At 40.4% G+C, this 144,179-nt stretch overlaps 7 protein-coding genes and 2 long non-coding RNA genes across 10 annotated transcripts; 6 read left to right on the forward strand and 3 right to left on the reverse strand.

The window, feature by feature from the left end:
• Positions 1–1,520: 1,520 nt before the first annotated feature.
• LOC145442466 (UDP-glucose 4-epimerase-like) lies at positions 1,521–9,299 on the reverse strand. The gene is made up of 6 exons (XM_080320384.1): positions 8,861–9,299; positions 8,675–8,796; positions 7,942–8,079; positions 5,336–5,655; positions 3,150–3,284; positions 1,521–1,904 (listed from the first exon to the last, which is right to left on the reverse strand). The coding sequence occupies exons 1-6, from the start codon at positions 8,950–8,952 to the stop codon at positions 1,602–1,604; spliced, it is 1,110 nt and encodes a 369-aa protein (XP_080176510.1). The 5' UTR covers positions 8,953–9,299; the 3' UTR covers positions 1,521–1,601.
• A 1,552-nt stretch (positions 9,300–10,851) lies between these two features.
• LOC145442464 (cytochrome P450 2F1-like) lies at positions 10,852–25,591 on the reverse strand. The gene is made up of 9 exons (XM_080320382.1): positions 22,295–25,591; positions 19,419–19,564; positions 19,257–19,359; positions 18,425–18,534; positions 18,227–18,351; positions 17,509–17,630; positions 16,437–16,581; positions 12,380–12,540; positions 10,852–11,433 (listed from the first exon to the last, which is right to left on the reverse strand). The coding sequence occupies exons 1-9, from the start codon at positions 22,667–22,669 to the stop codon at positions 11,119–11,121; spliced, it is 1,602 nt and encodes a 533-aa protein (XP_080176508.1). The 5' UTR covers positions 22,670–25,591; the 3' UTR covers positions 10,852–11,118.
• A 2,422-nt stretch (positions 25,592–28,013) lies between these two features.
• On the reverse strand, positions 28,014–33,905 carry LOC145442465 (cytochrome P450 2C16-like). Its single transcript, XM_080320383.1, has 8 exons — positions 33,622–33,905; positions 33,044–33,177; positions 32,368–32,470; positions 31,641–31,750; positions 31,448–31,572; positions 29,457–29,578; positions 28,739–28,883; positions 28,014–28,624 (listed from the first exon to the last, which is right to left on the reverse strand). Exons 1-8 carry the CDS (start codon positions 33,901–33,903, stop codon positions 28,383–28,385), a joined length of 1,263 nt encoding a protein of 420 aa, XP_080176509.1. The 5' UTR covers positions 33,904–33,905; the 3' UTR covers positions 28,014–28,382.
• Positions 33,906–43,390: 9,485 nt separating this feature from the next.
• Positions 43,391–70,263, forward strand: LOC145442625 (uncharacterized). The gene is made up of 3 exons (XR_013916100.1): positions 43,391–43,677; positions 68,900–69,013; positions 69,826–70,263. It is a non-coding gene; the product is annotated as an uncharacterized LOC145442625 (long non-coding RNA).
• Positions 55,930–59,931, forward strand: LOC145443186 (uncharacterized). The gene is made up of 2 exons (XM_080321177.1): positions 55,930–58,395; positions 58,494–59,931. Exon 1 carries the CDS (start codon positions 55,943–55,945, stop codon positions 58,037–58,039), a length of 2,097 nt encoding a protein of 698 aa, XP_080177303.1. The 5' UTR covers positions 55,930–55,942; the 3' UTR covers positions 58,040–58,395; positions 58,494–59,931.
• A 17,845-nt stretch (positions 70,264–88,108) lies between the features above and the next one.
• Positions 88,109–94,542, forward strand: LOC145442478 (uncharacterized). Of its 2 annotated transcripts, XR_013916076.1 has the most exons (3): positions 88,110–88,441; positions 90,980–91,081; positions 93,755–94,542. It is a non-coding gene; the product is annotated as an uncharacterized LOC145442478 (long non-coding RNA). The 2 variants fall into 2 exon arrangements; XR_013916077.1 differs by lacking the exon at positions 93,755–94,542 and having other exon boundaries at positions 88,109–88,441; positions 90,980–91,680.
• Positions 94,543–113,016: 18,474 nt separating this feature from the next.
• LOC145443517 (uncharacterized) lies at positions 113,017–119,609 on the forward strand. Its single transcript, XM_080321475.1, has 5 exons — positions 113,017–113,128; positions 114,779–114,847; positions 114,958–115,116; positions 118,698–118,811; positions 119,184–119,609. Exons 1-5 carry the CDS (start codon positions 113,017–113,019, stop codon positions 119,438–119,440), a joined length of 711 nt encoding a protein of 236 aa, XP_080177601.1. The 3' UTR covers positions 119,441–119,609.
• A 1,959-nt stretch (positions 119,610–121,568) lies between these two features.
• LOC145443319 (creatine kinase B-type-like) lies at positions 121,569–130,674 on the forward strand. Its single transcript, XM_080321300.1, has 7 exons — positions 121,569–121,828; positions 122,476–122,627; positions 123,714–123,846; positions 125,806–125,977; positions 127,311–127,434; positions 129,598–129,787; positions 130,425–130,674. Exons 1-7 carry the CDS (start codon positions 121,651–121,653, stop codon positions 130,595–130,597), a joined length of 1,122 nt encoding a protein of 373 aa, XP_080177426.1. The 5' UTR covers positions 121,569–121,650; the 3' UTR covers positions 130,598–130,674.
• Positions 130,675–133,346: 2,672 nt separating this feature from the next.
• On the forward strand, positions 133,347–134,900 carry LOC145443520 (uncharacterized). The gene has a single exon (XM_080321476.1). The coding sequence runs from the start codon at positions 133,347–133,349 to the stop codon at positions 134,898–134,900; it is 1,554 nt and encodes a 517-aa protein (XP_080177602.1).
• The last annotated feature ends 9,279 nt before the right edge of the window (positions 134,901–144,179 follow it).

Here is a 144,179-nt window from a genome sequence, read left to right on the forward strand (position 1 = left end):
ATGCCATCAGCTTTGACTCCACAGCACAATGTTGCGTTCTCGTTTTGCTACACTATCAACGGCCCATTCAGCCAGGTCGGTTTCGCACCTTCGCATGTGACCGGATGCCTAACCCATTATGCACGAGAAGTACAGCACCTTGGTAGAAGAGGCCTAATATGTGTAGGGAGATGATGCAATAAATGTGTTTCTTGTACAGTATGGGCTCATGCAGAAGGCACGAAAGGTGCTACTTTATTCAGATGCCAAACATGCGATGGGGCGTAGCCTGGAAGCGTTCAAACTTCTCTTTTAAGTTTAATGCAACAATCCAATTTGTGCTCCCGTTTTTGTTGTTCATTTCGTTTGTTTTTAGTTCTAAATAACACTGTTATAATTGCCCAGCATGGGCGTTACAATTGCCCCTGGGTACGGGGCGATTGTAACATTTGAGCGACGATTTTCGCGGCCCAATATTTCCAGGATTGATTGTTGGTTGAGTTCCATTTTAGTTTTTATATCAACTATCGAGTTGTTAGCTTGTTTATAGAAACTTTGGAAACGAAATATCTACGAGAAAAACACGTAATGTTCGAAAATACAAAAAAGTGTTACACTTGTCCCTATGGTCTCCCCAACAGAATTTAATCTAACTGTATTTGTGTGTGCTGCCTGCGGTTGTGGAAATATTAGTCACCAGCTTTTCGGAGCAAAAAATACAATTAGGCCAGTGATTCCTAGCCGCGGCTCCTAGGTAGCCTTCTTGCGGCTCTGATTGACCTCGGACCTTTAAATAGTCGGCACTGAATAGTCATGTCTTGGCAATCTGAGAAAATGCCGCACCCCGTGATGAAATAACAACTTGCAATCGTGTGTGTCTCAAGAAAGACATGCATTTGTGCTATTCCAATATCTTTTAACCATATCGAAGCCGGGAGGTCACGAAATTAGAATGTGCAACAGATTAATAATTAACAACCCTAAACTTTCGAAGACACCACCTTCCTTAGCTCTACCGGTAAAACTGATCACGTGGGCAATTATCTGATATGCAACTACGAATATTATTGACTAATTTCAGGCATGAATTAGGAAATTTCTTCGCGCCAATATTTAGGATGTGCCTACGGTGTGCCTACATGACAATGAAGTCGGACTTTTGAGTAGCCGTGACATGAGAGGTCTAGGGGACGAACCCCCAAGGAGTTCGGTTGGCGTCCTATGGGTTGCCAAAGACCAGTGCAAGTAACAATATAATTGAATAAAATCAACCATTAACTTTGAAAATTCCATTCGCTTAGCGCGGAAGTATAGTCACATTGATCTTTCATGACATTATGTCTGTGGGTGAAAGATCGCCAAATAAATTGTGGTAATCACCCAATAAGGGGCCACGACCATTGATCTTTACTATTATTTCATATAGGCCTATTTAAAAGGAGGCGTCTCTTACCTCATCAAATTTGTGGCCTCTCCTCAATTTTTTTACTGGTTACGCCCTTGATCTGAATATGTCATCTTGAACTATCAAGAACTATGAGTACGTTAAAGCAGAGAATGGTGATTGATTTAAACGAGATAAAATGATATTAAGCATGTGATCCTATAATACGATAGGCTAATCAATATTCAACAGGCAAGACAGCCTCTATCAGCGCCGACGAATCCTGATATCCGTTCGGATTTAGGCTGTAAAATTTCCACAAATCTTCACACATGTTTTCAACACTTTTCTCAGCCCTCCACCCCAGTTCTTTATTCGCCTTGGACGGGTCGCAATGAATTTCCGGGACATCTCCAGGCCGTCTTGGAACGATCGTAAGCGTGATTTTCTTATCGCAGGCTTTCTCAAATGAGCGTACCATATCCCATGTTGAAGTCCCCTTGCCGGAACCAATGTTGTACGTACGTATTCCTCGGATAGTCTGAATTGTGAGGAAGCTCATTTTGATGGTAATTTATAGTGAGTCTCAACCTATGATTTCGAAGGTGGCTCACCTAGCAATATCCGTTATGTCGACAAAGTCTACTTTTTGAAAGTATCTCCTTAACTACTTTTCATATCTTTATCTTCTACTGCTACTCGAAGAATATATGTTAAATGTCAGTGAAAATATTACCTCTTCTTGCAATTAAGTTGAAATTTACGGCGTTACTTCAACTTATACTTGAAAATATCAACATGCTGGACTAACTTTAACCACATCTGCCCATCGCACATGCTCATCCACCGTTCTTGTCAAATTTGAACAGCCTACTTATAAATATGTTTTCGCCTTGGGATTGTTTTAGTCTGTTTTATGGCTAGAGTGACACAAAGTTACCAATTCGAATCATTATGCGCTACTAACAAAAGCATGTATGACCCGAACCATAGGTGATCCCTACCCGACTTCTAACTTTGAGTCGGTATGTGTGCAACTTTGACTTTATTCATAGGTTAAATACCGTAACAAATGATCAAACGGAAATACAAAAGAACAGTTGCATCGACTAACCTAATCCCTATTTCTCCAACAACTCACAAGACGTGGCCACGTGGGTGCCAATAGATACATGCACGCGCGTCGCACAATCACAACAACCATGATATGGGATCGCTAATGCGTTGAAGGAAACTTGGAGAGAGAGAGAGAGGTGGTAGTAAGGGATAATCACATAGTGTGGAATAAATTCACCACGACATGATATAAGCGCAATGATTCGAGTACTTAACTCTGAATCCTGTAATAATTCTCATGGTTCGATTTGAGCAATGTGGGATGTTTTTATATGCACTGAAATTGTGCGCGCTTTGCTACTAAGAGTTAATTTATCAACGGAAATTATAGTGTCGATGCTATGTTTCACCCAGAATGGCTGCAAGTTTAGATTGGTCATATCACAGCATACTGAACATGTAGTGCAAAGCCACTCATTGTCACGAAGTGCAATGAAGTAGACATGGTCGGGGCCAAATTATCATTACGTGACGGAGGACTGGCACTGTGTTCTTTCTGGTCGAATAAAAGGTACACTTTCGACATCATTTGTCATTCTGATCTTACATCATAATGAGTTATACTTTAATACTCGACTTGACTCGAAGTATAGTATACTCGATTTAGAATGGAATCACTCATGTATAGGCTATTCGATTTTGCCAGCCCTCGATAACCTTCAAAACTCACCTCCAATTTCTTGATTGCGTTGCAGTGCGCCTTCGCTACATCCATCACATGAACGTAGTCTCGAATAGGCGAGCCATCAGCAGTCGGGTAGTCGTCCCCGAAAAAGTGAAGAAGTGGATGTTTTCCGATGGCTACCTATAAAGTGATAATAAATAAGCAATCAGTAACAAGAATATTGGGTCGCATGCTTTATCCATGTTATGCTTCCGACAATATCATTACCACGTGGAGGATACTCAGGTTACCACGGTTGATGGTTAATTAACTAATTATATTAAAGCTTTCGGTTGTGCGTCCAACATATCGCTACTCAAAGGATTCAGTGTCCTAACCATAAAAGATATGAGCAATATAGAAATATCCAGGTTTTAGTTCCATTGCGTTGACTGCCCTGAAAAATTCAATGATTTCTTCACGTGTGAATCAAAAGCGAGTAAGTACAACACACGCGTCCAACTTTGCCATATACTCGAAAAGAAATACGAGAAAACACATCGCTCTATCATTCATATCACTTCCCACATTGTTGTTTTTGCCACTATGACAATATTGTAAAATCATATTAGTTGCACCTCCTAGACCAGACCTAGGCAAAGTGCGGCCCGCAGGCCAAATGCGGCCTGCGAAGCTATTCTGTGCGGCCCGCGAAAGGTTGCTTGGAATTTAAAACATAACACTTGCTTTATGAATAAATATAACCATATAGGCTGTATCAACTGAGCTGGAAATTCATTTACTTTGAAGCTTGTTCATTAATATTCCACGATTACGCTGCCTACGTATCTCGCATGCGTAATCCAGATTAAAAATAAAGGTAATGTGGCGAAGTATGAGTAGCAATTAAAGTTTAGTTCAAACCTTCTTCGTTGTCATTGTCACATTACGCATTACACGGTATGTGTTTCAAACTGCTATGTGATACGTTTCCAAATCCCCAATTCGTAAAACAAGTCAATCAGTGCTCGCCATTACTATATGAATCACCATGACTATCACCCATGAAGGATAAACGGTCATGCCAAAAAAAGAAATCCGAAAACTGAACTTCAAACAAGGTTTAAACTTTAGACCACTAAATATTTGTACCTATATGAGAGTCAGGAGTAAACCCGTCCTATTAGTTTTAGCCGAGTATGTCGCCGAGATAAAGGATTTTATTTAATCATGACAAAATCATGAAACACTCGGTCAAGGGAGGGCGAAGTTCAGAAAAACTGCAAGCTTCGGCCAACATTAAGGGTATTTGAGCTGCGTACTGCTCGGAAGGCAGCGACCAAGAAAATTTTCAGATAATTGGTTCTCGAACTGGGGGCGTGAAAGCATCAGATGGGGGCGTGAAGCCGAAGTTTAATGGAAAATATTTTCGCGCTTTGCGCGATTTCCCCCCAACTCATAGTAGTTGCTCTGTGTATTGTCCGATCAAGATATTTCGGAATTCTCTCACCAACAGCCATAACCTTCCATGCTATCAAACTATATCTGCTGGGATTGCAAGCATTCTAGTAGCACATTTTAATAGTTTGCGATATGATGATAAGGGGGTGCGACATTTTCCACTATCATAAAGGGAGACGCGCCTAAAAAAGTTCGAGAACCACTGTTTTAGCGTCTTAATGGACGAACATGGATAGGGATTTAAAGACAGTTGAAAATGTATCATGTTTTACATTGTTTCGAATCATGACTGCAAATAGATATTTTTTTAATTAATCGTCATTTTCTCATTACCTAATATCAACACAGTCACTGAGCAGAATTTATTACCAGTGTAATTTATTAATAAAATTGGAATACGCTGGAGAATATAACTAACATTTTTCACTCGGCCCGGCAACGTATTTTCTACTTCTCATTTGGCCCGCGGAGGAAAATAATTGCCCACCCCTGTCCTAGGCTATGTCAACCAACTTCTCTAAGTTTATTAGTTCAGATTAGTTTATTTGATTTCATTTTGCTCCTAGCCACTAAGGGTATCTAGAACCTAGCACCTCTGTCCTGTCCCGTCGTCACTCACGGCTATGGGACACAAAAGCCAAAGGGTTTTCTATGTGGGAAGGTTATTGCCAATGACTCTTTCGGATCAGGCCATAAAGGTGGTCCGTGCAAACCCAAAACAGAACTTAGGGATCCACGCTAAAACGTTTAAGAACCCTTGTGATAGATCGACCTATTTCTAAATACTTTACCTGAGCTAATTTCGGCATCAAGTTTCTCGGCTCTCCTCTTGGGTCCTCGCCTAGTAACCCAGATTCGTGTGCTCCCACAGGATTGAAGTATCTCATGATCACTATCCGCCAGTAGTCTGGCTCTCCCGCGCTCATGTCCTCTAGAAGGCTCTCGCAAAAGAACTTGCTCTTCGCGTAGGGGCAATAACACGCCCCGACCGAGTCCGTTTCCTTCACTGGAAGGTTCTCCGAATTCGGTGCGCCATAGACTGTACAGGAGCTGCTGAAAATGAAGTTGCGCACGCCATACTCTTTCATGCACCTTAGCAAAGTCATTGTACCTGTCAATATGATTGAAGTTCTTATTTGATTATTTACAAATTCTGCAAGTCCCCGGCAGGAAAGAGATTAGTCTTCCTACACTAGTGTTGGTATGATATGAGTAGAGGTAGTGAGTTATGAAGTAGCCTACGTTTACTTCTCCATCAAGTATATGTTGACTACTTGCACTGCTTCCTCAATAAGTTATCTTTTAAACCAGTCATTCCAACCAGTGGGTTGCGAAGCATTTTTAAATGTTACAGTTTTCTTTCCAATATGTCATAGAGGGATGCTGTTGGTTGTTATGGAATGCCAACAATATTTGAATTGATACGATAAGAATTTTTGTAGCTGTAAATGCAAAGTTTTGTAATACTGACGATCATAGATAATTTTGGATATTTTCCGTGTAGGAAAATCAATCCAATCAAGTTGGCATAGACTTCCTCCGATAGCATCTAATATGCAAGATCAACTTCCGCATCTATAGTAAATTGCATGCGTATACATTTTTTATCTCATTGATTTGTTTTTCGTTGTTGTTGCTTGTGGTATTCGTGGTGTTTATCGACTACTATGGTCATTTACACCAGGCCACTTTTCCTTAATTTCATTCCGTAACTGCCGACTTGTAGCACGGCTCACTTCTAGACCTTTATAAGACACCGCTTACACGGATGAGATGGCGAGGAGGAGCCTACATAAACCTCCAACACTTGGCTAGGAATTCTGAAGTCGACCTCGGTCGGTCTCGAGCCTGCAACCTATTGGTGTCGCAGCTGTGGATTATACCACTACGCTATCTCGCCACCCATTTGTGTTTCGTTCGTTCGATCATATTTCTCACGATGGGTCGCACAACTTGTTTGACTGATATATTCGTTTGGAATTTTCATATACATGTTACTGGTCTGGCATTGAATTAGACCACCAGAATCTGAAGTACTGTACTGAAGTTCTGTACCTCCAAGAAGTTCTTCATACAGAAATATATAAGGCTACAGTGGGCTTATTAATAAAAAAAATCCAAACTTTACTGTCAACAACATGGCATTATTAGGTTGTCTATAAAACGATGTATAGCAAATTCCAACTAGTAGAAACGAAGTTGTTGTTATCGCAAAGGTCAACGTTATAATCATTATTCCGGATGGTGTGAACGTGAGGTTCACGTTTGCGTTCTGTGTGTCAACCTCGGAAATTTAGAGGTTCACGTTTACAAACGAACCTTGGTAGGTTCTGCACCGTGAACCCTTTTCATATATTACAATTTTCACGCCATGATAACATCTTTGGTTGAAATTTATTGCATTTCAACTGCCGGCCACCAAGCATAAAAAATGAACACTAAACGAGCATGCCTCTTGACAATCTCAAAAACCTAACCTGCTTTGTGTTATAAAAGTTTGCTCGAAATATCCAGCTTTTTGTTTGTGAATATTTAGCTGTGAGCTTGACCCGCAATCACAGAACATGAAGAGCGAAATACGCTACATGTAGGATTGTGGGTGGTCAGCGAATGATGCTTATTCAACCAATCAATGAAATTGATATCGTTGTCTGAATAAAAAAATCTAGCAAGCGTACAGGGTCCATTTCGATTTCAAATGTTTATTGTATCATAAAAACCAAATCCGTGCGATTGGGGTGATGGCTACTGCTGTATAACTTGTTAATGGGGTGAAACCCATTTTACACTCCGCTCAATATCAACGTAGCAAGCAACACTCAGACGCCGAATACATTGTCCGGTCTGGCATAGACCGTTAAGGCGTAAGCTTATATTCCCTTGCAATTACTGGTCGAAATTGTTGGCAAAGCGACGGAAGATATTGATTTTATGGAATTATTATATCATTTCATTGCTCCAGTTGATACATTTGGGGACGGTTAAAAAGTCAATATCTATACTTCAGCATTGTTGCATTACGTTCGCGTTCACACAGAACCTTTCAGAAAGTTTCGCGTTCCCACTAACCTAAACCTTTCAGGGGTTTACACCTTCCGTACATTATGCTACCTCACTGCGATTGTTCAATACAATGCTGATTTTCAGAGTTTGAGGGTTATTGCGAAGTGGTTCCATAGCCTCGATCGGATTTTAATGTATATTTTCGGAATCGGCGAAGTAGCTTTCGAGTATGATCAACTTTATTTATTTCGGGCCGTCGGGTCGCCGGGTCGCCAGCTATAGGATTAGCGAATATGCTGCCTTTGTCCGGCGTATAAGTAAACCACTCTGGGCATGCAAGCGTGACTAGACGCAAGTTGCGGCTGGTTATACACACAACATAAACTGCTCTCACCATTCAAATTCGTTTGGTAATAATGCATGGGTATTTTAGTACTTTCTCCAACGGCCTTCTTTCCCGAGAAATCACAAATGGTGTCGATGTTGTACGTGTCAAAAACGTCGATCATCCTCTCCTTGTCGCAAACATCACCTGAGTAGAACGACGTTTACGTGAAATGCATGTGCCACGACAACACGCCACGCCGCACAGTCTACCATCGTTGCCTGACGAGTTATTGCTATGAATTATGTTCCAATGTGATCACGTGTTACACTATCGCCAACTTTACTAAATACCAATTGCTGTATCGCCAAAATACCAGATTTATTATCGGTATGAGAGAACTACTTGTTCGTCCTCAAGCGATCAGTCAGGAAATTCCACATTGCCAAAACACATGCATTTGTGGGTATAAAAATCGTGTTTAAGGGCATATAATCATACTTTACCTAGATGTGCTGAGCTTATTGCAATTTTATCCTTTCAAAAACACCACAAGATTGCGATACATTCAAAGAATAAGAAGGTACCGAAACCACTTGGAGCAGTCTTTAAAATCAGACCACGCAATTCAAAACACACTGACCAGAACTGCGGAAAATGGTGTCATTATTGACACCAAGGATCCAATAAACGGCAAAGTATTTGAAATAAGTGAAGTAGCAGACAATGGAACACTACAAATAGAAAGTTTTCAGATAAGTCTGTAATATTGAGATGCGATGCGATGTTTCTACGAGCTTACCTCTGACAAAATGCAAACATTCCTTTCCCGTTATTTGCTTCACTCGCCACAATGACGGGGGTAGGTCATCAATATCATCCTTATTTTGTTGGCAGTTTGACAAATCATCAACAACGACGACCCTGTTTTACGTAGTATGCCATTACATGACTTCTATTCTGCGTAAAGTTCTCAATTCACATGTACCTGTGACCTGCTTTCAGCAACTCAACTGCAGCATGCGATCCCAGATATCCCGCTCCGCCAGCTAATAAGATGGTTTTGCCAGTCGTGTTCATGTTATTGCTCTGCTATTGGTGTTTGACTATAAAGTGGATGTGCAAGTTCCATTTCGTAAAAACGTAGCAGTGCTATCATGCCCTCGGGGGATGCTTACATTCGGTTGATATCGGGAAACGAGATATTGCCCGCACCTAGAGGTCGAGAACGGGCAACTTTTGTCAGCGTGGCTGATATGGGTACGCATAGAATTGGGCTATAGCGCAATGGTTTTTAACCTTTACTAACCCGCGGAACACTTACGCTAATCTGCAAGCATCCGGGAACCCTAAATTTTCGCTGTCTCATACAAACAAGAATATACCAAAATTATCCACATTACTTAATTAGTGCATCAATCGCGTAGGCCTATATATGCTACAAGGGATGGAAACTATCATTCCGATACATGAATTTTACAATTGCTATACTCGCGTAGTACACCGTTACATTCAAATTAGTGGGAAGCTTCTAAAGCTGATCCGGTCAACTTTATCAGCAGTAGCGATATTATTCCAGGCCCCATTCAACAGGGATTTCAATGCTTGTATGATTCGACGCAAACGCATAAGCATAAGATGTAATTCACAGAATTAAGCGCAATGCTCTTATTGGTTCCAATCAAATTATATAGGGTTTTAACCAGGGCTTTGGAGCCTGAGCAAGGAGCCGGACCTAGGTATTTACTGGATCCGGAGCAGTGGTATATCGTGAGCTCTGGAACTGGAGCTAAGAGCGCGGGAGCTGGAGCAACTAACATTTGCGCTTGCTACAAAATCCTGGTTCTAACCCCTGTATTCAACCATGTCGGAAGTCATGATCCACCCCGCATACTTCTATACTGGAATGAAACAACAAATGTTTATTTAGGACGGAATGTATATGTCATCTCGCTATGAGGCGTACCGTTTAATAGTTACTTTATCTGATTGATGTTGGTTGTAGAGTGCTACATTTACGCAAGTCTGCTTAAGCGGTGTTGAGACTAATACGTCACCCTTTGGTTCCTAATATTATAAACGAAGTAAAAGCAATCGTTCGGGAACTGTAAATTCCTCAAACTCGACAAGGAAACATGTACAGGGAAAATCCTGGCACGTGAAATACCCCGTGAAATACCCCGGCAATTTCACGGTAATTTTGACTGGCTTGCCGAGCATCAAATTTGATGAAACGGATATCAATCGAAAGCTGCCGATGAACTGATTACGAAAATGTAAATTTTATTCCGCTCATCGCCCTGTAACACCCACAATCAGCCTCAAACTTTTCATTGTCACGGAGATTGGAATTGTGACCAACAGGGGTATTCAAAAATGGATTTTTTTTCTCAAATCGTACTGCAAGTAGCCATGGCTACTTGATAAAACTGCTAGGTTACCTAATTTAAGCCTATACACAGCAAATTTGGTTCAATTCCAACCTGTAGCCGCATTGCTACAGGAGAAGAAAGTTTCTATTTATTATATAAAAAATAAATAACAAAAAATCTGAAAATTTACTATAATAAATAATTGAAGAGTTGGTCACCGTAAATACTATTTTATTCATAATCCACCGGTTGGAATTGAACCAAATTTGGTGTGTAGGTTTTAATTAGGTATGCTAACAATTTTATCAATAGCCAGTACGGGTAGAAGTGGGTCCACAGAATGCATTAGGGCCCCATACTTCACGCATTTTCCTTCAGCATATAGAGATCTTTCCGTCTGGAATCTAGATAGCTGTACATTGGATATGTCAGATTATTATGATATCGATTGGCTTAGCCCGCTTGTTGTGTAGGGCTCCAGAGACCCGTTGCGCTGTTCCGTCTGAGCAGTTCCGGAGCAAGTGCGCACGAGAGTGAGAGTGTGCTTGTGCCGTGAGATTTGCTTGTGTCCACGCCACATAGGACATTATGATGCAACCGTAAGATATTTCAGTACTAGTATTGGTTTTAATGATAATTTGATCACACCAAAACACGAGATTGCGACAGGAAAGTGTCGAAATGACTTGAAATAGTCGGTGAAATCAGACAAACACTCGGGCCTATAGACTATGTAAACAAGAGGCATGCACACTGAATGAAAAGTAATAGGAGTTAACATGGAAGGACAAGCGATAAAATGAGGTGGCATGTGTGGAAAGGCGGGGTCAATATATCAGATCGTGGTCCCGGTTATATCCCATCCCTGTTCCGTTCATCTTGGTGTAAAGTAGACTTTGAATTTCTTCGGGACATAAACCTGTCCCAACACGCCATCCGCAAAAGACGGCAACGACGCAGCCGGATCACCGTGCACTTCGAAACGCTGGATAAGACTTGATAGAAACAAGAAAACTTCCACTTTCGCGATATATTCACCGATGCAGACCCGCGGACCAGCAGAGAATGGTATTAGTTTCGGGTCCTTGAAAAAATTACCGTTGTCGTCGATGAACCTTTCCGGGATAAATTCCTCTGGACTTTTGAAATTTTCGGGATTATAGTGAACTGCCCACAGGTTCAATAATACCTGTCAAATAATAGATGAGTTGAGTTTGTTGATAATAATTTTATCTCTTCAAAAACACCACAATACAATTAAATGATTGGAAGGTGTCGAAACGACATGGAGTAGTATTCGATATCAGACACCAACCGGGGGCGTGCGACTTCTCCAGTCGGCGGTAGTGAAGTAATGAAGTAATGGGAGTACTGGATTTCCTAATCGATACATTAAGCGCTTATTTATCCACCTAAACAAGTAATAAATCGTATTTAATGTAAACTTTAAGTTTAAAGCATACAGATCAAAACAGTGTTTATTGATTTTAATAACGTAATCTACTGCAATAGCTGTTGAAGTTAATGAGACATTTAGGGTCGATCAAGGTTGTCAACACGTTCTTTGAACTCTGGCTGTGTGTGTCGGGCTTAAAAAACCTTTGGTAAAGACTGCACGTGGACATCAGTTAGATTGGAACGCAACTTTGTCTTCTTCGTGATAATAAACAATTGCTATTATTTGTGTCCGTTCTGCCTTTAATAATAACACTATTATGCCCAAATTTCACTTTGATCTATTTTTCCGGTTTGAGGCCAGGCATGAGACGGAAGGAAAACTGAAAAGGCCGGTTTTGACGGAACATAACATGCTTGTCGCATAACTAAAGCCCGAATACAAAGATTCAAAGAACACAAACAACTAAATAATAACCTACAGTCGCTACAATTTGACGTAGTAAGCAAATACTGAATGATAATGGGGAAAATCACGTCGCGGACCGGCCCCCAGGGAGATATACACTGATTGAAAAGTGATAGATGATAACGTAAATGGACAACCGATAAAAACGAGGTGGCATGTGACGAAAAGCAAGTTGGGTATATCTTATCCTGGTCCGGTGATCTTCAGCCTTAACTGGTATATCTAAATATATGACTTAAAATATTTCATCCCATATTAGAACATTACTGACCGATCCTCCTTTGGGTATGCGGCAACCTTGAATCGATACATCTTCTGTGACGCAGTGGGGTATCGATAAAGGGACCAGGGTTTTATGTCTCATCAGCTCATGTATAAACGCGTTGAAATACGGCATTCTACTCCTGTGCTTTTCCGATGGACGCCCGGCTCCTGGGAGGAAGATTGAAATTGGTGGGATATGTTAATTGTCGAATTTCCAACTGCGCACAAAATATCCGAAGTGGTGACCCTTTTTTTAGTCGTTACGCCAGGGTTGTAATGACTCGAGTCATGACTCGACTCGAGTCAGACTCGAGTCACGATTTTTTTATGACTCGACTTGACTCGAGTCATTTTCTTGAAATGGGAAAATGACTCGACTCGACTCGAGTCAATATTTGGATTGACTCGACTTGTACTCGAGTCATTACGCATGACTCGACCCAAGTCATTGACTCGGCTTATTTTATATGACTTGAAGATGAAGAAATTTGCGAATCGTAATGGCTAGATCAACGCATCCGACGAATTCTGCCGACATCACTATTGGTCACCACTGCTTTCGTTGCACTTGTCTGATATCAGATATGCCACCGTAAAAACAACAGAAAATGATACATAGTAGCAATAATGCATTGTACAAAATCGTCCAGTGATGAAGAGGTAATAGATCCTCCGCAATGAAAGTACTCACGACTTTTCAATTATACAAGCAAACAATTGAAGCAAAGTTCAATTAGAGCCAATGAAATGACTGAGATGGTCAAGAGACTGATAAGCTCATGTGTAGATTTGAAGGCGATGATTCTTTGCATTTTTGGGCGACTAGAAAGAATGAGTATTCAATGCTCTTCAGTGTGGTTCCAAAATGCTTGTCAATTCCTGCATCTAGTGCACTAGTGGAACGTGTATTCAGTAGATGTGGATTCATTCTACGGCCATGCCGCTTTGACATATCTGAGGATCTCCTTTCCACATTAGTATTTTTGAGGTGTAACTCATTGATTTGATCTGCTGTCTGTGAAAACACACAATGCCCCTCGTCCATTTGACGTTTTGTTAGGTATGTGCATTGTGCACGTGAGTATAATACTGAATGGCTAATGTTGTGTGATGTTTGTACAATATGGCTGCTCTAAAATAACTTCTTTTTTATTTTACTGGGTGGTTACTTGATAAAATTGTTATGTTGCATAAAAGGAACACTGAATCTGGCTTAATTTGAAAAAAGTGGAATTAATGATGTGAGAGGAGAATATTTTGGATTTGAAAATAAATGGAGTATTTTAGTTAGAAATTCTTTCTTATAATATAATTACATAGTAGTAAGCCGACTATTTTTTCATATCCAAAACATTCTACTTTAATAACTTCACTTTTTCTAGTTGGAATTGAGTCAAATTTGCTATGAATTTACACAATGTAACAATATCATGAGATAGCCGGTAAAATTCTAAAATCTCTATTTGTAATTAGTCTAAAATTTTCTTTCATAGCATTGCTTTCTACTGGTTGGAATTGAGCCAAATTTGATTTTTTAGGCAATCTAGCAATTTTAAGAAGTAGCCAGAAAATTTGAAAAAATGTTTTTGAACAGCCCCATTGTACAATTATTTATCCAATGCTGTAACTGCGATGTAGTCTGTAATGCAATTGGGAAAACCTTTAGTATAATCAAAAGGTATCTGTTCTGTTGTCACTGCACAATGCACATAGTTGCATGCACGCTTTTACAGCATGCTGGCCTGTCGTAAATACCTCTACATCAGGGGTGGGCAAACTTTTTAGCTCGCGGGCCGCATTCAACATCTAAATCCATTCGCGGGCCGCATTATATAAAATTGAGATTATATGGTGATTATATATGTTCCTATTTAAAACAAAACAAACATTGCTTTGATGGTATCGTACACACGTCAGAAACATAGTAGCGAGATTTCATAGGTTGGTCGACCTCAATAACCTATTTGTCAAAATTATAGAGACGAAAGTCGTTTGTCCCGATTCTTAGAACAGGATCGCAATTTAAATCTATGAGCAGTGATCTGTTCATAGATTGACTAATTCCACTTTTGGCTCAGTTCCAGGTCACAATACTGACAGCATCATAACCATGTTAGCTTCAACCACGCATCTACGATGTGTAGATAAAATATAAATACCCCAATTCTACGCATACAGAGAACGAATCTATCTAAGACACGCGCAAATCGTTTCTATAAGCACATCACTGAAATAATTAAAACTGCAATGAAGTGGTCAATATGAAATCCCACTCGTCATCCGAATTATGTCAATCTCGTTTAGGATTTCTGTGATGTTTAGTAGTTGAAACCTTTCAAACTGCGTGCGCCTTGAGATCGGGCTGTCGCGCCAGAAATTAATCATAAAGTAAGGAAGTATTTACCTCAGAACTGTGGCTATCAATTTTTTTGAGACATGCCCCCCCCTTGTGATGGTGAAAAATTTCGCGACACCCTTATCGCCATATCACAAAACGCGACTAGGGTGCTAGCAACTTAACAGATAGTTTGATGGCACAGAGGGTTACGAATGTGGATCAGGAATATTTAAATATGAAATTAGGACTAAATACAGAGCAATAATCATGACGTGAATGAGAATCGCGCGTAGCGCGAAAAAATTTTTCAGTGGAGGGAGGGCGTACCCCAGTTTTAGAACCAGTCTTCGAATTATCATGGTGAAATATACGAAGAAAAAGTTGAATGAAGTCCCTGCATTAATTCGATTTTTAGTACGGATTTTATCAATATTATTAAAAAGTTTCTTTAGACTCTCGCGGGCCGCACAAAACGGTGTGGCGGGCCGCATGCGGCCCGCGGGCCGTAGTTTGCCCACCCCTGCTCTACATAAACATGCATCTATATTGATTCTCTATCAACTACTATCTTGACGTGAATTTGTTGGTTCTCTATCAGATAGTATGTAGACGTGAAATCGTTGGTTCTCTATCAGCTATTCGTGAGCTATCGTCGATGTGCTCATAACAAAAACTGAATGCTTGTATTGGTGATGTATCAGACTGACAAGAGAGATATTTGATTTTAAGTTCTAAGATTACTAAAGGTATATTTAGCATCGGTAAATGAGGCAAGGACCTGTCCGTTATCTGCCTAAATAAACACGTGCCAAGACTCTGATAGGGACAAAATGAGCAATTGAGCATGTTTCGCAAACAAGGAATTCGATATCACCCAAGCAGGATTGAAAACATGAGTTGAACATGACTTCAATACTGTGACTTGGACTCGACTCGAGTCATAACACCATGACTCGGACTTGACCCTTTAAACGGTGACTTGGACTCGGACTCGAGTCTGTGATGAATTGAAAATGACTCGACTCGACTCGAGTCAAAACCACAAAAGTATGATTGACTCGTGACTCGGAACCATGTGACTTGGTTACAACCCTGCGTTACGCACTGTTGTCCAAGGGACCGCGCAGTGAGTTGATGAGTGCGCGCAGACTCGTGAAAATTAGAGGGAACATTGCTTATCAGTACTTAATGATGATATCTTAGGCAATGTTACTGGAACTTTTGTCCAATTGCGCTACCTATGACAAAATAATACTAGCTAAATCATGAGTAACTAACCTGGGGTTCATGGACCGCTTGGGAGTCCGCGGACTAGTTTTACGGGATCCATGAAAAGCCCGTCTCGAAAATACAACTATAAAACAACATTGTCCTTATTTATAAGCTAGGTCCTTTTTAGCCTTGTCTATTTTACGAATTCACATGACATAGACTACATGGCATGAAGCTGTGATAGGATTGGGAAAAAGTCATCAGCTTCACAAATGTCGCGGTTTGGGGGTCCACGTAACCACCCAAACCAAATTTAGAGGTCTGCATTGTAAAGGTTAAGAGCCCCTGTGCTAGATAGGGATTACCTCGTGAACGCTATCTATGTTGCCTTAACATATGAAAGTTTGATTGACGAAATACACATGGGCCTTTCGCAAAATATATATAACCGAAAAAAATCGACAATCAATATCAGGATCGAGAGACACGCAATAAATATCTGCGGTCAACTAACCAACAACTCTTGATATCTCTTCCTGCAATTTAGTCTGTATATCGTGGCGATGGGCGAGTAGCAGCATAGCCCATTGAATGGTGGTCGAGGTGGTTTCCGTACCGCCTATGAACAAGTCGGATATCGCCGTGTAAAGTTGAGACTCCTAAAACAGTGATGGTATGATACATACTGTGAGAATTATGCTGCCTTGAGTAGGGCAGCTCGAGTGTAATTTGTCAATTCAACTTCAACGAACAGTCACATATAGGCTATAGCAACGTGCAGTAGAGAGTCTATAACAGCAGCACTTATACTTGAAATCATTTATATTTCTGATTCCAGGCCAAAACCATCAATGGCCCTAGGCTCAGGTCATTTGTCTACTCTCTCCGACTGTCGCATTGGGTTATAATAGTCAGCGGCTCCATAATTTTTATATGAACAAGACGTGCAATGCACAATACGATTAGGTCTTAGCAAAATCTAGTATCTGAGTGATTCGATTCTTAATTTAGTATTAGGCTTCGATATAATCGAGGCGGAGAGAGCGCTTAAGCTCAATGTACTAATTTTAGATGGTACACAATCTTTTATCAAAATACGCCAACCAAGCCTGCACCTAAAGGAGTTTGTGTACCATCTAAAAATAGTACATAGAGCTTAAGCGCTCTCTCCGCCTCGATTATTCGAAATTTGATGCCGGGTACGTCATATTTGGAGATACGATTGTTGATATACGATGTTCTTTCCAATTCTCTACCAGTTCCTGACGATTAGGCTACCCCTGACCAGTGTTAGCCGAAAATATTCGGGTTCATTTCAATATCAATATACTATTCAAGTGCATATTGAAGGTATGTACCTCCAAGATAAGCTCTTCAAATCTTAAAGATAATTTGGTATGTTTTCCAAGAAACAAGGGTTGCCGTCACATACAATGGGTATGCTGAAGTATACCTTGTTAACTTCGCTATATTCAATTCATCACCATTACCACCAAATTTTGGAGTTAAATCAAGCTCATCTATATTTGCTGAAAGGGTGAATTGTGCAAAATGGTTGGGAGGATGGGAGCCACTGGTTTACTTACGTGGAACGAACAAGTTGCTTTATCCTTCTTGTCAATTTCAACCAAGTATTCGTCGATAAAATCCCGCGGGTGCTGAGAGTCCAAATTGTCACGGTGTTCTTGCACTACTTTTTCCAACATATCTTAATATAAAATATGATGAAAACATAAGTATTTGATATATCTCGGGAACATTCATTCTCCTGTAGCCTACCACACGAATAGCGCAGACATAAATATTGTTACGAGTTGGCGTAGCATTGGCTATTGTAATGCCTGCATAGATTCTACCATCTTATTGATAGTGCGAAATATCGTATTTCGTATATCTAGCCGCATTATTGTGACATGGAAATATGATTTTGTAACTTCTGTGCATGTGAGAATCGCCCAAATATCAAGACCTATCCAACCTACATGTTAGATAATATATTTCGTCTTATAGTATATATTCGCATTGCAGTCGCCTGTAGTTTTATTGGGTACACTTGGTCTTATGGTTAGAGGCCGAAAGAGCGTAAGTGTCATCAAAGTGTATATTGCGGTATAAGTCACGATTCTTTATACACTAATGTAGATGTATAATTTGAAAGAGAAACTCTCGTCCACTTCGGAGATTGCGTCACATACAACACTAACTAAATATAGCAACTTCATGTGTTGAGTTGAAAGAGTGTGAAGTTAATGCAGCTGCTGATATTTCGAAGTCGACGATCTACACACAAATAACAAAGATCACCTGTAATTAGATTTCTGCCATCCATAATAGCCTTGAATGCATTTGAAAACGGTGGTACGTGTCGCAGCGACGGGGCAACCATCATTAAATTTATGCACAAAGAAGTCACCCTGTCGGACGTGACACTGTAAAACAGCCATGACGCATACCAAATGTTTAGTTTTATACATATACCATGTGATAGAGTAGACCACATACTCTTGTTTTATGACATTCACCATTGCCTGAAATTCTTCATTTTGATAAGAGTATCGAGATCCTAGTATAACGTTGCAAGTGACATTTGCCGTTGCGAGCGCCAAAAGAGTCTAGAAATGGTTAAATACGTGTTTATTATAGTAGGCAAAAAGTCATTCTGATTTCAATATAGAACACGGACTGATCAACCAAACTCCGCTAATAGTCGCTGGAACACTCTTAGCGTATTGATACGTTAGCCTGTAGTCTGAGAAACGCGATGCAAATTGATTACCTTCAATTTACCAAAAAGCGCCGAAGAATTGCCTGAATTAGTAAAATGATGACTAAAGTTACTTTTACACATGGAATACGATTATAGAAGCGGATTGTGAGAGCCGACCTATTATACTTGTTAGCGCACCCACTAGTACTACTGTTATGGCCACCAAGTGACTGGTACTGAATACGCTGAATGCACACTTGGCGGACATGGACTCGGGGAAAAAAGCAATAAACATGTCTATCACTTCTTATCTGAACCGCCTGAAGATGATGTGGAATAAAACTCTTTAATAACAACTGTTGTATCTCTTATCTAGAATATTAGGATATCTTCGACACAGATGGCAGCCAAAATTCATGCATTTTTTGGTGGAAACGACACATTAAAACCCAGTTCGTTTCGTGAATCAATGGCTTTTCAAGATTCGCGCTGCACCTGCGGATCTATTGCGGTGCACTAGTGTGCCATGATACACAGTTTAGGAATCACTGCTCAATATTCCTATGTAGAACCCATTAGGTAAAAACCTATCAAACTCTCTTAAAACTTCAGACTCAGAAATCTCACCCGACAGTCGATAGGTTCCTCACTTGTAGATCTAATTTCGTCGAGTAAATATTCGACTTCGTCCAAAACCTTCGATTCTATGCTTTCTTTTTCAATTCCGAACCTAGTCGAGAAAAATAGATTTAGACGTCGCGCATACCTCAGTTAGCATCCGCAGCGCACCCTCTGAGAGTCTTTAGTACAAACTTTCTCTGGATTTTCAAGTCGTTGTCGTACTGGTGAAATAATATTCCCCGCGCACCACTGAAGGATTCGGTGAATTTGTTGTTGGGCCTCCCCGAGAATACGTCTCCTCTACGCACCAATGCCTGTCGGTTGGAGGTATCAATTTGAGTCGGTGTCACGGTATGCCAAGTAGGGCAGCGGAAAACTGAGTACCTGAGTGATTCTATCCTGAATCGAGTATGAGGTTTCGCTTCGAGTATTCTAGTATCACTCATTATGACGCTACAACAGTATGAAAGACGCGGAAAGTTCAAATATGTACTGTTTATGCGACCGCAAAGAATATAATTATTGCCAGTTCTATACATGACATGGTGATAATTTATTAGGATATCGACCATGCCTATTTCATTGCACTTTTTGACAATGCTGTGGGTCGATCACGACTTAGCAAATATGCCATTTTCAGCGAATAAATCGTGCCAGCAATTTCGCAACGGGCGAAGGCGAAGGCGCGAAGCCGTGACACCATATGCATTTTTTAATGCTGCTGGCCTGCGATGGGGATAGTAAGGATTCTTTTTAAGCTACAGTTCCATTACGGTGACTTTCTGAAGCAAATGATTGCTGCCAAATATTGTTTCCCGATTTTATCTTCAATTTCAGACCATATCACATTTAAAGTGTAGTCCCCCTACGGCTGCCGCAAGTGATTGTGAGTTCTCGGTGTATCTGCTCTCAAAACCTATACATCAGGGATGTCAAACATACGGCCCGCGAAGCAATTCTGAATAGATAGGAAAATACTTGTATAATTCAGCACATTTCTGACAAATGTTCAGGTTTTTAAATGGTAATACTTCCAATAAATAATCCTTCGAGACAACGGATGCTGAGTTTTGTTTAGAGGCCGCATTATAACCATCCGACAGCGGTTACATGATTTCGCTCTAGTCACCAAGTCACTGACATTGACAATTCCGCAAAGCTGTTCTTCTCAGAAGGGAAAACGTAATTGCCAAATGCAATTTACACGAAGAATAAAATAGTCACAGATTTTAAATTTAAAAATCTGCTGCCGCACCTATGTATCAATTTCGACTCAAAAGGTCCCCGGCCTCCACATAAACCCGAATCGCAAATTAATACGGATGTATTACTCGCATCGCATGCCTAACCCGGGTCAGATTATGATAAAAACAACGGGAAAATAGAAGTATGCCAGCTTATATCGTCGTTAGAGCCACTGTTTTAACGGTTTATAACTTATTCCACCGGCCGATCATAGTACTTTTGCTTACTCGATTGTTTGCGAATAAAGGTGTTTCTAGAATAGAACCCCTGTGATCGGTAATATAATGTAATCTACTATCAAACATACGCATTGCACATCACACACACACACACACACACACTGGCTTGATAACAATGCATTCATATGAATACACGGGTACTGATTTTGAGGTAACAATTTGAAATTCGACCACAATTTGACTGGTTCGGCCCGCAAGCGATCTGAAGGGTTGAATCCGGCCCGCGGCACAAGTAGAGTTTGACACCCCCTGCTATACTTGGTATCAAGGCAAATCGTTTCGTGTCTTTTATAGGCCTCACGAAGCAACGAATAAAGCTGCGGGTCGACCTGTTCTGATATTGGGTCATTGCTGACAGTGACTTCGCTTGCCGATTGACATCGATCCATACATGAGTGTAGGATTGGAAGTATAATTAGATATCATTGGAACAGAACTAGAACATATATGTAAACGGGAAGACTTTAGTTTAGGGGCAGCAACTCAAACTGATCTGTTTCTTGCAGGTACAGAACTTAAAAATACAATTCCACAATATACTCATATTGAAATAAACGTGAATATTTTTGGCTGACACTCGTCAGTGGTATTTGTTTGCAGCTAGTAGAGAATTGGAAAGAACGCTGCTGTATATCAACAATAGATTGTATGTTTCTGTGCGGTAGCCGGAATCCTCAGCTGCCGTTTATAGGCGTAGAAGCCTGTCTAATGGGTTATCTGCAGACACTATTCTTTGTAATTCATAGAAGTTTAAATCGTGTCCAAGCCTGATCCAAATGAAGACAGCTGATGCATAGAACAGCAACAGCTACAAACAGCTGAATTAGCGTGAAAACGTAAGGAAGAACGTACGTAAATAAGCAAAAATAAACGTAGGTCAATAATAATATAAAATCGGCAGATTATATTTTCATATGCCCAAGGCAATCACAGAATGCACAATGGGATAGGTAATGAAGGTATGTAAGATTTACAATAAATTTTGCGACAAGGTAAATAACCAGCAATTGGTAGTTCGCCGACGCTATATATAACTGTGGGAAGAGCCTCTCTAATAAGGCTTGATTACAAATGATTGCTAAAACATCGGCAAAATTTAAGATTACGAAATAACATGCATAATCGCAAACGATATGAATATATTATTCTCTTAAATTGATAAGTTATTTTATATAACTTCGCATATGTATTACTATAGCCTCCATATTCGTGACGATTACAGAACATCCAAATCAATTTATTTTAGAACACCCATTGACTGGTTGTTAATTTACTATGAATAAATTGCAGAATGGATACAGGTAATGGGCATATCTGCCGGCATGGTTTTCAAGTCCCCACCTTGGCAGCTAATGTCGATATTTGTACTTAAAAGTCGAGGTTAGTCTGCTTTAGGGTTTGTGCAGCTAGCCTGTATAATGAGGATATGCTGATCAAGAATTACGCAATTACGTATAGAAAACATCTCACTGACTGATAGTGATGAGCCTGCAAAGCTAAGCTTATGCATATGCATTGAATCGTGTTTAGTTGTAGAATCAATATTTCAATTAACCTTACCTCATGAATCACTTCGTAATCATTCAGCACTGTGAACGTTTCCGGTCCGAGTTTTACCGAAATAACAGGGCCGTATTTCTTCGAAAGTTCAAAATATTTTCGCGGGGGATCGCTCCCAAGAAACGGAAGATATCCCAACAGCGGCAAACCCCAAGGTCCCGGCGGACCGCTTTTATCTTTTGACAGATACCGAAGAAACAACAGCCCTGCCGCAATGATTAGGAGCACATCGGTTAAACCGAAATATTCCATGATACCACTCCGACAATAGACTCCTTGATAAAACCTATAATACAATATCGTATCCGTGTTGATGACTCCGATCTCCATATTAAACTTTTGCAATTTTGAATTTTCGATGTAAGCAAAGACCATATTTTTCTAATTGGACCTTTGCTCAAAATAGTCTAGTATCCATGATATATGTATATGTATATTCAAACGGGCATATCAGTGGATTGCGGCCTCGTATGAAGATCTTCACGCAGTTATTGAATCCAAAGCTTATTAATCCGGTGTTGCCTGTATACGGAAACGGAACCAGGATTCCGCAGATCGCTATCGAAATATCAACGGCGTGCATAAAGCGCAATGCTATTTGTGAAATGCTGAATCGGTCAATACCGTCTTTAAATTCCGAATACAATATCGCTGCATTTGAAAAATTGTAACTTTTCCAAACGAGATTAGAATTAGAATTACAGCAAAGAGTTTTTTGTTCAAATTAGATTAGAATTAGAATTCTCGCCATACATTTTTTTGCAAATTAGATTAGAATTAACATTACTGAATTCACGAAAACGTGGAACTTGAACAAAGTTAAGTTCGTATCACAGTTCATACTCATAAGCTAGAGAATGGCAAAGCAAGATTGGCTCGTTTCACACTGTACAGTTCACCTGTAACATTTCCAGGAAAGCCATAAATTAGATTAGAATTAAAATGAGAACCTAAAAACATATGACAAATTAGGGGAGATTTAGAATTAGAGCAAAGAAGCATTTCACAAATTAGATTATAATTAGATTACCTGTACAGTATTTTCATCTAATAAGTCTAATTAGACAACAATCTAGTCGTAAAACTTTGCGCTACACAGCCCTCTATGTTAGGCTTACCATACGTCCTCTTTTAAGAGGATTTGTCCTCTTTTTTGACTTTTTTGAAAGTGTCCTCGGAGGACGCCCTTTTGTCCTCTTTTTTGAGATTTTGTCCTCTTTTTTGAAAATTTAGGTCAGATTTAGAGGAAATAGCGAGTGATATTCCGCAAATTAGCGCAGAAGTGAAGCTACGGCGTGTTTTTCGGAGGAAAAAGCGGTGATTTCAGCTCTCAGCGAGATGAAGACCTTTTTTTTTTTTTTTTTAGTCAATCGATCATGGAGTGGGAGAAATTTACCGGTTTTTGAGAATTCTTCTCCAGTTTTGCATGTCTGAAATTTCTGAAAAAAGTGTCCTCTTTTTTCATTTCCGAAATATGGTAAGCCTACTCTATGTAAACAGTGTGACGCCCTGGCTCTCTCTCATATCTGTATATCACGTGATTTATGTCTTTCTTTTCGTACCACGTGACTGACCATTTATCAGCCCGGGCATTTCAATTATAAGCCAGACTCATATGCGATATCCTACTGTATATTCCATGCATATTCGACCAATATATCTATATGAGGCAATACTGTCGTGGCATTCACGTTGAAGTTGTCAGATCAAGGACTAACGCAGGGATGTGCGTCTACTACTAAAAGAGCTAAGTATATTTACCCGGCCACACATTACGTGGGACTCAGGTTACAACTCTAGCAGGTCATCAGACGACACACCTCTCCGCAACAGTTTTAGCTACACCCTCGTTCTACGTGAGATTGAAATTCATACTGTCATTTTCGACCACGCCGACTACAATACGCCGTAAGGCAATCGTGTCGATCTGTAGCAGCTTCGAGCTGCAACTCTCACTGAATACTATATATATATATATATGCCTCACTTCAGACGCCGCCTGCAAAAATTCGCAATCCGAATGTAGATATCTTTGAAATGAAACCCACCCCAACCCCTCACCGGATTTCAATTAACTACAGAAATATTGGACTTGTCGGCCCGAGCTTTAGTATTGTTGCTGTCTGTGGTGTTTACACGCAAAATGCAGTCACGGAACGCTATTTCTGCGGCTCTAAAACTAGATGTTACTCCGTATAGGCATATGCAATACCAAATATTTCGTTCCGATCTGCCGCGCGTCGAAGACGCACAAACTTCACTCGTAAGTCGTATGCCACATAAAGAGTCTAACATAACTATGATGATTATGATAGTATTCTCTGATCTGATGGCTTTACGTCCGTGTTCATCGCGGCATTGCAGCTCAAGTTCGCTAATGACAATTACTCAGCGCAATGGCCGATGCGGAAAGTTCAAATACATACCTTTTGTGCGACCGCAAACAATATAATGCCAGTTCTACATCACATCAAAGATAATTATGTCGACCATACCTATTTAATTGCACTCTGTCACCATGCTGTGTGTTGATCACGACTTCGCCGATATGTCATTTCCATGTACGCACCTAGCTTTGTATTACATGCTTAGTATGCTACCACGAGCAATCGAGTTTTACGGCATTCCAAAGTGGAAAATAGTATAGAAACTAGAATTCTCGTTGATAATTCTCGTTGATAAAGGAACTCTAAGTAGCAAGGAGCGCTTATTCCAGTACTCCAAAAAATTATGTCGCTCTACTCTTCTCGAATCATTATAATTAATACTCGACTGATATTTGAGTACTTGCATCATTATGCTCAGCCATACTCAGCACATATACCAGCAGGTAGAATTTGTCGATTGAACAATGAACATTCGACTGGTGGGTGAATTAATTGGAAGAGCTGTTGCTGGCTCGTATAGGCTACTTCTTTACTTTGCGTCTGGAAAATTGAAGCATCGACTGGCAATTTTACATGTTTATATTTCTTCGTTACAAATGTGGCCTAATCCAGGATTATATTATTATCCGAGTTGACTTTCGCACATGCAATCCGGCAGTCGATGGGCGTCTGCATTCAAGTCAAAACACAAGCCGATTCTACCGAATGAATACTGTGTATAATCGGCGTACGAGACTACAAGGAAATAATCTTGAATATCTGTGTCGCCTCATTGCTTAAACGGAATCTTATACGCTCTCGCCTGGTAACGTGCTGCCAGTTAGACGTAATTATCTGCAAATTGCATGCATTCGGCACCTACTAAATACACGGCGTACATCAACTGCAAATAGGCCACAACATGTAGCAGCCAGGAAATTATGTTTCACGGATAGTCGCACGATGACGCGCTGATCAATATGCCTATTTAAAATGACGATGAGACTTCTACATAGTAGGCCGAGTAATGGATTGTCTGAACGACAGCAAACGCTGCTATGCTACGATAAATCAGTGATTCGAGATATATACAAGGCTAAAACAGTCACATTATAAAGGTAATGAGATATGACACTTCGTATATTATACTAACCATATTACTATTGCATATCTAATGCGACATAAAAGGAGTGACGGCTTTGTGCGAGTTGAGCGGGAAATCAACTGTTCGCTTCGTGGTCGCACGCAAAGGCACACAGCAGAGAATTCAATAAATTGCTTCGATAAATTGCAGCCGTGCTGTACTGTAGTACTATGCAGTAATTGGCATGGATCGCATTAAACGCGGTTAGGGTCAGGTTAGTTGTATTTAGTAGTATTTTCGATCCCCAACCATTCAACAAATACCGGTTACTGTATTACTGTGTAACATATTGTCTAGGGTTGGAATATAACGTTTTGATATCTCAACCAACGTCACTAACTGCCGAAGACGTATGGTAGCCCTAGATATATGCCATATTTCTGAATTTGTTAGCGTTGTGATCAGTGGCGCACAATAATAGGCGGTAAAGAACTACTCCATACAGCAGGGGTTCTCAACCCGCGGCCCGCAGACGTACATATTGCGGCCCGCGACATCTTTCATCATGAACGCAATTACTACTGGCACAGTATTGTTAAATATTATTTCAGCTACTTGACTCTTTTATCGCACCGTCTCTGTTTCGTTTGATTACTGATTCTTTGATGTGTTCTGGTTTCTTGATATATGCTCGAGTTATTGTTATCGTTTTGAATCGGTATCCGGCTGGACTCTGGTTCAAGAGTATCTCGCTGCGTAGTAAATTTTCAATGAGTGTTTCACTAACCGCGAATGGTTTGAACGGCAAGAAGAACAAGTAACGGGAAATTAAACAGCGAAAACTGGGTTTGTAACTATGCGTGGAACAATGAATTTGCTTTCTCCGATCTAAATGGAGATCCGATATGTCATATTTATCGAAGAACAGTTGTCGTAACGAAGCGTAAAAAATTTAAATGATGCCACGACAGTTTCTTCTTGAGTCATATATATCGCCTGATCTTAAAAAACGTTGCTAGCTAGGTGCCAAGCCCGGTAATCCATATTTCGAGGCCTTGTTAAAATTGCCGACGATGTTACAGGCGCATCGTTCAGAATTGCGTGGAATGTAGCTAAACCCGAGAAATCTGCTAGATAAGGTGTGGTTTCAATAAAACTTTAACATACTGTGCGAATATTCGCTGGTTCTGAAACTTAGCAGCAAGCGCAATATGACCTGACAAATTTCGAAGCTATAGTTGTCTGATTCCACCGTGACCAGAATGGTAACAGCAATTTCAGTCGATCTTTTAATCGCATGTTCTGAAACACGTTGTCGAGTAGACTACTTTAGCCGCCTAGCATTGGACGAATCCACCGACTCTACAAAATTACATAGCTAATTATCTCGGTGCATTTTATGAGAGTGGACATATTTGCAGAGGAAATGCTGGCAGGGAAAATGTGAAGAGGGGACCAGCAAAAAAAAATCAACTTGACAAAGCTGACCCCTGTAACTATTGGTGCAGGGCTCCATCCAGGGAAAGAAAGAAGAACGTCGATTTATTTTGCTCAGAAATCACCCCGAACGCCAGACTTGTTCCCATATCACTGAGAGCTCAACGTGATAATTGCCTCTGTAAAGAAAAAGTTACCATATTCCTATGCTTGCTTGCTATAGCATTGAAACAGAAAAGTCGGTTCTCTGTTGGAAAGAGCTGAAGGTGCATATACCGACCACGAATGCAATGCACGTTCAATGAAGGGTTTTACTTGCGTCGCTGGAAGATACAGTCATATTCTCACAAAAATCAGCAACCGTTAACTTACAAACGCTGTCCATTAATGCTTTATAATGCATAAAAATGTACTAAATGCCCGTATACGACTGGTAAATAGGCTACAGTAGCCTAAATTTAATGGTAGCCTACAAATACGAAGTAATAATGTTTTGCGGCCCGCGGCGTCTTTGGCTGTTCAAATGCGGCCCGTTATACAAGGGAAGTTGAGAACCCCTGCCATACACAGTCAGTAATGTTATTATTAAGAGGATATGTGCGGAAAAGTTTAAATGACTTCAATGTGCCAACATCAATGCTTTTCAGCGAAATATTTCATCCTGCGAAAAAAAGTTTCATCTCAACTTGAAGATTACTTTAAAATCTTTTGGAATCTCGACGGCACCCACGATTCCTTCGTCAAACGGTGGTAGAGGTACCGCGTCATCCTTGTGAAGTTCATAGTTCTGTATAACGCCCGAAAGAAATTGGAATACTTGTAACTTCCCAATGTATTCTCCAGGGCAAGCTCGCGGACCGGCAGAAAAGGCAATTATCTTTGGGTCTTTGAAAAACGCGCCGTTATCGTCGATAAATCTTTCTGGGGTGAACTCCTCGGGATGTTTGAAGTAATCCGGGTTATGGTGAACAGCCCACAAATTTATCAATACCTTAATTAGAAAATGACTGACATCAGATTTGTACAACTAGAAAATTTTCAGTTTTTAGGAATCAGATTAAAAGTAGTATTACTGAGCCTGCAAAAAATTGCCAATTGAATTAAATCCCCAATTAAAAACAAATACAACAAAAATCATGTCCAGTTCATATCAAAATCAGATATCATTCTTTCCTATTTAGTGAATATCAACCCTGAAATACTATGCAATTGTATAACGCATTGAAATTGCTAATGCTTGTACGTACGGTGCACACCAGGTGTGGTAATCACGCTTACTAACCGCTCCGCCTTTCGGAATGTCGTGGCCGTTGATGGACACGTCCTCTAAAACGCAATGCGGCAGCGCCAGAGGTATTAAGGTTCTATGTCTCATCAGCTCTTGAATGAACGCGTTGAAATACGGCATTTGACTTTTGTGTTTCTGCGACGGACGTTCGTCTCCTTAGAGACACAGTGAAAGTTCCACATTAAAAATGATTCAATTAATTATATAGTTATGCTAATCTCTTATTTTAAAAACTGTAGAGCCGAATTCAGACCATATCAAATACCAACCTACTACTTTTCTTATCTCTTCGTATAGTTTGCTTTGGATATCGGGGCGATGGACGAGCAAGAGCAGCGCCCATGCAATGGTGCTGGAGGTAGTTTCCGTACCGGCAATGAACAAGTCAGATATAATTCTGTAGAGCTGCTCTCTCTGCAAGAATAATACTGAAATTGAATGACGAAATCGTCGGATAAATGTTACATTTTGTTATTGCCATGTAGCCAATAATAAAGTATACCTCCTATCGTCCTAATATATTTTCAGCACCCAAATATGATATATTATAGGAATGGTCAGTTTTTAACGAGTTCTTGAAATTTGTTACAGGAAACATCATCGATATTATATACAACCTACTTATCCTACTAAAAAGTCTGTTCAGTTCGAAATTTCACCCAAAAATATCGACAGAACCTCGCATTTAGAAAAGCCCATATATGTTAGAGAGAACAATGTTTAGAAAAAACGATCAAGACGGTTGAACTACTAAGCTAATTTGTTAGAAAATCCTTTTAAATAAATAATTTAGCATATGTCATGGCTTTAGTCATTGCCTGGAAATAAATAAAACGTCTCGTCTTAAAGTGTTGTTGAATGAGGACATTTGAGCATTTTCGTGGATCCTCGGAGGACAATTCTCTTTTCTCGTGTAAGGAGGGCAAATTCTCCTGAAAGAGGACATTAGATAAGCCTAATGAAGCCGATACTAAGTATATATCCTACTGAAAACGAAGAGGCTTTTTCGTCGTTGCTGTCCATGTTGACCAAATATTGATCGATGTAATCGCGTGGAATATGCGGATCGAAATCGGCACGGTGTTCCTCCACTACCTTTTGAATGATATCTGCGGAATAAAGGTATCATTTATCATTTACTGTAAAATCGTTACTACTGCTTTGGTAACAACGATGACTACCTTAGCACCCTCTACTCCTAACAGGTTTATTTAAAGAGATAAAAGACAGTCTCTGGTCTGATGTGTCTCGACTATATGGTTGTATTTAAAACAAATGGTTGTTTAAAAAACTTTGCTTAAAATACTGTTTTAAACAAAGGCCTTTTAAAAAATATTGTGTTTTTCTAAGTTGTATAATTATGCCATAATTGTGTAAATACTTTCCAAAAACCTGTTGTATGAGCCTACGGACGATTACCACCCGATAAAGTCGACGTATACCATGTGGTATAGTTGGAAGTTGGAACCCTCTAAATAATCAGTTTAACAGCTATAGAACGTATATATTTCGTCAAAGGAGCTATATTTACCCTACATTTTCAATTGACAATGTCAGTCCACTATGACGTCACAATCGAATATTCGTGACGTCATGGCTTAAAAAAACTCGATAAAAAACATGTTTTAAACAAGGGCCTTGTTTTAAACATGTTTGCTTTAACTTAATTTTTGTAATAAATGCAACCCTACTCTCGAAGAGAAATATTGACTGCAGCCGATTCGTCTCATTTTTTATATCAGGAATGCCAAGCACGTGGCCCGCGGGACAGATGACTTAATCCGGCCGGCGAAGCCATTCCGAGTAGATGAGAAAGTATTTGTATTCTCCAGCACATTTCTAACAAATGTTTAGGTTTTTAGTTAGACAAACCATGTCGAGCTATGTTTATTGGCAGCATCATAACCATTCCACAGCGGTAATATATGGTTTTACTCCAGTCACTATTAGGAACCAAGTCACTGACATAGACATCCAATTTCTAAAATTAGTTCTTCTCAGACGCGAAATCGCAATCGTTATATGCAAGCTACATGGAGAATAAAACAATCACACAATTTTATTCAAACATATGTTGTCACACCTATGTATAAGTTTTGACTCCAAAGGTCTCCGGCCTCCACATAAAACGGAATCGTGAATTAATACTGATGAACCAAATTTCAACGTGCATGTTTATTGGAGTGATATCTCTTGCAATAATCGCAGCGCATACCCAACTCGGGGAGAACGACAGATTACGTCCAAAGGACCATAATAGAAATATGCGAGCTTATATCGTAGTTAGTGCCGCTATGTTAAAGGTTTATAGCTGTATTCAACCGGCCAATCAACTCGATCGTTTGTTACTAAAATAAAATCCCTAATACCATCCGTAATATAATCTAATCTACTATCACGAACTCAGGCTTGATAACGATGTATTCATATAAAAGCACGTGAACGGATTTTGAGGCAACGATTTGAGATAATTTGACTGGTAACGGCCTACGAGAGATCTAAAGGTTTGAGTCCAGCTCATGGCGCCAGTTGAGTTTGACACCCCCGACTTACATCATCGTTAGAGCCACTGTTTCAGCGGTCCCAATCATTGCTTACAAATACAGGTGTTGCTAGAATAGAACCTCTATGATCCGTAATATAATGTAATGAACTATATTGTGTATACTGTATAGGCTTGATAATATTGTATTCAAAGAAAATACAGGGGCATGGATATTGCGGCAATATTTTGGCATCATTTGGGTGAAGCGGCCGCGAGCGATCTGAAGGGTTGAATCCGGCCAGCGACGTAATTTTAGTTTGACACCCCTGTTCTATATTGAATAAAGTGACTCCATTCAAGTCGAGTCAACAAAAGACTTAGACTCGAATCGGATTTGACTGTCGTCATGCCTCGTGTCAAGTGCGTGTGTTCAAATCCATAGCGAAAACCTTGCCTCAGGGAACCCCCGTTAAGAACCATCGATGTATTTTACCTCTCATTCGCTCTCGCCCATCCAAAATAACTTTGTATGCTTTCGCAAATGGAGGCATGTACCGCAGAGATGGAGCCACCATCAACAAGTTCAAGCATAGCGAAGTCACCTTGTCCGCTGTGACACTATATACAGATCGGTAATAATTTAGTTTGAATTGGAATGAACGTTATACCAACTCTAGGTAGCTTACTCGCAACTGACGTATCGAACCATCTCTTGGAAGTCTTCGTTCTGGTACGAGTAGCGAGATCCTAAAATCACGTTGCTTGTGACGTTTGCTGTTGCTTGACCCATGAGCCTCTAAAAATGAATTAACATCAATACCAATTGCGACTATGTAATAATCAACTTCACCCTTGCCTCTCTCACAATGTGGTAGTTATGTCGCCGTACTTAGGGCTGCATTTAAAACAAAAATCAATACAAAACCACCATGTTTAAAACATGACCATTCTTTAAAATAAGTTTTTTTTTAGCAACGAGGCCACGTATTTTTAAAGGTGAAGTCATCGTGGATCGACATTGTCATACTCATACGGCTCCTTAAGAATTACAAATCAGTATATACTGTCAATACGGAGCCTTTGGCGAAAAAAGTTTTTCACCCGTCATAAACGGACCAAGAAATCTTAGACCACGAATACCTCGTCATGCAGCATTTTTGTGATCGGCCGTCATTATCACCAGCGCATCTGTTCGGTTCCGTACGCGTAGACTATATCTAGTGCAAGTCGACTTAAGGCTCATACTACATGTTTTTAAAATGTATTTACGCAATTACGACACAATTCAACCATTTTCGAAAAAAACACACAAATTTGTTTCGACAAATTGTTCTCAAACACCTCTAGTTTAAATGCATGCCTATTGCCTAGCCATGCTGCAACAGGAAGCAATATACTTGTGCTCTAGCTTACCCGGCAGTTAATAGACTTTCCATTTGAAAGCCTAATTTCATGGAGGACACAATCGACTTCTTCGAGTACCTTTGCTTCGATACTTTCGTTTGCTGCACCGAACCTGGTCGTAAAACGCGGTTTAGAATGTTTCGTAGGTCTACGTTTGTAACCCAGTCACAATCTTTCGAGTCACAAGTCAATCTTATTTTTGTAGTTTTGACTCGACTCCAAGTCGAGTCATCTTCAATTCACCCCCATATCACATCCGAGTCTAATTCGGTGTGGAAGTGTCAAGTCCGAGTCGTAGTATTGAGTTGAACACGACTCGAACTCGAGACTAAACAGTAATATACAGTAGCACTGGGTCTCGGACTCTATTCTCAATACTACGACTCGGCATCGATCCGTTGCTTCCTGACTTGGAGTCGGACTTGACTCGGTGGTGAATTGAAAATGACTCGATGTGACCCGAGTCAAAACTATGAAAGTGAGATTGACTTGTGCTGACTGGGAACCGTGAGATATGGTTACATCCCTGGTTACAATATAACTGCCTAATCTGCAAGTCTTCCGATTCAGTCGAACCTGGAAGATATAGTAGCCATCCTCATCCGATAGTTAAATAGAATCAACGACCGAGCGGGTACTCACATGTAGGTTCTGGCTATATGTTCGGTTAGTAGGCTATACTTACCCCCTTAGCGTTTTGCATATTAGCTTTTGATGTATTCTGTATTCGCGATCGTATTGATGAAATACTATTCCGATTGAAGGGCTGAATCCATTGCTTGGCCGTCCAGCAAACACTTTCGAATTCTTAACCAATGCCTGTCAATATATGAAAGTAGTATCGCTGCCTATTCTCGGGGCACTGGCGTGACATATGTGGCGTGAAAGGGTTTGGACCGCACCCGTCTTCATAAGCCCGACTTTAACCCGGTTGCGGACAACCGAATAATTCTATGGATCGAAACGCTGGTAATCTAATTATAATCTAATTTGTGAAATGTTCTACGCTCTAATCAAATTACAGATTTTACCGGAAAATGCTCCGGGAGAACTGGTTAGTGCGAAACAAGCCACGTTTGGGGAACAGATATTTGTCATTCCTATACTTATGAGAATGAAGTCCGATTTTATATGAACTAAACTTGATTTTTAGTATTTTCTTCTACTTCGGAATTTGATTTAATTGCCAAAATTTTGAGAATTCGTCAATTATAATTCTAGTCTAATATGGAAAAGCTGATAGTTGTAAAAGTCTGAACCCACCTCTTGAATCGATTCATAATCATTCAGCACGGTAAATGTTTCCGGCCCCAGTTTAACGGTTATAATCGGACCGTATTTCTTCGACAGTTCGAAATATTTCCGCGCAGGGTGATCCCCAAGAAATGGTAGATAACCCAACAGGGGTACGCCCCAAGGTCCCGGTGCATGCTTCTTATGGCTTGACTTATAGCAAAAGTACAGCAAGGCGCACAACGTCAGTACTAACACACCTGTCACATCTAGATAACTCATCCTACATGCCAAATGACTATAAATGCACATTGTACACATATCACCATTGCCCATAGAATCAATGTATGGCTAATTCGCCACACGTTTCTTGACCATACAGGGAGCGGCGTATTGTAAGTCGTCACGATTTTGCATATTACTCAATATATCGTGCCAATGAGAAGGCAAGCCACGAATTATTTTAATTAGGTGATATTCAACCCGTCTTGACCCTTTACGTCACATAGTAATTATTGTGATATATACTTTGAGGGCATAATATATTGAAGGGGTTCTTAAAGTATGGGTCGCGACCCCACCGGAGCGATCTCTTACTATGTATGTGATTTTTGTATAATTTCTTGGAACAAAACTATATTTCTACGTGCTCCGTGCGATCTCATGTGGATATAGCCTGTGCATATCGGAGGTCAGCGTGTAGGGCTTAGTACCCTAAAGTCGATAAGAGAGACATGCAGAAAAGTGGTGACGAAAATATGACTTGATCATGAAAACGTGCCGATCTTGGTGTTACACCAATTTGATTCCAAGATAAGATTTGTCCGACATTGGTTTCCATGGAAAGCTCCAACTCGAGCGGGTAAGTGTGGAGGTGAGTGTAGAGGGAAGTAAAGAGCAGAGCTGTATCTGCCACACCGCATATTTTTTAGATAAGTATAATTAACTGGAACACATCTTATTGTAATACCAAATGGGTAAGAACGGTATATTTCTAGTATCGACTAACATCGTCGGAGATGAGATGAATTAGTCTGGAATGCACAACGAGCGGGTGCGGGACACAGGTTTTCGGTGCTGACCCTTGTAGAGTCGGAACACGTGAAGACATGAAGTTTCGGTAGGCATCCGACTGAGCAAAGTGCGGTGGGAAAACATCGCTGGCCATAACACGTTGGCCCAATATGACCGTCGCTGGTTGACCAAAATCTTCGATATTGTTATGTGCAGTGGTCGAAATGGTTTGCACCGAATAATCCTATCACTGCAATCTGAACCCAGAAGAACAAATGCAACCGGCAGAGGAAAATAATGTTACCCCATTTTTAAATCGCGTTCGTCACACATGTTTCATAGAACGGCTTCGCTTACAACTACTGGGTGTGTGTGCGTTCTCTTTGTCATACATGCCCGTAAAAGCGTATAAAAGCATGCTAAGTTTGAATGCGTCATTTCGATATGTGAGGCTTGGCTCGCGAGATTCCACCAAAACACAGATTTGAGTCGCGAGCTAAAATTTTTAGGAATAACTGATATAAATTAGATTTCAAGTGACGACTAATCCACTAAATCAGTGGTTTTCAAACTTTTCAGACACGCCCCTTGATGATAGTGAAAAATGTCGCACCCCTTTTCGTCATATCACAAACATGTTAAAAAGACTGACCAGCATGTTTGCAATTCCAAGGCATAGTTTGATGGCATTGGAGGTTATGATTGATGAGAAAATTACCACATGAAATTCAGACGATACACAGAGCAACAATTTCGAGCTGGAGGTAAATCGCTCGCAGCGGGAAAAAAATTCACTTGAATATTTCGTCAAAATAAATTATGCGCGATGTTACCACGTAGAAATTGGATATTTTAGCGATTTTAGTGTCTAATCCAGGATTGTCACACTCAACTTGCGTCGCGGGCCGAATTCCAACCTTCAGAGCACTCGCGAGCCGGACCCCTAAAATGATTAGAAAATGTTACTTCAAAATTTATGTACTTGCTTTCAAGCCTATACAGAGTTTCACACATAATGATATATTATGGTATATCACGGAGTCTAGGGTAGGGTTGCCATACGTCCGGAATTTCAATCTGCGTCCGGGAGGAATTTCTAAAATATGCCTAAATGTCCGGAATTTGAAGGCTTGAAGCAGGCTCCAAAGTTTTTCGTAAATCAACATGAACAATGTTATTTTCAAGCAGATTTATGCTATTCAAAATTGTTCTTCGCGCCGCGCGCGAGTTAATGCAACGTATAATGATATTAGTATGGGCTCCAGGCAATGTTCCCTCTAAGCTGCGCACGTGCGCAAATGCGCAGTGCTGATACGGTCTCTGCGCACAGAAAATCTAAGCTGCGCACAAAAATTCCGAAGTGATGTTTTCTTTTTAGTCGTTGGGCATTGTTGTCCAATGGACCACGCAGGCGCGCAGACTCGTGAAAAATTAGATGGAACATTCCCAGGGCGAAATAGTGTTATCACTGAAGTCTGAAACCGAGGTACAAGTGCGGCCCACAAAGGTAAATATTGCGCTCCGCTAAGAAATGAGAATTTACAATCACATGCACCTCATGGAAGAGATATTTTTTTAGTATGGTATCGTACGCTTGAGCGATACTGATATCAATTCAATAGCGCATTATTTTCTGGGAATGGCGAAATACCATGGTTTAACATGGTAGCATGAACATTGCGTAAGATTTCCTCAGGACCGTAACTGCCGCACCCCAATCAGCACCGGAGTGAAGCTCCGGCGGGTATTTCGGGAGCTGGGCGGAAAGTTGACCTTTTTTCAGTCAATCACCTGACAATGTGGAGGAAAAACGGTATTTTGGGTGCTGTGAACTTTTTTTTTTAGTCAACCGACCGCAAAGTGGGAATAATTTTGCGTTTTTTGAGAATTCTCCTCCGGTTTTGCAAGTCTGAAAATTCTAAAAAAGTGTCTTCTTTTCAGATTTCCAAAATATGGTAACCCTAGAGATCATGGAATGTGATGTTTTGAGTTACTGGAAAAGAAAAACATCTTTTACCTCATCTCAAGGCTGCTGCTATTCGATAGGCTTACCATACGTCCTCTTTTAAGAGAATTTGTCCTCTTTTTTGACTTTTTTGAAAGTGTCCTCGGAGGACGCCCTTTTGTCCTCTTTTTTTGAGATTTTGTCCTCTTTTTTGAAAATTTAGGTCAGATTTAGAGCAAATTGCGAGTGATATGCCGCAAATTAGTACAGAAGTGACGCTCCTGCGGGTATTTCGGAGTGAAAAACGGTGATTTTAGCTCTGAGCGAAAAGAAGACCTTTTTTATTAGTCTTCCACCGGACAATGTGGGGAGAAAAACGGTATTTTGAGCTCTGAGCGAAAATAAGACTTTTTTTTTTAGTCTTCCACTTGGTAATGTGGGAAAAATTCACCGGTTTTTGAGAATTCTTCTCCGGTTTTGCAAGTCTGAACTTTCTGAAAAAGTGTCCTCTTTTTAGATTTCCAAAATATGGTAAGCCTAGTATTCGAGAACTCGCAGCGATGACCCTAGGCCGTTTACTAAGCGTCGCGGTCTTGGCAGTGCTGTCCGAGCCATCACACGTCAAGGAAATATGCTTGTTCATACCAGCTGACTCTCCATCTATGGAATGCTGTTGCCATCGCTGAAGCCATTTCAGCTAGTGACGAAGTGTTCAAATAGCTTTTTTGAAACAACAACAACAATAATTTGAAACTGAAATCAATTTCATCATTTCAAAATCCTTTATTTCGCGTTCTTTCAAAATCAGGAATCAGATCGCCAACCGCAAAATATGATCTCGTGGGCCGCATGTTGATGACACCTGGTATACAGAGCAAAACTAACCAAGCTTAGTGTACAGACGTTACCCATCACCATTATCATGGTTATGGAAATGCACTCTGATGCAGTGTTGGAATGACTCGAGTCATGACTTGACTTTTTCGTATGACTTGACTTGACTCGACGCGCTTTGGAAAAATGACTTGACTTGACTTAACTCGGAGCTTCAGAAATCTGCATTGACTCGTGACTCGGAGCAAAATTTACGAGTCAATCTCAAGTCATTAAGTAAACGGCGTCGATTAAATCACTGTATCTTGTGTATGTTCGGATTGTTCGAGATACGCCGGTGTCACTCGTGAGAGCAACCAGTCATTCACTGATTGTACGTTACACTGATCCGCCATTGTTACATCACATCAAGAGTGACCGCAAACGAAACGGTCACAGCTTACGTTTTCGTACTAGTAGTAGATTTATATAATAGCAATGTGTCTCTGTTTATTAGACAGCTCAATGCTTACGTAGCGCAGTGCTCACCTTTGCCAACCCCCTTGTATGATTTAAATCAAACAAATATAGTGCGTGCGTTTAAATTCTTACGGATGTGTAGATGGGCATAGTGTAGGCCAAGGGTCGGCAACCTACGGCCCGCGGGCCGGATCCGGCCCGCCAAGCGAAATCGTCCGGCCCGCGACATAATAATTAGTTATCACAAGAATACGGCCCGCCGTTTCATAATGAGTTTCAATCTGCAGTGCAGCACTGCATGAAAAAATGCGGCATTGCTACGATATAATAGTAGCCTACATCGTATTAGTTTATTGTTACGCCATAAAACGAAGGTGGTTGAAGTAGGAGATGGAAATAGACTAGACTGGATCAGTGCTTAGTACGCACGTGAACAATAGTTTTGAACAATGAAATTCACGAAGAGCAAGCTAAGATCACGTATTTCGGACGTCCATTTTGAATAGGGTCTGATTCATGTTTCATCTGACTTGTTACCAGAAGTTGAAAACCTTTCACAAAGCAAGCTGTTGTCAATTGTCACATTTATTCTGTGTTGTTGAAGTGTAAATACATGTGTCTTCTGATTGGTATGATTGAGATTGCAGCAATGTAGGATAATATACCGAAGTGAGCGTAAAATATAGTACTAAGAAAAATTCCGGCCCGCCAAAAAGTTGTACACCCGAAATTTGGCTCGCGACTAGCAAAAGGTTGCCGACGCCTGGTGTAGGCTATTGAAGCCGACCAATTGGTTTCAACTTCTCGGGGCTTCGTATTCGGTCCTATACTTTGGCTGATAATAACTCACTGTAGCATATAACTGTACAGCTACTCGCGTATTTTAATAGCAGTTCTGCGTGTGCGTGAACGATACAACGTATTTCTGCATGATCATTTAACTTTATATTCTTTATTTGACTCAAGATAAATGGCAAATTGATCTGTCTTCCCCACAGCTAGCAAAATGTAATGACTTTGAATCATCACTCATACTACGAAAATTCAATTTGACTTGAATTGTAACTTGACTTGTGACTTGACTTGACTCGACTCGACTCGAGTCAGCTCCAAAAATCAGGTGACTTGACTTGACTCGAGTCACCTTCGAATGTCGATTGACTTGACTTGACTCGAGTCAAAATCTGCAATGAATCGAGATGACTCGTGACTCGAAGGTAGTGACTTGATCCCAACACTGCTCTGATGTCATATGAACTGAACTTTTGGCTGTATTTACTTCTCATTCATAATTTCATTCAATTTTCAGTTTTTTTTCGATTTCAGTAATTCTAATTCTAATTCTAATCTAATATGGAAAAAATAGGTAGCTCTAATTTTAATTCTAATCTAATTTGTAAAAATATGTGTAGCTCTAGTTCTAATTCTAATCTAATTTTGAAAACAACGTGTAGCTCTAATTCTAATTCTAATCTAATTTTGAAAACAACGTGTAGCTCTAATTCTAATTCTAATCTAATTTTGAAAACAACGTGTAGCTCTAATTCTAATTCTAATCTAATTTGTAAAAATATGTGTAGCTCTGGTTCTAATTCTAATCTAATTTTGAAAACAACGTGTAGTTCTAATTCTAATTCTAATCTAATTTTGAAAACAACGTGTAGCTCTAATTCTAATTCTAATCTAATTTTGAAATCAACGTGTAGCTCCAATTCTAATTCTAATCTAATTTGGAAAAACTGAAATTTTTCTAGTTGTCCAAGTCTACTGGCCGCTCACCGTTTGCTGTGCATTTATATATTGACTAGCATTATTATTATGGTGGCCACCAAGTGTCTAATACTGAGTATGTTGAATGGTCACCTGGTGGACACGTGACGAAGCATGTAAGAGAAAGAGAGAGAGAAAGAGAGAGGAAGAGAAAGAGAGAGAGAGAAAGAGAGAGGAAGAGAGAGAGAGAGAGAGAGAGAGAGGGAGAGAAAGAGATAGAGAGAGCGTGAGAGAAAGTGAGAGGGATCAGATTTATCTTCGCCTGCACAATAGAGATGCTTTGACGAACGCTAGAACGCTGTTGTCGATTATAAAATACTTTGAAACCACTGTTGTATCATCGATGATTGCAATAGCATGAGGTATTCTACATCGTTATGCAATGTCTTATTTTGAAATAATATTGGACCTATAGGTCATATCAAATACCAACCTACTACTGTCTTTATCTCTTCGTATAGTTTAATCCGGATATCCGGGTGATGGACGAGCAGCAGCATCCCCCACGAAATTGTGGCGGATGTAGTTTCCGTACCGGCAATGAACAAGTCAGAGAGAGTTCTGTAGAGCTGCTCTTTCTGCAAGAATGATAAAGAAATAGCATGACCAAATCGCCAGTAAATCATTCGTCTGTGATATCATAACAGACAGGGTTGTTATGACTCGAGACTCGACTTGAGTCGCAATTTTTCGGTGACTCAATTTTCCTTGATCAGTTGCTTTATTATGGAAATTGACTTGACTTGACTCGACTTGAGTCACTTTTTCATTGACTAGACTTGTACACGGGTCTTCCGTATGAATCGACCAAATCATATCATTCGAAACAAATCGGGACAAAAACTGTCCTTTATCAGTTCGAATTAACCTGTTAAGAGCAGCGCTATCGTCAAAGCAGTCATCGTGAGTATATGATAAATGAGTATATTATGAATACCAGGGATACGTTTCACCCAGAGTTAAAAATTAATTGAACATGACTTGAACTCGGGTGTGAACATTAATAAGCATTATGAATTAGGACTGGAACTCGCTTCGTAACACTACGACTCGAGCTTTACTCTTTGCACATGGACTCGGACTTGACTCAGCGGTGAACTGAAAATGACTCGTAGAGACTCGAATCAAAACTATAAAAGGGATATTGACTTGTGACTTGGGGCCAGTTGACTTGCTTACAACCCTGGAATCCTCGCATCCTCGATCGGGCGTAAAACTAGGGTTACCTTATGTCCCACTTAGAAATATTTGTCCTCTTTTTTCAATAAATTGAAAGTGTCCTCGGAGGACGTCTACATGTCCTCTTTTTCTACAAATAGTAATAAATTGCCGTTAAAAACTCGACCTCGATGTAGCGAACGTCAGAATTCCGTGAAAAATCCGACAAAACGGATGTCGCGTCGAAGTGATGACCTTTTTCAATCAGCACCACTGGCGTATCGTAAAAAGTGGGTATTTCGGGAGTCGGGTCACAGTAAAGACCTTTTTTAGTAAGCACAGGCAGGTACTATTGGTCGAAAACTTTTAAAATTGCCCATTTTCTTTTCCGGTATTACAGCTTTTAGAGCTCTTAAAAAGCGTCCTCTTTTCAGATATCAAAATTTCGTAACCATACGCAGAAAAATATGAGACTGGTAGCTACGCACCTTAGTGGAAATGACATTTCTGTGTAGTCGCGATCAATCCACAGCATTGTCACAAAGTGCAATGAAATAGATGCGGTCGAAAAAGGTTGATATTTGAACTTTCTACATTTTTCATATTGTTATGACGCCATAACGAGTGATACTGGGACACTCGACCAGACTCGAACTCATTCTCGAGTCAGAAACACTGAGAATCACTGAGACAGAACTTGACAATTAAATGATAATCTTTTTTTTCAAATTAGATTTAAATTACAATGATAGCTACACAGTTTTCTACATAGCAGTGTTGGGATCAAGTCACTACCTTCGAGTCACGAGTCATTTCGAGTCATTGCACATTTTGACTCGAGTCAAGTCAAGTCAATCGATTTTCAAAGGTGACTCGAGTCAAGTCAAGTCACTCGATTTTTAAAGGTGACTCGAGTCAAGTCGAGTCAAGTCAAGTCAAGTCACGAGTCAAGTCACAATTCAAGTCAAGTTGCCTTTTCGAAGTATGAGGCATGATTACGTCATTGCATTTTGCTAGGTTCTGAAATACAGATTGAGTGGTCATTGCTTCTGAACCGATGAACGAATATAGAATTAAATGCAAGAAGGCGCTGTATTGCTCACATATACGTAGAACTGTTGAAATTGAGAAACGAATTGCTAAGATGCAATACATTACCCATTGACATACTGATAAGATAAAATTCGAGCCTGCGCCAAATGTTTGAGGAGTATATAGCTATATTCGAATTAAATTCCAATAAAACAAGAGCTTTGGCTAAAGTAAGAAGGAGAACAGAAATGGATATTTTGGTATTAAATTATTTTACTATTAATTTACAACAACGTCTAGCTGTAAGCTTCGATCACTTCGTTTGTGACCGAGTTATTTATGAGAGAACAATGGAGGCTCAGCAAAACACACGATCATTGAATGATTGGTCGCTCTCACGGGTTACATTTGCGTTTCGCGGACAATCCGAACATAGGGAAGATACAGCAATTTTTATCGACACCGATTACTTGATGACTTGAAATTGACTCGTGAATTTTGCTCCGAGTCACGAGTCTATCCACTTTTCTGAAGCCTCGAGTCAAGTCAAGTCAAGTCATTTTAGCAAAGTGACTCGAGTCAAGTCAAGTCAGATGAAAAAGGTGACTCGAGTCTGACTCGAGTCAAGTCATGACTCGAGTCATCCCAACACTGCTACATAGTAGATTAATATTAGGATTACTGAATTCGGGAAAACTTGGAGATTGAATGAAGTTCAGTTCGTAACAAGTCAGAGCTCATTCTCATAAAGCAAGGGAATGGCAAATGTCTGTACAGCAGGCCAGGCTCGTTTTGCACAATACAGCTCTCCTGTAGCATTTTTAGGAAAATCAAGAATTACATTAGAATTAAAATTGGAGCATACAAGTAGGGTTACCATATTTTGGAAATCGGAAAAGAGGACACTTTTTCAGAATTTTCAGACTTGCAAAACCGGAGAAGAATTCTCAAAAAACGGTCAGATTTTCCCACTCTGTGTTCGGTTGACTAAAAACAAAATTAAAAAGGTCAACTTTCTCGCTCAGCGCCCAAAATACCGTTTTCTACTCCACATTGTCAGGTGGTTGACTAAAAAAAGGTCAACTTTCCGCGCAGCTCCCGATATACCCGCCGTAGCGTCACTTCGGTGCTGATTTACGGCATATCAGTCGCATTTTGTTATAAATATGACCTAAACTCTCAAAAAAGAGGACAAAATCTCAAAAAAGAGGACAAAAGCGCGTCCTCCGCGGACACTTTCTAAAAAGTCAAAAAAGAGGACAAATCCTCTTAAAAGAAGACGCATGGTAACCCTAATACAAGCATATCACAAATCAAATTAAAATGAGATTCATTTAGCCCTGATTGGTCCAATTAGACAACTAGTATGATCTATAGTCGACCAAGTCTATAACTCAGGAACTTGATTTTGCTCAGCCCCAGCGGCTCGCGACCACTACATTTGGAACCGCTAATCTCGACGAGACAGTAACGAAGACACAGTAATTATTCAGTAATAAGTGACACGAAGATGGTAAATGCGACTGAGTGATAGCCAAGCCTTAAGTCGCGACAAGTTTGGTATTCACACCGAGACTGGTGATTGAATATCAGAGGATAGAGAGGGTAGTAAGTGGTCTCCATTCTTAGATACGTGCCTTTATCTCAGTTGCAGTGTGATTTAATGGCTTAGAATACTAACAATAAAAATTTCTGTAAAATGGCGCATTCTGATGAAGGACCTGACTCGACGAGGCGTATTCACCTTCATTCTGCATTGAGACATGGATCTAGACTCTTGCTGGAAGGTGTTGCTTGGCGTGCGCGAGACACAGCTGGCACATCAGATGACCGACGGCGACACTCAGACGCTGTTTCACTGGCACTGCCAGAACGTAAGTTTAAAACGTTCATTTATATAGTCTTGGGGATTGTGCGAACCTTTGATATCGCATTGCTGATTTTCTAGGCTGACCAAAGTGACCATATTATCTCGTTTTTGGGAGGATTTACCCTGTTTTGTCAAAAACAATATCTGGTCCACCGAGGAAGCCTAAATATATATCCTCTTTTTTGAGTTTCGTTAGTTGCTTATACTTTAAACAAGACTTTCAGGATGCACGTTGTATCTATTTTGAAATACTTACTGCATGAACGTGCTGAATTGCTAATTTAAAAATGTTTACAACAAATTACCCTACCAGCCCCGTACCTTCTTGATTGTTATTGCAAACATTGTTCGACGATATCGCGGCCCATTTACAGGCTCGAATCAGTCGCAATTTTTCGTTCATGCAGTCGCAATGGTGCAAAGAAAGAGACGGACTAATACTTGCATTGGTTTCGATCATCTTGGCGGTTGTATATAATTTCAATATTCCGTTAAAAAATTTCACGATTTCCTTAAAAATGATAATTCCTAGTTTCCATAACGGACCGCGAGGTATTCATGGGTTGAATTTGAAAAATAATTTCAATATTGTTGAAGAACATAAATAAGTAGGCTGTGAATGGAAACCGTTCCTGAAGATGACTAAAATTGTAGTATCAAGGGTAGTGCACTGGTTCATCCCCCCGCTTTTTCAGGTAAAATAATAAGTACGTTGGAATTGAACATTGAAACATTTCCCAAGTTAGATTAGAATTAGATAGCAAACATTTCGCTGTAATTAGTTTGATTAGACAACTGTATATCTATAGTTGCCCATGTCTGCCTTTGTTCTTTGGCCCCCACAGGGTGATATACCGAACCCCGTAGGGTGATAAAACCGAACCCGTGGGGCGATAAACCCCCAAACCCCCCTCGGGTTATACGCTTTTCGCCGCTGCTTACCATCTACATTGGATGTCCGTTTTAGTGAGCGAGCTTATTTCGCCTAAACGCGCGAGGCGCGAAAAATTCTGTTATTCATGATTGAATCGGTCAATATGATCAGGAATTGCGTATATATTTCTATCAATTTTTATCATCTCTCTGCTGACGTAATCAGATTTACCGGTAGACCTGAGTGAGGTGTTTTGGAAAAGGTAGGACCCCTAAATAATAATCAAACATCTTTGGGCGTACCCAGTGGTATGATGACGTCGTTACATGATGAAATTTCGTGACCTGCTGTCTGCTATGTCAAAATATATTGAAATCGCTCAAACGTAATAAACTAAAAGATGCACACGATTTCAATATTTTTTCTTTCTTATTTCTTTGTTCAGTGTATATGATTCCATCTAACTGGAAAATCATGTTTTTTGGACAAATTGTGGTTCCGATGGGCCATAATGCTTCGACCCACTGAAATTCTGATTTGATATGAACTGAACTCGATTTTGTGGTATTTCGAATTAAAAGTTTACGCGCCAAGCGTGTGCTGAGAAGCACCATCCTAGATCTCCTCTCCCGATCAGGCGCCCAAATAGACGTTCTGCTTTTCTGAAATCTATGTGCGCCCATATTCGTTTACAAAACCATTCGTGAGCTAGCTACCTTGGTGATAGTCTTGGTAATCGGAGCGCGCAATTGGAGGGTGTGTTGTTGTGTGCCTGCAAACTGGAATTCATTTCGGCGCAGATTCGTTTCTCTAACAAGGCTTTGCCAGTGACATTATTCGTCGGGAAATGCAGCAATACGGTGTCGGACTCAAAATCCATTCGTGGCGATACTGATTAGAATACACCAGTGCTTTTCAACCCTTTTGAGCTCCATTCGCACTCTTTTTGTAAAATAAATTTCATTCGCACAAACTAATCGAATATTGCTATACAGAAATAAGATGAAGTTACTGAACAACATTTTGTTCAAATGTGCAACAAATTGGCAACTATGTAGGGGAGATGTGGTACCGATGGATCACTGGGACCGAAAATACTTTGAAAATTCTCTATGATAATTCCATGATTACACTCCGCGCACTTTTCTACAATTGCATGCTGGCAAAATCTTTCCTCGCGTACAAAAAAAATCGACGTGCGCGAGCTAAGGGGTCTCTGAGAGATGTTTTTTGTTTTAGGGGGTGTAAACTAAATTTCGATCGACACATACATTTTTCTTTGTAACCTTCAACACGAACAAACCAGCAATCATTTTTAATGTGAAGTGTAGGGCTTGTATCAGGCTATATAATGGCACCTATTATTTTTTTCAATACCTTCCTTGAGTGGAATTTTTTTCGATTCATGTATAAAATTCGTAGGGTGGGGACCGATGGTACAATAGCCAAATCAAGCAAAATAATCAAGCATATTAATCATCCAACAACTGAAACATGCCTACGTACAGAAACTCTTTATGTAATAATTGCATATGATGTTTTGTCGCTATAACGAGGTATTTGGATGTCACACTGTCGATTTTCGGGCAATATGTATGTACCCTCAAATTTATAAGTTCGAGCCTAAATCGAAACGTGATTTTATGACAACATTTGAGTTATTATTTATTCTATTTTTTGCCAGTTGCGACCAAACATTCTTCTTTGGCTTACTGTAGCTTAGATTAAAATACTGAGCAAGAAATCTGAGTTTTTGAGAGTATGTCTCATAAGTCCCCGGGTCGTGTGCCATCGGACCCACCGGGTGGGGACCAATGGCACGGTCGAGCAACAAATTTTGAACGTCGATAAATATTTTCTGGAAAGACGGATATTCATGTATATGTGCGCGATAGGTAGAGCTTGTATCAAAGTGCTGAGCCAGCAAAAGATCTGCTGTTTTCGGCTGAACATTTCGGGGCCAGCGATCATTTTCCAATTTTTGATCCGTCGGTACCACATCTCCCCTAGCTGAAGCTATCAAATGTCTGATTAAAACGGCTACTTTTTTCGCTCGTTTTGCGTTCAACTATTTCCCTAAAACCCATCTCGACCAAACAATTTTGTTGGGAATTTGTACAAGAACGTCTACCAGTGCTTGGATGGCCAGGTCTTAAAATCTGTTCTGCATTCCTATCCAAAATACAGCGTATTTTTCGCGAGTGAAAAATGCTTACTGGCAGAAATCGTTTTTGAGAGCTGACACAAAGGTCTCGGAGGCTTCAGTTTGTCGAAAGAATTAAAAATCCGCATGTTTGTGTTGAGGCTTTTGATTTATGTCTTGGAATACCAGGTGCAAAACGATCAAGGGGACTAGGCACATTAGAGCTCGCTACCTTATGATACGTTGTTCCAACTTTTGTCTCGAGAGTTTATGAAAAGAGCAAATAAACTCACGATACTGTGGGTACTCTTTAGCTCAATCTAACTTGGGAATTCATAACGGTTTAGTAACGGTAAAGCGGCTTTTAGAATACCACCAAAATCTGAGTTTTTGTGGCATCTCGCGACCCGAGCCTCAACCATGAAAAGGAATTCATTTTTAATATTACAGTTGTATGCTACGATTTTACGGGCATGTATGACATCGATTTTACGGGCATGTATGACATACATAACTTGCATACCACAATTCTACCCAACAGCTCTACAAAACATGTCTGACGCATGCGATTTCAAGTTAGGTCGAATTAAATTCCGCTGCGTATCGCAGTTGTACGGGGGAGATATCGTAGTGGTAACGATGAGTGCCTACTAAGCCGGTGGACCGGGTTCGATTCCCATCGGAGGTTCATCTGGGCTCCTCTACCCCGCTTTCGCCGTTCTTACGGCGAATAAAAAGCCCAGAAAAAAAGACCGGAAGAGAGAAAGCACTCACAAGGAATGGAAAGAGCTAGTAGAAAGGACCGCGGCTTCAAAAAAGATCAACATCGAAAAGAACTGTGACATCGGGCGCTCTAGGCCGAAGTGGATGTTAGAGTAAAGGATCGCTACTGATGCGTGTCGTTCGGCATCCCCCTATCTGTTTATTACATCGCGTTGTGTCTTATCGCATTGTATCTTATTGTATGTAACTTGTTATATAACCCAATGATTGTTGCTGTTGTTGTTGTACTGCTGTATACTCAGATTGCAAGAACGGAACTACGTGCCGACAACGGAGCATATCCAATCCATCTCGAAGGGTTTGGCCACCCGACATCGGTCATATTTAGGCCAAGGTTTTGTCGCCGCTTATGTTTCGGCACCATATTTTATCAGCGGTTTGTTTTTCAAAACATTACGTGTTCATTTGCCCCAACGCAGAGGGGGTTGGCCTCGAAATGAATGAGTCTCATATCTAGGCGTGAACGCGCTCGTTGCAGACCGCTACACTAGCTCATCCCGACGGTCTTCAACCATGTTTTCCAGAAGAAAAAAAAAACAGTCGGACAAATCTTATCATGAATTCCCATGATAAAGTCATATTTTCTGCGCGTCTCGCTTATTGGCTACAGTACCCAGCACAGTGACCTTGAACATGTAAAAATTATGTAGGATTTTTTGCTATAAATTCAATAAATACTACATACATATTAACAGATAGCTATGGCACCGTGTCGACCCAAAATTATACCCTTTTCAGTCCATAATTCAATAACCCTTGAAGGGGTAAAAATTTGCGTTACAGTAACTTGCAAATGTGAGTCTGTAATGGTCTTATTTACTACTATCATTGTGCCTCGCGCTAATCGAACAGTTATTTCGAAAATATGATGATTCTTTATCGAAAGAAAGCAGAATGTCAATTTGACGTAATTTTTTCAGCCTGACGCAGGCTCAGACGAGCTGATATACTGTATTTCTGCCGCTACACCAGCTTCCAAACCACGCTTTTGGTACGCAATAATTCTATTGCGAGAATATTAATTCACTACGGCTTGTGAGAGCTACGACTTGTGGTGCGTCGTATCAAGTTTTTACACTTGCGTCGCAACTAAAAAAGTTACACTGACCGTAAATTTCCTATTGTGTTTATTTGAATTATCCCACGTCAAAAAAATTAACAATTATTCACGGTTTTCATTCGCACTTGATCCGGATTTTCATTCGCACCATTCGCACCACCTTCGTCATTCGCACTGCAATTTTTTCATTCGCACAAGTGCGAACCGTCACACAGGTTGAAAAGCACTGGAATACACGCTTTCTCCTTTGCCATTATCCATATTTCTGGTTATCTACTTGATACATTCGTACTCCGAAATTGTCGCGCAAAGTCATTTTTCAGTATTCCTTTCATTATTAACGTGAAGTAGGCCATGCCATGCCATTGTCGAATATTGATGCATCACAAGATGGGTGGGACAAATTCTGATTCCACACTACGGTAAACTTGATTGCTGGATGTACTCGCATCGAGAACAATATCGAATATTAAACTATTAGATAGTCAGTGGATTTCTATTGATAAGATCGCGGCATGCGCCCGGAAGTGGAATTAATTCTGACCCAGGCCAACCTGCGGCCGTCAACACGTAATTCAATTGATTATGTGTTGGCGGGATTACCATAGAAATCGGCAGTTGGTGAATTCGGCCGCATAAACTCGGCACTTGGTGAATTCGGCCGTGGTAGATCTCGTAGCAGTACCGGTCACCATGATTGGTTACTGGAATGTTTGCCGGTGAACTTGGCACTTTGAGTGGTTGTCAATGTTGTACGGCGGTCAGGGCATGCGTAGATCACACAGTCACGGCGTGATTAGATCACAGATTGCGTAACCGCGGGAAATAACGCGACGCTCTTCACTTGGTGAACTCGGCCCTTGGAGGAATTGGCACTAGAACACCTTCGCATTAGAAATACATTTAATATGAATGAAAATTATCAAAAGCGAAATTTAAACGTGTCGTGGCTCGCGGTATATCTCGTAATCTTGGGATCTTTCAACCCTGTTATCGGGACACCCTAACCAGGGCCGTAACAGCACTTCGTCAGCCCCTCCCCAAACGTTCGTCTTGGGCTCCCCATACGGTGATAACAGAACTTCTGAGGGGATTCGCCCCCCAGACCACCCTTCGGCTATACGCTGTTTACCGCTACTTATCATCTACATTCGGTGTCCGTTTAGTGGGTCAGCTTTGCCGGCCTAAACCCGCGTAGCGCGAGAATTTTTCTCTAATTCATGATTCCGTTGGGCAATATGATCTGGAATCAGGGCTTTGGAGCCGGAGCCGGAGCTCTACCTAAAATTCAGCCGGAGCCGGAGCCGGAGCTGGAGCCCGTTATTTGATTAGTAGCTCCGGCTCCGACGTATTTCATAAGATGCTATTATATATGCAACAACCACATCTGCTGATTCATCATAATTGAACAGCAGGGCTGAATTCTAATGCTGTGCACACTGCACAGCAATGGCATAGAGTAAAGTGCGTTCTGGTGCAACTATGATCTTATCGACAATTGACAAGTATTCATGATGACGTCACAAGGCGGCACGGCTGCACCTATGTCTTCGTTGCTACATCGGATGTTACTGACGGCTGACAGACTCTAGATTACTATAGATTACTAACCTATGGGTAGATTAGTAATCTATATAGACCAGCAATGGCCAACCTTTTCGGCTATAAGGGCACATGAAATTGACGAACGAGTGCGCGGTCCACTAGCCGCGCCAAGCGGGTAAAATTTTCAAAGTTTATAAATAAACTAGGTCAATAATATTATTACTTGAGTATATTGCGGGTCTACTGTGTACTGCCCGCTAGGCTCAGTTTACGAGGACACGACTATTCGGCTTCTGGACACATTGATATCGAAGGTCTCCGATAATATGCGACAATCATTTAGTGCCTACATTTCACAGTCGACGATCTTTATGCGAGCGCAAATGCGAAAACACTTTCTCCCGTAATTGCGAATACAGTTAGACTCAAACTGGTAAATTAGGCGTTTTTTTTTTCATTTTCAGTAGGGGATAGGCTACCAAGCAAGAAATCGTGTGACAATTAAACACGCGAAGCGTGAAGAAAAGTTTCGCTACTATTTTAGTTTATAGTAATGTACGACGATTTACTGAAAATGTGACTTGACCCTGGATCTGCCAATGCTTCTGAACTGATATTTTAGTCATCAACATCCCAAGTGTCGCAGCCAGACTCGTAATTTTTGGTTGGCATTGCAAGTTCACAATCTGAGTAATTAATTTTCGATGAAATTACCTCGCGGGCCACGCAAAACCGTCTCGCGGGCCACTCATTTGGCCCGCGGGTTGGCCACCCCTGACATAGCAGGCCCAAGTAGTAGGTATGATCGCTCGCGAATCGCCATGGGGTTCTTATGGGTGCGGCGGCGATTCGCCTGGAAACTCGTGGTGGCGATTCGCCTTTTTAGACCCCCCTCTCGGCCGCGATTCGCCATGTGTTCTTATGGGCGCGGTCGTGATTCGCCTTTTCAGGTATAGGCTGCGTCGGTGACTCGCCGCGAAAACTCGTGTTGGTGACTCGCCTTTTTTACTATAGGCGGTGGCGGTGATTCGCCATGTATTCTTACGGGATCTGTGGTGACTCGCCACGTGTTCTTATGGGTGCGGTCGCATGCGGCTATTGCGTCTTATGGCGGGGGGTGGCGAGCGGCTATTGCGTCTTATGGGATCGGTCGGACGCAGCTTCGTTGTGGGTATAGACCGCGGCGGCATGGTGTTGAATATGTATCAGATAAATAGTCATGTGAATGAACCTTTGTTAATCTGTATATCGTAAATTATTATATATGATGTAGTTTAGTCGTGACAAATGACCGATCGTGTTCTAAGTCTTTCCTCGCTATTGATCGCTAGCTGAATAGTGCTTTCAGATCGGATTATTCGCACCTTGTATACCGCTGTTTCGCACCTATAGAATAGTCTGCTGTTCGCAGTCGTGACTTCGCCGCGATAGCGCAATTTTCGAGCCTCGATCAGTAAAACAACACCGTGCTAACCCAGTTGTCGAATCACATAGGTCAAACATTTCTTGTGAATGGAAATATTGTATTACAGGGTACAAATACGCAAACTATTCTTTCAATTCAACAAGTCTAGTTAACTGATCGATTCTCAATCTGTCGACACAGTTTTTAACACGAGTAAGTTGATATTTCTTCCCGGATACGAGCGAGGCTTTGTTCCATTGATCCAAAACCACCTCGCCAGTATCATCCTTCAATGTAAAACTGTATAATTTCAACTCCTTTCCGGTGCCAGAATTGACCATCTTCTCCTCTCGAGAAACACACGTAGCGGTGATCGACACGTATTCATCTTTATTCCCGTATACCGATTCACAGGTCAATAATGGGTATTCTTCAGTCGTATGTCTCGATTTTCCATGCGGGGTTACTGACGAAGCCCGTCCCAGTAATACAGCAGGTTTTCCAGTAAATTTGTCAATTTGGACCCAACCGGATTTGACCATAAGTTTTTTTCGTTTGTTGAATGCTTTCTCAATGGCCCCGAACAATTCACGATTGAAACACGTGAAAGATATCTCTTCATTATTACCGTCGATGAATATACCTTTGAGATATTGACAAACACCGCCTCTTTTGGGTGATGAAACGAATTTGACGCCGACGTGAAAATTTGAAGTTGATCCGACTTGCATGTTGTTGTTGACGCTGTTCGATGTCATATCGTTTGGTAAAGTGAGAGTCATCAACAAATCAATCGTCATTTATAGAATTAACCACGTGTTATAAAACAGGTTAACAGCCTTTGTATAACGCTGATGATCCGTGCGAATAGACTTGGTTTGAAGTAGACTTTACACGAATTCTGTACGAAAGGATGCCGTTCATAAGGTGTTATGATGCAGGACCATTTTCCTCTTACCCAGTCGCTTATCAATGTACTGTAGTGAGTATTCAAGATGTTTGTTGTTATATCTCTGTACACCGCGATGTTATGAATGTCGCTTTTCATCGCTGCAATGCTTATGACACTAAAAACACCATTCCAGTCGACGCCATATGATCGAATCGAGTTAACCAAGGCAGCGAAATCACACTTTCGAACACGGTTCACGTTTTCTCCATGTACATAGAAATCTAGCACTCTGTGGATGAATTTTTCCGTTTCGCTCAAGGTGGGGGTTGTTAAGTTATGATAATACAGAAGGTAATTCTCAATAATCACACTAGTTGTCATAACGAGTAACTATCAACTGAAAAAGTAAACCATGACACCATGAGGTGTTAAAATGGTGAAATATACCGCTCGATCACCTAGAAAGAAGGGATCTGTGTAAGCGTGTGAAAATTAATTCTATAAATAGACACCACCTCGACCCGGTTGTTATACTTCACTGTCGCGGACATAAACGTTGGTTTGGAGCAGTTAGATCGATTATTATACAATGGCCGAGGCTCAGATAGATAATCTTGATAAATTTGGTTATGAACCAAACGCATTTGAATCGCAATTTGAAGAGAATGCCGATATCTTTGACGCGATTAATCCTGGCGATCTGATGACGCCTGATGTAAGGGTTGAAGCCACAGAACGCGACTCTACGACAACGATCGAAATGCGACTAAACCATACAGATATAGCGCACCAGGCGTGGCTGAAGTCGGATCAACTAGCTAGAGAAAGCGTGATTAATGATCTCACGAACTTGGTGACGACACCGTGTGTACCGATCGATGAGGCGGCCGTTAACCTCGAATTACTGAGCACCGAGAAGCCGTCGACTTCTGGGGTGACGCTACCACACTCTGCTGAGTCGCTATCGGTGGTTGATACTCCTAAATCTGCATCAAACAGGAAGCTGACTCGAAAAAGAACCATATCGACAACTGTGGGGGTAGGCATACCACCAGCTAAACAGCTTTGTAATGATAAATTGAAAAATTCGAGTCGTACTGAACCCAGACAGAAGGCCGGCAAGAAACCTGCGAAGTCTAAAACCGTGAGTGACGACGATTTTCGCGACGATGTGAAGGGTAAGAAGAAGCAGGAAGAAAAACTATGTCAATACACAGTTGACAAGATGATCACCCACCTCCAAACTATTGACGTTGTTAAACCGCATTTAGGTTCAATACTATGCTATGTTGACTCGTTGATAGAGAAAAAAAATTTGACAGTCACAAAGCTCATGACTGACATCAAACGATTGCTTGCTGTCAGGGGTCAGCGCTGGAGTCTCGATGAGATTCAACCTGAATTAAATACCGCAACCGATGAGTACTTGCATCGACTTCTAGAAATTAGAACGAAATTGAAGTATAATTTGTGATTGTGCTGTATGATTTTCATTGTTGTGAGTGTGTATTCTCAATTTCTGTTTACCGTTTCAGATTTTACATTAGAGCCATAAATAATAGCTTCTGAAATTCAACCACTAGTGGCGCTGGCGCTCGTGTAATCTCGAATCAGCGGCTTAGGTCTTTCTCTCCGGACGTCGAACAGCGAACAACGTGGCTGGCTGTCTGGATATATTCGATCGCGGATTGCTGGATAAGGAGTTAATTAGTAAGTTATTCGGTACGATTACTTTGATTCATGAACGTAATATGTTATTCGTTTATCTTACAGACACAACAAGCGTCGGAATTGAAGTAAAGAATTGCATAGGTGGGTTATTACTGTTCAGAACTAGTGAACATGATGTAATGATTTTGTTGTTGAACAGACAGAGCAAACTCAAGTTGAATACACGAGTCTACTGGTAAGTTATCTGCTATAACACGACGTTAGTGGGCATAGATTGATGTGTTGCTTGTTTTATTAAGCATAAAGAATCGAAGACACCAACGAAGAAACTAGAATGTAAGTAAGACTAGTTTAATGTCCCCAAGTGCTGAATTTGACCGCGTGTTATCAATTTTACAGATGAGCCGACGCAGACGGAATCGTGTTCGCGAAGAACCGAATGCCGCGCCAGAGATCGGCGACGAACGCCAAGAAGTTGTAAATCAGAACTGGCAAGCGATAAAATCGTATGTAGTGAATGAGAGTCGGCGTGTGTATAATATTCGAGTCATCGGTCGGGAGCTAGTGGATGTTTACCGCGATATCCAAGCTATATTTTTCTCAGAGTCGACCCGTTTTAAAGTCAATTTCGCGTATGCATTTATTTTGTACCACGTCGAGACTCTGAGATTTCGTTATTTTCATGCATCGGCGAATGTTGATAGTGTATCAGAAACACCAGCGGCAATTTCAACACTAGCTAAATTCAACGAATTTGTTGAATCTATAAGATTGGAAACGGCGCTTGATTTATTACGAAATTCTCGACCAAACACAAAGTCACGACCGGTCTGTCTGACTAATGTACAGTTTTATGTATATCCTACCGATGGCATGTTGATTGGCTGTGTCGGCATTAAACTCCCGATATGGCTTGCGAGAGCGAGATGTATAATGACATTTACCCATCAAAAAAATAGACATCGGTACAATGACAATCTATGCGCTTTTCGCTGTATTGGTCACTCACTTGGAAAAGATACAAAATTGATGGCTCAACAATTTACTTCGGTGTATGGTATCAGTGTGGAATCTGGTGTAACACTTGACATGTTGAATGATATCGAGGTCTTGTTTAATGTGGCCATATTCGTGTACACCAAAACCGGGGGAAAAGCTAGTGCACTCCGACGCAGTACCTATGAAGCGAAGGCTGTTTACCTACATTTAGAGGACCGACATTTCTGTCTTATTACTGACATGAACCGATATCTAAAGAACTATAAATGTACTGTTTGTGAACGATTATTTGATGAGCAATATGAATTGACCAGACACAAATGTGTAACGGGTCCTGTTGAAGTGTTCCCCGGCGAGGTTTATAGCCCTCCTCTGAACATATTTGAAAAGCTCGATCTTGAAGGGGTATTCGTTCCTCACCGGCTTCGTTATTTCAAATACCGCATCGCGTTCAGTATAGAGAGTGTGTATGATACCTCAAAAACTTTGCGAGAGCGCCAGAACATTCCCATCTCTGTTAGCATATCGTCTAATGTGGAAGGTTACTTGGAGTCGCATGTAATTGGCTCGAGCGGTGATACAAACGATTTATGCGCACAAATGATTGATCATTTTCATGATATTCAAAGTGAATCATTCAGACTGTCACTCACAGAATATCGACCCTACCTGGACATGCTCAAATCGAAAATCACCGAAATGAAAGTGCTCGATCCTTCAAAACACCCAACACCCCTTGAACGTTTACAAGTGGAGTTTATGAATTATTTACGTCAAATTCCTGTGTTATGATTCAACGGCGGTCGGTATGACTTGAACTGGCTCAAAGCGTAGTTGTTTGGTTTTCTCGTTGACGACAATCTAAGTGTACTGAAACGTGGTAACAAATTTCTCTCAATGACGACCAACAGACTTCAATTCTTGGACATTGTGAATTACTTGACACCCGATTTCTCGTATGATTCATATTTGGAAACCTTCAAATACAGCACCGCTAAAGCTCACTTCCCGTACCAGTTTCTGACTAGTTTGGAAAAGTTGGATAACTCGAGTCTTCCTAACCGCGACGAGTTTTACAACCCACTAAAAGGTTGCAATATATCAATATCAGAATATGAAAACTGTTTGAAGGTTTGGAACGACAACAAAATGACCTCTCTGCGTGATTATCTCAAATGGTGCAACGCGAACGATACTCACTACCTCATAGAGGTTTTAGAAAAACAATTCCAATCTTTCAAAAGCCAATTCAATGTTGATATATTCAAGGACGCGGTCTGCCTGCTCGGGGTTGTATCGAGACATCTTTTTAATAGCATCCCACGTGATTTCACAATGTTCAACGACAAACATAAAGATCTGTTTGCGCTATTCAGGGATAATTTAGTGGGTGGACCATCGATCATTTTCCATCGATACCCAAAACCAGGTGTAACTCGAATCAAGGAACATATCTATAAGGAAAATGCACAGATTGCGCAACATATAACAAGTATGACCAGCGACTCACTCTATCTGTATGCTTTAAGTAGACCAAGTCCAACCGGATTTGCGGTACGTTGGCAACCAATCGACACCGAGTGCACCAAATTCAAACCTGTCAAGACCACACCGAAATGCTCAGAGGCTGTCACTCAGTGGCTGAATTGGTATTCTCATATTCATAAGGTGCATGTTCACCACGCTTTTAACGGATCTGAAATTCACGTGGGCACGCGCAATTATCGACCTGATGGGTTTTATCGTAATTCAGCCGGACAAGAGATAATCTTATCGTTCCTTAGATGTGATTTTCACGCCCACAATTGCAAATTCGGATGTGATGACCCAGTACGTCGAGAGCGAGCTAAACGCATTCATGATTATTATGAAAGTCTCAATTATCAGGTTGTATGTAAATGGGAATGTGAGTGGAATATTGAGAAGAAGAGAAATCCTCATATTGTGCGATATCTCGATGGTATTCGACCACAACTGACTCGTGCCAAGTCTGTCACTCCACAGAAATTGATGGAGATGGTGATGAATGGTACTTTCTTTGGTTGTTTGCTGGTTGATATTTGTACACGACCACATTCGAAAAAGCGATTCGCTGAACTCCGCCCGATATTCAAAAATACCACAGTGTCTCGCGATACCGTGAAAAGTGACATGAATCAGCTTGTTGTAGATCGGAAGTCGCCCAGTAAACCCACTGACATGTTGGTTGCATCGTACTGGGGTAAGAAGATCTTGCTAACCTCCGACTTGATCAAATGGTATGTAGATCACGGGTTGGTGGTATCAAAAATTTATGAGGCTGTCGAGTTCGCCAAAAAGACCTGTTTTGCTACCTTTACAAAAAATATCTCAGACTGTCGACGTGCTGGGTATCGCGATCCTAACACGGAGATTATTGGGCTAACGCAAAAACTCGCTGCGAATTCTTGTTATGATCGTGAGTTATTGAATCCGTGTAAATTCGAACAAACCACGTTCTGTGATAAAAGTGAATTGAACGCAAATGTGAAGGATCGTTTTTTCATCAAGTGTGAACAATTAAACACAGATCTATTTGAAATAACCAAGCACCCTCAGAAGATCGAGCGAGATAACTGCATTCAAGTATCGTTCTGGTTGTATAATAATGTCAAATTACGGATGTTGTCGTTTTTTTATGACTGTTTATGCAAATATTTTCGCACCGACTGCTTCATGCTACTTTCGGTGGATATCAATTCGTTTTTCATCGCTCATTCAGCCCCACTCGATGAGATTCTCATCTTCGAGAAAAGGAATGAATTTTACTGCGATTACGAGAATTGGTTTCCACGTTATTTTTGCGATGAGCATCGAAACGAATTCTTGACTGACCCGACTTCTTTTGACCGCTCGAGACAGTGTTGCAAAGATACGTATGCTCGTTATCTTCATCAACCTGGTTTGATGGAAGTGAGATACGACGCCGATACATCTTTCCACCACCTCAATCGTTTTCACAGTGATCAAAGATAAAATTAATCATGGTGTTGAATGTTATTGTGGTGTACTTGTATATATTTTGCGTGACTTTATTTTAATTGCATATTTTGTGTGTTATTGTATTTTCTGTGTGTTTTATTTTATTTTGATTTACTTGTTTATATGTTTGATTTACTTGTGTGTGGTAACGTCTCATTTGTTTTCCAGATGGATAACACTATTTCATATCTAAAGTCTGTCATGTCATTAGATTTACACACATTACATGTAGAGATGATTACATTGGAGCAGGAATTACCACAGTTCATGATTCTTGGTTCTACCAACAACTCCCAACGTCGATGATACCCGATTGATGAAAAGCAGACCACCAAAACTTGTGCTCTGTGGTGAGGTATATAGTTTGTTATAGAAACACTGTTAGCTTTTAAAGCGCTATGAATCCTCTCGTATTATGAATCCTCTTATGTGATTTATTATTTTGCAGATTGGGATCAGCTGCTTGACGACCTGAATAAAGCGTTTGTAACACTACAACTTCCACTGACGAAATTACGAGGGATAGATGAAGATTTCATAACCCTTGGAAAATTGTTAAATCGAACTCTACTGGGTTTATATATTCCACTAGAACAAGATGACTACAGCAGTGGATATTCCCAACCTTGTTGATATATAAACACATGCGCTTTATCTAGTTTTCAATAAACAACAAACGATGGAATTGATCCACCCATTCGCGTGTATTGTTAGTGGTCCTTCAAGAAGTGGGAAGACTACTTTTGTTGCAAAGCTGATTAGGCATGCCACATCAATGATTAAACCGAGTGTATCCAGGGTCGTATATTGTTACAATAATTATCAGGAGGTTTTCAAGACGATGCATAATGTAGAATTCCACGCCGGTTTAGATATTTTAGAAGAGTTGAAGGTTTGCTCTGAAGACACCTTGATTATAGTGGATGATTTCATGACTGAGACGGCGAAAATTGCAGACTACTTTACAAGATTTTCTCATCATTCAGCCAAGTCAATTTGCTATATCACGCAGAACCTGTACCACAAGGGTAAAGGAGCACGTGACTTGAGTCTCTCAAGCTCGTATATGGTGATTTTCAAGAATCCGCGCGACCAACAGCAGATCAGTTTTCTTGGTCGACAAATGTACCCAAACTCTAGATTTTTAACAGAGGCTTATCGTGACGCTGCTAGACAACCTCATAGTTATTTATTCCTTGATCTCACGCAAGAAGCACCTGAAAATCGACGAGTTATGACCAATATATTTCCTGGTGAAACCATGGTGGTTTATAGCCCGATGGTATAAATAGCCAAGCGCAGAGACGACTTTAAACTCAAAATGACCAAGGTACCAGCTCGGACACGGCGGCATATACCCACACTAGAGTTCCTACATAAAAGTAAACCCGAGATACGCAAGCAAATTATATCGGGAGCCAGCAAAGAATTGATCGAGTGTATATGCGATTGTACAAAGAACATTTTGAACGGCAACATCCCTCTTTCAAAGTATAAAAGAAAGCGACTATCAGCTCATAAATGTAGTTTACGTCGACTTGTCAGGAAAGACATCCCTATTCGACATAAGAAACGTATGGTTAACCAGAGTGGTGGTATGTTTATGACTCTATTATCAAGCATCCTACCCGTCGTCACTGGTTTACTCGGTAATCTTTTCAAAAAATGACTTCTTTTAAAAAAATCTTCATAAATCCGAGCCCGATCAACGGAGCTGACGTTCAGAAATTGAATTTGGATATCGACAAATGTATGAGCGACATATTACAGATGAACATACCCCAAGAACGAAAATTAGCCTTATATAACGACGCACTAAATCGTTATCAAACTAAACACGACACATTGAATCAACCGATGAAAATCGATATATCAGAACAAAGGAATCTATTTTCGGCTAGTGAGTTGGACGCGCTGCGACGTCTGATCAAGGGTGAACCATCAAGGATTCCTATACCATCGCCGAGTAGCCAACGAAGCAAAGTAAAGACTCAACATGCCAAGACCAAAAGTGGTCGTACGCCCAAGACCCCGAAACGATACGGATGGGAGCCATACTAAGTATTTCACGCCAGGGCTACCTGGTAGTTACCGCGGTGCATACGTATTCTCTAGAGGGCGGAATAGAGCCAAAGTCAAGGAGTTTCTTTCGAGCAAGGACGCGTACACAAAACATTTTCCATATCGAAAGAAATTTAAGAGACCTAGAGTGATTACATCCGGTCTCGGTGTTCAGTATCAAACCGATCTCATGCATATGCAAAATCTTTCAAAAGAAAACGATAATTTTAAATATGTGTTGGTGACGATCGATTGTTTCAGTCGATTTTTATATCTGTATCCACTCAAGAACAAAACCTCGCAAGGTATTATTCGCGGATTCAAGGAAATATTTAAGGATCGTATACCTCATGTTATTCAAAGTGATCAGGGTTCTGAGTTTACTAATCGTGCGTTTCAGGCTTTCTTAAAAGAGAACAATGTGCGACATTTTCATACAAATAGTGAACTGAAAGCATCGATATGCGAGCGTGTTATTCGTACTCTGAAGCAAGTGTTATACCGGTATTTCACGCATAATAAGACTTTGAATTATGTTAATGTCCTGTCTGAGATATGCCAAGGGTATAACACTACTTTTCACGTGGCTATAGGGTGTCCTCCAGCGGATGTTGATTATTCAAATCAAGAACAAATTTTCCATAGGTTATACGGTGACATGACCCCTAAAAAACCCAAACTAACTATCGGCACACCCGTCAGGATTTCGAAATCGCGCGGTAATTTTGTAAAAAGTGCCTTGGCGAATTGGACCGAAGAAATATTTTTCGTATCTCAATGTCGTAAAGGCGACCCTCCTACTTATCAGTTGAAAGACTACCACGGTGAAGTTATAGACGGTAGATTCCAACGTGAAGAGTTACAACCAATAACTAAAAATAATAATATTTACAATATCGAAAAAATCCTGTCTACTCGCAAGAAAGGAAAGAAAACACAATATCTTGTAAAATGGTTGGGTTACCCGTCTAAATTTAATTCCTGGGTCTCGGATTTGTATAAATAGACACTGAAAATGTTGTTCAACCAAACTATGGATTCTGATTCCGCCTCATCTCGCATGGGTCAAGTCTCGAACAGTCTGAAAAACCAGATTGTGTTTATTGTACAGATTTGTATGTTAGTGTGTGTAATCGTGTTTTCGTTATATCAAATTTCTGTTGGGGTGGATCGTGAAATATATTTAACGCTACTGTCTTCTTCACTTGGGTATTTATTACCGAATCCATCACCTCACCGTATATGTTGAAAGAAACAATAAAATGTTGTTGACTCTACCGTCGAATGCGAGTTTGGATAAATTTCCGAATACTAGCACAGATTTTCAAACGGAACTTTACAAAGAGTTAGAAATGAATCGCCATGAGCTAGGATTATGTGAGCTGACCTTCCCCCATGATTTTCAGCCGCGAATTGAAGTGACAGCGAAAAGTATCGGTTTTGGATTTGTCGATGCAAATGGATACACCGAACGGTATTATATCCCCGAAGGCTCGTATTACAGCATCGGTGAAATGTTAGAATCATACGAGAAATATTACATGGGGGACATTTTCATTTTACAAGGATTCGGAGACTTTAGAATCACATTCAGAAGATTAGTCACGAGTAAAAAAAGACCCAAGCAGGGTGTACCCATAAATACCGACACCGCAGACTCTAGCACCAAACACATACCCCATACCACACATGATTCACCCGAACCTTACGGACTGATACCACTTGGTTCTGTGTTGGATACAATAACATTTAGACGCGTTGTATCTCGTCGCCGCGGAGTGGTAGAATTTATATTTACACCTGCGATAAAGTTGGAACGGATTGATAAGGTTTATGTGTATTGCGACCTGATACAACCAAGACCACATGGTAACAAGCTGCAACAACTTTTACGGGTGGTTACTGTAACCGCTAAACCGAATGAAAACCAAATCAACATATTCCCAAAACCATACTTCTTTGCTTTAGCGAGAAACAATTTTAGAACGATACGAATTTATCTACGTGATGCAGATGGCAACCCTATTAAATTTCGAAAAGCACCAGTGACAGTAACCCTACGCTTCCGTCGTAGAGCTGTTGATTCAATATGAGTTACATCACGTTGTCTGGCACCCAAGGTGAATTCTCGGTGGTGTTACCGAATGAAATTATTTGTAATGAGCTTGCGCTGATGGATATGAGTTTTGTCAGTGAATCTCTTGATCGAATTATAATCAATCGTGATCAAGCACTCTGGGAGCTACATAATGAGAAAGATCGTATAGTAGAAGCGTACCTAACACCACTTGGGAATTATGCAAACAACCTCGAGTTGATGCGAAGAATATTATCTGAAAGTTTCAAGCACTGTTTCACCGAAAGAATCAACGATGAACTTTTCCGAATTCGTTATCCGAAACATATCACACTCCACCCCACGGATATATTCACAAATTATTTCAGTGTAGTTGATCAAGTGTCGACACCAGTATGTAATGTCACGTCGATCAAATCTAAACCAACTCAACCCCACCTCAGATATCTATTTGTGTATATCAATGTACTACGACATCATCCGGTGGGTGATTACATGAGTCAATTGCTTCGTGTGATCCAAGTAAATAACGAGACGTGTACGAGACAAGAAGTTGTATTTGAAAAACCGTTCTATTTCCCGGTGTCGATTAACCACATCCGCGATATAAAAATCACCATCAGGGACCAATACGGTCAGTTAGTACATGATATAGAGACCACATTGACACTCCACGCGCGATGAAAATAGTGACGTTAACCACCTCTATGCTTGGTGCTGATTTTGAACACAGACTACTCACCATCAACAAGATCCCGACGGAATATTGTGAATTAGCCCTCATGGAGATCGATTTCACTTTAACCGAATCGGCGATTGGTCAATATTTGTTTGTGTATTGCGATATTATTCACCCTCACTTACTTGGAGATACGTTAGCGCATTTATTGCGAGTTATACCGCTGACACCTGGCGATGTCGCGCATAATTGGATAGCGACAAATCCGTATTATTTCCCTGTTTCAAAAGATGTTGTAGATTCTGTATGTCTTTACCTCAGGGATGAGTTTGGGGAACCTATAAATATAATAAGTCGTTCATTGCAAGCTACATTTAACATTAGGAATCGATTATGAAAGTTGTTTTCACGTGTGATCATCATTCTGTCCATCGTCATTATAACCAGACAGGCGATGGTTATGGATATTTTAGTGGTGGAGTTCAAGCCGGGTCCGGTATCGGGAGTTTGTTTAAATCACTTGGTCGTTTAGTGACACCTATTGCGAAATACGCTGGCGGTCAATTGTTACGGACTGGCGGTGAAATAGCGAGAGATCTATTACAGGGTAACTCGATCAAGTCTAGTGTTATCAAGAGAAGTAAACAAGCTGGCGGTCGAGTGATTGATAAAATTTTAACCCCAAAAGCTATAAAAAGGAAAAAAACAAAGTCAAAGAACACTTCATCCAAACGTCGTCGTAAACAACAGGATATATTCGACTAAGAACTATGTTGATGCATGCGGGTTCCAGAGAATGTCATAACTCGGGATTGAACATATTTAGTATACCCCACACACAAACCAGTATTGAGGAATCGCAATATGTCGTCGTCAAACCCCATAGTTTAGGTAATGTCATGGAAGTACAATTACCAAGGACGGATCGATATATGGATCTACAAAACACATTCTTGAGATTACGTTTGAAGCTCACTAAACGTGATGGAACTGATTTAGCAGATGATACACAAGTGGGCCTTGTCAATAACATGATGGATTCTCTTTTCAAACAAATCGATGTAACTATTTCAAATGAGGTTATCACAAATTCGGATAATTGTCATGCCTACAAAGCTTATATCTCGCGGTTGTTGAATGATACTCAAGGCGCCTCGGAGAGTTTTGTGCAAGGACAAGGTTTTTATAAAGACGTCGCTGGCTCTATGGATGTTCTTGGTGCAGCGAATACTGGGTATGTTAAACGAAAAGACCTTACCAAAAACAGCACCCCGCTAGAGTTGATCGGAAAAATTCGAATGGGTCTTTTTGAACAGTCTAGATGTATGTTGGATAACGTCGACATGAAATTGAAATTTACACGTAACGAAGATAATTTCTGTCTGCTTGGCGGCGTGGAGGATGTACAAATTGTTTTACTCGAAATGGAAGTGTATGTCAAACAGATGAAGATTGCTGAAAGTGTAAGCTTAGCACACAAGTCTGTACTACAGAAGAATACTGCCAAGTATCCCTGGATACGCTTGCAAATGTCAACTCATACATTCGCCGCGGGTTTATCGAAAATTGATAGAGAGTTAGTTAGCGGCACCATGCCAAAGAAGATCGTAATTGGTTTAGTCGAGACCACGACATTTAACGGTGTTCGGGCCAAAAATCCATTCAACTTTAAACACTTTGATGTTCAAAATCTTTCTTTAAGCGTGGATGGACGTCAAATTAACGGACGCGAATTTCATTTCGATTTTGATAAACATGGCGGACTCGAAGGTTATATGACACTATTCTCTCAGACAGGTCGCTGGGAATCCGAGGCACCTTTGAATATTTCACGCAAAGATTATGTTAATGGATACACTCTTTTTGTGTTTGATTTGACACCCGATAATAGTTTGGGATGTTATCAACTTCATAAGACAGGAACTGTGCATCTGGTTTTGACTACGTCGAAGCCTTTACCAACCTCCGTAACCTTGTTATGTTTGAAGGAGTTTCAACATCTTCTGCAGTTGAATCAAAAAAGACAAGTCGTCGAAATATGAATACGTCTGAGATCAATGATATTCTCTATAACCATCCTGATACGCGAAGTCTATATCTAGGAACTTATCCAGTAGACCAATTGCCAAAGAAACCAACTAGCGGAAATTTCGCTATCATCATTAATTACGACGAATCGAGTTTGCCTGGGTCTCACTGGGTGTGTATATACAGAGATGACGATACTCATTTTCATGATTCACTAGGTTTCGGACCACTAAAACCTCAGATAATCGAATTCCTGGAGCCGGATGAATTTTCTGTGACTGGGAAACAGTTACAAAGTAAAACTTCGGATGTGTGTGGAGATCATGCTATAGCATTCTTGGTAAAAAGAGCTCAAGGATTTTCAGCCAAGGAATACTTGAATAATTTTGGTGATGATAAAAAAGTGAATGATACGATTGTGCGTGCTTTTGTGAAGAGTTTGATTTCGGAGTAATAAATGAATGTATAAATGTGTATACTTGTGATTCTTGTTGTGGTTGTGAACAGCAGGCTATTTTGTAGGTGCGAAACAGCGGTACGAAAGGTGCGAATAATCCGATCTGAAAGTCAGCGTGCTATTCAGGTTACGTAGGGATCAATAGCGAGGAAAGACTTAGAACACGATCGGTCATTTGTCACGACTAAACTACATCATATATAATAATTTACGATATACACATTAAGAAAGGTTCATTCACATGACTATTTATCTGATACATATTCAACACCATGCCGCCGCGGTCTATACCCACAACGAAGCTGCGTCCGACCGATCCCATAAGACGCAATAGCCGCTCGCCACCCCCCGCCATAAGACGCAATAGCCGCATGCGACCGCACCCATAAGAACACGTGGCGAGTCACCACAGATCCCGTAAGAATACATGGCGAATCACCGCCACCGCCTATAGTAAAAAAGGCGAGTCACCAACACGAGTTTTCGCGGCGAGTCACCGACGCAGCCTATACCTGAAAAGGCGAATAACGACCGCGCCCATAAGAACACATGGCGAATCGCGGCCGAGAGGGGGGTCTAAAAAGGCGAATCGCCACCACGAGTTTCCAGGCGAATCGCCGCCGCACCCATAAGAACCCCATGGCGATTCGCGAGCGATCATACCTACTACTGGCCCATTCGATAATTTCAGAGCCGGAGCCGGAGCTGGAGCCGGAGCAGTGGTAATAATGCGGCTCCGGAGGTGGAGCCGGAGCTAATGTATGATAGAAGAAAGCTCCGGAGCCGGAGCTGGAGCAGTTTAAATTTACGGCTGCTCCAAAGCCCTGTCTGGAATGCATATATATTGCTATCAATTTTCATCCTTTCTCTCTCTGCTCACGTAATCTGATTCACCGGTAGAGCTGAGTGAGGTGTGTTTGAAAAGGTAGGACCCCTCAATAATAATTAAACATCTCCGGGTGCATACGCGTTGGCAGGAACAAAACAGCACTTCGTAACCCACCCACCCCCCAAAAAATGAGTCTTGGCCTCCCATATGATGATACACTGACCCCCTTCATCAAGTTGTTCGGTTTAGCCACGGAATTATAGAGGTACTGTCTATGCAGCCGGCGCGAAGCGCAAAAGTTTTAGATAATTCACGGTAACATCGGTCAATGAGATCGGGAATTGCATATATATTGCTATCAATTTTTTTCCTCTCTACTCACATAATCAGATTTACCGGTAGAGATGAGCGAGGTGTCTTTGGAACTGTAGAGCCCGTAAATAATAATTGAACATCTTCGGGCGGGCGGATGCGTTGGTATGACTTCGTTGCATGATGTTATTTCGTGACCTGTCTCCAATATCAAAAAATACAGAATCGCCCTAACGTACTGAACTAAAAGATCCCACGATTTCAGATTGGTATTTCTTCACTGGCATATAGTTTTTCCCTACGGGATGGTAGGCTATTTCTCTTGTGAGGTTCAGATTGCCAAGACAGGAACACTTCACGCCAGTCATTTAGGCGCCTATGGACAATCAAACCTAGCCTATATGTATTTTGTATATATAACGCAGTTTTCGGTCAGCATAAGTGCAGTCCTTTTCGGCCAAGGTTTTCTAGCTGCCGATCGTTCTTGGAGTCGAATGTTACAAGGCCTAAAACTTTATATGTCTTGGTACGTCGTGGCGCGCTAATGGCCGCGCCGATATTCCCATTTCTATAAATCTTGCGTATTTTGTCTTGGGGGAAGAGTACCCAATAATCAAAATATGTGGCAACTCGAAATCGCGCCCCGCGCGAAAAAAATTTGAAAAAGTTGCATAAATTTAAAAAAAAACTCTATAATTTATGGTAGTGCACGAAATAATTTTGGGCCCCCTTCGAGCTCGGCCCCCCCGAATTCGGGGGTTTGGGGTGCGGCATATATACGGCCCTGACCCTAACCCACCCCCAAAACTAATATCCTCACTCACGTCCAACTTTAATAGACCCTCTCCAAACTCTAATCTTTGGATACCCTAACCCCATCTTTGACCCTAACCCACCTGCAATCCTGATATCCCCCACCCCAAACCTATTATCCCCCATATCCAACCCTATTATCGCCATCCCTTAGCCCTTATACCTCCTCCCCTCTCCCTCTTAAGATACCCTAACCCATCTCCATCCCTAATACCCCATTCCTTAACCCTATGCCCTATGCCCTATGCCCCCTCCCGAACATTGATATCCGTCTCTCCAATGGCAAAAAATAATTTATTTTGACGTGATCATGCGAAGCATTTGTTGATGAGGAACACTGGCTTGTCGTGATCGTTAAACGAAGAAGCGCCGCTTGATCTTCCACAGCTCCGATCTCGCATACAACGCCAAGATCAATCTTCTCAAAACTTACACGTCCGTCACTCACGCCGTCAAATCATCAACACCAAGCAGACCGCGCGTGGTCGGTATATGAGCGCTGCGTTATTCCACGCGGCTTCGCAATCCGTGATCTAATCACGCCGTGACTACGTGATCTACGGATGCCCTGACCTCCTTACAAGATTGACGAATCACTTGATAATACTATTATTAGTTTAATAATTCATATTAATAGCTGTTAATACACTTTATTACAAAATTTCCCGAGGGCCGAGTTCACCGAACGCCGAATTCACCAAGTGCCGAGTTTACCGAAGGCCGAGTTCACCAAGTGCCCAGTTCACCGGCAACCGTTGGCGGCCGTCGACATGCAAATTGTATTTACGAATAGACAGATGCACTCCCGAAATGCTTCGCGAACGTAAATCGGGAAATGCACCAATGCCGCCAAAATCGCTCTTTTAATCTGCAAATAATTGCCGCGATGCGAGCTGGTCAACGCGAAGCCAGAAACCGCAAGAGACAATTGCTGATTGGCTGCGTGATTTCGCGTTTGTAATCATCGTTATTGTCTGCTTGAAATATTCGAGAGTTGTATGTTACTTGGCAGGCCAGTGCTTAGTGTATTTCGTTACTGTCACGGCGCGTTGCGCTGGAATACCATTGATGCAATTCCGGATTATCAGGGACGTAAATACTGATTTTTGTTAGATGCATTTTGTCGGACGAACTGGTAGCGCAGGCCGCAGTTATACTTCCGAATGATCGTACAGTTTTAAGATTCCATTTAATAACCCGACTGCATGGTTTGATATTTGAGTGCAGTGCCGACATTAAAACGTCGCGCGAATCGTTTAACGCTGCAGGTACACCAGCGGCATGTGGTAAAGTGCGTTTTAGTGCGATGATGACGTCATGGATATGGAACAAATATGACGTCACAAGACTTCGCCACCTCGTAAAAAATAAAGTCAGCGCCTATGCCTGCATACATAAGTATCGTTCCAGCTAAACTCCCTGTCTGTCACCTTTGGCCGGCACAGGTGACCCACTAACTGGCTATGTCATGTAATTATCGCATTAATTGAGTGTCTACACATGATTCCAGTCCTTGTAACCAATATCAGATAAATCGATGATATTCTTGCGATGTAACGGCGTCTAGAAGTGATGGCGAACTGTTTACAATCTGCCAGGTCTGTGGCGAGAGGACGAACCAGTCACTCCACGCTCTACATCGTTTGATGACATCGGTTCGAGATCAAGAGCGCGTCCGACTGACTTATTCGGTCCAGCCGAATCACGAAGAGGTGAGTTTGTTCAAACTTCAAATTATGTGCAACCGCTTTTGTACAACTCTACTTGGGTAATATCGAATAGGTCGCATCCATAGCGTGCTAATTTTCCTCACTCTTGACAGTTTCTGGCCCTAATATTCAAGTAACAGCACAACAGACGAGATACCAATAATGTGTTGACTTTATTTTTCCTCAAAGTTACAATGAAATGCCTGGACTGGGCGTCTTAGTCTGGAGACGTATAAATTGGTCGATTCGTGCATAATGACTAGAGTACAAGTCGAATCAATACGAAAAAGGACTCAAGTTGAGTCGAGTCATTTTCCATATGTGGGAAAATGACTAGAGTTGCGTCGAGTCACCAAAAATTCGCGACTCGAGTCACTACAACAAGAGCTGCGTTTAAAACAAAAACCAATTTAAAACAAACATGCTTAAAAAAGGCCCTTGTTCAAAACATGTTGTTTTTTTAGTCATGACGTCAAGAATAATCCATCGTGACGCCATAGTAGATTGATATTGATAATTCAAAATATTGGGTAAATATAGCTCCTTTGACGAAATATCTACGTACTATAGCTGTTGAACAGACTATTTTGAGGATTCCCATATCGTATGAGTCGGTTGTATCGGGAGGTTATTGTCCGTGGGCTCATACAACATGTTTTTGGAATATATTTACACAATTATGGAATAATGTTACAATAAAAAATAAAATTATTTATTTAAAAAGGCCTTTGTTTACAACATTTTTTTAGTGTTTCAAACAATCATTTGTTTTAAATGCAACCTTAGCTACAACCCTTCTAATTATTTCTTTTCAGAGAGACGTCTGCGGCGAACATCCATGAATTGTGCGTTACCAGTATGTATTGGATTCGTCATGGTCATTGCATTTGTGGTGATGTGGTTTGCGCCAGCGTACCTTTACTCCTACTACTATCGTGATCCGAACTATAGGCTTTACATGATCGGAACCCTATTAGGCTGCGTTGCTACTCTCATCTCGACGTGTTTGTGCGCATGCTTATTGGAACGCTCGCACAACCGTAGAAGTGGGAGAATACAATCCGTGTAGCTGTATTGATAGATATGATACATTATGATTATTTCGAAGCTTCGCAATTGGTATAATGTCAAATACTTTGCACGCAAGCTAAGTTCCTTTCAGTATAGCTATTGTCATTGCGAATTGATTTGTCTCCGAAGATAATACTACGTTTTCCCTCGCTATATCTCGTTAAATACAGTGTTTCCATGAGTGAAGTTCGGTTAGACTGGGTTCGGTAGGGAGCTCTGGTCGTGCAACCGAAAGATTTTCTACAAATCTTTAAATTATAGAATTTGTAAAGCAGCGCAACTGCTCACCGATTGAAGATGAAATTCTTAAACCGCGTTTCTACAAATGTAATGATTCTGAATATCACATGTGGCACATGCATCAGTATAGGTATCAAATTGCAAAAAGCCAGAGCACAGAATTGTCATTTGCTGGTAAGGCTTATTGAGGCTATTCAAGTGGACGATTGCTTATCGACTGCCCAGTGCCCATTAGGCGTAACTACATATCGATTGTATAGTTTTCACCTCGTACGAAGACATTTGGCCAAATTGAACGCCTACAAAGTCTTGTCTAAATCGTGTCATAAATAATTATTATAAAATACATTAAGCTTATTTATACAAGTGTTTACAAACTTACTCCAATTCATTAAACATAAATAGTACAAAAATCAAGTTCACTGAGTTCTGTCATTCCTGTAAGCACGAGAACGGCAGTGGTCTATACCAGTGGTTCTCAACCGCCGGTCCGCGGACCGGTGCCGGTCCGCGACGACATTCCCGCCGGTCCGCCAGGCATATTGCAATCTTATACCTTAATTTCAAGATGCAATGTTGAAGGCTTGTCCATTGGCAAAATAAATAAACCATCAAATTCTAAACTTATTCAGAACTTCGTGAGGTAAGATTAGGGCTAGAAACATGTCAGATTTGATTTGAAGTTCAAGACATGTCTTTTAACGACATTCGAGCGACAAGTACAAAACATATACGAGCTGACTCATCGCTAAACAACACAGTTTGCGCGATCATTCGTTTTCGATTCATTCGTTTTGTGCAGGACCATCCCAAACCGCCCAATTGGAGAGGGCCGAACTTAAAAGGGGCGCAAAATTATTTTGCAAGTGAACATACAACATAGCGTATTTTTTTAAAACTTTTTCCAACATTTTTCAATTTCTTTTCGCACTTTGCGCGATTTAGCGTCACTAAACGTCTTGCTTATTAGGTGACCTTCTCCGTGATTTATAGAAATAGGCATTTCGAAGTCAGCCATTACCGCGCCGCTGCGTAATAACACATAATGAAGTTTTAGCTAACACGGGACTCAGAAATGTGTGCCGAAAACTCGCCAGCGAGAAAACCGATTCTATTATGAATGAGCGAAAACATTCGCTATTGGCGTGATTAAGCTACGTAGACCAGGGGTGGCCAACCTGCGGCCGTGGACACGTAATTCAGTTAGTATACTATATATATGTGTTGGCGGCCATCGACATGCAATTTGAATTTACGAATTAACTCCCGGTTTCTCGAGCGATTTTAATTAATCTTGAACCGCGCGATTCAACGTGACATCATTTTCTTTTTAAATATAGTAGCGTCCTTTGCAATCAGATCCCTACAGGACAGACTACAGAAGCGAACAGTAGAGGAAAATGATGCGCCTCATATAGAAATATCAGCTCGGAATCGTGTGCTTCTCCCTATACTGACAATCCTGATGGGAGGTAAAAAAATAAAAGCATATAACAAAGTGACTAAAAACAATTGGCCCAGCCGAAGATGCATCATCATTTATAACTTGCCCTAAATTTTCGAAAACACCCCTCCATCAACTCTACCGGTGAATCAGATCACATGTGTTGAGAAAGGATAAATGTTTGATCAGTAATATGTAAAACTACTAATATTAATGACGAAATTCATCAGCGAATCTGAAAATTTTTTCACGCTTCGCGCGACTGTCAACAATCCCGTGGCATGACCACTGACCACTCGGCATTTTGGTGCGTAGAGTAAGCCTATGTCATTAAAGAGATTGGTACCGAGTGTACTAGAAATACACATATACAGTTTAACATGGGTATATGGCGTCCAGCTAGTTCATTATGACTACGCCCTGGAATGCGGCCGTAGACTACATGAGCAGTCGCAATGCGGCTGTGAATGGCAATAAGGTTGGCCATCCCTGACATAGATTCTCTGCTTACACTGAGTAGAAGGAATGTGCTCACAATTACAGGTAAAAACAGCCTCCGGAAGTTTGGCTCATCGCCCTGTGGCGGCCCAAGACTAACGTTTTTTGGGGTGGCCGGACAAAGTGCTTTTTCGGCCCAGATTTGCGGATGGCCGGTATAGCTGCTGTAAGTGCAGCGCATTTTATTCGTAGTTGCCTGAGTAGCCTTCGTCTGGTGATAGTGAGCAATGAGCAAGGTAGCACGATAAGGTGCTTGGTTCGACTCCGAAACGCGTCTTCTCTCGATATTGTCAAGGAGAAGAATATTATTCGAGTTGTCATGGTCGGTTAAACCAACGACCTTCGCCGCGAAAGACTGTAAACGACTCTCGACGGTAGCACGTTTATCTGGACAAGGCAATTATACCTTGACTCAGCAGACTCATGACCATAATAATTTATTACGATCAAAACCTTCTAAAAGTCACTCTCCAGCACCATATAATTGCAAAAAACGGTTGCATATTTACATTTTAGCTTCATTTTAATTTTCGAAAGTTCACCGGTCCGCAAGACATTTTTTAAAATTTTACCGGTCCGCGAGGTGAAAAAGGTTGAGAACCACTGGTCTATACACCAGGGGTTACCAACACGCGGCCTGCGAGGTCATATTTTGCGGCCCGGACTCACTAGTTTAAATCACTTCGGGACGGCATTCCGTCTAAGGAGAATTAGCTGATATGAATGGGCAAATAGCCTTGATGCTCAATCGCACAGACACTGCCAAGACCGATACGCTCCGACGGCTTAGGGTTTCGCACTACAAGATCAAGCTTTGCGAGGAGATAGTCTTTCAGCTAGTACTGTGTATCGCTAATCCGGGTATCGATTCGTTCGTCGCTGAAAAACGTTGTCCGGAATCATGTGCGGCTCAACAGTTCAACATAAAATGAAATTGATGATTATGTGCCTTGATGCATTTGTATTTCTTCAGCAAAATATTAGTTCTTTTGTTTGAACTATGCCCGTCGCTCATGTTAGACAGCACAGCGTTGTACTGAGGTGAAGATTTTAAAAACGTGGTTGCTTAGTGTGGCCTCTTTTGTCTCGATATTACATTATTGCGGCCCGCGTCCTCTACTAAATTTGAAAAGTGGCCCGGGATCCGTTTTGAGTGAGCGACCACTGGTATACACCAAGCTTGGCTCGTTCCACACAAAGGATTTTTACAATTAAAACCAGACTATAGAAACGTTTCATAAATTAGATTAGATTACCGGAGCATTTCACTCTAATTAGCACTATTAAACAACTGGAATTATCTAGTTGTCCAAGTCTGGTCTAAATCACGCCTTTGTTTTTCAACTCGACATGATATGCACCGCATCAACGTTCAACTCCTCGGACCTATCGCCAGAGAACTCGATTGCATCGCGTCATATTGTTTCCGTCACAAATACGCGATCTTGAAAGGCAAAATGTTCTGAGGCTTAGAAAGCCATTCCAATTCGTAATCCCACACGATCATTTACCATGATGATAGCGAGATGATTATCAGGGTTTTGACAAAATCCAGAATCGTAATCACTTCGAAAGTAACAACTGGCGCTTGAAAAATGCAACTGGCGCTTGAAAAATGCGTTAACTTCGTAACAACGCACAGTCGCAGTTACCAGCCAGAAGGTGTAGTTAATATTGATTGCTTTCACAGAAGAGCCAGCAAGCACGGCGAACTTAAATACTGCGCGGTATACTAGCCATGAGGCATAGGCACCAGCTTTTATTTTTACGTGGGGTGGCCAGATGAAAAAGGGAGGGGTTTGAAATTGTTTCAAATTTACCAAGCTATATAGTATCAATTTATTACCATTAAGTACGTGCGTCAATCACTAACTGCCCATAATACATGGATAGGACAAGCTTCATCGTGTGGACGCGTTTACGCGTATAAGTACTGGTGGTAGCGATATGAGGCCTAGCCTGGTGCACGTGATAGTTCGTGCCAGCGATTATAGCGCGCAGGCCTGCATGCGGACGCGCTAAATCAAACCATCGACGATAGAGCACATCAGATGACAATGACCCATTTCGCATACAAATGATTCTCGCTAATTTGCGGTACGCAGCATCGATAATGCGAGTTAGTGAATTGGCATTTCAAAAGGACGGAATCGCTGATTTTAAATGAGAAACTCCCTGGCTACGGACATACGGCTTTAATACCGACAACGCGCTGGTTAATATCAGCCCGGGGCCTACGGCCTACGTAGGTCCCAATCAGCCAGTCGAATTTGATCGTGAAATGGTGCGATTTTAATTATCCAGGTGTTATTGCAGCAAGAGCAATATGGGCGCATGCCGCGACCTCATCATTAGAAATACAAATCCCGATTGTTTGAAATTCTATCTGCGATATGGTTGCGCCCGATACAGTTTGTCTAGCAATGACGTTTATTGGAACATAGAAGGTTCCCGCTCAAACTAATCGAATAAAATCAGAATTTGCGCCATCGAGAATCTCGAGTTGCATCAATATTTGACAACGTAATCCAACTCCGTGCACTGCACAATGTGCACTGTGCAGTATTAATAACAAATCAAACACGGACGAGGGAATACGAGTGTATAAATCAGACAAGATTTCGTAGCCTACACACACACACTGTCCTATTTCGCGCTCCAATTAAAGAGACTATCACGAAACCAACTCAAGAATTATTTTGTAAACGAATATGCGCGCAAATACAATTGATAATTAGTAGTACGTGAATTCGCTCGTCTGGTCGAGAGAGGAGATAGTATTTCTCGGTGCACGCATGTCGAAATCGACGTCGGAAACAAGGTCGCTTCGATTGTATGATTACTAATCACGGATTACAATTTATTGGGGCGTTTTAAGGCCGCTGTACACTGACTTCGCGACATAACATCGCGAGTTGCGCGTTGTGCTTGTGAGTCGTAAGTCGCAATCAGTGTGACCAATTTAGCGATTTTTCATTCGGTTTAGCGACAAAAAATATCGATCCAGCGACTAGCGATAAATCTAGCGACTTTTGAAAAATATCTAGCGATATTCTAGCGATTTTTTTAAATGTATGATGTCAATCCGAGTTTTGAGCAGCAAACATCATGCACCTTCAGCGTTCACCATGTGATATATCCGCGCCACAACCTCAGCATGCATCTCCGATCTGCATTCAAGTCGCGTTCGCGTGCATGGACATTGGACAGGGACGTCAATTCACCGAAATCGTCAAGATCCTCACCAATTGACTCCCAATAGATTACGAGTAATCACAATCATGCTCACTCAATGAAATTTGCTACACAAGGCCTGACATGTGAAATAATTCTTTACGCGCACGCCGGACAGAGATAGGGTTGGTTACCCATCCCTCTAAAACTGAAATCGCGAGTTACAAGATAACTGAAAAAACTAATTTTCATCGGACTTTTGACACCTACACGAGTCCAGGGATTTCTAATTCGAGTATCCCCGACGAGGCGTAACAGTATCAATACTGGGGATGGGCAATGTCGAGTACCTTAGTGATTCGATTCTGAATCGAGTATTTTGCTTCGAGTTGAGTATTCGAGTATCACTCATTATGACGCCATAACATAATTTATTGTCAAGGTTATGCAAATATGCGCCAATCTGCCACCACAAAGAATACAATGCCCGTTATCTATCGCATTAAAGATACTTTGGTATTTTTCGACCATACCGATTTCATTGCATTTTGTGACAAAGTTGTTAAGATGATCAGGATTTCGGAACTGTGTTATTTCCAGTCGTAGCTTTGCACTATATGTTTCGTATGCTGCGATACGGCCAACCAACGTCTCAAGGCCTCCTCAGTGGAAAATAGTATCGAAACTACAATTCCCGTTGATAAATTAACTTGCAGTGGCGAGAAGCGCATAATTTCAGTACTCCAAAAAATGTCTTTTACAACTCGACTCGAATCACTAAAATTAATACTCGATTCAGATTAGAGTACTAGAATCATTGTGCCCAGCCCTAAGCAGTACTCACTTTTCGCACCAATATCGAGATCCAACGAACGGGTTTAAATCGCCCTCCCTCAAATTGCTTGAATGCACATGCAGAGTGTTATATCACATTCACATCACATAAATCATAACAATTAACGATTGCGTTGCGTACTTACGCCCTAGATCAGATGGATGACAGGGAAATAGAAAGATAATTGGATGGTCAGCAGCTAGTATTATTGTCTAAAGTGCTCGTCGCTACTTATAGTGACCAGCAAACCCGGTGCGAGTCAAGATTGTGTTCAAGTACTCCCATCCAGTTTAGAGAAGGAAAGCACGTTTCCACAATTATCAGTAGGCCTATATCGCATCAATGTATATTATATATCATTGATCGCGTCTTGCGTATTCACGAACGCATGAAGCAAGGCATTCACATATTTACGATGCTTTTCATTTCAAATTCCCTTCAGCGGCAGTTCGTATTACGCCTATATAGCGAGTGATGACTGAAGACCTGGTCAGTGCGATATGGTTTGTTGAAATGTACCGCACATTCTGTCCCGATTTGAGATGACTGACATGACTCTTGCGTATTATAAAGTAGAAATATGATGAGTGACGTTTGAAACAGACCATTAAAATGTAGCTAACAAAAATGTACGGAATGTATGGATAGTCTGGTTAAATTTAACAACTTCAGGAATTAAATCAGATTTAGCGACTTTTTCTAGCGATTTTGTTTCAAGATTTAGCGACATCTAGCGATTTTCAACACCAGTTTTAGCGACTTTTGTCCAGTCGGAGTTGGCAACACTGGTCGCAACGCAATGTACAGTTGTACATGTACACTGGTCCCGGCAGTGCCCACAAGCGGCGACTACAGCTCTTGCGCGTTCTGTCCGAAAGTACGAAATGGATACACACTGCACAGGTCCTGATAGATCGCAAAATGAATATTTCGATGGGTATATGGTTTTGTCAATTAATAAGGTGACGTCTTCTATGTACACACTTTTCCGTTAACGAACCAATATCATATTTCAATGCTGAAAATGGGGAATCTGCGTGACCCAGTTAAAGGCGCCATTTCCCGTTGCTGATCCAAATTTCCGGAGTTCTAGCTGTAGCCTACCATGCTACACACACCAAGCCTTTCTATATTCATTGCCTCAGTGACTGCATCAACTGTCAAGCACTCATGCACCAATTTCCCCATATGATAGAGAACAATATTCAAATTCATTATAATTTTATTATAAATGAATTAATAGTCTTAACAGTATTCAAATATAACTCGGGGATTCTTTCCTTTACAATCTTCGATTCGCCCTCAGGTATCAAGCAAAATTGCCACTTGAATCGGACTCGAGTGTAGTCATGACTTGAGTCATTACAACATTGGTCATCATGAATGTATGAGTTGAGTGTGTGTGTTGAAATCCTGCAAAACCAGAGACCGACTCGGCCACTGATCTATATGATGTTCAACTCTCAATCGCGTTCGTCCATCCATAATAACTTTGTACGCGTTCGCAAATGGAGGGGTGTGCCGCAAAGATGGAGCCACCATCAACAAATTCAGGGCTAGCGAATTCACTTTGTCCGTCGAAACACTGTATACAGATAGGCAATAATTTATTTTAATTGAAATAAACAACAGCTTACTCGTAACTGATGATTCGAACCATCTCTTGGAAGTCTTCGTCCTGGTGTGAGTAGCGGAATCCCAAAACCACGTTGCTTGTCACGTTGGCTGTTGCTCGACCCATGAGTTTCTTATAAAGAAGATAACATCAATACATATTACGACATAGCGCTGAAATGCATAACCATCTGTCAAATATGTGTATGGATTCATTGCGAACGATTGTAGATTTTAGGTTTGGACTGCGTAGATTTTGTAAATGGGCCTTTCCCTTTTCGTTTCCAAGCCTAGCGTTAAAACTGAAGGGATCAGATTGATGGTAGGACGGAATAACCCAGCTGTTCTAAACCGGGTGTCATTGTATTTTTAGTTAATACGTTCTGAGTCTGGGAGCTGGACACTTGACAGTGATAAAAGATAGGTTTATGCCTCTCATTTATTCACTCAGCAGCCCCTCAAATTTTGAACACGGAGTATACTCGAAGTGCTAAGGTGCCTTTATTTTCTTCCAGATGATTCCGCGGGGTCAAACAGGTTTGAGAACTACTGTAATAAGTCAATACGGGCTGGACGGAAGTGGGAATGATCATATAGAGATATCCTCAAAAATCCATATCCTCGGAGCCTTGAAATTGCAATTTGCAACTGAATCGATGGCACCATAATACTAAAAATAGCATTATATGTCTCGGATTTGAGTTGTAAATGACGAAATATTGCATGAACTATATTTGTTGGCTCTGCATGACGATATAAAGTCGAGTAAAGTGCGGATCCAAACAGAATTTTTAACGATTCGACCAGTAGCAAACCAAAAGCTTTTCTTGTATTGCGAAATAATACTACTGTACACTGTACATTCAGTCAACTTCTATACATTTATAGTACAATAGACATCAACATGAGCGTTCTAGCTTACCCGCCAGTTCATAGGTTTCCCACTGGAAAGCATAATTTCATTGAGAATAAACTCGACTTCGTCCAGCACTTATTCTTCGATACTTCTGTTTGCTACCCCGAACCTGGCAGCAAAGCGGCCGTTCAGAATTTTTCGAAGTTCTATAATCAATAATTTTTTCTGAATATTTTCCAAGCCATGCTTCAGCCGGTACGGATTCCCAATGATTTTAAGACCAGTGGTCGTCAAAAGAGCCATACATTGACCCTGCTTTTTCAATTGTAACCAAGAGGATGTCATAAAGCAGAGGTCTCAAACACGCGGCCCGCGAGAACATTTTGTGCGGCCCGCGACGGCATTTTGGAATTTTAGGTATTCGACAATATATTTCAGTGCCACATATCTTTTTTAGATATAATAACTTGAAGATCAATCTAAAACTGCTATAAAAACACTGAAATCTCAACAAACTACACTATCACATCACTTTTAAAAGCTACCATGCAGTGGAAGATCAGCTATTGCGTCACATTTCTAGTTCATGATGATAAAACATGACCCGTTGATTATTCGTGACTGAAAATATTGTGATTTGGTTTCGTGCGATCTTTCGTAAAATTACTCGATTTCGGATTGACTGGGTGATTGAATAAAAATGACTCGAGATGAGTCGGTCGATTCAAACGTTGAAATCAGAGAAGGACTAACGACGCGGAACGGTGACTTGGCAATCCTACGGACGTAACAATCTATGAAACTGTCACGGGGAATAGTAATATATCGAAAGGTGGTAGCTTGCGTTGCGTAAGGTATGTATATAGGCTTACCATATTTGGGAAATCTAAAAAGAGGACACTTTTTCAGAAATTTGAGGCTTGCAAAACCGGAGAAGAATTCTCAAAAATCGGTGAATTTTTCCCACTTTGTGATCGGTTGACTAAAAAAAAAGGTCAACTTTTCGCTCAGACCTCAAATCACCGTTTTTCACTCCGAAATAGCCGCCGGAGCGTCACCTCTGTGCTAATCTACGGCATATCACTCGCATTTTGCTCTAAATGTGACCTAATTTTCAAAAAAGAGGACAAAAAATCTCAAAAAAGAGTACAAAAGGGCGGCCTCCGAGGACACTTTCAAAAAAGTCAAAAAAGAGGACAAATCCTCTTAAAAGAGGATGTATGGTAACCCTATATATATAGCTATCTAATCAGGTCAGTATGGCGCCCATTGGCATTATGTGACCCCCGTGCGTGACGTATAGTTGGTTACATGCTAAGCTAGGTGTTGTCTGATCTCTTTATCCATGTTATTATCGGTGGCGAGTAACGTAGTAGTACGCTCCACAGCTGTAACACCAATGAATTCATCGGCGATTGGACATTTCTATTCTTAACCAGGGTCCGTATACCCCTTCGGGGTACGGAGCACCATATCATGGGGTATGAGATGCATTGTGGAATTAGGCCTATATGCTGGGGAATATTTTCTTGACCAATTTACGCAACGGGAAAATGGTCTTCGCGCTACGCGCGATTTTACGTGTATATGGGCTTTCTAATTTTAATATAGGTACAATCAGAAATTGTGTGTAAAATGAACAGGGGCTACGAGAAATCTTATTGGAAGCACGAGGGGTACGATCGCCAAGGTTAAGAAACAATGCTATTACTATGGCTCAACAATGATTATATTCAAGTTGTTATTGATATGTTCCAATAATAATCGAAGGCAAAATCTGACGCTGATTTAATTTGACTTTGGCAATGACATAGTAACAATAGCCTACTTATCACGACTATATCATAACCCGGATTAGGCTACACCGCTCAAATGCTCTGATATCAGATCAATCTTCAGTAGATTTTAAAATATTCTACATAAAATTGTGGCACGTCAAAGGTCCACTAGCTGCAATATTATAACCTGACAGTTTGACGATGTCCTGAATCATGATGTATCCTCTCGCATGATGTCTATAACTCATTTATTGAACAAATAATGACCGTCATAAAATCAATTTTATTCAAATATTTGAAAATATGATTTTTTTCCGTGTCAAGCGTGCTGAATAGTACAATAGGAAATTACATATTCACGATGTTTCTGGAATGCCTGTCTTGAAGCTCCCGTCAAATAAGGCCTACTTGGAAATTCTGCGTTAAATATCCCTATTATTGGTTGTGCGGCCCGCGGCTTCATCAAAACTAGGAGATTGGCCCGCGAGCACATTTGAGTTTGAGACCTCTGTCATAAAGAGTCATAATCACTAAATATAATACGATTGTTGATATGCAAAGTTCTTGCAAATTCACTACTAGTTGCTGACGATTGCCCTTGCCGAATGTCAGCCAAAAATATTCGGACTTATTTCAATATGAATATATTTTTCAAATGTATATTGAAGTTCGGTACCTTCAAAATACTGATATCTGATTACGCCACTGACCTAACGTCATACAGCCTGGTCTCGGCTACCACAAGAATAAGGATTGTTGTCGTTATGAAAATCTACGAAAGTTCAGTACCTATATTGATATATTTTATGTCAATTTAAAAATTATTCAGAGAACCATATATGTCAGATTTCTGATCTTTATTATATAGCATTCAGCACTTGAACCAAAAGATTCTCATGTGGATAATATTCATAGAACGAATTCGAAATATACCGAATGCTATAGGTGTACCTTCACTCCTTCACCGACACCGATCAACTAACGAGATTTGTGATGGTTACCTCTCGCATTTAGGCTGGTTATTATCTGACTTTCCAACGAATTTGATGTAATAATCCTTGTTTAATTTTATGGTCGTCCCCATGCCCAGATCTGATTGCTCAATGGCGGTTGTGTGACACTTCTGCAACCGCATTACTTCCGTTGGATATCTCCAACGGGGCCTACGATATTTATCGTAGGCCCCGTCTCCAACTTGGTGATTTCATTTTTTGATATGATCACATACCGGTACTGGCTAGATGGGGTTAGTATACATACTAGGGATGGTGTGAACGTGAGGTTCACGTTCGCGTTCTGTGTGTGAACCTCGGAAATTTTGAGGTTCGCGTTCACAACAGAACCTTTGTAGGATCTGCACTGTGAACCTTTTTCATATATTGCAATTTTCACTTCATTCAAATATCTTTGGTTCAAATTTATTGCATTTAAACTACGGGCCACTCTATGCATGACGCAGGCAGCATAAAAAATCAATGCTAAACGACCATGCCCCTTGACAATCTCAAAAATTTTACTTGCATTGTTACAAAATTTTGCTCGAAATATCCAGTTTTTGTTTGTGAATATTTTGTGACTCTTTGATCTGAGCTTGACCCGCAAGCACATAATATCAAGAGCGAAATACACTGCATGTAGTCTGCGAATGATGCTTATTCAACCAACCAATGAGCTTTATATCGTTTTCTGATGCAAAATCTAGCAGGCGTACGGGGTCAATCTCCACTACATATGTTTACGGTATCATAAAAGCCAAATCCGTGCGATTGGGGTGTTGGCCACTGTTGTGTAACTTGTTAATGGGGTAATATTGGTAGCAAGAATAGAAACCTGTTTTACACTCTGCTCAATATCCATGTAGCAATACTCAGACTGCGAATACATTGTTCGGTCGGGTTGAGACCGTTAAGGCGTAAGCTTATATTCCCCCAAGATATTGATTTTATAGGAATATTTTATCATTTGATTGCCTCAGTTGAAACATTTGGCGACATTTAAAACGTCAATATGTACTTCAGCACTGTGCCATTATGTGGGCCGAGTCGTCGCTAGGTATCGTGTAATGTACAATACATTAATATAGGCAATCACTTAATTGAAATAAAGGGTTGAAATTAGAAATATGACGTCACGTGACATCATGAGGTTCACGTTCGCGTTCACACAGAACCTTTCAAAAAGGTTCGCGTTCACACGAACCTGAACCTTTCAGAGGTTCACACCATCCCTAATACATACCCCCTTAGCGTTTTGTATATTAGCTTTTGATGTAGTTTGCATTCGCGATCGTATTGATGAAATACTATTCCGAGTGAAACGCTGAATCCATTGCTTGGCCGTTCGGGAAACATTGTCGCATTGATGACCAATGCCTGTCAATACACGAAATCTGCACACGGATATCGGAGTCTATGGTCATTACTTAAAGCTTTGGTGTTGCCACGGACTGGAGTACTGCGCCGATGCCCTCCCAATTTAGACCAAGCCATTGATAGATTTGGACAATGCACAATGGACTTATGACGTTACATCATCGTTCTCCTGATTGGCAAATCTACGTCTCGAATTCGGAATGTCATTCAATTTCAAAGGTTTTGCGAATTCAGTCATTCCAATTAAGAATTCAAAAATTGATAGCTATAATAGTTATCTAATTTGGAAAAGCTGTCCAGCTAATGTCCACTTGTACAGCTCTCTACCTGTCGAGGTTTCGACCAGACCGGTTACCATACGATCCTGGTTTAGGAGGATTTATCCTCTTTTTTTTCAGGAAATTTAAAATATACTCCGAGGACGCCTAACTGTGCTACTGTTTCGCAATTCGTTCTCCTCTACAGCCTTTAAAGCTGGGATAATGGACAGGGTCAACTGAAAATCGGCTTAAATGGCGTGAAATAGGTAATGCGGACGTTCGAGCTGGTCATTCGGGAGTCGAAGGAGAGTGGTGTGGTGACCTTCTTTTTATTTCTCTTTAGTCAACACTACAAAAGCAACCTAAAAAGTGGGCAAGTCGGGATTCGAGGCGATTGTCCACCTTTCTCCATTCCAAAATCAAGTAACATAAATGGGTTGCACTTTTAGTGCCGCATCAGCGCCACTATCCATCATTCGTCTGGAATCAGTTTAGATTCATTTATAAAGTTCAGCCCGACCCTTTCTTAATCCCGAACACACGTCCTTATATAGTCGTAACCAATATACCGAACAAACTAAGTTCTTCTAGCTATTGGTGCGGTAGTAGCCTACACCTCAAAGTTTCAAGAATCCTTTGTTCACCTTGTTTTATACGCGGAGCGATAAAGAGTCGAAATGCTGGTTGTGAGGTAGACAGACATATTAACTCACCTCTTGAATCGATTCATAATCATTAAGTTCGGTAATGATTCGACAGTTCGAAATATCTTCGCGCGGGATGATCCTCGAGAAATGGGAGGTAGCCCAACAGGGGTACACGCCAAGGTCCCTGTACGCACTTCTTATTCCTTGCTTTACAACAAAAGCACACCAAGGTGACCATTGTAATAATACCACACCTGTTAGACTTAGATAATCCATCCTACCCACGAAATGGACTAGAAATGTAATGAAGCACATATCACCATTGACTACGTAGTCTATATATATAGCGGGTACACAACACGTTTCTTGACCATACTGAGAAATGCGTATTGTAATCCATCACGATTTATGTACAGGCCTCAATGTAACATGCAGAGCGACAGCCAATGAAAGCCACGAATTATATTAATTCCGCGATACTCAACTCGTTATGACCCTATACGTCACATAGTAATTATGCTGGTTGACATAATTTGGGGACAATATATACGATTTCACTAATTTCGGTCCTGTATAGGAGACATAAAGCATACTTACATACAAATCATCGCTGTTTTCAAAATATCGATTCTATTTTTCTTTTTAGTTTCTCGCAAATCTCAAAAAGCAATCAATCCAAAATAATAATCGTAGACGAACCAGATTTGTGTCGCCACCTGGAAACTATTGAACTCGAATAGCGGGTTCGAGTCCGACTGAGGTCGACTTAAAAATTCCTACCAAATGGTTGGAGGTTCATTTAGGCTCCTCCTCCTAGCCATGGTGTGTAAACCAAGAAGTGGACCGTGCTACAAGTCGGTAGATACGGAATAATAATATCTAGGGCGATTTTTTTACCTACAAAAACGAAAACTTTGTCCTAAAAAATCAAAATCTTGACATTTTTTGACCTAAACAAACTGAATTTTGATCACATTTTGACCTAACGTATGCAAATTAGATGTTTTCCCACGTAATGTTTAAAATGTGCGACTTATCTTCATTTCTATTTGGAACTGGCTGTCATAACGAAGTAGCTTGGCCTGAAAAAACGTTTTTGGCTTAGAAACAGGCAAATTTTTACATGAAAAAACTAATAATTTAACGATATCTGGCCCAATAAAGAATTCCAGTAGTTACAATACGTATTATGGTAGAACTAATTAAAATATGTTGTAGTACAACGAGAGATACTATCCTACATTCTTGCGTAGAAAGCGCATGTCATTACTAAGAAGCTTGCCAAGAATGGAGAAAGAAACGTTCAACAGCAGCAGTTGTTGGCTGACAACACTCGAGTTGTGTGTACACTGCTGGTGACACACCGTGTTGCTTCATTCTGACAATGTTGTCTACATCAGTGGTTCTCAACCTTTTCCCCTCGAGGACCGGTAAAATTTCAAAAATAGCCCTGGCGGACCGATGAGCTTTCAAAGTTGAAATGAAGCTAAAATGTAGAGCAGAGGTCTCAAACCCAAATGTGCTCGGGGAGCAATTTCCTAGTTTTGATGACGTCGCGGGCCGCAGCATCAATAATATGGAAATTCAATGTATAATTTGCAATCAGCCCTTATTTGACCGGACCTTGCAAACATCGTGGAAATGCAATTTACCATTGTATTATTCACGGTTGACACGGAACAATCGCATTTTCAAATATTTGAATAAAATTGTTCCTGTGTCGGGATATATATAATATTGCAGCTAGTGGACCTTTGACGTGCCACAATTTTATGTAGAATATTTTAAAATCTACTGAAGATTGATCTGATATCAGAGCATTTGAGCGGTGTAGCCTAATCCTGGTTTTGATATAGTCGTGATAAGTATAGGCTATTGTTACTGTCATTGTCAAAGTCAAATTAGATCAGCGCTAGATTTTACCTTCGATTATTATTGGAACTTATCAATAACAACTTAAATATAATCATTATTGAGCCATAGTAATAGCATTGCCTTTCAACCTTTTTAGCGATCGTACCCCTTGTGCTTCCAATGAGATTTCTCGTAGCCCCTGTCCATTTTCTACACGATTTCTGATGGTACCTATATTAAAATCAGAAAGCCTTTACACATAAAATCGCGCGTAGCGAGAAGACTATTTTCCAGTTGAATAAATTGGTCAAGAAAACATTCCCCAGCATAGAGGCCTAATTCCACAATGCATCTCGTGCACCCTGATGTGGTGCTCCTTACCCTGATGGGGCCTACTGACCCTGGTTAAGAACCCTTGGAAGAGAAATGTCCAATCGGCGAATAATTTATTGGTGTTAGAGCTGAAGAGTGCTCGTACCTTACTCGCCACCGATAATAACATGGATAATGAGAACAAACAACACCCAACACCCAGCCAGTAACCAAATATACGTCACGGGGTCACAGTATGCCAATGGTGGTCATACTGACCTGATTAGATATCTATATACCCTGCGCAACGCAAGCTATTACGACCTTTTGATATATTAATATTCCCCATGACAGTTTCATAGAGTGTCGCGTCCGAAGGATTACCAGCAAGTCACCTTTCCGAGTCGCAAGTCCTTATCTGATTTTAACGTTTGACCCGATTCAACTCGAGTAATTTTTATTAAATCGCCCAGTCAACCCGAAATCGAATAATTTTACGAGAGGGTTGCACCCAACCAAATCACAATTTTTAGTCACGAATCATCAACGGGTCATGTTTTATCATAATGAACTAGAAATGTGACGTAATAGCTGATCTTCTAGCGCATGGTAGCTTTTAAAAGTGATGTGAAGTTTGTTGAGATTTCAGTGATTTTCATATTAGTTTTTGGGTGAACTTGAAGTTTTTATATCTAAAAAAGATATGTGGCACTGGAATATATTGTTGGATACTTGAAATTCCAAAATGCCGTCGCGGCCACACAAAATGCTCTCGCGGGCCGCGTGTTTGAGACCTCTGATGTAGAGTATATGCAACCGTTTTTTGCAATTATATGGTGCTAGCGAGTGACATTTAGCGGGTTTTTATCGTAATTAATTATCTTCATGATGGCATCCATGTGATTTTATGTTAGTCAGTCTGTTGAGTAGAGGTAAAATTGCCTTGTCCAGATAAACGTGCTACCGCCGAGAGTCGTCCACAGTCTTTCGCGCCGAATGCCGTGGGTTTCACCGACCACGCCAAGTCGAATAATATTCTTCTCTTTGACAATATCGAGAGAAGAAGCGTTTCGGAGTGGAACCAAGCACCTTATCGAGATACCTTGCTCATGGCCAACTGCCACCGGACGCATGGGCTACTCTGGCAACTATACGAATACACTGCTTGCCGCAAGAAAACACATTACAGCAACTATACCGGCCATCCGCCAATCCGTGCCGAAAAGCACTTCATCAGCCCTCCCACAAAAACGTTGGTCTTGGGCCCCCACAGGGCGACAAGACAAACTTCCGGGGGCTACGCTCCTACAGTGGGGCGGATGTTTTCACCTGTACTTGTCAGCACATTCATTCTTCTCATTGTAAACAGAGAGTTTATGTAGCTTAATCGCGTCAATAGCGAAAATTTTCGATCATTCATGACTGAATCGGTTTTTTCGCTGCCGTATTTTCAGCACACCATTCGGAGTCCCATGTTAGCCTGAACTATATTATGTGTTGGTACGTCGTGGCGCGGTAATGGATGACGCCGAAATGCCTATTTCTATAAATCATGATTATTTCTCGGAGAAGGGCACCTAATAAACAAGACATTTAGTGACGCTAAATCGCGCAATGCGCGAAAAAATGGATGTAGATGTTAGAAAAAGTTTCAAAAGAATACACTATGATTTATATTAATTTTCAAAATAATTTGGGGCTCTTTTCAAGCTCGGCCCTCTCCAATTGGGTGATTTGGGGTGCCGCAGTTACGGTCCTGCACAAAATGAATGAATCGAAAACGAATGATCGCGCAAACTGTGCTGTTTAGCGATGAGTCAGCTCGTACCTATTCTGTAGGCCTACTTCTCGCTCCCATGTTGTCAAATGAAACGTCTTGAACTTTAAGTCAAAAGGAGGTCAATTTTTTGTGACTTTGTGAACATGAACAGTTTTGACCGAACGCTACTATTTTGACAAAATTTTGACAAATAAAATCGCCCTAATATTAACATATATCGGCCTTGTGTAAAATGACCAATGCAGTAGACGCATCATGAACCAACCCAGAAAACAGCAGCAACAATAACCCCGACGAGACAGCAATGAAGACACAGTAATTAATCAGTGATGAGTGCAACGAAAAACGTCAATGCGACTGGACCATTAGGTTTACGAGTTAAGTCGCAGAGTGTTTGGTATTCGTATCGAGACTGGTGCTCTCCGAGAATAGACAGAAACGTATAAGTTGAATCGGTGTTTTTTTCACATGGATATCAGTTTCGGTTTGATGTAAGAGCTAATTATACTAACTTTTAGTTTCAGTAAAATGGTGCGCTCTAAAGAGCTAAGTCGAAGAGACGTGTTAACCGTTCGTCCGCGTCGACACCTGGATCAAAATCCAGGCGACGAAGTGATAGGGGCGCGAGGGATGCAGCTAGCCCATCAGATGACCGACGGCGTCGTTCAGACGCTGTTCCACATGCAGCACCGGAACGTAAGTGTGAAAACTCCAGCCGTACTCCCCCAGCATTGCCACTTTAATACTAAAGCGTATCGGCCGCATGTGGGCGTACTTATAATGATGACAGGTCAGACATATCTCGAACATTCACCGTGTATAGGCCTACGTGCGAAAACAAGCATTAACAATGCCGTCCTATAGTGTATATATATGCTATACGAAACATTGGCATATTTTTTCGAAAAGTACATGTCCTTCGTAGTCAAAAATTGAAATGTTCATGATTACAACTAGTTCATTTTTTTTGGTTTTGTTGGTTTATTGGCAATTTTTATCAGTTCAATACACCATAATCATGCGATACATTGAAAGGATAGGAAGGTCGAAGTGACTTGAAGTAGTCTATGGTATCAGACACCCACTTATGCCTAGGCGATGTAAAGGGGAGCCATGCACACTGAATGAGAAGTACAAGAAGATAGTATAGAAAAAGCAAGCGACAAAAAATGGGGTGGCATGTCATGGACGGCGAGATCGATAGGTCAGGTCGTGGAGTCGTGGTCCAGTATCTTGAGGATGGACTACTATTTATTTAGTAGTAATTGCTTGTATTTCGACTTGAATATGGACATGCTCGTCGACTGTCGAATGGCCGGCGGGCTACTGGTCCACACATCAGGTCCGGAATATTTGACAGAGCGATGATCTTTTCGGCCGATCCTATGATATTTAGACAACGTGGACGCGCGTGTTTTGTACTTGTGCACTTTTAATTCCGAGGTAAAGAAGTCATTGAAACAATCGGGGCAATGACCGCAGTGGAACTGATACATGAACTTCGCGATTTATAGTTTCCGTATATCTTCTATCTTTAAAACACCGAATCCCTTCAGCAGCGACTTGTTGTATGTACAACCAGGATCCTTTGGGGCCCTAGCTATGACAGAGGATGCCATATTGTAACGTCGATTGGATTAAGGATTTAAAGAGTATCAGTAGAACGCAGGCTGGTATGAAGCGTCCAAGGCTGTAAAACAGGCCGCCCATCAGTGATAATTTAGTGTCTAGGGACTGAATATGACTATTCCAGGACAAGTCCGAGTCCAGTAAAACCCCGAGATATGTGGCATTTTCTGTGCTGGAGACGGGCTGACCAGCGATGTTAACATTCTCCAAATTAGACTAGATTCAGGAGTAATGACTTCGTAGAAACTTGGAAATTGAATCAAATTATGAATCGGAAAGAATTACATGAAACTAAGTTCAGTTCATTTAAAATCATAGCTCATTCTCGTAAACACGAGAATGGTGAATGTCTGCAAACGAAGCTTGTCTCGTTTCGCGTTATGCATCTCTCCTGTAGTATATTCAGGAAAACCAGAAAGGAGACTACAAATAAGACTAGACAGAGCATAAAAACATTTTACAAATGAGATTAGAATTATCGGTTACCTACATTTCTCACTAATTAAGCAAATTAGGCAACTAGAATCTAGTTGTCAAAGTCTGGTATACGCTATGGGCAGGGTGTGCCAGTGGTTATTAAACCTGTGACTAGGGCTGTATTCAAAACAAACGGCGTTTTAAAACACTTTGTTTAAAACATGTTTTAAACAGTGTTTTAAACGAAGGCCTTTAAAATATTTTTTTTCAAGTTGTAAAATTATGCCGTAAAACATGTTGCATGAGCCTACAGACAATTAGCCTACCGCCCGATTTAGCAGACTTATATCGATATGGGATGGTTGGAACCCTCAAAATAGTCAGGTCAACAGTTACAGTACAAATATTTCGTCAAAGGAGCTATATTTATCCTATAATTTCGATTGTCAATGTCAACCAATTATGACGTTACTATTCGCGACGTCATGGCTTAAAAAAACAATAAAAATATGTCTTAAATTAGGGCCTTGTTTAAACATGTCTGTTTTTGATTGATTTTTGTTTTAAATGCAACCCTAACTGTGACCGGTACCCAAATCTTCAGTCTTATTGTCCAATCGGTAAAGAACCGCTGGTCTAATTAGACCGTTATATAACTATAGTTGTCCCAGAGATCTTCGTTCGATCGCCATTGATTCCCTCAGTACACTAGCACATGGAATGAGACAGCTCATTCCGTATATATAATTGCATCTAACTAAAATTGATGTGTTGCTCAACACTGAAGAGTGAATATCCGCAGACTGAATTGTGGGTTTGATGAGCGCTCTGATGTTTCCACCCACTAGCATTGACTACATTTGAAGGTGTGCAACTGTACCACCAGAGCTATTCATATCGGCTAAATTGTTATTTTTGCGATGTAATCAGGGCCGTAACTACCGCACCGCAAACCCCCAATTGGGGGGTTAGTTGTAGCGAGTTAGAAGGGGGCGTAAAATTGTTTATCAAATCAACATATATGATGGAGTATTTTGCTAGAGTTTGGTTTATGGTCAATGGCGATATGCGGGGCCCAAGACTCTTCTTGAGCTGACAACGTACTGTTCCGGCCCTGGATGCAATCGTGGTGAAGAGTTATAGCGGAATTGCATATTTAGTGCTCAAATATTGTTTACAATTTGGCAGAAATTCTACCACGCTCCGCATCTTTAGAGAGCACCTTCGCGATATCATCAGCGGCACAGCGTCAGGGGACTGACATAGGCAATGAGGTCGTAACACAAGCAGGTGAGTGTAATGATGTTATTAGAGCGTTTGAGTCTGCATTTGGGAGAGGAGTTGAAGCAGTGGGTCCCAACGTGGACGATATCGCGCTCAGTGGGCGATTTCGAGAAGCAAGGGGGCACAAAATGCCAAAGCGGGCGATCGGGGAGCTAGGGAACGGGGCGAAAATGTTAGAATGTCCAGTGGGATATATTTAATTGACACGGCCAAAATGCACGTGAAGAAGGCTTATTCTGCATATGACGCGGAAGTTGACTAAAAAAAAGTCCACTCAACGGACAGTAGACGCGAACCCTTACTCGAAGAAATGACCCTTTTCAGTCAATTCACCAGCGATTAGAGTTACCTTTATATGTCCTCTTGTTCGAATCCTCGAATATAGTGGTTGAAAATTTGTGTAGAGCTTGCTGATAAGGGTGCGAGGAGTCGAGAAGGTTTGGAACAACTGGGTTAAAGCAACGATTTAACCAGGTCGCAAGTAAATTTTACTTTTATAGTTTGCAATTGAATAGTATATTGATATTGAAATAAACCCGAATATTTTCGGCTGATAATAGATAATCCGATTTGTGCGATTAATTATCGAGACGACAGACTTTGCGTCGTTGGGAGGGGCCGTCCACACTTCCATTTGTGTGCCTTGGAGTCGACTTCTATCAAAATACACCAACCCAAACTCTGTCAACAAAAGGAGTTCGTGTACCATATGAAAGTAGTACATTGAACACTCTCTCATCCGAAAATTCATGCTGGTGACGTCATATTTTGTGATACAATTGTTGATATACAATGTTCTTTCCAATTCTCTGTTAGTTGCTGACGATTACCGCTGACGAGTGTCAGCCGAAGATATTCGGGTTTATTTCAATATCAATATACTATTCAATTGTATATTCAAGTTCTGTTCCACCAAGAAGTTCTTTTATAGTTTGACTCGAGTTGAGTCAAATCAATGTTCCAACCATTGTCAACTTAGGGTTGAAATCACAAGTCAATCTTACTTTTATAGTTTTGACCCGAGTCATGTCGAGACACTTTGAATTCCCCACCGAGTCAAGTACGAGCCTAAGTCATGGTCCAAAGGATCAGGTCCGACTCGCAGTGTTGAGAATCGAGTACGGGTCCTACTCTTTACCACTGTTCATGTAGATACTATCACGAAGACCTTTTAATAAACTTTACTGACCACTCTACCTTGCGAATTGCCGCATTTGATCAGAGCAGGGTTGTAATGACTCGGGTCACGATTTTTGGCGACTCTATTCGATTCATAAGATACGGGAAAAGAACTCGACCCAACTTGAGTCAATTTCTGTATTGACTTGACCAAGCTATATAACTCAAGACCAGGAAGGCCAAGACGGGGATTTCATTGTAGCAACGAAGAATAGTAAATTTAAAACATGACTAATATGTCGTCTCTCTGTACTGGTGGTGGAGAATAGGGGGAGTAATTGTTAAAGAGCGAGTAAAATTAGTATATTTTGAATGCGAGGCATTGGACATCATATATAAAAGTGGGTTGGACAAGACATGAAATGGAAAACGAAACTTGTCGCGATGACGTGGGACTCGTACTCGAGTCGTAACACTATGAGTTGGAATCGACCCTGTGTTCCCCGACTTGGACTCGAACTTGACTCAGTGGTGAATTGAAGATAACTCGACTTGACACGAGTAAAAACTATTAGAGTTAAACTGATTTGCGACTTGGTTACAACCATCGATCAGACCCAGGGTTGTAACCAAGTCACAAAGCTCCGAGTCACAAGTCATTCTCATTTTTATGGTTTTGACTCGAGTCAAGTCGAGTCATTTTCAATTTACCACCGAGTCAAGTCCAAGTCCAAGTCATCGAGCAGAGGTCCGAGTCCAGTCATGTTATTATGACTCGAGTCCGAGTCCAAGTCATTGTGTTGACTGATCAGTTTCCAGTTGAAGTCTTGTTGAACGCACTCTTCCAACTCTGTTTGTTGATATCGAATGGTTCGCATTTATATTATACTAATTTTCCTCACTTTTAATAGTTTCTGGTCGCATTTTCAAGGACCAGTACCAATAGACGTAATCCCAATAGGGTGGTTACTTAACTGTTCTTCGAAATTACAAAGAAATGTCGGTCTTGGCCGTCTGAGTCTCGAGTTATATGACTTATTTCAAGTCATGAGCAATGACTCGAGTCCAAGTCGAGTCAATACACAGATTGACTCGAGTCGAGTCATTTCCGTATTTTGAGAAAATGACTCGAGTCGAGTGATGACTCGAGTCATTACAACCCTGATTCAGACCTCGACTGCAGTTCTTTATAGGTTGAGTTTGGGGGAAGCTGATCAGTACGCATGAGATTAAAATCTCATTAAAATCGCATTATTAGTCCTGTTCCAATCAAAATATACCTGGTTACACTATGCGGGCACTATTTTGCCCGGACTTGCCTTTTTTTATAGTTGTTTTTCAAACCGTTTTATATTTCTCGAAGCTGTTCAGACATGTCTTGCAAATTGAGTCGAAATTACCGCACGTGTGCTGTCAATTGAGTACAGTATCCATGACTTATCCTGACTCTCGCACGATTATGGCGTTTCCAATAACCGGCCATGCGTTTGCTTCCATGCAGACTCGTATTTATCATCTTGCATTCTCAGAATAATTGCTATTGATGAATATATTTTTTAGAGAGGCGCCAGAAGCTAATCTCGGATGTTCTCTCATTTTTGATCGGTCTGGGAATGTTCTTCATGATCGTTACGGTTATTTCTACGGTGCTTGCGATATTTTTCGTTTTATTCAAATTCCGACTTCCCGTCCATCGATTACAATTCAAATATTACATGATGCTAACTATACTCAGTGGAGTCTTTATCTTCTATGCTTTGTACACCTGCACATGCTGCTTGCAGTGCTTGAGGACCGGTAAGAGTGGGGACAGAAATTCGGTGTAATTGTAGATATGAAACATGATGATTTTTTCGAAGCACCACACTTCCTAATTAATCTTTAAGAAGCCTTCGTACGTGCGCAAAGTTCCTTTGAAGATGTATCTTATTGCGAACATGTTATCACAGAAAACACTGTTACGATTTTCTTCGCCATATCTCGCTAAATATATATAGTGTCGCTAAATTTGGGTGGACTATGCATATATTGGTCGGTAGGTCTGGTATCGAGCTCTGTTGAGTAAATCCATAGATTTTTCTGCAAATCTGGAAATCATTGTCTTCGCAAAAAGCGTAATGATATAAAAGTGAGCAAAGATTCTTGCAAAATGGTTAAATAATTGCGAAAACAGCCTCAACACAGAATTGTCATCGGCTGAGAAGACATCATGCAGCCTTTCAAGTGGAAGCTTGCTTTAAAGCCTAATTGGATCGAACTATTGCTACATGCCGATATTATCGTCCTCGCGAAGAAAATAATTGTAACATTGCACGCCTACAAAGTCAAACCTAAACTACTCAATAAATAATTTCGATAGAATTCATTCGGTATATTTATTGTAGTGACGGGGAGACTGGGAGGCTAAGCGTAGTTGGGACCATGAAAAACATTCTTCCAAAGCGACGATGTATACCAGGTGTCATTCACATAGCACAGTTCAGCATTCCACCATGTACTCGACGACATAATTCAGCAAGGGTAGCATACTTAGAACTAGAGTACAATGTCATCCAGATGATTGATTGTCTTCCCAAGTTCGTCGATCGAACACCCGTTAAGCAAGCCAGGGCAGTTTACCGACGCAGACTGACTCTAGACTACAACTAAGGAGTATTCGCTGGCGATGACTTCAAGGCGTTTGATCGAGTCTGGGTTACGGACTGCAAATCTAAAGGTACTATTGAATGGTATATTCATACTGATATGAACCCCAATATTTTCGGCTGCCTCTCGTCCGGAGTTATGGTCAGCAACTAGTAGAGAATGGGAAGGAACATTGTATATCAACAATCCTATCGCCAAATTGCCGCCAATGTAAATTTTGAATAATAATCGAGAAGAGATTGCTGGTATACAAATATGCAATGTTCTTATCAATTTTCTACAAGTTGCTGACGATTAGGCTACCCATATATTACTCAATTGTATATTGAAGTTCTGTACCTCCAATGCACTATTCAAATCCGAAGGTGTTGTCGAAAAACTCAGCACATTGAGACGACACTTTCCAGCTGAAGTCTCGCTGATTTGCAACAAATATTCATTACAATGTTTTCGTTAATGTGAAAATTATGTTTTTACGGTTTTATTTCATTAGCACCCAGTTAATTTTGTGCACCAGTGCTCTATAGCAGTGGTCCTCAACCACCGGTTCACGGACCGGTGCCGGTCGGTCGTAGCTTTCATGTCGGTCCGATACCTATATTGGAATTCAATATCTCAATTCACAAATGCCGAAAGTTGTACGCTTGACAATTGATTAGAGAAATGAAACATGAACATTTTAAGTGACTTAGAAAATTGGAACTTATTTTCTGCAAGGTTTCTTAATATAGATTTCATGGTTTACTTTAGATTTGGTATATACGACACAATGCCGCAGCTGCTGTACGAAACTGCTACAAAGATTAAGAGGATTTATATGTGAAAGCCAAGAGGACTCTTTAAGGGGACTAGCAAGTCAAAATTTAGAAAAAATATCAAAATTTTCAATTTTTTTTTCTTGGCTTGAAATATCGACATATTACCTATGCTCTTACCTCATGGCCTTATCTTACCCAAAGCATAACTAATAACTTCATAATTTCGATTTTCATCGGTACCGGTTTAGTACCTTTTATTACTGGTAACATGTTTATTAATGTTTTTTTCCATTATAAAATTTGGTAAAATTTTGTTGAACAGCTTCACGATAAATCAAAAATTTGTATGACATATATGTCGTATAGTATTCACTGAGGTTTTTTGAAAAGCTAACATAGAGACCTGTGTTATGCTAAGAGACGTTTGGCCTAGTTCTACCTTGCTCTGAATTACAGAGCTTCACAGCAAACTTTTTGAAAAGATGACCTGAAATTTGAAATTTGAAATTTCAAAATTTCAAACTTGAATTGCACATATTCCTTAAAATTTTAGCATAACACAGCACTGTCCTAGTACTTCCAAAAGAAGGCGTTAGATTGACAAAAGGGCTTGAGATTTTGCATTCCCCTTGTCGGTGCATTTTTTCTCCTTCGCATGTCTTTCATAAGAAACCGAACAATGAAAACCAAGTTAGCGTATTTCAACACGACTTCGTCTTGCAGAAACTCCCATAGAGCCATGCATAACTATACGTCCGTGGTCTTAATGGCAGCATTACATGAAGCATCCTCTATTGACTTCTGGAATGCATCCATTTGTTGTATAGACTCGGGATGGCGCTAACCGTTGAAAAGTTCTGATTCGTCTTAACGCGGACGTTTTTGGAAGGTTCTGTCTGAACCCCAACGTGAACCTATGAGGTCACGTGTCTTCAGGTTCCCAATTACAACCCTACTTTTCCGTGAAGTAATATATTATTGTACATGATAACTAGCGACAACTCGGACCACATTATGCCGCGGACTGTCGCTCGAAGATGCCCACGACCGCTCACGCTGGAGGCGCTTAACAAGTACCGAAACCTGATTCTCTTGATGTTCTTTTGTTTCCTGTTTTCTTTTGCCCTTTTATATAATTGAAAAGTCGACATATATATATATATATTATGCCACAATGCAGTGTTGGGATGACTCGAGTCATGACTTGACTCGAGTCAGACTCGAGTCAACTTTATCGTATGACTTGACTTGACTCGAGTCACTTTGCAAAAATGAATTGATTTGCCTTGACTCGGCGCTTCAGAATTACGGATTGACTCGTGACTCGGAGCAAAATTTACGAGTCACTTTCAAGTCATCAATAAGTAAACGGTGTCGACCAAATCCCTGCATGTGTATTGTGTATATTCGGATTATTAACCATAACCAACAGTTGTGAGAACATCCAGTCATTCACTTATTGTACGTTTCACTGGTCCTCCATTGTTACATCACAAATATATTGACCGCAAACGAAATGATCCCAGCCTACGTTGCTGTAGTATAGTAGGTAGATTAATAGCAACGTATATGTCAGTTTCTTAGACGGCTCAGTGCTTACATTGGGCGGTGCTCACCTTTACCAACCATCTTGTATCATTTAAATAGAATGAATATAGCTCATGCATTGATATTCTCACGGATGTAGAGCTGGGTAGTGTATTGTACCATATCAATCTGTTTGAACTTCTCGACGCTTCGTATTCGAATCTTTATTTTGACTGATAATAACATTAATAACAGACTGTATCATGTTACTATACAGTTACTCACGTATTTTATTAGTAGTTCTACGTGTGCGTGTGCGATACAATGCAATTGTGCATGTATATCTAACTTTATATTCGTTATTTGATTCAAGATAAATGGCTAATTAATTTGTCTTTCACACAGCTCGCAAGCGCATTTGGTTGAACGCTGCAGTCACGACACCAATGATTGGTGGTTCGAGTCACGGCTCTGCCACGTTTCTCTGTGTCAGAGGTTTATCTGGGCTCCTCATCGCCGATCTCGCTGTATACACAGCGCCTTGAAAAGCCCCGAAGAAGAAGAGAGAGCCGAACTCTGGAAAGATGGCAGCAAACGACCAGAAAAACACCGCAAAGACACTGATCTTAATGCAACTTCCGTGCCGGGCGCGAACGACCCAAGTTGTTAAAAGCGCCAAATATGTGTGAATAAAACAAACAAACACAGCTCGCAAAATGTTATGACTTTGAATTACTCCTACTTCGAATATTCAATTTGACTTGAATTGTGACTTGACTCGTGACTTGACTTGACTTGACTCGACTTGACTCGAGTCACCTCCAAAAATCGAGTGACTTGACTTGACTCGAGTCACCTTCGAAAATTGATTGACTTGACTTGACTCGAGTCAAAATCTGCAATGACTCGAGATGACTCGTGACTCGAAGGTAGTGACTTGATCCCAACACTGCCACAATGCGGCACAACATGCCGACTCACACGACTATCATTGTGTCCTGCTTGCCTAGAAATAGTATTCAAATGCCGTTAAAATCTCGACCTCGGCGCAGCGAACGTCAGAATTCCGTGAACAATCCGGCAAAACGGAGGGCGAGAGTAGTATAGTAGATCGGTCGTGATGCGCCATAGGGTTCTTATGGGCGGGGTCGCATGCTAACGCGAAACCGGGGGTGGCATGCTAACGTTTTCGTCTTATGGCGGGGGTGGCATGCTAACGTTTTCGTCTTATGGCGGGGGTGGCATGCTAACGTTTTCGTCTTATGGCGGGGGTGTCATGCTAACGTTTTCGTCTTATGGGTGCGGTCGCATGATAACGCGAAACTCGTGGTGGCATGCTAACGTTTTCGGATATAGGCGGTGGTCCCATGCTAACGTGAAAACTCGTGGTGACATGCTAATGTTTTTGGTATACGTGCGGTGACATGCTAACGACGATAAATGTGTCTGTCGTGTATTCTTACGGGATCTGTCGTGATTCGCCATGTGTTCTTATGGGTGCGGTCGTGATTCGTACTTTCAGGCGTCTCTCGCGTGGTGTTGAATAGTCACCAACAATAATCGCACAAACGGAAACGTGGCTTGCAAGAGGATTAAGCAGTGCGACCTATATTTCGAATGACCTGCGCGCTGAATTGTTTCACAGCCAACCGCGGTGGTCGTGACTCGCCTTTTTTACTATAGGTGGTGACGGTGATTCGCCTGTCGTGTATTCTTACGGGGTCTGTGGTGACTCGCCATGTGTTCTTATGGGTGCGGTCGCATGCGGCTATTGCGTCTTATGGCGGGGGTGGTGAGCGGCTATTGATGCTAACACGAAACCCGGGGTGGCGAGCGGCACTTATTTCTTATGGCGGCGGGTCTTATTTCTTATGGGTGCGGTCGTGATTCGTACTTTCGGTATAGACTGCGGGCGGCATGTCGTACTTTCAGCAAAAAAGGTGTGAAATAGTTTGCCAAGTCTAGGAATCACTTGCAAGGTAATATTTTGGTATTTAGTTTACCACAGAGCCGGCGTAGACGGCGATTCGAATATCAACAATAACAACGCTCACGAATTAACACTTCAAATAGCTGTGAAATAGTTTGCAAAACCCCGCGATCGCTGACAAGATAATGTCTCGGTCATAACCATCTTTCACGACTTGGTGTCATAACCATACCGATCGCTCACGCGGTGAAATTTTAGTAATCAGTTTGTCACAGTACTTGATATCGCTGGTAAGATTTAACAAGTAACGAATAACAGACCGCGGTAACTTGAATAGCGACAAATTGTCACTTATTTCCGCTCTAACCCTAATCCTTTGTGAAGTGAACGCTTATTCAAAAGGTTGTGATATAATTTTAAAATCCAACGACCACTAACCGGATAATACTTCAGACATAGCAATTCCTCATACCCACCTACAAGGTAATATTTCGGTAATTAGTTTGTCACAGAACCGTCGCAGGCGGTGATTGGAAAACCGACAATTTGTCACTCGCCCGCGATCGCTATATGTTTCACGCCTCCAGAATAGTGGCTGACTTTAGTTGCGTGATAAGATCCATGAAAATATTCAATCAATGTGTTAGTTTATCAACTTGAAATGAAACTCACTACACAAATCAAGTCGATTCGTATCTGAATGTTTTAAATCGGTACAACTCTAATCCTTTGACAAATCCCTTACCGCGTTTTTGTTGAATCGAACGTAACCCGAATATTACTGACGCCGACTTTCAGCCGCATCGAATTATTCGCACATTCCGCGCCACTGTTTTCACAGTTATAGAATCAATACCAACTATAACTCTACAAGAATCAAGAATCACAAGTATGTGCATTACACAGTTATTGTCTTTATTAACTTGAAATCAAACACTTAACAAAAACACACAACTAATCATTTGGCAACTCTAGCATTACCAAAAAATTCCAGTATTGTTGATTGAAAATCCTTGAGTCATTATTATCAAAAATGTTATAGTACCGCATCGGAATCCATTCGCGGGATGTACTAAAGTTAAATCCAGATAATCCAAAATGAAATATTTGGACTTTGACAAACATGACTACCAACTTTGATCCAGTCACATTTCAAGATCATACTTTGAAACAATCCTTGAAACTTACAACTCTATTCACGATTGAGTTTTCCGTTTGTCAGTTTCAGTAAATACTACCGCGATATTTTAATGTGTTACTACCCTCAATAGAATCAATCAATGAAATAGCACCTGTTGTAAATATTTCTAACTTGACAACCACTTGTGCGTACCGCGATCGACTTGCGACGCGATGAGTTAAATCGGAATATTTCAATCTATTTGTCGAAACCTTGAACAAACTATCAGGTTATTTTTTGTTGTAATCGAGTGAACGGAAATAGTATTACGTCTCAACATTTTAGCATCTTCCCATAAACAAAAGAGTAAAATACAAAAAACCTTGTCAATTCAATCCGTTTGTAACTTACCCAACCAACTCAACAGTATCCTTACGAGAAGTAGACAAGACTACGCGAGTAATCACTACAATCCAAAATCCATAGCAAGTTCGGTTGTATTCATATCCCTACGACGCGTCTTTTGTTTTTCAACTGTAAAAGTCGTTACTATTTTGCAAGACAAAGTAATTACTACTTGATATATTTTATAAACCAAAGTAAATACTACTCGGTGTGTGGTTTGAGATTAACATATTACATTTGAGTATACCGGATTTGAATGCCTGACCAACGTAGTTGCGAATTCATTTCTTACAATCAAACGCCGGTTTTACATTGAAAGGTATCATACTGTAAACATAAGGATTGACACATTGATTTGATATATGAGATTTTGTAATGCTCGACCACGACTTGATTATTAAATTATTCACGATAATTAGACCCGATGTTGTGGTAAAGGTTATTAGAAAATATCACTTTTGGCATCGAGTACCAGTCGAAGTGGGTGAACAATAACACCGAAAATGATAAATGCGTTTCGTGCTACTATTGATACAAGTTCATTTCTATCAGGTGAAACAAACGCCATCACAAAACTCAGAGCATGCAAAGGTCTTGATTGATATGAATTTCGATTTGTGTCTTATGATTTTAGAAATATTATGATTCGTTAAACCAAAGTCGTATGTCCGATTATTAATTGATTGGAAACTTGATCACATACCTCGATCATTACAGAAGATTATAACCCCATTGTCCGACAATCTTTTACAAAAGGATCGAAACCAAGTAACCCAAAGTCGTTGCCGTCGCATAAACAATTTGTACGACGTTTGATAATTGTACCCTATACGTTGGTGTACTAGAGATATTTGTAAAACACACTCTGATAAAGAAATCGAAAAGATATCCTACACCTAAATCTGATAAAACCATTTTGCACTTTTTGTTCGTCAGTAGTATCCATTTTAATTTTCCCATTTCCTCTCGTCAAAGTAAATGTAATCATAGTCACTAAAGAACTTACTTGGATGTGTTTGAATTCTAGACATAGTTATGATTTGCTCAACGCAAGACCCAAGAACAACCGTAGTTAACAACCGTGCACACATATCCAAAATATCGCACACTCCGCTATTCCTAAAGTACAAACACCCGATACAAAATATCACTTGTTGCGGCATCATCTTCACAATATCACCATTTTGTTTGTGTCAATTAGTTACTTTGTATGTTATCCCACAACTCTTACAAAAGTACGAAGGATATTAACATCGCACTAAGTAATTAACTTTACTCGATATTCTCACATTACGAAACTAAAGAATGGTTGGTTAGACTCTACAAACTGTTTCGATATCACAAGACCTTGACTGTCTGAATGGGTGTTCGTGTATCTTAATAATCAAATAGTTCAACACAGAACTAGTACTAACAGAAACATCAGAGTTGTTTACACAAAAGTTTGTATGTGTACAGTATGCGAATACCATGTGTAAGTCCAGCGCAATTGCAGTATCCATTCGAGTTTAGTCAACACAAATTTATTACAACGGAGCCACGTAAACTTTCGTGAAAGAAAAGCATACTCACTTCCAGAGGGTTATGTCAACACCATAGCAGTTCCCCAACAACAAAGTACATATGTTTCTAGCCACGGTCCTTACATCTTTCACATAGATCAATCTACTTTGCTAACGAAAAGTGCTGAGTCATCACATGATCGCTCTCACAACAAAACAGCTAGTAGATATTATCATTCAAAATATTCCTAACCCTTTACACACCAGTGACAAATCATACAACGAATATGCTTTGCGGGTCGAATTGTTGTTCAGTGTCAAGTCTACCTGTTGAAACATACATTAAACAGCGCAATCCAATTAAAACCACGAATCTATTTTCATTTCGTCACATACAGAAAAATAAATTTTCTTTCTCCAACACATACTTGTAACCAATCGCTTTCATTAAACACACAACACCATAAAAGTATTTACTTTCTACAACATAGACATTCCGATGTAGTCAAGAAATATTTTTATTAATCAAAATCATCGATTTCTGTTCACGGCGTTAGTGTGTGCATGTCATACCTGTGGGCCCCGTATTAAAATGGACACGACACGACTGACTGTAAGGAGATAGAAGTCTATCACATCGATTTACATGTGGTCTTCGCTACGGTTTCAAAAAACGAATCATCTCTTTTGCATTGATCTAGACCGAGCAAGTTAGTTAATGGCCATGATTGTGTTTGTCATATGCGAATGATAGGGTTACTGTCAAATCTACATACAACAATCTTCTGACGATCATAATAGCAATTTCATTTTCCGCCCCTTCATAATTGTACAACTCGGTAACTACGTTTAACAAGACCAATCACACTACCGGCGTTGAACACAAGATACCTACCCAAGTAAAAATATCATTCTGGTTTGGACAACTGACGTTTACCTGTGTAAAATTATCATTTTCACTTGGAGGTCCACCGTTACCTAACTAAAATACCATTGTCCTTTGGAGATTTATCGTTTACCCAGTGTAACAATCCCCTTTTCACTTGGAAATCTATTTTTGGCCTGAATAACAAACCCCTTTTCACTTGGAAATCTATTTTTGCCCTGGATAACAAACCTTTTTCATTTGGAAATATATTTTTTCTCTTGGTAACAAACCTTTTTCACTTGGAAATATATTTTTTCTCTTGGTAATAAACCTTTTTCACTTGGAAATATATTTTTTCTCTGAGTAACAAACCTGTTTCACTTGGAAATATATTTTTTTTCTTGGTAATAAACCTTTTTCACTTGGAAATATATTTTTTCTCTGAGTAACAAACCTGTTTCACTTGGAAATATATTTTTTTTCTTGGTAATAAACCTTTTTCACTTGGAAATATATTTTTTCTCTGAGTAACAAACCTTTTTCACTTGGGAATATATTTTTTCTCTGGTTAACAAACCTTTTTCACTTGGAAATATATTTTTTCTCTGGGTAACAAACCTTTTTCACTTGGAAATATATTTTGTCCCCGGGTAACAAACCTTTTTCCCTGAGCAACAAACCTTTTTCACTTGTAAATATATTTTTTCCTGGGTAACAAACCTTTTTCACTTGGAAATATATTTTTTTCCCTGGGTAACAAACCTTTTTCGCTTGGAAATATATTTTTCCCTGGGTTACAAACCTTTTTCACTTGGTGATCCGTCGTTTACCTGAGTAAAAATATCATTTTCCTTTGGGGATCTGGCGTTTACCCAGTGTAACAATACATTTTCTCTTGGTCATCTAGCTTTTCCTAGAGTAACAAAACCATTTTCATTTTGAAATCTGACAACCACACCGACAATTTGATATTTTTGTATTTTCTTACAGCGAACAGCGACAAAATATACACCAACAACGACTCCGATACATTTGTCTAATCAAATATTCACTTGTGTTGGTGCATCCCATCAAAATCGTCGGTTACCCGCATGCAATGCGCTCCTGTACACAGAAATGCATGTTTTGGAAAATTGGACAATAGGCTTCGATAGTTCTGTGATGTCCGGGTTCGTGCTTTGGATTTTCCAGAGTCAAAATGTCTGAATAAAACACCTCCTTGACGATGGTTGGTATGTGGATAACGGTGTTCGGAAAACGGTTGGATTTATGTCACCCATCGCGATAACAATTCCAGGTCGAGTTTTCCCCCGCGTGTTTACTATATTGTGTCTTTATTGGTCATGTATGTCTCGACATTCAGTTTGAAATCGGAAACCCTGATAAAGTATGTAACCGGATCCGGATATCAACTCTGAATCGATAAACCAATGAACAATATTCAAAGTAAACATGTTACACCCTGTGTTTCCACGAAAAAATACCATCCAGACATACGTCGCGCTTGTTTGCCCACATCAGTATACGCGTAAATGGAGGTGTGTGACATTGCATGCAATGTGTTGGTATACAAACATCGATCCACAGACATTATCATAGCCGGTAGTTTTGATGTAGATCGAATGTCATCACACCCGATAACAATACCAATAAGCCACATTGCAATGACTCTGAGTCCGCGCTATTACATCGATATTTCGACACCGTTCACTGATTTATTCGATGGTGTTATCGCAAGATAGTCATGGCCCTATCTCCGGACAGACCACCCAGACCAATTGGATACATCGATCAATGTGTTGTCCACACCGAAGTTTTCTGCTGCAGCGTTTGACCATGGTGAACTATCGAAGTGGTGCTCGAAATGATTGCGATCAGTCTTTCAGTCACGATGCATGGATGTCGCTACTCCCACATAACGACTCCAGACAAATATCGTGCAAATCTCGGACTGATACTGTGATCCAATAAGGTGTGTTTCTGAGGAATGAAGACTGCAATCGTACACCACAATAGAACACTACCTCGCGATTTCACACGCAATCATAAAACACATCATCGTAAGGATTCAGTTCGTCCGGTGACATTTCGAAACGGTCATCGCCACAAGAGATCGGTATCATTTTGAAAAGACATCGTCACAGGGCTATTGACGTCGATTCTGTTGGTCATGTCAATCCGTTTCACAATCCGCCGTTTTTCAACTTCCCGCACCATAGTGTTACGACACAGACAAGAAGCGTCGGTGGAAATAATAAAACACGGAAAGCACACTTTGGTGTTATTTGACATGGATTTTACACCCGACGAACCTTACATGCGAGCGATGCATTGGAATGACGCTTGTATTATTGACGTAGAAGGAACAGAAATGTATCGATTTATTGGTTTCGTACATATCCAACAAAAACCAGGGTATGTGATTGTGCGTGGTTCGCATATTCGACTGTGAACGCTCTATTGGTATATGCTGTATAGTTCACTTTCACCGTCGTGCGAATAACCCATGTTACGGTTCGATGTTTGTGTGTCTATATCAGAGATGAGCATGGATTAGGATTAGGTTTTGAAAAAACAGGATTTGTGAAATTTTGTCGGATTTGGATTGGATTTGGATTAGACATTTTTTTCAGAACGGATTAGGATTTGGATTGGATTGACCTTTTTTCTGGGAGATTGAAATGTCGTGTGGCGAACGGCGACAAACTTTATTCAGATCAGTTATTAATGTACTTAAGGTTACTAAGTTATCTTGAATCAAGTGAATCGTTGGTTGTGAAAGAAAATTTTCGAATCCCTCCATTGCATAAATTAGTATTTTTTCTGAATTTCCAGTTGGAATCGGATTAGGATTGGACATGGACTTGAATATGCGAAAGTTATGGATTAGGATTTGGATTTGGATTTGAAGGTTCGGATTTGGATTGGATTAGGACATAGAAATTTCAAATCCGCTCATCTCTGGTCTATATGTCACGCTTCAGATTGACTCAGAGTCATTGCAATGTGGCTTATTGGTATTGTTATCGGGTGTGATGACATTCGATCTACATCAAAACTACCGGCTATGATAATGTCTGTGGATCGATGTTTGTATACCAACACATTGCATGCAATGTCACACACCTCCATTTACGCGTATACTGATGTGGGCAAACAAGCGCGACGTATGTCTGGATGGTATTTTTTCGTGGAAACACAGGGTGTAACATGTTTACTTTGAATATTGTTCATTGGTTTATCGATTCAGAGTTGATATCCGGATCCGGTTACATACTTTATCAGGGTTTCCGATTTCAAACTGAATGTCGAGACATACATGACCAATAAAGACACAATATAGTAAACACGCGGGGGAAAACTCGACCTGGAATTGTTATCGCGATGGGTGACATAAATCCAACCGTTTTCCGAACACCGTTATCCACATACCAACCATCGTCAAGGAGGTGTTTTATTCAGACATTTTGACTCTGGAAAATCCAAAGCACGAACCCGGACATCACAGAACTATCGAAGCCTATTGTCCAATTTTCCAAAACATGCATTTCTGTGTACAGGAGCGCATTGCATGTGGGTAACCGACGATTTTGATGGGATGCACCAACACAAGTGAATATTTGATTAGACAAATGTATCGGAGTCGTTGTTGGTGTATATTTTGTCGCTGTTCGCTGTAAGAAAATACAAAAATATCAAATTGTCGGTGTGGTTGTCAGATTTCAAAATGAAAATGGTTTTGTTACTCTAGGAAAAGCTAGATGACCAAGAGAAAATGTATTGTTACACTGGGTAAACGCCAGATCCCCAAAGGAAAATGATATTTTTACTCAGGTAAACGACGGATCACCAAGTGAAAAAGGTTTGTAACCCAGGGAAAAATATATTTCCAAGCGAAAAAGGTTTGTTACCCAGGGAAAAAAATATATTTCCAAGTGAAAAAGGTTTGTTACCCAGGAAAAAATATATTTACAAGTGAAAAAGGTTTGTTGCTCAGGGAAAAAGGTTTGTTACCCGGGGACAAAATATATTTCCAAGTGAAAAAGGTTTGTTACCCAGAGAAAAAATATATTTCCAAGTGAAAAAGGTTTGTTAACCAGAGAAAAAATATATTCCCAAGTGAAAAAGGTTTGTTACTCAGAGAAAAAATATATTTCCAAGTGAAAAAGGTTTATTACCAAGAAAAAAAATATATTTCCAAGTGAAACAGGTTTGTTACTCAGAGAAAAAATATATTTCCAAGTGAAAAAGGTTTATTACCAAGAAAAAAAATATATTTCCAAGTGAAACAGGTTTGTTACTCAGAGAAAAAATATATTTCCAAGTGAAAAAGGTTTATTACCAAGAGAAAAAATATATTTCCAAGTGAAAAAGGTTTGTTACCAAGAGAAAAAATATATTTCCAAATGAAAAAGGTTTGTTATCCAGGGCAAAAATAGATTTCCAAGTGAAAAGGGGTTTGTTATTCAGGCCAAAAATAGATTTCCAAGTGAAAAGGGGATTGTTACACTGGGTAAACGATAAATCTCCAAAGGACAATGGTATTTTAGTTAGGTAACGGTGGACCTCCAAGTGAAAATGATAATTTTACACAGGTAAACGTCAGTTGTCCAAACCAGAATGATATTTTTACTTGGGTAGGTATCTTGTGTTCAACGCCGGTAGTGTGATTGGTCTTGTTAAACGTAGTTACCGAGTTGTACAATTATGAAGGGGCGGAAAATGAAATTGCTATTATGATCGTCAGAAGATTGTTGTATGTAGATTTGACAGTAACCCTATCATTCGCATATGACAAACACAATCATGGCCATTAACTAACTTGCTCGGTCTAGATCAATGCAAAAGAGATGATTCGTTTTTTGAAACCGTAGCGAAGACCACATGTAAATCGATGTGATAGACTTCTATCTCCTTACAGTCAGTCGTGTCGTGTCCATTTTAATACGGGGCCCACAGGTATGACATGCACACACTAACGCCGTGAACAGAAATCGATGATTTTGATTAATAAAAATATTTCTTGACTACATCGGAATGTCTATGTTGTAGAAAGTAAATACTTTTATGGTGTTGTGTGTTTAATGAAAGCGATTGGTTACAAGTATGTGTTGGAGAAAGAAAATTTATTTTTCTGTATGTGACGAAATGAAAATAGATTCGTGGTTTTAATTGGATTGCGCTGTTTAATGTATGTTTCAACAGGTAGACTTGACACTGAACAACAATTCGACCCGCAAAGCATATTCGTTGTATGATTTGTCACTGGTGTGTAAAGGGTTAGGAATATTTTGAATGATAATATCTACTAGCTGTTTTGTTGTGAGAGCGATCATGTGATGACTCAGCACTTTTCGTTAGCAAAGTAGATTGATCTATGTGAAAGATGTAAGGACCGTGGCTAGAAACATATGTACTTTGTTGTTGGGGAACTGCTATGGTGTTGACATAACCCTCTGGAAGTGAGTATGCTTTTCTTTCACGAAAGTTTACGTGGCTCCGTTGTAATAAATTTGTGTTGACTAAACTCGAATGGATACTGCAATTGCGCTGGACTTACACATGGTATTCGCATACTGTACACATACAAACTTTTGTGTAAACAACTCTGATGTTTCTGTTAGTACTAGTTCTGTGTTGAACTATTTGATTATTAAGATACACGAACACCCATTCAGACAGTCAAGGTCTTGTGATATCGAAACAGTTTGTAGAGTCTAACCAACCATTCTTTAGTTTCGTAATGTGAGAATATCGAGTAAAGTTAATTACTTAGTGCGATGTTAATATCCTTCGTACTTTTGTAAGAGTTGTGGGATAACATACAAAGTAACTAATTGACACAAACAAAATGGTGATATTGTGAAGATGATGCCGCAACAAGTGATATTTTGTATCGGGTGTTTGTACTTTAGGAATAGCGGAGTGTGCGATATTTTGGATATGTGTGCACGGTTGTTAACTACGGTTGTTCTTGGGTCTTGCGTTGAGCAAATCATAACTATGTCTAGAATTCAAACACATCCAAGTAAGTTCTTTAGTGACTATGATTACATTTACTTTGACGAGAGGAAATGGGAAAATTAAAATGGATACTACTGACGAACAAAAAGTGCAAAATGGTTTTATCAGATTTAGGTGTAGGATATCTTTTCGATTTCTTTATCAGAGTGTGTTTTACAAATATCTCTAGTACACCAACGTATAGGGTACAATTATCAAACGTCGTACAAATTGTTTATGCGACGGCAACGACTTTGGGTTACTTGGTTTCGATCCTTTTGTAAAAGATTGTCGGACAATGGGGTTATAATCTTCTGTAATGATCGAGGTATGTGATCAAGTTTCCAATCAATTAATAATCGGACATACGACTTTGGTTTAACGAATCATAATATTTCTAAAATCATAAGACACAAATCGAAATTCATATCAATCAAGACCTTTGCATGCTCTGAGTTTTGTGATGGCGTTTGTTTCACCTGATAGAAATGAACTTGTATCAATAGTAGCACGAAACGCATTTATCATTTTCGGTGTTATTGTTCACCCACTTCGACTGGTACTCGATGCCAAAAGTGATATTTTCTAATAACCTTTACCACAACATCGGGTCTAATTATCGTGAATAATTTAATAATCAAGTCGTGGTCGAGCATTACAAAATCTCATATATCAAATCAATGTGTCAATCCTTATGTTTACAGTATGATACCTTTCAATGTAAAACCGGCGTTTGATTGTAAGAAATGAATTCGCAACTACGTTGGTCAGGCATTCAAATCCGGTATACTCAAATGTAATATGTTAATCTCAAACCACACACCGAGTAGTATTTACTTTGGTTTATAAAATATATCAAGTAGTAATTACTTTGTCTTGCAAAATAGTAACGACTTTTACAGTTGAAAAACAAAAGACGCGTCGTAGGGATATGAATACAACCGAACTTGCTATGGATTTTGGATTGTAGTGATTACTCGCGTAGTCTTGTCTACTTCTCGTAAGGATACTGTTGAGTTGGTTGGGTAAGTTACAAACGGATTGAATTGACAAGGTTTTTTGTATTTTACTCTTTTGTTTATGGGAAGATGCTAAAATGTTGAGACGTAATACTATTTCCGTTCACTCGATTACAACAAAAAATAACCTGATAGTTTGTTCAAGGTTTCGACAAATAGATTGAAATATTCCGATTTAACTCATCGCGTCGCAAGTCGATCGCGGTACGCACAAGTGGTTGTCAAGTTAGAAATATTTACAACAGGTGCTATTTCATTGATTGATTCTATTGAGGGTAGTAACACATTAAAATATCGCGGTAGTATTTACTGAAACTGACAAACGGAAAACTCAATCGTGAATAGAGTTGTAAGTTTCAAGGATTGTTTCAAAGTATGATCTTGAAATGTGACTGGATCAAAGTTGGTAGTCATGTTTGTCAAAGTCCAAATATTTCATTTTGGATTATCTGGATTTAACTTTAGTACATCCCGCGAATGGATTCCGATGCGGTACTATAACATTTTTGATAATAATGACTCAAGGATTTTCAATCAACAATACTGGAATTTTTTGGTAATGCTAGAGTTGCCAAATGATTAGTTGTGTGTTTTTGTTAAGTGTTTGATTTCAAGTTAATAAAGACAATAACTGTGTAATGCACATACTTGTGATTCTTGATTCTTGTAGAGTTATAGTTGGTATTGATTCTATAACTGTGAAAACAGTGGCGCGGAATGTGCGAATAATTCGATGCGGCTGAAAGTCGGCGTCAGTAATATTCGGGTTACGTTCGATTCAACAAAAACGCGGTAAGGGATTTGTCAAAGGATTAGAGTTGTACCGATTTAAAACATTCAGATACGAATCGACTTGATTTGTGTAGTGAGTTTCATTTCAAGTTGATAAACTAACACATTGATTGAATATTTTCATGGATCTTATCACGCAACTAAAGTCAGCCACTATTCTGGAGGCGTGAAACATATAGCGATCGCGGGCGAGTGACAAATTGTCGGTTTTCCAATCACCGCCTGCGACGGTTCTGTGACAAACTAATTACCGAAATATTACCTTGTAGGTGGGTATGAGGAATTGCTATGTCTGAAGTATTATCCGGTTAGTGGTCGTTGGATTTTAAAATTATATCACAACCTTTTGAATAAGCGTTCACTTCACAAAGGATTAGGGTTAGAGCGGAAATAAGTGACAATTTGTCGCTATTCAAGTTACCGCGGTCTGTTATTCGTTACTTGTTAAATCTTACCAGCGATATCAAGTACTGTGACAAACTGATTACTAAAATTTCACCGCGTGAGCGATCGGTATGGTTATGACACCAAGTCGTGAAAGATGGTTATGACCGAGACATTATCTTGTCAGCGATCGCGGGGTTTTGCAAACTATTTCACAGCTATTTGAAGTGTTAATTCGTGAGCGTTGTTATTGTTGATATTCGAATCGCCGTCTACGCCGGCTCTGTGGTAAACTAAATACCAAAATATTACCTTGCAAGTGATTCCTAGACTTGGCAAACTATTTCACACCTTTTTTGCTGAAAGTACGACATGCCGCCCGCAGTCTATACCGAAAGTACGAATCACGACCGCACCCATAAGAAATAAGACCCGCCGCCATAAGAAATAAGTGCCGCTCGCCACCCCGGGTTTCGTGTTAGCATCAATAGCCGCTCACCACCCCCGCCATAAGACGCAATAGCCGCATGCGACCGCACCCATAAGAACACATGGCGAGTCACCACAGACCCCGTAAGAATACACGACAGGCGAATCACCGTCACCACCTATAGTAAAAAAGGCGAGTCACGACCACCGCGGTTGGCTGTGAAACAATTCAGCGCGCAGGTCATTCGAAATATAGGTCGCACTGCTTAATCCTCTTGCAAGCCACGTTTCCGTTTGTGCGATTATTGTTGGTGACTATTCAACACCACGCGAGAGACGCCTGAAAGTACGAATCACGACCGCACCCATAAGAACACATGGCGAATCACGACAGATCCCGTAAGAATACACGACAGACACATTTATCGTCGTTAGCATGTCACCGCACGTATACCAAAAACATTAGCATGTCACCACGAGTTTTCACGTTAGCATGGGACCACCGCCTATATCCGAAAACGTTAGCATGCCACCACGAGTTTCGCGTTATCATGCGACCGCACCCATAAGACGAAAACGTTAGCATGACACCCCCGCCATAAGACGAAAACGTTAGCATGCCACCCCCGCCATAAGACGAAAACGTTAGCATGCCACCCCCGCCATAAGACGAAAACGTTAGCATGCCACCCCCGGTTTCGCGTTAGCATGCGACCCCGCCCATAAGAACCCTATGGCGCATCACGACCGATCTACTATACTACTGGCGAGTCGAAGAGATGACCTACTCTTCAATCAACACCACTAACGTACCGTAAAAAAAGGGACGACCATTTTTAGTCCGCACACGTACTATCGGTCGAAAGCTTTTAAAATTAACCGTTTTCTTTTCCGGTATTACAGCTTAGTGAGTTTTTAAAAAGCGTATTTTTTTCGGATCTCAATACATGGTAAAAACGAAAATGGTAGTAAAGGCTACGCACCTTAGTGGAAATGACATTTCTGTTAAGTCATGATCAATCAACAGCATTGTCACAAAATTACACGAAATACGCATGATCGAAAAAATATCAAATTATCGTCAATGATGAACTGTAATTACAGTGTGACGCCCTGGTAATCACATTGTGTTGGCATTTAGCTGTTTTCCATAATATTCGGTATGAATGTTGCACGTGATAGTCTGGGAGAAGGAGAAGAGTTCTTGGTCTGTCGGGGAGAGTGGCTGGCGGTGCTGCTTGTGAGCGAGTATGTTGGTTTTGAAGTTGAAATAGTAGTTCAAGTGGGGTAGTACAGTAGGAAGTGTCTCGGGTTGACAAGGCTACTATGGGGTTTTTGCAGTGATTTTTGTGTGTAGTGTAACCTAGTAGGTTGGGTTTTGTGCCAATGTGTATGTTTTGCGATGTCATGTCGTCATGTGAATATATGCGTACAAAGCAATGTGGATTTGTGTTACCGGTGCGTGCGACCGCGGAAAGGCGAGGTCCCGAGCCCACGAACACGATAAAGTTCCTGTTGAATTTGACGCGCTGTATCAGGGACGCTACAATAGTCAGAATCTAATCACCGAGACAGAGCTTAATAACTAGAATATTTTCAGCTTTTTAAAATTAGATTAAATTTAGAATGATAACTACTCGGTTTTTTCCAAGACTATTCGAATCAATGAATTCCGGAAAACTTGAAAATTGAATCAAGGTCAGTCCGTATCTTTTCAGAATTTATCGTCATAAAGCAAGGGAATGGCAAATGTATGTACAGCACGCTAGGCTCGTTTTCCACTATATATAGCAGTGGTTCTCAACCGGGGGTCCGCGAAGCCTTTTCAGGGGATCCGTGTAACCTCTAAATTTGTAAAGTGATTGATAACCTAATTTATCTTTTAATCTTACAATTTAAGCTTTTATTTCAATTAGGAGAAACATGAGGAAGTTTCGCTTCATAATTGCTAAAACTTTAGGAGTCACATCATTAAAATGGGCGTCTGTGCGAACTCATTTTAATTGTAAAATTACCATTGCTGTTTATTGATGTATTTTGGGGGTTTGTGGAAAAGTGAAACGTTGGAGATAGCATGTTGGATTTGGAGTTTGGAGTCAGCCTCAGCAAAGTTGTAAACAGTCATTTGACATAGAAATTCTGGAAGTTTTTTTCCAATTTGTCCTGATGAAGGAATTGAAACCTTGCCCTTTTCTCCTGTGATATAACCACTAAATAACTTAAAGATGAGATGCTAGATAGAAATGACTATAGGCTGGACGTGATATTTCCAATAGAAAACACATACCAAAAGCTGTTGCCGGAAGCGTTACGCGTTAATATTACATTCGCCACAAATATCTTGGTGGAAATGGATTTTCAGCACTATTGGATATTGCAACGTTATAAGGTATTGTTCGTGGTAGTAGAAGTATAGCTAACTAAAGTATTATAGGTTTAGCTGGCTGACTACTTAACCTGGAATCCTGTATCCTGGTGAGATCTTCTTAAGACGTCAATATTACACAAGACATACGAATATATTTCAGACGTTGTTACAAGTAGGTTTAGCAAATGAGTCTACTGATTCTCTCGAATCAGTAGTTTTATACTAGAGGCAAATTACTCTAGAACGGGATGTCTCTCGGTTACGAGATATACACATTTCATGGCTGGACGATAACAGGGATCCCCAATCGAAGAAGCGGATTTTCAAGACAATAAATACGGCTACAAAATTCGTTTCGAAATAATAAATGTCTACCCAATTTCGAAGTATAGGGTGATATTATTTTCAAGAAAAGTCATTTTGTGGCTGTTTATTACTAGCTTACAATCAATATTTGTACGAAACAGTGGACGGTTTCACGTTAATTAGGCTAATTTTCAATGAAAACTTGAGGGGGTCCTCGGGGGTCCGTGGCGGTCCAAGCGGGTCCCGCGAAGACAAAAAGGTTGAGAACCACTGATATACCGTTTTTCTGTAGCATTTTAAGGGAAAGCAGGAATTCGATTATAACTAAAATTGCAGCATTGCAACATTTCACAAATCAGATTAAAATTATTCTACCATCATCTCGTTCCTGCTACCGACGAATACATTGGGAACCGCTAATCTCGGCGAGACAGTGACAGAGACATAGTAATTAATCAGTAATAATTGAGACAAAGATGGTAAATGCGACTGTGCCATTAGGTTATCAGTGATATCCAAGCGTTAAGTCGCGACGAGTTTGGTATTCACACCGAGACGGGTGAACAACTCTCAAAGGATAGAGAGGATCGTAAGAGGTATCCATTCCTAAACAATTGTATTCATTGATATGGAGATCAATTGCAGTTTGATGTATTGGCTTAGAATACTAACGATATTATTTTCTGTAAAATGGCGCATTCTGAAGGACCTAACTCGCCAAGACGTATTCACCGTCCGTCTGTATTGAGACATGGATACAGACGCTTGCTGGAAGGGTTTTCTGGGCCTGCGCGAGACACAGCTGGCACATCAGATGATCAACGGCGACACTCAGACGCTGTTTCAATTGAACTGTCAGAAAGTCGTAAGTTCAAAACCTCCCGCGGAATAGTCTTCGGGAATTGTGCGAACCTTTGATATAGCAATGCTGTTTTGTAGGCTGACCATATAATCTCTTTAGGGTGATTTGTCTTTTCTTTTGTCGAGAAAAGTGACCGGTCCTCCGAGGAACCGACAGGTATACACGATTTCAATCTGAAAAATAAATTCAATATTGTTCAAGAACATAAATAAGTACCCTATAATTGGAAACCGTCTCTGAAAATTACTGAAATTGTATACTCTCTTTGATATAGATTAATACAAAAAGATAATACATTGGTTCATCCCTCAGCTTTTTCAGGTAAAGCAGTAAATACATTGGAATTGGAATGAAAACATTGCAACATTTCCAAAGTTAGATTAGATTTAGGTTGCGGTCATTTCGCTTTAATTAGTTTAAATACGCACAACTTTATAATCTAGTTGCCCATGCCTACATCGACTTGACCTGACGCTGACATCCACTTGATACGCGAACAAAGATAGCGCATTCAGTATAAATCATTTCATCTAGGTTCTAGGTGAAATATTATGTTTTGTTGGACATCGATATAACAAATTGCAGCTTTGATGGGCCCAGACGCTTCCACCCACTGAAATTCTGATTTGATGTGAACTAAGCTTGATTTTCTTGTATTTCTAACTAAGAATTTCATTCGATTTCCGAGTTTATGCGAATTTACCGACTCTAGTGCTAATTTAACTTGGAAAAGCTGGAAAATTCTGAGTTTTCCATGTTCTATCCTTGCTCACTTGCTAAGGATGCAGTCGTGTGAGTAACAGCCGTTTATTACATTCAAAATATGGCGATTTACCAGATGTCGTGCATACATAACTATCGCTCCAGCTCGAATCCCATTCTGTCACATGTGCTCCTTACCGGTGACCCTCTTAACTAGCTATGTCATGCCATGATCGCATTATTGAGTACCAGAGGTGGTCAGTAACGAAGTACTTCTACTTTTTCGAAGTACTCAAGTAGTTTTCCTCTACTTTTGGTACTTACTCAAGTTGATCTGATTTTTGCTACTTCTACTTCTACTTCGCAATATGTTGTGATCTACTTACTCACTTTGCGCTATTTTCAGTTTGTCAAGTAGAAGTAGTTTAACCCCCCAATAACAGGAATAGCCTGAAGAATTTCGGGACTGTTTCACAAAGTACCAAAATTTAATTTTCATATAAGTCGAATAAATCCCAGAACTTTCGTTGCGCTTAGCGCACAGTAGTTTCGGAATGACAAATATGTTTTCACGAAAGTATCGGTGAATATAACTTAGGTGGCGGGTTGCGTGGTTCCGTTCCCACCGCATTGTCGCCCATATGAAATAGTTCATCACAGTAGATATGGCCAATCATGAGTGAAACTGATGTTTCGCAATCTAGCATTTACTTATCATATCGTTATGTAGCAGTCCATGGCGTGTCCTAATCTGGAAAAGTGGACTCTAACTTTTTCAGCTTTATACCTGTTTTAGCATACCACCTTTGAAACTTTCTGGACTAAAGCCATTAAATACATTTTCCGCTTTTAGAAGTAGTATTTATATTTCACTTTCAATTCCCAGTATCATACTTTGAGTTCTAATTAGTATCAGTTCTTTTGTCTGGATAACATAGATGTTGAAGGATACAAGCAAGTGTATAGCAATGCTTTTAATTTCCGGAAATAAAGCTACACAATATGGCATTTTTATGATCTAGTACCGTGCTCTTCAACCGGGGTTGTCGTACACCCTAGGGTGTACCAGAATTTACAAAGGGTGTACCACTCGGATTGGGTGTACAGGGGTGTACCAGATCCGAATTACAATGAGCTGATGGCTAGCTATCACAAAGACAGGTTTATAGGTCAGTACAGGTTGACGCACAGGTTAATGAGCAATATGGTACGATGTTATCTCAAGTGTAATACTGTACACCGCTTGATTGTGATGTCATAAGCAAATATTTCTCCTATTCATTTAGCCGTCGGCAATAGAACAATGGTTCCGTTTGGTGTTGGAAAGTATGCAGTTAACAAACAGGTGTTCAGCTAGTCATTTGTCTTTTAGTGATTTTTTGAGGAAAGCGCCACGATAGCTCAGACTTCTTGAATCAGTACTACCCGACGTTAATAAATACCGCAATGCTCATAAATGAAGTGACGTAGCCAGCCAGGGTCAGAACAGCTTCCAAGTTGAAATCGAAACCCTTTTGTTTTAAAATGCCGATTTTATGTCAAATATTTCACCATACATTTGCAATTTAGTTTTTTGTTATTAGTGATGCAAATTAGCGACAATAGACTGTGTATAGCGGCATACGATCTGAGGTTACTGACATCTCTTGCAGCCCATGTGCTACTATCGACGGTGTGTGGTGTGGGGCAGGCCTGATACGCAGTAGGCTGGTGCGCCTGCTATCATCGCTGATCTGAATGACCGCTTCTGCAGCAGTAGTTTTGCCTACTCTCTCCCCAATACTGTTTAGGTTGATTATCGTTCGTAATCTCATGCTGTTTTGGGGCTGACACGAAATGAATTCCAATTTGCGTGGCGGGCGGCCTAACTGGCTGCGAATAGACTCTGTGACCAAATACTGTTTTGCTACAATTTTTCTACTGGTTTGAATTGAACCAAATTTGAAGAACATCATTTTTATAGACAACCTAATACTTTCATGGGGTGAACAGAAAATTTCACAGTTTTCGTTATATATTTTTATATTATAAATAGAAACGTTCTTCTTCCGTAGCCATGCAGCTACTGGTTGGAATTGAACCAAATTTGGTGTTTAGGCTAAGTTAGGTAACCTAACAATTTTATCAAGAAACCAGTACGATTTGAGGAAAAAAGTCATTTTTGAAGACCCCTAATGAACAGGGGTGTACGAGTTTTGAGCAAACGTTAAAAGGGTGTACCACGTCGAAAAAGGTTGAAGAGCACTGATCTAGCATATTTTTTATCAACGTTTACTAATCGCGTAAAGTGTTTGCACCGTATCCGATACAACTTTTCTGTATTGCTCTTCTACTAAACTACGGGCCTTATAATATAGGGGAGGGCGCCATATCTATATCATGACATTTTCTAAAACGGGCTGTTCGAGTAAACAGAGGATTAGTAGCGCATTTCCATATCAATACTATCATTTTCATTCCATGAAGCGGACAAATGCTTCTGCTGTCGAAAATTGGATACCTCCTGGTATGCATCAATATAAATCAAGCTCTGCACCTTTCGCGTAGCTCAATTTGCAGCTTTTGACAATCACTGTAAAAGAATCGCGATCTTTTTCACAACTACTTACTTACTTGAGTAGATTTAAAGTCTGTAAATTCTACTTCTACTTCAGGTAGTTTTACGTTGCTTATGGAAGAAGTACTTCTACTCGTACTTGAGTAGATTTTTTCAACGCTACTTCTACTTCTACTTGAGTAGCTTTCTTGACTACTTTGACCACCTCTGTTGAGTACACAAGATTCCAGCCCTTGTAACCAATATCATATAAATTGAGTATATTCTTGTAGTGTAATGATGTCTAGAAGTGATAGGCGAACTTGGGTTGTTCACAATCTTGCAGGTCTGTGGCGAGAGGACGAACCAGGCACTCCACGATCTGCATCTTTGGATAACATCGTCTCGAGATCAAGAGCGCCTCCGACTGACTTCTTCAGTCCAGACGAATTAAAAAGAGGTGAGTTTGTTCAAACTTTGTTGAACCGTTGATATCGAATAGGTCGCATCCATAGCGTGCTAATTTTCCTCAGTCTGGACTGTTTCCGGCACTATTTTTCAAGAACCAGCCCTGACACACGGAATACCAATAATGTGGTAACTTTATTATTCCTCAGTTACAATGGAATGCCTCGCCTGGGCGTCTTTGTCTAGAGCCGTATAACTTGGTTGAGTCGTGCATAATGAGTCAAGTAGCCTACAAGTCGAATACAAAATGACTTAGGTCGAGTTGAGTCATCTACCGTACCTAATGAAATGACTAGAGTTACGTCGAGTCAAAAAAAAATTCGCCACTCGAGTCATTACAACCATGCCAATTATTTATTTTTAGAGAGACGTCTGCGGCAAACCTACAACAATTATATGTTGCTAACATATATGGTATGTGTCATTATGACTATTGCAGTTGTGTTGACGGTGTTTGCGTTAGCTTATGTTTCCGCTTATTACTATGATAGTCCGAAATATTGGCTTTGCATGCTAGGAACCGTTGTTGTTTGCGGCGCTATTATCTTCTCTATTTGGTTGTGCACAGGATACTTGAGACGCTCGTACCAGCGTCACAGTGGGAACATAAATTCTGTGTAGTTGTATGGATAGATATGGTACATTATGATTGGTACAATTTCCCATACTTTGCACGAGAGCCAAGTTCCTTTCAATATAGCTATTGTTATTGCGAATTGATTTGTCTCTGAAGATGATATTGCGTTTGTCCTCGCTTTATCTCGCTAAATACAGTGTTTCCCTGCGTGGAGTTCGGTTGGATTGAGTTTGGACTGGTCAAGCAATCGAAAGACTTTCTGCAAATCCTCAAATCCTAGACTTTGTAAAACAGTGCAATAACTCAACAATAATAATCTCAAACCACGTTCCACGCGAGTAATAATTCTGAATATCGCATATGGTTACGCTGCATCAATATAGGTGTCACTATCTACTTAAGCCAGAGCACGGAATTGTCATTTGCTGGTAAGGGTTATTGCAGCCATTCAAGAGGAAGATTGTTCATCAAATGCACAACATAACTACATACTGATCGTTCAATTTTCACCTCGTACGAAGATATTATGGATGCAATTGTAAAGTCAAATCTAAAATACTCCATGACTAATTTTGATACACTATATTAATTATATATGTGTTTACTAACTCGTGCTATTTAATTAAACGGAAATACAACAAAACCTAAGATATGGTCTCAAATAGAAGGGCAAAACGAAATAAAAATTTTGGCCGCAGCCGTTTTCTTCAGAACGCCACAGTAATGGAGCTGCATTTTATTGAATTTTCGATAGCAACTTCACGCTCCAGCAGTCACGCAGAGATCGAACTTTATATAGTTGTCAGCCGATGATATGAAGGAAATATGTCATACACGCCATATGTACTAAAGAAATAGAATACACAAGGCCCGATATTGACATAAATCTCCTGACTGAACATCTTCCGTTGAACGCGGTATTAAAACCGCCTTGGCGTGTACGACATATTTTCTTCATAGCATCGGCTGACAACCATATAAAGTTTGATCTCTGCGTGACTGCTGGAGCGCGAAGTTGCTATCGATATTTCAATAAATTGCAGCTCCATTACGGTGGCGTTCTGAAGAAAACGACTGCGGCCAAAATTTCATTTCGTTTTGCCCTTCAATTTGAGACCAAATCATTTTTAGAGTGCAGTGCCCCTTTAGGCATGATAACGGCATGTCACTACATACTGAGCTTGGCTCGTTTCACACTATAGTTGTCTTGTAGCATTTTGAGGAAAAGCAGAAATGAGTTTACAATGAAACGGCGAGTGTAGAAACGAAACATTAGATACGAATTAGATTATTGGATCATTTGGCTCTTATTAGCCAGAATTAGAGAAACCGAATTAACTAGTTATCCAAATCAGCCCTGAACCATGCCTTTGTTATTCGTAGGGCTGGGCAAAATGATTCGAGTACTCGAATCTGAATCGAGTAGTAATTTTAATGATTCGAGTCGAGTAGTAAAAGACGATTTTTTCGAGTACTGAAATTTTACGGTCCTCTCAACTGAAAGTAAATTTACTGACGTGAATTATAGTTTTGATACTATTATCCACTGAGGAAGCCGTGAAACCTTGATTGGCCGTGTTTGAGCACACCTAACACAGTTTAAAGCTACGAACGTTACTGGAAATAACACATTTCCGAAGTCATTATCATCCAACAAAATTGTTAAGAAGTGCAATGAAATCGGTATGATCGAAAAAATACCAAAGTATCTTTAATGTGATGGATAACAGGCATTACGTTCTTTGTGGTGGCATAAAAGGTTCATATTTGGACTTCGACATAGTACATCCTGTTGTGACGTCATAATGAGTGATACTCGATTACTCGACTCGACTCGAAGCATATTACGTGATTCAGAATCGAATCACTCAGGTACTCGATTTTGCCCAGCCCTAGTTATTCGACTTGCCATGATAGACACCACATCAAAGTTCACACAAGTTCAACTACTCTGACCTATCGGCGATGAACTCGATTACATCCCGTCTTATTGTTTCCGTCAAAAATATGCGATCTTGAAAGGCAAAATGTATGTTCAGAGGCTTAAAAAGCCATTCCGATTCGTAATCCCACACGATCATTTACCATAATGATAGCGAGGTGATAATCAGGGTTTTGACAAAAGCCAGAGTCGTAATCACTTCGCAAGTGACAACTGGCGCTTGATAAATGCGTTAACTTCCCCACAACGCGCAGTCGTAGTTACCAGGAGGTGTAGTTGATATTGAATACTGTCACAGCAGAGCCAGTAAGAATGCCTAACTTAAATACGGCGAGGTATACTAGCCGTGAGGAATATCCGTATTTGGAAAACAACAACAATCATATGGCTCATTGCCTCACGGAAGATATGTACAAACGGTTAAGAGCAAGGACAACACCGAGTGGATTCTCAATCGACGACTGCATTCAAACAGGAGTCGATAATCAAGGTATACAATTCACAAACTTGTGAAATGATGCAATATACAGTTTATGCTCACTTTTGGCGTCACTGAGTGGAGAATCAATTGTTCGCTTCATGGTCGTGGGTAAAGGCACACAACGCATTCAAAATACGGCGCTGTTGCGTAATACATTAATTGCCACTGCGCTATACTGCAGTAATAGGCATGGATCATATATAACGCTCATTATCTTCAAGTTCGTTTTATCACCACACCATGAACTTTATTTCTGTGTAACACAGGTATATAGCATTCAAATAGTACTTTTTGATATCTCTATACCAACGTCACTAACCGCCGAACTTTGAAGGAATCATCTTTACTTTATTTTGTTTTGTTTAATTTTGAGAGCGATTTTATTTTTTCTGCACGATGCACCCAATTGCAGTTAAATAAAAGAGACTATGAAGTTGGCACGTCCTTGTGAGAGTACTGCCATGGCCGTCAGGAATTACGAGCTTATAGAGGAATTAAGCGAAGAATATCCTGAATTTGCCGTTCCTGAGCATTTTGGTCGAATGAATCGGTTCTCAGTGTTATCATGTGTCGGAATTGAGCGGTGCCGACTGTAATAATAATTATACGACTCGTTGTGTTTTGAGTGTTGAATAACACTCAATTCTATTTTGAAGGCTACCCCTTCATTGATGACGGATGTGTGGCTGGCGATGAGGAATCTTATGACGTGTTTGCCGAATTATTCGATCAAGTAATAGAAGCTAGACATAATGGATTTAAGAAGACTGACAAGCACAAGACTGACTGCAATCCGGATAACTTGACGGTACCTTATTATATTGAGAATTAGATTTGAGCACGGCTACCTTTTCCCCAGCGCTGTTTTGTTAACGGCATATCTAATGCGAGAGATGATCAAACTAGTAAGCGTAGCTGCTCACAGTGCTCAGATAATGCTGTCAATGTATACTCAATTACAAGTAGAAGTAGCAGAGCTACCTCAAGTGGAAGTAGATAAAGAGAGTATTAAAACTACTCGAATGAGTGGAATGGAAGTGATGGAAACTTATCACTACTACTTTCCACTTTGCGGAGTCAACAATATAAAAAGGAAGTGGCATTTCCGCCTAAAATGTTTCAAGTAGAATCGGAGGCAGTCTGGAACACAGCCCGTGAGCAATTAGTACGGGTATGCGAAGCATACTAACATACTTGGGTCCTCTAAAAAATAGAAGGATTTCGTTATACTTACCACCTCTGCCAATTCCCCATTATAGTTATATTTAAAACTTACGAGTTGAACGAGTTAGAATAGTTTAATCTAGTGACGATAATCTATATTTGCTACGTAATGGGCATATCTATTCTTATACTTGCTGTGTAAAGTGGAAGCTGGCAGTTCAGAGGAGACTAGAGATGACTTGAAATGCGATGTACATGGCCGGAAATGCGCCGGAAACACTTAGTAGAAAGACATGGATTTCTCCCCAAGAGGGTTGCGGATTTCTTCCCAAAAGGGTTGCAAAGTAAAACATGTTTTAAGCAAAGTGTTTCAAAACACCGTTGGTTTTAAATGCAACTCTAACACCATTCCTACTGCGTAGGTTGGGTAAAAAACGCTGCACACAATATTTGGCTCGATTTCAACGGGTAAATGTGAACTAAACTTGGTGTGTTGAGGTTTTTAGGCAACCGAACAATTTAATCAGTGAATGCCTGGAATCCGAAAAAAAGCCTTCTCTGAGCTTTTCCTGGCCATAAGAACGGGTACGTGGGGAATGAGAAACCCAGAATAATCTTCGACACGGAATGGAACCTGCGCCGCTGCGCGCGGTAGGCGCTTATCGCCGCCACTAAGCTATCTTCTCCGCTCTACTTTGTTCCGTAAATAATTTGGCATTTTATCACGAAGGGCGGAGAGAACATGGACGAAAAGTACGTTGTGTCTTCTCTCGTAAAATGCAGTCGAAGCATACGAGGACTCTGTCTTCCCCCACACTGTTCCCGTGCGGAACGACGAAAAACTGAAGAAATCGTTCGCGAAGGTATTTCGGATTGCTATTCTCCCAACCGGTTACTCCGGTTCAACTCGGTGTCCGGACCTACTCAATCACGAAGTTACTTGTTCTTCAAATGTATGAGGTCTAACGACAGAGGATGTATTAGGACCACCCCAACAGTTTTAGTGAAGTTTTTAAGATATATATTGTATATGATCTAATGACGATATCAGTTTGAGACTTGACAAAGCCGAGTACCAGAGTGGTTCGATTCTGAATCGAATTTTAGGCGTCGAGCCCAGTATTCGAATATTATCACTTATTATGACGCCATAACAGTATTAAAGGTAGGGAAATTTGAAATAGGTACCTTTTGTCTTACCACAAAGAATATATTGCCGGTTCTACAACGCGTTAAGCTTGATTTGATATATTTTCGACCACACTTATTCCATTGCACGCTATTACAATGCGTTTAGTTGATCACGACATCACATATATCTCTTATCCATTAACGCCTGTAGCTTTGTACATGCAGGGTTGTAATGACTCGAGTCATGACTCGACTCGAGTCCGACCCGAGATTTTCTGATGACTCGACTTGACTCGAGTCATTTTCTCAGAGTACTGAAATGACTCAAATCGACTCGAGGCAATCTGTGTATTGACTCGACTTGGACTCGAGTCGTTGCGCATGACTCGGACCAAGTCATTTGACTCGAGTCTCAGACGGCCACGACCGACATTTCAATGTAATTTCGAAGAATAGTAAAGTTGAAACACTGTTGGTATTTTGCCTATTGGTACTGGTACTTAAAAATTCGGCCACTGTTAAAAATTGTTAAAACTGTTAAAACTGAGGAAAATTTTATATTTTAAATGTGAAACATTCAATATCTCTAAATAGAGGTATATAAGTGGTTCTAACAAGACTTTAACTCGAAACTGAGCCATCAACGCAATGACTTGGACTCGGACTCGACTCTCTGCTCGCTGACTTGGACTTGGACTTGGCGACTGGTTGATGAATTAGAAATGACTCGACTTGACTCGGGTCAAAATTATAAAAGTGTGATTGACTTGTGACTCGGAGCCTTGACTTGGTTACAGCCCTGACTGGATGTTACTGTGTGCTGCGATACCCTCAATTGTGGATTAGCCTACTGCTTTTCACCATGTACAATAGTATCGAAACTCGACTTGATTGTTGAATTAATTTTTAGTGGTAAGTAACTTATAATTTCAGTACTCCAACACGTAATGTCTCACTTCTCCAGTCGATTCATTATAATGATAGTAGTGATGACACACCCGTCTCAGCCAACATTAACTGCATGCTCTATCGTTAGTCGAATTTCGACAGTTGCGTTGGTACCTCGTGTGTAGAGGCGTACGCGTGGGAGGGGGGTTAGGCCTCGGAAAAGAAACCCTCTCCTTCTGAAATGCTGATTCTGCCTCCAATATTTATTAGCTCTTTTTCAATTAGGCGAGTGGCATCAGACTGTTGCGTTTCGACCGCGTTTCTCGTATTTACCCCGTCCTGAACGCGAACAATCAGTCTTGTGGTAGATTTCTCTTTCGTGACTCAGCGATAATTTAGAGTTCGTCAAAGGAATGCAAATCAACGTAAGGGACCACTGAGTCCATGTAGAAAAAAACTACTTGAATACTGGGCAAACGTAGAGGCTCTTTTTTACTGACCCACCCTGCAAGTAGTTTAATGTACAACCTCTCATTAAGATTGCGTAACGTTGACGGTGAGATAATAAAGTCTATATCGTGAATACGTGAAGGTAAATCACGAAACGTGCGACATATTTGTTGAAGGTGTTGTGTAATTTTGTTTAGAATATTTATGTAAAGTAAAGTATATAAAATCTTTTACGTCACGATAACGTTTATATTTTGTAGCATGCGTTTCAGATTTTATTGTTCTTCGGGCACTATCTAGCTGACTTGAACTTAGCATCCTGATCTTTGCAACATTTACTCATTGTGTTCTAGCATTAGCAAAGGTGGACGGACAACTGCGCGGCAAGTACATGTCGTTGCGGGAGCTTTCGAGTGTGGAACAAGCGAAGCTTCTCCAAGAAAAGCTTTTATTTCCTAAACCGACATCTTCTGTCATGTCATCCAGCAATATAACACGCGACTGGCCGGACGCGAGAGGAATTTGGTAGGTTTATCGTTATAGAAATAGATTTAATGTGGTGAAAGTTGTAAACGATGGTGTCCCACCCGTGCTGTAAAATCTTGGTATTCAATTGGTTAGTATCCATATTGAAATAAGCCTGATAGTTTTTAGTTGACTCTCGTTGTGGGTAATCGTCAGCAACTAGTACAGAATAGGAAAGAAAATTGTATGCATGAACAATCGTTCTTTTCAACTCGATACAACCTGATTCTGACACCGACTTATACCCAGGCAAAAGGCGCTAATATATCTGCTACAATTATATCCAATCGACACAATGGCTTGTTGTAATCAAGTCACTAGGTCCGAGTCACAAGTCAATCTCGCTTCTATTGTTTTGACTCGAGTCAAGTCGCGTCATTTTCAGTTAACCACCGAGCGTGATGTCCGATTCCAAGTGAACAATCAGAGGGTCGAGTCCGAGACATAGACACATAGTCAAGTCATTGTGGTGACTGTTCAGTTTCGAGTTGAAGTCTAGTTAAACTCACATTTTACAACTCTACTTGGTGACTGATATCGACAGATTCGCATTCATAGTATACTAATTTCCTCACTTTTAACAGTTTCTGGTCGCATTTTCAAGTACCAGTACTAATAAACGAAATGTCAACAGTATCGGACGTTTACTATGCTTAGAAAATACGATGTCTTTGTCTTCTTGTTCTCAAGTCATATGACTTGGTCCGAGTCATGCGCAATGACTCGAGTACAAGTCGAGTCAATCCACAGAATAACTGAAGTGCTGTAATTGCGTCATTTGGCGTATTTTATAAAAATGAACCGAGTCAAGTCGAGTCACTAAAAATTTCGCGACTCGGGTTGAGTCATGTCTCTAGTCAATAGCCTAAACCTGCACAATGGCATGGTGTTTCATGACAACAGCCATAGACAACAGAGGAAATGGTATGCGGAATTAAGTCTCGAGTGCGCGATATGTGTGTGTGTGTGTTGTTCGATATTCATGGTGTTTCAATCACATTGGTCAATTAACACCAGGCCGATATTCTTTATTTTTGATTCCGTAGTTATCGACTTCTAGCACGGCAGACCTCTAGGCTTTTATAAGACGCCACTTACGCGGATCACTTATCAAGGAGGAGCCTAGTTAAACCTTAAACTTAGATAGGAATTCTGGAGTCGACATCGGTCGGACTGGAGTCCACAACCCGCTGGTGTTGCAGCCATGGATCATACCAGTACGCGATCTCGTCATGAGTGCGCGGTTCCTCTGTATATATATGATTGCGGCAATATCACTCGTTTTAATTTTCATGGGAAGAACAGTTATTTCGTAAACCTTTGTCCAATTTAGGTATAACGAGAAGAAAAACTTTTTTGCGTGGGTCAACGAAGAAGACCACCTTCAAGTGACCTCGAAACAAAATGACGGGAACGTGAAAGAAGCCTTTTGTCGATGGTGTGAAGGGATGACGGAGGTTACAATAACGATTTTACCATGATTGCAAACTCATAGCACTGTGTCCCCCTATTACATCGTCTACTTATACTAGAATGATCTTATGCGTCTTATAGTAAGAGGTGGTCGGTAACAAAGTATATTTCCAGTTTTTGCGAACAATCAAGTAGATTTTGCTTACTGCAGCAATTGTTTATGTTTTAGACTAGGCCTACTTCCATCTGTACTTGACATTGTTAGGCGGAAATACTTATTTTGTAAAGTAGTAAGTGGATCTGGAATGCTGTTGATTTACTTTTATGACTGACATCGTCATGGCAACCCGGCGAAACAGTCCCTCCGTCCCTCTGTCACGAATAAAATAATACCTATTTGTAGACTAGGCGGTCATTTTGTATTAGTTCCAAATATCCATCCTGCCCTTTTTAAAGTGACCACCCGAGTTTACTGCTAAATGTATGCGACCCATCGACCAAATCTACTTCTTAAACAACTTGAGTTATTTTCAGGTTATCGTTTTTTAATTTTACCTAGTGCACCTGTGTCTCGGAAAAACGTAATTCCAGTCGTAATTGAGTAAAATATACACGTTGCTTCGATATCTACTTGAGTAGCGATCACTCCCTATAGTTACGAGCAGCGATGGGAAAATCGAGTACCTGAGTGTTTCGATTCACAGCCGAGTATTATGAGGCTCCGGGTATCATTATGACGTCTTGAAAGATGTGCAGAGTGGAAATATGTACATTTTATAATGCCAGTTTTGAATCACATGACCATACCTATTTCATTCTGCTCAGTGACATTGTTTTGGGTAGATCACGACTTCACAGAAGCTTTGTAACACATGTTTCGTGTGCTGCAATACTACCAATCCAGTTTTCAATATTATGGAAACTGTTATTTTCATCGATAAATTAAAGAGATTCGTTTTCCTAAACATAATAGATATGCGAAAACTAGGAATCGCCAAGTTTATGTATCAGTTCCACTGCGGTCATTGCCACGAATTTTCCAATGACTTCTTTACCTCGGAATCAAAGCTCATAAGTACGAAACACGCGCATCCACGTCGTACAATTATCTTATGGTCGACGTAAAAGATCATCGCTATGTCAAATATTGCGAACCTGACGTGTGGAACAGTATCTCGCCGGCTATCCCGCTGTCGACGAGCATGCCCACATTCAATTCGGAATACAGGCAATTTGTACTAAATGAATAGTAATCCGCCGTCGAGATTACCCGACCAGCACGATATGACATATCGATCTCGCCTTCCGTGACATGCAACCTCATTTTGTCGCTTGCTTTCTATATTATCCTTTTTTTTTACATTTCATTCAGTATGCATGCCTCCTCTTTACATCGCGTTGGCCCAGGTGGGTGTATGATTTCAAAGACTACTCCAAGTCGTCTGGACACCTTCCTATATTTTCATTGTATCGCAAATCTGAGCCGATAAAAATTGCTAATAAAACCGAAATTAGGACTTGTTGGCAAAGAGCCGAGAATGTGATGTCTCACTACTCGACTCGAATCATTAGAAATAATACTCTATTCCAGTGGTTCTCAACCTGGGGGGCGCGCCCCCCTTGGGGGGGGGGGGGGGGGCGTGAGAGCTTCTGAAGGGGGCCGACGAAGCGGTCAACTACAAACATTTTTCGCGCTCTGCGCGATTTACCTCCAATTCACGCGTGTTTCTCTACATATAGACCTATTTTCAAATTTTTGAATTCTCTCATCAACAGTCATAACCTTCCATGCCATCAAACAATCTGTCGAGGTTGCTAGCATCCCCGTTGGATGTCGTGATACGACGATAAGGGGGGCGCGAAATTTTTCAATATCATAAAGGGGGGCGTGACTGAAAAAAGGTTGAGAACCACTGCTCTATTCAGAATGGAGTACTCGAATCATTTTGATCATTGGGAATTTCTTATACTTCTCACATATCAAGCAGAATTATTACTTTCAATAACGTAAATGAAAGAAATCCTATGAATTGACTTATACAATTGAAATTAATATAGGCCTACTATTAAATTGTATTTTGAAGTTCTGTACCCCCAAGAAGCCCTTTGAATTAACTTATGTGGGTGTATATGGTGCATGCGATTGTGTATGGTCAGTCGGCAACGTTTTATATGGCACAAGAAGAGTGATCTTATGTATTTTACAGATTGAAAATCACATCAAATCCGACGGATGGGAATTCATCTGGAACGAACATCTAGGATACATCGTGTCGTGCCCGAGTAACTTGGGAACAGCATTGCGTGTAGAAATGGGCATGAAACTACCATTGCTTTCGCGACAGCCCAGATTTGAGATGCTGCTGAAGAAATTAAGACTCCAGAGTGGCGCAACAGGCAAGTGCAAATTACTGGGATAGAAGCTCCCTGCGTCTTCTTATACTATAGTGATTAAATAGGCTCGAGCTTATATGGTAGGGTTGGCAGAATCGCGGTCAGGCGTATATATGTTGATGATATATCTATATTATTGATATTTTAACGGTTGAGGAAAACTATGATTAATGCAAGCGGTTTCCAATCTGGAGTCATCGGCCATTTTAGGGGGAGCATGACAAACTTTGTCCACTCACCTAAAGCAAAAGAAATAAATTAACATTTAATAAAAATGCCAGTACAGCAATAAGCTCCTTCATGATATTAAGTTTATTTTGTTCCCTCCACCACCAAACGAAACGTTAGACACTGTCAAGGCAAAATCAACCTTATCTGTCATATTAACCGGATATGTACTAATTAATGTAATCTCATGTTCAGTGTATCTTTGTCTTTGTAAATACCGGTTAGTGAATAAACCATTTTTCAGCTAAAATAACATTTCCTAATTTTCACAACTTTCAAAAACACGGAGGAAATTTATTTTTTCAAGGTCTTCAAGGGTTTTAAACATCTTGCGTTAATTGATAATCCTGCTGTGTACGATCCCCATCCATTCTCTTAGATATATAATCGAAATCTCATATGCATTCCACAGACGAAAAAGAAGGAAGCCCGATTAGTGTTTACAACGCAGGTGGGTTGGGATATTCCGAAACGGAACTAGTTCAGACCGTCATCGACGGAGTCGAATACTTGATTTCAATGGAGAAGAAATTGGAAGCTGGCGACAATGTGGAGTCGGAGATTGAGGCGCTAAAGCAGAAATGACTTATCCGTTAAATTTCATAGATATCATAAATATCGTCAACTTGTGGTTTTGATTCAATAAATTCCCAATTAAACTATATTTGATTCAATAGAAAATGATTTCATCGCCTGGCATTTCTTTGCAGTGGCTCACAAAATGCATATGTGAGGTGGACAGATATCTTCCAAGTATAGGCAGGTCAAATTGCATCAAGATATCATCCAGGGATAAATGTTTTGAATGTCCGGATCAGAGTTGTTGTTCAGCTTTTTCAAATAAGACCAAAATAGAATTATCGCCACACATTCCATATAAGGTTAATGCATTTGCAAAAATTAAAAAGAAATGTAACTAAATCAAGTTCAATTCATATCAAATCAGAGTTTTTTCTCATGAGCATAAGCATGAGAATGGCAATGTTTTCACCCCAAGTTTGGCTTGTTTTGCATTATATAGTTCCAGAGGTGGTCAGTAACGAAGTACTTCTACTTTTTCGAAGTACTCAAGTAGTTTTCCTCTACTTCTGGTACTTAATCAAGTAGATCTGATTTTCGCTACTTCTACTTGGAAATATTTTGTGATCTACTTACTTACTTTTCGCTATTTTCATTTTGTCAAGTTGAAGTAGTTCAATCTTCCAATCAGGAAGATAGCCTGAGGAGTTTTGGGGCTGTTTCACGGAGTATCAACATTTAATTTTCATAAAAGTTTAGTAAAGCCCAGAATTTTCGTCGCGCCTCGCGCGCAGTGCTGAATACGGAGTCTCCAGTATGATTTCACGAAAGCATCGGTTGATATAATTTAGGTGGAGGGTTGACGTGGTTCCTTTCACACCACATTGTCGCCCTTCGTTCATATCAAATAATTCATCACAGTATATATGGCTCATTATAACGTTTGAAACTGATGTTTCGTAATCTAACATTTACTTGTCATATCGTAATCTAGCATGTCCATGGCGTGTCCAAATCTGGAAAAGTGGACTCTGACTTTGTCAGTTCCAAAGCTGTTTTAGCATACCACCTTTGAAACTTCATGGACAAAAACATGAAATACATGTTCTGCTTTTAGAAGTAGTATTTATATTTCACTTTCAATTCCCAGTATCATATAGTTTTAGTTATAATTATTGTCAGTTCTTTTGTCTGAATAACATACAAGTATAAAAGCAAGTGCAGTAATGTAGGCTTACCATACGTCCTCTTTTAAGAGGATTTGTCCTTGTTTTAGACTTTTTTGAAAGTGTCCTCGGTGGACGCCCTTTTGTCCTCTTTTTTGAGATTTTGTCCTCTTTTTTGAAATTCTTGGTCGGATTTAGACCAAATTGCGAGTGATATGTCGCAAATTAGCACAGAAGTGAAGCTCCGGCGGGTATTTCGGAGTTAAAAACGGTAATCTTAGCTCTGAGCGGAAAAGATGACCTTTTTTTTTTAGTCAACCGATCACAAAGTGGGAAAAATTCAACAGTTTTTGAGAATTCTACTCCGGTTTTGCAAGTTGCAAATTTCTGAAAAAGTGTCCTCTTTTTAGATTTCCAAAATATGGTAAGCCCAAGTAATGCCTTCAATTTCTGGAAATAAAGCTCCACAATATGGCATTTTTACGGTCCACCATATTTTTTATTAACGTTTACAAATAGCGCAAAGTGTTTACACCGTATCCAACACACCACCTCCGTATTGCTCTTCGACTAAACTACGGGCCTTATAATATAGGGAATGGCGCCATACCAGGCTATTTTCTAAAACGTGCTGCTCGAGAAAATAGAGGATTAGCATCACATTTCCATATCAATACTATCATTTCCATCCCATGATGTGGACGAATACTTATGCTATCGACAATTGGATACCTGCTGGTTTGCATCAATATGAATCAAGCTCGTCACCTATCGCATAGCTCAATGTGCACCTTTTTACAATCCCTGTGAACGAATTAGGATCGTTTTCATAACTACTTACTTACTTGAGTACTTTTAAATTTAGTCAATTCTACTTCTACTTCTACTTCAAGTAGTTTAGGTTGCTCTTGGAAGAAGTACTTCTTCTCGTGCTTGAGTAAATTTTTTCGTCGCTACTTCTACTTCTACTTGAGTAGCTTTCTTGACTACTTTTTCCACCTCTGTATAGTTCTCCTGTATCATTTTCAGGAAAACCTGAAATTAGATTAGAATTGAATTCAGATCCTAAAAACATTTCCCCAAATTAAATTTAAATTAGGTCACCTGCATTTCACTCTATAATTAATCCAATTAGACAACAAGAATTATCTAGTAGTCCAAGTTTGGTCCACACACCACGAACAACTGATAAAGAGAAAAGTTTCCGTCGATTCAGCTATTGATGTAGCGTTACTCATTCGGATATGAACCATTTAATCGGCGGGATATGGACGACATATCGAAACTAGTCGATTGGTGAAGCTTCCTGGCTTATAATTGCCTAATTCGCAAAAATAAGACATTTAAATTAATTTTCACATCAGAAAATAATGCATCGTAAATCTAGTTCAGCAGAGAATATATTCATAATATTTCTAGTTATATATGGAAGTACCAATATAATTGCTTTATTATTAATTACCTATAAAATTAACTGGCTATTTGCAGGAACTGCACTCTGATTTTTCATAACAATAATACTTTCGATTTTGGATCCCAGTACAAGCTTTCACTGAAAAAATTGATTCCCCTATTAACGTGTACGTACAACGTACATGCATGGTAGCCGGATATTTTCACATAAATTGCCCTCACGAACAGGAACGGGAATGCCTACAATGGTCTCGCACGCAACGACAATCGCCAATTCACAACGAAGCACGATGATGGTTCGTCATCAGATTGCGCGCTTCTCTTCGAAGGAGGTACGCCACATGCGGCGGCAGCAACCTGAACGGAAACTTCAACAAAGCAGGCAGCAAGGGAGTCTGGTGGTGGAGCTCCTCAACAGAAACTACAACGAAAATCTTACGAAGGAGCAGAAAAAGGCAATCACAGAACTCAAACAGGAAGAGAGCATCGTAATCAAGCCTGCTGATAAAGGAGGAAAAGTAGTCGTCATGGACCTGAAAGACTATTTAGAAGAAGGCTACAGACAGTTGAACGACTCCGTGTCGTATCAGAAACTATATTGTGACCCAACGAAAGAATACACGAAACGATTAAAGAAAATTATAAAATCCTTGGATATGGAAGAAGACGAGAAATCAAAGATCAATATCCCGTCTGATCCCTCTCTTGGCCGCTTCTATCTTCTACCGAAGTTGCACAAAGAGAATATTCCTGGACGCCCCATCGTGTCATGCAACAAAACTATAACGGAAGACATATCTGGATACGTGGAAAAACACCTTAAACCGTTGGTGAAAAGCACACCAAGTTTTTGTCGTGACACCACGGACTTTTTGAACAAACTCATGAATGTCAATCACATAGTATCAGGAACGATATTAGTCACCATGGACGTATCATCCCTGTATACAAGTATTCCTCATAAGGATGGCATGGAGGCTGTGGAGAGATCTCTTGCAGAAATTGGACATCCTTCAAAGAAAAGCATCATGGAACTTATCGGCTTCACGTTAACTCACAACACGTTCGAATTCAACGAAGAGATCTTTCTACAGCTTCAAGGAACGGCCATGGGCACGAAATTTGCTCCGCAATACGCAAATCTTTTCATGCATCATTTTGAGGAGGATTTCATGGAGACACAAACATTGCGGCCAATATTTTATACGAGATACATCGACGACATTTTCATGATATGGATCCATGGAGAACAGTCACTGAAAAAGTTTCATGATTCAATAAACGACTTTCACCCTAACATTCGTCTGACCATGGAGAGCTCGATGACTGCAGTTTCATTCCTCGACACGCTTGTCAACATCGAAGAAGGTCGCATTTTCACGTCACTCTACCGTAAACCAACGGACTCTGGTAAGATTTTAAACTACCACAGTTTCCATCCAGTACACTGTAAAAAAGGAATAGTCTACAGCAAAGCCCTTCGAATTCATAAAATTTGCTCGAAGAAAGAGGACAAAAATGAACATTTGGAAGTTTTGAAACACGAACTAATCAAATCTGGCTACGATCAACAGCTGATAAGGAATCAAATAAAAAGGGCCCTCAATGTACCACGAGAGAAGCTCCTTGATTGCAGTCGAAATCACAATGAGGAAACACAAGATCGCAGAGTGCCGCTGGTCACTACATATTTCCCGGGAGCAGAAAAGATCCGTAAGATTTTACGAAAACATCAGCGAATACTAATCAACGATCCGAAATGCAATGAAGTAAGAGAAGACCTATTTTAGCCATCCGGCAACCACGCAACTTGCGTAACATTTTGGTAAATAGTAGACTACCTCGGTTAAGACGAGAAAATGGCGTGAAAAATTGCGGACAGCCATCATGCAAGACGTGTGCTATTCTCAATCACAGCACCGTGATTACAAAAGGACCCGCCCGGCACAACATCAAAGGCCATTTTACTTGTAAATCAAATAATGTCGTATATTTGATTCGCTGTCGAAAAGGATGTACGACTGCATGGTACGTAGGAGAAACCAGTCAACCTCTCAACAAGAGAGTGAATGGTCACCGACATGATATCTCGAAAGGTAACAAATCGAAGCCTGTCGGTGATCATTTTTCTTCCGCTGGGCACTCGGAGCGACATGACTATCAATGTATTGGTCGGGAACATGGAAGACGCTACTCTCCGCAAGGCTACAGAACAAAAATATATCGACAAATTTGATACTTTCCGACAAGGGCTAAATATAGATAGAGGATGTATGTCTCACTACACCATGAATGCTTGACTTAGCACTTTTTGTTCTTTTCAAATTAGCATATAAACACCTTATCCAATCCGATTTTAGGCACACAACTCACTATTTGCATTTCAAATCAAAACTTGATATTTGTGTCTATGACGTCATAGAGTACGCGACTTTAGTATCTAGAATTTCTCATTCCCTATGATGTCATAATATGCATATGTTCAAATTGAAAATATTTTTGCGTTGCTCTTTTTGCGTTACTTTCGCTTTGACACCTGATGAAGGAGCAGCGCTCCGAAAGCTCGTGTAACTAATAAAGTTATATTCATTCGCAAGTGGACGTTAAATAGAGTGTGAAAGCTACTATAAGGTCTTACGAACAGTATATGGTAAGTTGTAAACTGAGTGTGCATTGGGAGCGCTACCTAATCCCGATTTACACTCAAGACAGTTTAGTAAAGCAGATCTGCGTTCAGTCGTCAAAATGCAGTCTTATATCATAGTGTCCTATTGTGATGTAGAGGCGCACACAGCCACATCGAACGGCTCACAAGTTTACTAAAAAATAGTTAACTCTAACCGATTATAATTATAGGTGGGGACGTGTCTTTCGGGAGTCAACTCGGAAAATAGACCCTTTGTCTTAGTCAACCCATCAATATTAGCAATAAATGTTACAAATTCCCTATTTTAATGAATGCTACTTCATCTTCTGTGACTTTTAAAATGTGTCATCATTTTCTGATCTCATGATATGGTAACCCTGATTAAATACGATGTGGTAGAAGTCTGGTCGGTCTTTACGGGTTTAGACTTCACTATTGGATATATTTCGCGCTTGAATCGCGTTTACTCGACCACTCCGCTATAAAAACTACTACTAATAATAATTTATTATTGCTGAACTATATTCGGGATCAAACCAAGGTTGTTAACAACCATCGGTTATGGTCTCACACCTATGCTTTAGAGTAGGGCATGGACGAATGGACTGGCTTTCCAGACCGATTTTTTTATTCATTTTTGGCCGAAGACCACTGGAATAGCCTACGTCATTCTCTCTGTTTGACCGAAAACAATTCACGGCAATACTCAATCTGGCTGGACGAGCGCGAAATTTGATAAAGCTGGTATCAATCCATAGCTATACCGCAGTAATGACGAAAGCATGAATTTTACTCTGCTCACAGCCCTGCAACCCACAATTTTTCATTGCAAAGGACGATGATATAGTTGGATTAGTCATTATTACTTGGTCTTTCCTTGATCTTTCGATAATATGCTATGTTTATCAGCTCGAAGTGATAACAGTCGCCATACTGGTTGTTTTTCTCCCTCCAAGCTCTTGGCAATATAAGTGACATAATCCTCCCTGCCGGAACCCCTCAGCCGCTCATTAAAATGAGATCGACAGCTACCTCATGTTACGTTTTGAGTCCGGCCTAGACATCGCACTATTGAGTCTATAACCTTTCCACGACTTGGCTTCTTTCACTATTTTATCTGAACTTTGTTTACTACCAACGAAATACCCACAAACATAATGTAATAAATATGTAGAACTTCGCATTTTCTACTACCAATTGCGAATTCTACATGCGGAAAAACGGTTATTCAATTTCGCACCAATGACAAGATATAACACTAAAATAGTATTAACACTACTATGATAACATCTACCAATGAAGTAAATCCTAGAACGAGGTAAGGAATCGTTTACAAATAGATTATTCCTGTACGAGCCCAAACCCTCGATTTTGATACAGATCACAACAACATTACAATATTTATGAGTTAAGTGAGCTTTCAGCTTCCTTCACGTCCCTAAATCGTGACAATGAGCTGACCATTTCATTTCAGAAAGGCGGAATACGTATGGCGAATTAATGGCGCTCACGAATTATTCATATATTACGTTTCGGGATGAGAAATAAAAGATCCTATCACTGCGTTATAAAATACCATTCAGACACCATTTCAAGATGTATGTTTATCTTAATACTATTATTTACATAAGTAGGTATATATTTATGTCTGTGAATCACCAATTCAAATTCAAACGTAAAACAGTCTTATCATGTGTTGAAAAGCATCTCGTTGGAGCGTGGCATCAAACTTCAAAACTAAATACAGTTGTGCCAAGCTAGAAAATATCCAATGTAGTTGATGGTAAGCAATATAAACGAGGATGGGTAATTCTAATATATGAACGATTTTATTGTAAACTCACTTATCTGCTACATGGAACGAAATAATCTCGAAACATAAAAATAACTAAACAGGAGTCCGCGACTTTTTTTTGCAATATGGACCTGTTCAAAACAGATTTTTTTTTACCGGACCGATATTAAAAAACGCAAATGTGTAACTTTGAAATGCACAGGTTCGCGGGCCCGCGGAAGCCGTCCACTGAGTTACACAACGTTGGTGCATCGAGACGAAAATTTCTTTGTATAGCAAGTAACCTAACAGACAATATATATATATGACAAAATACAAACAATAAAACATTTGAAATTACACCGTCAAATATAACTGTGTTTCCATAGACACGGACCGGCGTAAATCAAAACGTGATTTTATGCCAGCAGTTGAGTTGATATAATCTATTTTGTTCTTGAAGGTGGCGACGAAACATTCTTCATTGACTTGCTGTAGCTTAGATTATAGTAAACAACAAAACAAGTTGAGAAATTTGAGTTTGTAAGCGTATGTCTCATAGGTCCCATGGCCGTGTGCCTTTGGACCCACCGGTGGGGACCGATGATACGTTCAAGCAACAAATTTTGAACGTTTATAAATATTTGTTGAAAAGGCGGACGTTTATGTAAATGTCCGCGATAGGTTAAGCTTGTATCGAAGTGTTGGGACAACAAAAGATCTGCTATTCTCGCCAGAAAATTGAAGGGCTAGAGATGATTTGGAAATTTTTGATCCATCGGTACCACATCTCCCCTATAGCCTGCACATCAGGGGTGTCAAACTCAAATTACCTCGCGGGCCGGGTTCAAACCATCTGATCGCTCGCGGGCCGGACCATTGAAATGATTGAAATTCCATAGGCTACCCTTTTTTTGCTCGAATACTCAATTATTAAGCCTACACAATAATGTCTTACATTATAACGTATCATAGGGTTCTACTCAAGCAACACCTTTATTAGCGAACAATGGACTTAGCAAAATTAAGATTATGGCTGGTTAAATACGGTAATGTAAACTGCTAAAAGAGTAGCTTCAAGGACGATATACCGAATCTATATGCGTTATGACTTATGAGGAATATGAGGAATCAAAGCTGGTTCATTACTATTATATCGCGATTCGAGTTTCTCCGTACGCAGAGGCTCTGCTAAGTCACAAGCGAAATTGGGAATGCGTCCACCGATATTTGAATTATATTTATGTGTATCAGTTATATTCTCCATGTAATTTGCATATACCGGTTTCTCACTATGGCAGTTTCACTTCTCTGAATAACTACTTTTTGGCCCATTTTTCGGTAAAACTCGGAATTGAGTGTGCATTTTTTGCCTTCTCGGAATTGAACGTAAATGACGGCTCTCCCTTGCTGATAGTGAAACCACAACGCCACTGTCCGATGGTTATAATGTTGCCTATGTACAATTGAAGTGAAACAGTGAACAATGAACATACTCGACATTTTCTATCTTGAGGGATTATTTGATGACAAAGCTCAACATTTGTAAGAAATGTGCTGAATAATACAGCCATTTTTCAAAATAGCTTCGCGGGCCGGATGGAATGGTCTGGCGGGCCGAATGCGACCCGCGGGCCGTATGTTTGACACCCCTGCTGTACCTCAAGTTCATTTTGTTGAACCAACTGGGGTTCGCTTTCGTTCCTCTTCCGTACAGAATCCCGAAGATAATCCTTCGTCTCATCCGGCAATGCCACTTCGTCAATGTATCCTTCGATGGAGCTAAGCTCATCACCATCCATTATAGACAGGATATGTTCTGCGGCAGTTATGACGTAATAAACCTTATCCCTCGGACGTTTGAGCGCCTCTCTGAAAATCTGTGGAAGTTTACCGGAACTGCGGAGTTCAAAACAGTCGTTTCCAATGAGTTCGTGGTCAGTTGGTCTCTTTCCATACGACTGCACGACTATATATGTGTTGAGCAAAGCGACTATCAACTCCCAATGGCCATTTGATGCTGCCTGTTCGGCGATCGACCTTGCATCCTCTGACCGACATATCGATTTCAGTTTCAGTGTGTTGAGTCGGGACACACAATCTTCCTCCTCATTAGTAAATGAGCATGGTTTCTCTGTAACGTATGAACAGGATATAGCAGATAGTTCTGCCCTACAGTCGTCTATCTCATTTTCCACCTCACTTACTCGAAAGTTTGGCAGTGTGCCTCTGAACCCACCAGGGTATTCCGAGTGAAAAAAAGACTCAGCCAAAATACTTTTGCCATCGAAATGAACGAGTAATCGATCATGGGCTTTTCTACTTTTCAGTAAATTGTTGAATATAATGAATCTGCCCAAACATCGATTCATTGTGGATTTCCGCAGCATGTAGTAAAGAATATTTCGCCCTTCAACGTCCAGTTGGTTGAACGGAATGCGTTCAAAACCATCGAAATCGGAGTCTTGAATACAAGACAATAAATGCCAGTTTCTATGATTAATTAAAATTTCTCCTAATGCTCCGATATCTATTCTCCCGAAAGTATCGTCTCCGAGTATTATTCGAGTTTCTTCAAGATCTATATCTTGTCCGTCTAGAGTGCAAAGACAGGTATGTACGCTATAGTCTGCATCCGTCGGTTCAGCGTCGTCCTTAAGCTTATTGTTCTCTCCATCCCACAAAACATGATCACACGATGAAACGAATGCATTCCAGAACAACAGATCTTCTTTAATCCGATATTTCAAGATTCTAAGATTTTCCATATCGTTTGCTAAAATGGCCTCATCGGTAAATTCCGTCATTCGACTTACAAAGTGTGGGCTTGTAGTGACGAAACCGCAAAATGAAGCTATGTTTTTTGCCTGTCCTTCATCTATTCCCATCATCACGATAAGGAATATAACAGACCTAATTAAGTTGTCTTGGTTGTCGTCACCGTTATCTTTAGTGCCATCGTCACTGTTATTGTCATCATTGTCGTCACTGTTATTGTCACCGTTGTCGTCACCGTTGTCGTCACCTTTACCGTCAAAATACCGAAAGATTGGTTCATACCTTCTAAAATATGGAACTAGAGAATACAATGCTACAATCATCGTTATTGACTGCGTTGCTACAAAGATACCAAATCCCAGCTGAAGTAAACTGATGAAATTCGATGTTTTATCAACGCACGTGAAGGTGTTGGACGAATTGCTCGCCCGTATTTGAAGAAGATCATTTGGAATCTCACACGCTACAATCAGGTTTTCAGATGTTGCTTGATTTATTGATGAGTAGAGAACTAACGAACAGCATATTGTTGTCCAGACGAGAACAAAGATGCATCGCCTAATATACTCCTTCCAGATGTTAGTGCTCTTATTTTCTTTGAACTGTGTGTTTAGGAAACGTCTAAAAAGTATCTGTATATTTCTTCGAAGGATGTGATGTTTGTCCTCGGAAGCAGCCGTTATGGGTAAAATACACGAATTTCGCATCTCTACAGAGGTAATGTTCAATTCCACGATACTCAATCCAATTTCCGAAACGTCTGTTAGCCCCTTCTTAACACCAGTCGCATGTATCCAGTAATTCGTCAGTATAAACGTAATGATGGACGCCCCTAACGCGAGGAAATCACCGTATCTTATGTGCCAAGGGATGCTCGTGTAGTTGCAATAAGAGTTAACAGTGTCGAACTGAGACTGTTCCAAAATAAGTGGTTCATTCCGCACATCACTCGCAGGCAAACAGTTGAATTCCAATGGAGGGAAAAATGCTGCCACGAACACTACAGCAAGACTCCCTTTGAAGCAATAGTCTCGCCATGTTTCCCACCATGGCTTCAGTTTCAGAGTATAGAGTGTATCTTCTACGCTCAGCAGATCAGAAAATGACATTTTCTTTTAATATCTACGGCATAATTTCGGCCAATGACTTGTCTCTGTATATTGAAAATATAGTTGGTGAAGTTTTCAAATGATTTGACACTTGATGGGTCCTTGAGTAGTTCCGTAGTTCGCAACAATTTAATGCAATTTAGTAATTCACGCAATTACTTTGTATCAACTAACATTGTTACCCGTATTTTAAAAAAAACACAAATAATCCTACTTTGAGACAACATAAACTATCTGTATAATATGAATTACCAGAGCATTATGTACAGTTGGTATAATCATTATTAATTGCGACGTGGGAAATTATATAGGGAGAAATTTCAGAAAAACGTTCCTCCATGGTAGTGGTTCTCAAATCTATTAGATACGCCACCCTTGATGATACCGTAAAAATTCGCGCACCCTTATCGCCATATCAAAAAATATTTGGAAGAGCAATCAGAATGTTTGCAAATCCACCGCGTAGTTAGATCGTATAGAACAGGGGCGGGCAACTCTCCGGTCGGCGGGCCTGATATTGGATTACAGAATCGATCCATTAATCGCCTATTTATCCACCTATAAAAGGAATAAATGGTATTTAATGCAATCTTTAAGTTTAAAGCATATAGACGAAAAGCAATATTAAATGAATTTATTAACGTAATGTAGCCTACTTCAACGGCTGTTCAAGTCAATCAGAGATCTGTGGTCGATCAAAGTTGTCAACAAGTTCTCTGAACTCTGTCTGCATGTCGGACATGAAAATCTTTAGCGAAGACTGCATGTGAACATTAGTTATATCGGAGCGCAGCCTTGTCTTGCTAATGTTCATATTCACTTTCACGGTAGAAACTCTCTTTGGGCCGCTCAAAATCCCGTCGCGGACCGTATGTTGCCTGTCCTGGCATAGAAGATTATGACTATTGAGAGACTTTTCAGACGTCAAATTCGAACTACATAGAGATCAATAAGTACGAGTTGTAAGTAAATGGCGAAAAGCGCGAAAAAAAATTCATTTGGAAAATTTGCTAAAACACTCATGTGCAATGATTACACGAAGCACATATACATTTTGGTGTCAAATCCCTTCTATATTACCCCACTTGAGCTTAGCTGAAACGTACGTTAGCACAAGCTAGTTTAAAAACCAACGGTGTGTTCCGTACCCCGTACAGCATTGGTTCTTAACCTTGCCTCCAGCGCCCCCCAAGGGGCGCTGGCGATTTTAAAAGGGGCGGAAACGCTCAGGGGGCGATATGGGGGGCGCTGGGCTCAGGGGGACGGTATGGGGGCGCTGGAGAAAAATGGCTTCGCAGTAGATGATGTGGTGGTAGGACATATCCCTAATGAGTATTCAGAGCAAATTAACACCGAAAACGTCGTTATATATAGACTACAAAAGACATATAGGTTTAATTGTCCATGGGCGCCTAAATGACTGGCGCCGAATGTTCCTGTCTTGGCAATCTGAACCCCAGAAGACGAATTCCATCTGGCAGGGAAAAATTATATGCCAGTGAAGAAATACCAATTTGAAATCGTGTGCGTCTTTTAGTTTAGTACGATTGGGCGACAGGGATATCTAAAACTAGATATTCATGTTGGGCTATTCTATATTTCTATATTTTTCGCTTTTAGCGAATAAATTAACAATATGAAGTTATTGTTTCGCGTTATTCTGAAGTTCTGTACCACAAATCACTTGTATATTTTTTTGATATAGCAGACAGGAGGTCACTAAATAACATCATGCAACGAAGTGATACCAACGGGTTCGCCCGCCCGAATATGTTTAAATATTAGTTACGGGCAATGTTCCCTATAAGCTGCGCATGTGCGCAAATGCGCAGTGCTTTCATGGTCTCTGCGCACAGAAAATCCAAGTTGCGCACAAAAAATTCAAAGTGATAACCGTTCTTTTAGTCGTTACGCACTGTTTTCCAAGGGTCTGCGCAGTGAGCTGGTGAGTGTGCGCAGACTCGTCTAAAATTAGAGGGAACATTGGTTACGGGCCCTACAGTTTCCAAGACACCTCACAATGTTCGCTCTACATTTTGATGAGTCTGCGCACACTCAACAACTCACTGCGCAGACCCTAGGACAACAGTGCGTAACGACTAAAAAAAGGTCATAACTTCGGATTTGTTGTGCGCAACGTAGATTTTTTGTGCGCAGAGACCGTTTCAGCACAGCGCACTTACGCAGCATAGAAGGAACATTGCACCTCACTCAGCTCTACCAGTAAATCTGGTAATGTGAGCAGAGAGGACAAGAAATTGATAGCAATATATATGCAATTCACGATCTCATGACCGATTTTATCATGAATTATCGAAAGTTTTCGCGGTTCGCACTGGCTCGCTAAACAGTACAGCTGATTTCGTGGCAAAAGCGAACAACGTGATGGGGGGCGGTCGGTTTATCACCCTATGGGAGCTCAAGACCCAAGTTTTTTCGGGGGGCCTGACGAAGTGCCGTTTCATTCCTGCCAACGGGTATACGTCCGAAGATGTATAATTATTATTGAGGGGTCCTACCTTTTCAATCACACATCACTCAGCTCTACCGGTAAATATGTTTACGTGAGCAGAGAGAGGATAAAAATTGATATCAATATACATTCAATTCCCGATCATATTGATCAATTCAATCATTAATTATTGGAATTTTTCGCGCTTCGCGCGTCTAGGCCAGAATAGCTAGCTCAGTAAATGGACAGTGGACACCCAATGTAGATGACTAGTATCAGCAAATAGCGGATAGCTGAAGGGGGGTCTGG

The sequence above is a fragment of the Botryllus schlosseri genome, chromosome 7 (assembly GCF_051294905.1).
Source record: "Botryllus schlosseri isolate E-star chromosome 7, Bs_hap1, whole genome shotgun sequence".
Lineage (NCBI taxonomy): Eukaryota > Metazoa > Chordata > Ascidiacea > Stolidobranchia > Styelidae > Botryllus > Botryllus schlosseri.

Bases quoted from the DNA above. Each gene is read 5' to 3' on its own strand.
- LOC145442466 (XM_080320384.1), bottom strand. From the start codon at position 8,952: ATGAACACGACTGGCAAAACCATCTTATTAGCTGGCGGAGCGGGATAT. The intron at 8,797-8,860 runs GTACATGTGAAT...TACGTAAAACAG, and splicing joins TTGCTGAAAGCAGGTCACAG to GGTCGTCGTTGTTGATGATT. The intron at 1,905-3,149 runs GTGAGTTTTGAA...CTCACAATTCAG, and splicing joins ACGCAATCAAGAAATTGGAG to ACTATCCGAGGAATACGTAC.
- LOC145442464 (XM_080320382.1), bottom strand. From the start codon at position 22,669: ATGGTCTTTGCTTACATCGAAAATTCAAAATTGCAAAAGTTTAATATG. The intron at 16,582-17,508 runs GTAAGTAAACCA...TCACTGTTTTAG, and splicing joins AAGCAACTTGTTCGTTCCAC to GAGTCTCAACTTTACACGGC. The intron at 12,541-16,436 runs GTTAGTTGACCG...TCTTCCTCCCAG, and splicing joins AGAGATATCAAGAGTTGTTG to GAGCCGGGCGTCCATCGGAA.
- LOC145442465 (XM_080320383.1), bottom strand. From the start codon at position 33,903: ATGTGCATTTATAGTCATTTGGCATGTAGGATGAGTTATCTAGATGTG. The intron at 31,751-32,367 runs GTAAGCTAGAGC...ATTCATTTTTAG, and splicing joins GAAAGTCTATTAACTGCCGG to AGGCTCATGGGTCAAGCAAC. The intron at 28,884-29,456 runs GTAGGATATATA...TTATTCTTGCAG, and splicing joins AAAAAGCCTCTTCGTTTTCA to AGAGAGCAGCTCTACAGAAT.
- LOC145443186 (XM_080321177.1), top strand. From the start codon at position 55,943: ATGACGACCAACAGACTTCAATTCTTGGACATTGTGAATTACTTGACA.
- LOC145443517 (XM_080321475.1), top strand. From the start codon at position 113,017: ATGTGGATTTGTGTTACCGGTGCGTGCGACCGCGGAAAGGCGAGGTCC. The intron at 113,129-114,778 runs GTCAGAATCTAA...CCAAGCGTTAAG, and splicing joins GTATCAGGGACGCTACAATA to TCGCGACGAGTTTGGTATTC. The intron at 118,812-119,183 runs GTGAGTTTGTTC...ATTTATTTTTAG, and splicing joins TCCAGACGAATTAAAAAGAG to AGAGACGTCTGCGGCAAACC.
- LOC145443319 (XM_080321300.1), top strand. From the start codon at position 121,651: ATGCCTAACTTAAATACGGCGAGGTATACTAGCCGTGAGGAATATCCG. The intron at 127,435-129,597 runs GTTACAATAACG...TGTATTTTACAG, and splicing joins GGTGTGAAGGGATGACGGAG to ATTGAAAATCACATCAAATC. The intron at 129,788-130,424 runs GCAAGTGCAAAT...TGCATTCCACAG, and splicing joins ACTCCAGAGTGGCGCAACAG to ACGAAAAAGAAGGAAGCCCG.
- LOC145443520 (XM_080321476.1), top strand. From the start codon at position 133,347: ATGCCTACAATGGTCTCGCACGCAACGACAATCGCCAATTCACAACGA.